Source organism: Malaclemys terrapin, chromosome 2, assembly GCF_027887155.1.
Source record: "Malaclemys terrapin pileata isolate rMalTer1 chromosome 2, rMalTer1.hap1, whole genome shotgun sequence".
NCBI lineage: Eukaryota > Metazoa > Chordata > Testudines > Emydidae > Malaclemys > Malaclemys terrapin.
In genome coordinates, this window is record NC_071506.1 from 9,348,071 (window position 1) to 9,466,893 (window position 118,823).

At 42.8% G+C, this 118,823-nt stretch overlaps 1 protein-coding gene across 2 annotated transcripts; it reads left to right on the forward strand.

Moving 5' to 3' along the window:
* Positions 1-21,466: 21,466 nt before the first annotated feature.
* SLC45A4 (solute carrier family 45 member 4) lies at positions 21,467-108,356 on the forward strand. 2 transcript variants are annotated; one of them, XM_054017982.1, is made up of 8 exons: positions 21,467-21,673; positions 64,974-65,579; positions 96,061-96,249; positions 99,835-100,014; positions 101,664-102,733; positions 102,821-102,920; positions 104,340-104,551; positions 105,610-108,356. In XM_054017982.1, exons 2-8 carry the CDS (start codon positions 65,336-65,338, stop codon positions 105,970-105,972), a joined length of 2,358 nt encoding a protein of 785 aa, XP_053873957.1. In that variant the 5' UTR covers positions 21,467-21,673; positions 64,974-65,335; the 3' UTR covers positions 105,973-108,356. The 2 variants fall into 2 exon arrangements, with proteins under 2 accessions (XP_053873957.1, XP_053873958.1); XM_054017983.1 differs by lacking the exon at positions 21,467-21,673 and adding an exon at positions 57,926-57,994.
* The last annotated feature ends 10,467 nt before the right edge of the window (positions 108,357-118,823 follow it).

The following is a 118,823-nucleotide window of genomic DNA, read 5'->3' on the forward strand; positions in this document are numbered from 1 at the left end:
AACATGACCACTCTTATTCAATAAATTTGCAGATGATACAAAACTACTCAAGATAGTTAAGCCCCAGGCAGACTGTGAAGAACTACAAAAGGATCTCACAAAACCGGGTGACTGGGCAACAAAATGGCAGATGAAATTTAATGTTGATAAATGCAAAGTAATGGACATTGGAAAACATAATCCTGACTATATATATACAATGATGGGGTCTAAAATAGCTGTTACCATTCAAGAAAGAGATCTTGGAGTCATTGCAGATAGTTCTCTGAAATAATCCACTCAATATGCAGTGGCAGTCAAAAAAGCAAACAGAATGTTGGGAATCATCAAGAAAGGGATAGATAATAGGACAGAAAATATCATATTGCCTCTATATAAATCCATGGTATGCCCACACCTTGAATACTGCGTACAGACGTGGTCGCCCCATCTCAAAAAAGATACAAACTGGCCGGGGGGAAGTTTAGGCTAGAAATTAGACGAAGGTTTCTGACCGTCAGAGGGGTGAAATATTGGAACGGCCTTCCGAGGGAAACGGTGGGGGCGACGGACCTGTCTGGTTTTAAGATTAAGTTGGATAAGTTTATGGAGGGAATGGTTTAATGATAAAACATAGTAGCCAAGGAAAACCAAGCAATGGTACATGAACAACATAATGGCCAACAAGGGTCAGGCTAGAGACTCTTGCCTATATGCTCGGGGTATTACTGATCGCCATATTTGGGGTCGGGAAGGAATTTTCCTCCAGGGTAGATTGGCTGAGCCTCTGGAGGTTTTTCGCCTTCCTCCGCAGCATGGGGCAGGGATCACTAGCAGGAGGGTCTCAGCCGATTGAAGTCACTAAAACACAGGACTGGGGTCTTCAACGGTAGAGTACAGGGAAGGGTCTTGCGGCCTGCAGCATGCAGGGGGTCAGACCAGATGATCATAATGGTCCCTTCTGACCTTAATGTCTATGAGTCTATGAGTCTATATATTGGAATTGGAAAAGGTTCAGAAAAGGGCAACAAAAATGATTAGTGGTATAGAACGGCTTCCATATGAGGAGAGATTAATAAGACTGGGACTTTTCACCTTGGAAAAGAGGTCACTAAGGGGGAATATGATAGAGGTCTATAAAATCATGAGTGGTGTGGAGAAAGTAAATAAGGAAGTTTTATTTACTCCTTCTCATAATACAAGAACAAGGGGCCACCAAATGAAATTAATAGGTAGCAGGTTGAAAACAAACACAAGAAAGTATTTTTTCACACAACGCACTGTCAACCTCTGGAACTCCTTGCCAGAGGGTGTTGTGAAGGCCAATACTATAACGGGGTTCAAAAGGGAGCTAGATAAATTCATGGAAGATAGGTCCATCAATGGCTATTAGCCAAGATGGGCAGGAATGGTGTCCCTAGCCTGTTTGCCAGAAGCTGGGATTGGGTGACAGGGCATGGATCACTTGATGATAACCTGTCTGTTCATTCCCTTTGGGGCACCTGCCATTGGCCACTGTCAGAGGACAGGATACTGGGCTTGATGGACCTTTGGTCTTACCCAGTATGGCCGTTCTTATGTAATATTTTTATTTATGACCTTGGCATAAAAAATGGGAGGGTGCTAATGAAATTTGCTGATGCTACAAAGCTAGAAGGCATTGTCAATACAGAGGAGGAGCGGAATATTATACAGGAAGATCTGGATGACCTTGAAGACGGAAGTGACAGAAATGGGATGAAATTCAATAGGACAAAGTATCAGGCCATTCACTTAAAGTCTAATAATAAGAATTTCTGCTACAAGGTGGGGGCCGTAAAAGGTGGAAGTGACAGAGGGGGCATAGACTTGAGTGTGGGGGTCATTCACAGGTTGACTGTGAGCCACGAATGTGATGTGGCTGCGAAAAAAGCAAATGCAATCCTAGGATGTATCAAGTGAGGCATCTCCAATAGACATAGAGAAGTATTAATGTCATTGTACAAAGCATTAACAAGACCTTATTTGGAATACTGTGTACAGTTCTGGTCACCCATGTTCAAGCAAGGTTCATTCAAACTTTAAATGGTGCAGAAAAGAGCTACTCAGATGGTCAGGGGAATGGAGGGACTGTCTTATGAGAGGAGACTGAAAGTGCTCGGCTTGCTTAGCATAGCAAAAAGAAGGCTGAGAGGGGATGTGATTGGTCTCTATAAATACACCAGGGGGGTAAACACCAGGGAGAGTGAAGAGCTATTTAAGCTAAAAGACAATGTTTGCACAAGAGCAAATGGGTGTAAACTGGCTGCGAATAAATTCAGGCTGGAAACTAGAAGGTTTCTAACCACCAGAGGTGGGATGTTCTGGAACAGCCTCCCAATAGGAGTTGTGGGGGCAAATAACTTAATTAGTTTTAAAAAAGAGCTGGACAAATTTATTAGTGAGATTGAATGACATGTTGTTTGTGATGGTGGGGGCAGGGCTCAGCTGCCATGAGGGTCCTTTCCAGTTTAAGTCTTATGTTCCTGAAAGCTCATGCTTCAGGACTTGAGGCTGTCACCTGCAGGGGTCAGGAAGGGATATTTTTGTTTATTTGTTTGGTTTTGTTTATTTGTTTGGGGGGGGGGGGTTGTTTGGTTTTTAGTCCTCTTTCTCTGAAGCATCGGGGTGGCCATGACTGGAGATGGGACATTAGGTGGGTGGACTGGTGCTCTAAGGTGGCACTGAGCACTCTCTCTGCTATGCTTAGTTGGCTGGTTTTTGCTGACCCTGAGTAACATGTGTACCTTATCTTCATAGGTGGGGTCACAGGAATTTCCCCTCAGGTCAGATTAGCAGTGATGTTGGGGGAGGTTGCTTTCCTCTGCAGCATGAAGTGTGGGCCACTAGCCAGGATTATCTGCTGTGTCTTACTTAATCATTTCTCTGCCATTGTGGGGCAGCAGGTATTGGTGCATCTTGGTCCCTCCTAATCTTTGCCTGTGGCACACAATAGTTTAGTCTCCTGAGCAGGGCTGCCCAGAGGGGGGGGCAAGTCAGGCAATTTGCCTGAGGCCCCAGGCCTCACAGGGGCCCCCACGAGTATGTCGGAGGCTCCCCCCGCCTCCGTCTTCTCCCATCCCCCGGCGTCTAAGCTGATAAGGGGGAAGGGCTGCGAGCTGCGGCCGAGCGGCGGGAACTCAGGCCCCACTGGAGACACCAAGCCGCTGCAGCGCTGTCCGGGGCCGCTCCTGGACGCGGCGCGCTGAGGCTCCGGGAGAGGGGGTAAGTGGCATAGTAAGGGGCCGGGACCAGGCACTTCCCGGACCCCATCCCGCCCACAGCCCTGACCCCAAGCTCCGAGCCCAGCCCCTCTGAGACAGACACCTCCCTGACCCCATCTCCCCACAGCCCTGACCCCAAGCTCTGAGCTCAGCTCCTCTGAGCCAGACACCCCCCTGACCCCATCCCCTCCCCAGCCCTGAGCCCAGCCCCTGTGAGCCGGGTACTCCCCAACCCAGAGCCCAGCTCCCCACCCAGCCCTGGGTAACAGCAGCACCATCCCCAGGCAGCGACAGCCCATTGGCACCAACCATCACCATCACCCAGCAACAGCCCATTATGTAATTGCAAATGCATAGATACCATTAAAGCATTTAATGTTTTTAAATAATGTATTTAGTGTAATTTCAAATTATTACCAATTAATTTTTTAATGTATTTCACTGGTTATTTTTTACATTTCCAAATACATGTTACTATAGTATTGCAACTTTTTTTTATGGAAGGGGCCCCCGAAATTGCTTTGCCCCAGGCCCCCTGAATCCTCTGGGCAGCCCTGCTCCTGAGAGCTGCAATTCTTTGGCCAAATTTCAGTTGATGGGTTAAGTGTGTGGGTGCTGGGTGATGTTGGTGGCCTGTGATACATAGGAGGTCAAACTAGAGTATCTGATGGTCCCTTCTGGCCTTAAACTCTATGGAGCAAAAAAACCCACTAGTGCATAGCTCTGAAAAAGACACCGAACCTTGAATAAAAGATTTCAATTGATGACTTCCCTGAATAAGTTGTTCCAGTGGTTAACTGCCTTTTGCCCCTTATTTCCAGTTTGAACTTCTCTATCTTCAGCTTCTAGCCACTGAACCTTACTATGCTTTGTCTGCTAGGTTAAAGAGTGCTCTAGTATCAAATATCTTCTTTCTGTGTAGGTATTTATACAGTGTGAACATCTCACATCTTAACTTTCTCTTCAGTAAGTTAAACGTATTTAGCTCATTAAATATTTCATTGTAAGGTGCGTTTTCCAGACCATGAATCATACTTATAGTTCTTCTTCGAACCCCCTCCAGTGTTTGAGTATCCTTCCCACAAAGTGTGGACACCAGAACTGAATCTTATTCCAGTAGCAATTTTACTACAGCTGTATACAGAGATCTATAGACAGGCACTTACTCTCCTCTGAGCTCTCGAGCAAGATTCTTAACTTCTCTGCCTTGTTTCCTCCACCTGTAACATGGGTATATAGTAAAAATGGTTGAAATTTTTTGCTGAAACATTTTTGATGAAAAATGGCTTTTCAACCAAAAAAAAAAAATCATTTTGGTCAAAATATTCCAACTTTTCTCTGACATCATAAATCTATAATTGTTCAATACACATTTTTGGAGTTTTTTAATGAAAAAATTGCAATTTCTCATTAAAAAAACTGATGTTTTCACAGGAAAATTTTTAAAATTTCAAAATTTCTCTCAAATAAATGTGTTGTTTTTCAAACACCTCGAATGTATATGTATGTGTGCATGCATGTACACACAGAAACTTATCTTGCATGGCTGTTGAAGAGAAAATAGATGATTGTTATATAACTTTAGGAATATGAAAGGCAGTGCTTAACTGCTAAATATTATTAAAATACAAATTATTCTCTCAGAGAAAAGCTGTTCTTTGCTTGAAAAAACAGAACAGGCCCTATAAAGTGGAGAGATTGGATAAGGCAAAGCTAATAGCTGAATCTTTGAGGCAGACGCCTTATTCTCGATATTACATTATCCCTTTGTAGTCCTTTGAATTCTGAAACTGGAGCACCGTGGAAATGCTAACAGGCGTGTTAGAAGGAGCAGCATCGCATCGATTTTTATTGCTGAGTTAACACTGGGGGTAGGGGATCTCTCTCTCTCTCTCTCTCTCTCTCTCTCCCCCCCCCCCCCCAGAAGGGTTGGCAAGAAAATGTCATGTTCCCTAAAGAAATGACATGTTAACCACAGTATATCAGATGTTTTCAAGCCTGCCCAGATCTGACCACTTGAAAGGCAAGGGGATGGGTAGAATAATAAATGTTTGAAAGCAGATTCCGTATCCAACTAGAGGAGAGCGTGTTCTCTTAGACTGTATTTAGCTGAGCACTAATACATTTATCTATGTTTATTTCTGGTGAAGTGTGGGTCTCATCTCATGGGAGACTCCCTGACTCATGGAGTGTCAGAATAAGACTCAGCCTTCCAAAATAGATTTTTTTTTTGTGGGGGAGGGGTTGATGCATAAGTAACTGGTTTATTTAGTTTGGGTTTTGCCTTTTAATGATCCACCCTGAATGCTTTATGCACAGGGACTGATATCCTGCTTGCTACTGTGATTCTATCCGATCTCACAAGCGATGCATTGTCACATTGGAATCCTTCTTGCCTCTGTCCTGTCCAGATATTGTGGTCTGTGTGGCTGCTTTGCTGGGGCGGGAGACCATGCACACCACAGTGGACATGTGCAAAAAATTAAGGCATAACCATCTAACAAAATCAAATAGTGTTTTAGCAGCGGTTTGTAATTTGGACCGATCCAAATGGATTTTCACCAGGACAGCAAAATGTACCTCCCTCGCCCAGGTCTATCCTTCTGCGAAATGTCACATTTCTGTTCCAAACTCCTGAGATTCTAGAGCTCTTCCATTGAAAGTGGTCAGACAATTTTAACATTGGCAAAACTGCTTCTCTTTCCTTTTGAAAAATGGCTGCACTGTGTTTGCTGTAACTTTCCAAAACAAGTGTCAATCAACGTGCGGCAGACAGCAATTATGGAAAATTACAGCCTCAGCGGTTAACATTTGGCCAAACTGTAAGCAACTGGAAATATGACGATATAAAGGGAAAGTGTTTGGCAAGCTCAGTCTAATGCTTGGGGACTGAAGGTGCTGTATAAATGTCAGATTATTTTTATGAAGAGAGCTATCCTTTCTGAAATGTTACTTGTATTTGGTGCCACCAGACTTCTCGTTGTTTTTACTTCTATTTGGTGTTATCCCTTGAAAATGCAATAAAAATCCCTCTTTTTTCCAACTGCTGTCAGCTGAATGCAGATAAATTGTAATACATTCTCGGCGTACCCTAGGATTTTGTATAGAAAGTTAACTAAAAGGAAACTTGCTATTTCCTGTATCATCCTTCTAGGGATCTTGAAAGAGTTCATAAAAACCACTTCAGCTGACTTTGTTGCTGGATAGCGGAAGGAAAGGAAACTGTGAACAAGCACAAACACTCAATTCCAAGAGACAAGAGAGACACATATAGGTCATTAAAGAGTAAGCAAAGCCAATGAATGCAATGTGAAAAAAAATCACCTAGTTCTAGTCCAAAAATAATGCAAGGTTCCCTATTCTGCATCATCATAATACTCTGTATTTACCTAGCACCTTTCATTCCAGGATGTCCATACTTTCTAGAAAGATTAAATCCCATAAAGCCCCTGTGAGGAAGGTGGTGATATATTTATTTAGGAAAATGAGACACACATAGGATAAGTGACTTGACAAAGTTCACACAGTAAGTCAGTGGCAGAGTTGGAAATAGGTATGGATCACCTGCCTGCCTTGTGCTCCAGCCACTAAACAGCACTTCCTCTCATTAACAGCACCGTCAGTTGTCAAGAGTCTGTCAGATTAATGTCCATTGTAAGCTTTTGATTAGAGCTAAATCTAAGGCACAGCCAGAGATCTGAGCACCTGTAAACTTTCCTGAACCTGGGTCATCTGGAATTCAATTTGAGCAAACCAAACCCTGCAATCCAAACACTTCCCCTCCCTCCCTAAACTTTGGGGATGATTGGAATCTAGATCCAAATTCTCCAGCTTGAACCCATCTCTATTTTTAGTTTTATGAGTTCGCACACTAGCCTCTTACTGCTGGAGAGTGAAGTTCAAACACCAACTTAGGACAAAAGTGAACACGGGTTTGATCTTCTCCTTGTTCCCACTTCTGCATAGAACACACATCCACCACAAAATGCAGTCATCCCTGTCAGAAGACCCAGGAGATGAACACCAGGGTGACTGCAGGTCAATACTCACCGAAACACTGGTCACAGAGCTCCTGGGGCTAGCCAGTCTGACTCTGGTAATTCTCAGGACTATCCACCAGTGAGACAAAACCAAAAAGCTTTAACTCAGATTAGTACCTCAAAGCTCCTCTGAACTACTCCAAACACCTTTGGTCAAGTAATCAGGCTGGGAATCTTGTGAGGAACAGGCTCTCTTGACAGATGGACAATACCACAAAAATTCACAAAGGCCAACCCCATACATTTGCACCCTTGTTAGGAGTCTCAGCAGTGAGGCCAATGGCTAAATGAGCTATGGAGACTGAACTACCCTTTCTCCAGCTCGGGACTGAATCATGAGGGGAGAGCCTAGAGGAAAGTGCTGTTGTCATTGCCTATGCTGTACCTGTTACGTTGCTACTAGGGCTGTAAAGCAATTAAAAAAATTAATCGCGATTAATCGCGCTGTTAAACAATAATAGAATATTTTTGGATGTTTTCTACATTTTCAAATATATTGATTTCAATTACAGCACGGAATACAAAGTGTACAGTGCTCACTTTATATTTATTTTTATTACAAATATTTGCACTGTAAAATGATAAACAAAAGAAATTGTATTTTTCAAATCACCTCATAAAAGTACTGTAGTGCAATCTCTTTATCATGAAAATGCAAGTTACAAATGTAGAAATATGTACAAAAAAAACTTGCAATCAAAAATAAAACAATGTAAAACTTTAGAGCCTACAAGTCCAATCAGTCCTACTTCTTGTTCAGCCATCGCTCAGACAAACAAGTTTGTTTACATTTGCAGAAGATAATGCTGACTGCTTCTTGTTTACAATGTCACCTGAAAGTGAGAACAGGCGTTTGCATGGCACTGTTGTAGCCAGCGTTGCAAGATATTTACATGCCAGATGCACTAAAGATTCATATGTTGCTTGATGCTTCAACCACCATTCCAGAGGACATGCATCCATGCTAATGATGGGTTCTGATCGATAACGTTCCAAAGCAATGCGGACCGACGCATGTTCATTTTCATCATCTGAGTCAGATGCCACCAGCAGAAGGTTGATTTTCTTCTTTGGTGGTTTTGGTTCCATAGTTTCCGCATCAGGGTGTTGCTTTTTTTAAGACTTCTGAAAGGATGCTCCATACCTCATCCCTCTGAGATTTTGGAAGGCACTTCAGATTCTTAAATCTTGGGTTGAGTGCTGTAGCTAACTTTAGAAATTTCACATTGGTATCTTCTTTGCATTTTGTCAAATTTGCAGTGAAAGTGTTCTTAAAACGAACATGTGCTGGATCATCATCTGAGACTGTTATAACATGAAATATATGTCAGAATGTGGGTAAAACACAGCAGGTGACATACAGTTCTCCCCCAAGGAGTTCAGTCACAAATTTAATGAATGCATTATTTTTTTAACGAGCATCATCAGCATGGAAGCATGTCCCCTTGAACGATGGCCAAAGCATGAAGAGGCATATAAATCTTTAGTGCATCTGGCACGTAAATATCTTGCGACGCCAGCTACAACTGTGCCATGCGAACACCTGTTCTTACTTTCTGGTGACATTGTAAATAAGAAGTGGGCAGCATTATCTCCCGTAAATGTAAACAAACTTGTTTCTCTGAGGATTGGCTGAACAAGAGGTAAGACTGAGTGGACTTGTAGGCTCTAAAGTTTTACATTGTTTTGTTTTTGAGTGCAGTTATGTAACAAAAAAATTTACATTTGTAAGTTGCACTTTCATGATAAAGAGATTGCACTACAGTACTTGTATGAGGTGACTTGAAAAATACTATTTCTTTTGTTTATCATTTTTACAGTGCACATATTTGTATTAAAAAATAATATAACATGAGCACTGTAGACTTTGTATTCTGGGTTGCAATTTAAACTGATATATCTGAAAATGTAGAAAAACATGCAAAATATTTAATAAATTTCAATTAGTATTCTATTGTTTAACAGTGCATTTAATCATGATTAGTTTTTTAAATCATAATAAATTTTTTTGAGTTAAACGCATGAGTTAACTGAGATTAATTGAGAACCCTAGTTGCTACATAAAAGGGTGTCAACTGGAAAATTTTCAAGCACACTTGAGGAAAATATCTATTGAGAAAATAACATTTCTGGCAGGCTTTTGTGACTTCTGTTTTTGGTCTGACCAAAACCAGTTACTGAAAAAGAGGGAGGAAAGTGCATGAAACTTTCTTCAACTATAAAAAACAAAGATTGAGTGTTCCGTCTGGTAAATTCCTGCGTCAATGGGACCAGTTTTTGCACCCCTGCAACCCACTCTGTAATTATCAGGGAGAAAAAGCCTTAAATCTCTTAAAAACAGTTAATCTAATCTGTTGCTGACTCCTTACAGTGATGGTGTTTCCAACACCTCCCCAGGGAACTTATTAAACTTCCCAAAGAATCTAATTGATAAGAACCTTCTCTAGCCTAAGCTTTCCCTTCCTTTTTTGAGGCCATTAGTGTCTTACCAGCTTCTGAGACTGAGAATAATTCCCTTCCTGCTTTAAAATTTGATACCTTTTGATCTTCTGCTGTCCCTCCCTCATCGCTACTCCCCAAATTTTCTCTCGGGAGCTGGGAGAGCAGTCAGCTGCATGTGTCGGAGCTTTCATAGTCTGTCTGCGCTGTGGCTCGATAATGCTAGAAGCTACTTGTTTTCATAAGCAGCAAGCTACGTCCAAAGAAAATAATATAAAAGCCCAAAAGTAATGGCTTGAAACCCAACCAGCGAAAGGGGCCTTAATTTCCAGTATGAAGTGCCCCTGAATGCAATCCTATTAGCTTTAATTTCTGCTTCATTAACTATGGGCAACAAAATCAGAATTATGAACAATTTTAGTGACCTAAAACTCCCTTTATAATACCAAGGGCCTGATTTTTCAAAACTGTGCACATGCAGTTGGTGCTATTGTGCTTGTTGATTGCATATCTAAATGAGTACCTGGCCTGCCTGCGTGTATATGGCAATACCTAATATGCATATGCAATTGCAGTAACTGCACAAACAATTGCATGTACACACAGCTTTGACAGGCATGCATGAAAAGTCTGTATGCACTAGAAAACTGTACCGGAGCTAATTGAACCAGTGGGAATGCACAGCTATTAATAGGAACACAGTACTCAGTGGTTTGATCACAATCACAACCACAACCACACACTCGCAGGGCAGAGCATACTGGAGTCTTGAGTTACCAAAGTTGTTAGATATATTTAAGATTCAGAGATGAGACAGGAGCCAAGAATTTCACAACTGGAAGCTCCGGGGCTGCAAAACTTGGCCAAATTTATGACTCTAACACCACTATATTATCTTAATTCCTGGATTCTTTAAATACTAATTTTTCATTCTCTTGCCAATAAATGTCAATCCAGTTTGCTTTTCAGTTACTCAGGTGAGTGTTACTCATCTATTCAGCAGCATTTGACTTTGCATTTCCCTGGGCTGGGGAGAGAACAGTGAAGAGGAGACAGGATCTTAGTTGGATATTCTGTGTTTCTGCACACATGCAGAAAGCAATGCACCTCAGCTAGAAAGACCCAGAAATTTCCAGAACAGGGTGTGGCAGTAACCTGATATGCTCAGAAGCTGTTTCTGAAGCTGTATAAGAAGTTTTCATTGTGTGAGCAACCTGCCTGGCTGGTCAGACACTTGTCACCCTCTGAGAAATGAGCCAATCAGAGCACAAGGGGAAAAGATTATAATTACAGGAATGACAGAAAGACCTGTGGATTCAGTGACTGATCTACCCAGGACCAAGAGATGTTTGTGCTGTGAGGGCTAGGTCCCAATCCCTCTATTACTTTGGCTACAGGTCAGTGCTATTCCAGCTTTACTAGGGAAGTCCTCCATTAGGATGTTTGGTCCACCCCAGTGTGTTTTATGGACCTATAGGGAGAACTGGGGGAGCTTTTATTATCCCTAGAGGCTACAGGGGCTGTGTAATTTACATTGAGCTATCAGCTAAGTGCTTTACACTGGCATGCTGTCTCAGTTAAAGAGAGCAAACGGGGCAGCATCTAGTGAGGTGAGGGTCTGTGAACTCTTGCCTGACTTCACTGGGTGTATGGGGAGAAGATGGTGCCTTTATAGAGCAAGAACCTGATAGAGGGCTGGAAAATGGATATTTTATATGCTGATCCCAGTCCCTGTACCACTCTGTACAGGCTTCAGACTTGTGTCACGAGCAACTGACAGGACCAGTCAGCTATCAACCTACGGGCTGGAATGCTGCTAGCTGTGGAGATCCCCGGACAGTTTGCTGACCAGGTTATGAAGTGTTTGAAAGGACTGAGGGCTGCCATTTCTCAAGATCTTAAGAGGCCAGGTGACCCACATTACATACTATGGTCACCCTATAAAGAGTGAGGAAATCATCTCTGAGAGCAGATCGGAGGTGATGTGTTTAGATGTATGTGTACTAAAGTATAGATAATGTTATGCTGAAACCTTCTATCTGAAGGTTTGTATCAGAAACAAAAGGGGGAAAGGCTGAATAAGGAACACTACTAGCTTTACTGTCTAACAGTGTGATGTTTCCTGGGGGTACCCAGGTTTGTGAGGCACCTCGCTACCACCTGTCCCCGTCTGTGCCTTCCAGTAGTCTGTTCCCTAGCTCTGCCAGCCATAGGCTCTACCAGCCCGCCCCTCTCAGCCTATGCAGACTCCGCTGTCTCTCTGCATGTTAGTGATGTGAACACATCAGCCCCCAAGCTCTCTGTGTTCAGCCCCTGGTTGGCTGGACACACCCAGTATTCACAGAGAAGTTGTTCCCAAAGGAAGAGTAAACCTCAGCTTACCAGCTACTCCTTCAAACACAGATAGCTCTGCTTAATACACAGCACTTAGATTTGTTTATAGTGGACAAAAAAGAATGTTTAGTTAACGAAGAACAGAGATTCAGGTAATAGCAAGTAGATAGAAGTATTAGAAACAGCTGGATACATGTAAATTAAACCATAACGTGTTTTCTAGAATCTAGCCTTGTTTAACTGGTTATTGTCGTCTCCTAATAGAGCAAAAGGTCACCCAAAATCCTTCCAGCATATCCCAGCTTTCATGAGACAAGACACATTGTCCTCTTGCCTTCTCAGTGGAAAGATCTAGTGGAAAGATCTTTTTACTTCCAGTTATAGTTCAAACATTCAATTGTCTGTTTGCAAACAGGACAACCCCTGCTGCTTGTGTGTGTGTGCGGGGGGGGGGGGGGGGAGGCAATCTGTAGAAAATCAGCTTTTGCAAACTTTTGATTAGCATTTGCTCAGCCTGTAAATAGGCAGCCATTGTGAAGCACATGGTTTCAGAGTAGCAGCCTTGTTAGTCTGTATCCACAAAAAGAACAGGAGTACTTGTGGCACCTTACAGACTAACAAATTTATTTGAGCATAAGCTTTCGTAGGCTACAGCCCACTTCATTGGATGCATAGACTGGAACATACAGCAAGAAGATATTTATACATACAGAGAACGTGAATTTTTTTCTCTCCTGCTGCTGATAGCTCATCTCAATTGATTGGCCTCTTACAGTTGGTATGGCTACTTCCACCTTTTCATGTTCTCTATATGTATAAATATCTTCTTGCTGTGTGTTCCAGTCTATGCATCTGATGAAGTGGGCTGTAGCCCACGAAAGCTTATGCGCAAATAAATGTTAGTCTGTCTCTAAGGTGCCACAAGTACTCCTGTTCTTATTGTGAAGCACATAATACTCAATTTACATATAGCCAAACAGATAAAACAACTCTTGCCTGAAAGGGATTGCTTTATCACCTTCTGATGACTAGTCCCAACTCCCAGACCTTAAGAACACAATGTATGTATACATGTAATGCCAACAAACGCCAGTTGTTGGCAGGCAGGATTGAACCTGGGATTTCTGAAGCTTAGGATATGAGTTAACAGTCAAGGTTGTAGCAGACTCATCAATCTGTAGTTTGGCTAGGTGCCACTATAGGAGGGCAGAGCACCATGCCAAGCAGGCATGGGTTACATACTTCCCCTAGCTGAGGAAGCATGTCCCAAGATTCAGAGACTTCCCAGTTGATATCCTGGACGAGCCCCCACTTGTAGCACCAACAGATTCCCGGTTGTCGGCAGGCAGGATCAAATTTGGGACCTCTGAAGCTTAGTATATGAGACTCTACTGCATGAGCTAAATGCCACTTGGCTAAGGCCCTGCCTAATTCACAGCCATGACAAACAAGTCACAGACCATGAAATCTGGTGTGTTGTGTACTTTTACCCTATACTATACAGATTCCACAGGGGAGACTAGTGTTTCTCAAATTGGGGGCCTAATGCAAAAGGGAGTCGCAGGGGAGTCACAAGGTTATTTTAAGGGGGGGGGTCGCAGTATTGCCACCCTTACTTCTGCACTGCCTTCAGGTCTGGGTGGCTGGAGAGCGGCGGCTGTTAGCTGGTCACCGAGCTCTGAAGGCAGGACCCCGCCTGCAGCAGGACAGAAGTAAGGGTGACAATACCATACCATGCCATCCTTACTTTTGCACTGCTGCTGGCGGCGGCTCTGTCTTCAGAGCTGGGCTCCTGGCCAGCAGCTGCCACTCTCCAGCCGCCCAGCTCTGAAGGCAGAGCCGACGCCAGCAGCAGCGCAGAAGTAAGGGTAGCAGTACCTCAACCTCCCCTACAATAACCTGGTGACCCCCTCACAACTCCTTTCTGGTCAGGACCCCTAAAATGACAACGCCATGAAATTTCAGATTTAAATAGCTGAAATCATGAAATTTACAATTTTTAAAATACTATGACTGTGAAATTGACTAACATGGACTGTGGATTTGGTAGGGCCCTACTCATGGCTCTTAGCCAAGGCTGTAGCAGACTCATCAATCTCTAGCTGGGCTAAGTGCCATTAGAGGGGGACAGAGCTCTACACCAAGCAGGCATGAGTTACATACATAATTCCTTATGTATTAGCTGTACATACGTCTTGCAATGATTACGATGACCGGTGTGACACAGACTTTCAGTAAAGATGTTACATTTACACCCTTTGGCAAAGCAGTATGTAGACCTAGTAACCCTTCTGTATCCCTGTGCCCTCTGCTTGTCAGCACCAAAAGGATCCTGGGCCACAAACCGCTTTTGTTGAAAAGTTATTCATAGTATTCCAAAGACTGTTTATAATATTTATACTATTTACAATGGGCTCTGCCTGCATTAAATCTTTGTTTTACTCAGAAAGTGAATGGTGCTTACTCTTTGAAATTTCCTGTGGACTATTACCATCCATTTTATGAGATGGTAATAGTTGAGTTGTTTTACCATACAATTGCCCTGATGTTTAACCCTGTGTAATGTTTTCTGAAACGTCCTGAAAAGATAGAACTCTGGCCTGTGCTTTAGCAAAGAGTTACCTGAGGTGCAGGACTGGGAATGTGTAGTAGTTATACAGGGTATTGCCCGAGATCCCCATCCCCAATTTCCACACACACACACACACCTCTGCCCGGTAGACTGTCATCAGTGGAGTAGCGCTGGTGGTGAATTACAGCTACGACCGCTAGCTGAGATGCAGCTTCAAACTCTACACACCAAGCAGTTTTCCAGGCCTTGTCTAAACTAGAGACTGTTACACCGGTTTTCCAGCTGCAGGATTTCATGACTGTGCTAAAAATGCCTGAGCCCTGTCTGTGTTAGCTCCTATAATGTTACTAGTAGTGATGCAACTACACCATTGATGGAAAACAGACCGTTTTCTACTGTAGACTTGGCACTGTTTAGGCAAGGGGATACAGACAGATCAGTTAAGGCTTGATGCGTGGTAGTAACGCAATGTCAGAACAAAGAAGAAAGCACTTCCTCCAAGAAAGACACTATAATAATCTAAATGATCAAAACAACTATGTCTAATAATACTAAGACCTGGTCTACATTGGAGAGGGTGATCAATCTAAGTTACGCCACTTCAGCTATGCGAATAACTGTCTAATTTGAATTCATAAATAATGTTAGGCCCCGAAAAATGCATTTTTTCAATTAAAAAATAAATTAGTCAAAAAAATTTACCGAGCTCTACTCAGGATTTCATGTGGGAACAGAATTAATATTCAGAAGTTCTGGGGCCTGATTGTCTTCTCCCTTTCACAAATGCAAATCAGGTGTAATTCCAGTGAAGTTGCACCAGTTTAAAACTTCTACAAATGAGATCAGTGCTAGCAATCTTGTAGACACTGGGTAGTAGTTTAGGCTTAAAATTTAAATTTTTTTTTTCAGTGTTTTACAAAACCCAATATGAATAGAATGTTTTTATTTTTATGTTGCTTTCAATAAACCTTAATGATCAGAGTTTAAATATACCTGTTCAATACAGCAAATGCAAACAGCAGCCAAGAGCAACCATGTGACCACCAGGAAGTGAAACCAACTAATCTAGCAAAAAGAACAGGAGTTGCATTGTACAGGCTGAGAGAAATCAAAGTAAACAAACAGCATAAATGGAGGGGGAAAGCAGATTTTTAGAAATTCGGATCCTGTTGACAATGTTCTTTGAAGAGCAGAATGACTATATTAAACATTGACTTCAGTTCTCCTAGTGTGTGTTTTAGTATTTTAATTGCTCTTAGCACATAGCTATCCATTGAGTTACTTTCAGGTCTACCAAATCATCCCTTGTTAACTGTAAACTGCATATTAACTTAATTCCTTGATGTTTTACAGTGAAGTTAATCATATAGTGAGACTGTAATTTAAAAGGGCAGGATAATTTTATGATGGCTAACATAATTTTTAACAGTGCAAACCAGGAAAATAATTATAGGCAAATCTCATTCTTCAGGGCATAAACTCATGGATGGCAGTGACAGCAGCATATGTCCATTACATCACCTCATGGCCTATGTCAGCAGCTGGCAGACCTGCCCAGTTGGAGCTAAAGATTTTGCCCCTTGGCCTTCGGTGATTCTTGAGGGAATCCTTTAAATTCCATCTCATAATTTGGCCCCTAAGTAGGAAACAGAGGGAGACACACACTCATTCTCGCTCTCTCCTGCTGTACAAGGTCTTGTTATGACTTGTCTATATAAACAAAACATCTTTTGTTGGTTTACCCTGAGACTATATCCTGTATCTCAATTAAGAAAAATCTAGAATTTTCCCAAATGCTCTTTAGGAAAAATACTGTGACATAAAGAGCTATAGGCCTTTTTACACAGATAACCATTAGGTTCAGTAATTGAAGTGCTAATCTAATGACTGCATATTGACAGCAAAAACACTAGAGTAAAAAAACCATTTTCAGTCTCCAGCCCAGGATGTTGTGTTCCCTCCAATAACAAGAATCTGAAGCTTTTTACAAGAGATTCCTGTGGAAGAAGGGCCACATTTTCAAAAGTGGCCACTAATTGTGGATGTTCCCATTTTTTGGGTGCCCAATTTGAGACACCTGAATTGGAGTTGTGGGTGCTCAGCTCTTAAACTTCTTAAAATCAAGCTCCAGTTGTTTTTAAAATGGCGTCATCTAAATTACAAGCCACTTTGAAAAGTGATCCGTGTCAGAAGACCATACTTAAAAAAAAAAAAAAAAAAAAAAAAAAAAACTGCCATGATACTTTCCTCCCTAGTGTTTGCCAGACAAAACAATCCATGGGATTTAGCCCATTCTGTTGATTAATTAGTCTTTTAAAAGCCAGGGCTTTTAAGGGACTGAGCAGTGGAGGCAAGTAAGGTTAAAATAATCTAGGTATGCCAGCATCTCATGCAAGCGATTCACACCAGATCTGAACACTGGAGAATAATCATCTAAATAATCCATTATCTCATGATAATGGTAAAACTTTTAATTAATTACTAACCAGCTGTGTCCTCTTTTCTGTCCCTTTCCTCATACAACATTTATTTAACTGTTTGGGGGTGGGGTTCATAAGCAGCCTTGCAAAACCCTGTCACCAACTAGCCTGGGGCGAGTTATTTCTTTTGATGTGCAAGTAAAATTGCATTATGCTTTTTGTTTTACCTCCTAATAATCGTGGAAAAGGGTAGGCAAGTAGATGTTGGGTCCTGGCTAGTAAATTTTCATGACCGTTTTACAAGTTACAGTGAAAATACCCATGTAGTGGAGCATGGTAACTGGTGGCTGTTTGACAACAGACCTACATTCAGCTTAATTAAAGCATTCCTGAACAAGGAGGAGACAGCAGTTCCATTTTGTGTGTCTAGACGGAGGATGTCACATAGACAGCTGACAGCATCCTGGACCAGGCTAGAGATCTCCAGGTTTCTGGTGTGAATACAGACTTGCCATTTCCCCACACTGTGATCCATGAAATGCATAATACCACAGTGGCTTTTTTTTGGTCAGAGTTTAATATGTTTCCTGCCCTTTGCATGACTGCAACTCTTTGAACTTGTATACACTTAATTTGATTTCAAGCTGGTAATCACTGAGCAAGAGGAGATTTGACCAATTAGATTACAATTTACTTTAACTTGCACAGTGCTGCTAGGAACAAATTTTGCCCCTCCCTATTCCCTGCCTCCATGGGCATGTGGAGGATCCCTCCTCCCCCCCAAACTCATTCTATTGCTTGATGGGAAGAGGAGAGGGATTTCAGGAGGCTGCACAGGGAGTAAAAAGAACAGGAGTACTTGTGGCACCTTAGAGACTAACAAATTTATTAGAGCATAAGCTTTCGTGGACTACAGCCCACTTCTTCAGATGCATCTAGGAATGCAACTCCATTGCAGCTCGCTGTGCAGAAGCTGTTTTGGGGCAAGACAGATAAGCAGTGGAATCAATGCATTTGCTGTTGCACAGATCCGTGTACTATGGACCACATGGAACGGTCACAAGAGCTACAGAGGTTACTGCAGTCATGAAGCTGGAGTAACAACCATGGAAGAGTTCCTCGGCTGCACTATAGGTTGAGAGAAGGGAGGATTCTTTACTTCTTCCATGTAGAGACCCCAGCAGCAGTTCAGTTACTAAAGACTACAAATTTGGGGCTGGATTGGGGTCTCCCTGTCTAGGGTGGGGATTTTTTTTAATGTCACTTCATAACACTGTGAATGCTTGAAACTAAAATGTTTTCTTTATGGAAGTGTCTTTCCTGGCATTTGGCTTATCCACTGGTCATAAAATACATGAGGAGGCCGCAACAAAGGTTATGCAAACTAATAGGGAAAGAACGTTTAGCTATCTTAGATATATTTAAGGCATCTGTCTCCATGGTGACTAGGTGCCAGAACCTTTTGATAGCCTAATCTGCAATAAATCAAAAAGGAAAAATAAATGTGTTACGGTGAAGTTTGCTAAATGAATTTCAAGAGCACGGATGAATATATAAACTTGATCCTTTCATTTGTATTAAGGTCTCATCCAGCTTCCACTGATGTCAATGGGCGTGTCTTTCCTTAACCTCCAACCCAAGGGCCTAAAGTCCAATAGGAGCTGGAACCTAAATCCTTATCTCTCTTTAACATTATACATTTGGATACTCTAATACCAGTATATATTACTTTATCTTTAGTGTCACATTTGCTGTCTCATTAAGACATGAACAGTTCCTGTTGTAATAAAATGGATGTTGTTTTATTATTTAGGACAATTGTTTATATCTATAATTTGCATGGTAGCTTTGCCTCTCTCTTGTGATATTTCTCCATAGAGGTATATAAAATTGTTTCGCTCAGTTTAAAAAAACAAACAAACAAAAAAACAAACAAAAAAAAAACCCTAATAATTTGGATGTTTCTAAACTATGGCAATAGGTGCTATAAAACTGTTAGAATAAATATACTTTAAATCAAGGCTACCTGAATCTATTTAATTTTTGTGGATTGTGCATGGTTGAGTTAGATATTAAAATTCTTATATACAGTTTTGAGAGAAAGATATATGACACAATATTTGGTTCCTTTAGATTTTGTAGTTTTTGTGTTAGAGGCAGTATGAAGATTGTTTGGATTCTTGTAACTACAGATTTTTTTTTTTGTTTTTTTGTTTAATAGTATGTACACGTGTAATTGTTTAATTTTACTTCTGCAGTTTTCAATTTAAAAAAAAAACTTATTTTCAATGGTCTGTCTATTCTTGAATGTACTGAGCAATCTTCAGAGTAACTTAACAAAGATTTTGATTTGGAATATATATTAATAGCATGTATAGTCATAGGAATAATAATACAATGGTGCAACATACTCTAAAATAAGCAAATACCATAAACAGTATATTTTGCCCATCCCTAGTTTAATTGATTAAAGAAAATTAAATTTCATGCTAACCTGCCCAACGCTGTAAGCACACTGTTTGGATCTAGGAAATATGGCTAATTGTGAATAACATGTGTGGAACTAAAAGTGTGGCCATAGGGAAAATATTTGTGTAACAATAGCTATCCACTTTACAGTATATGTGCATGATGTAGCAGACTTCTGGTTGCTGTCAGAACCTAAGCTTCTGAATTTCCTGAGGGGTTTTGTGCATTATATAATTTATATAATTTAGTTAACATTTGTACGGCAGTATTTACAACCCACCCTGTTAAAATATGTTGATCTTGCTGAGAAAGGGGTAAGTGGGTTTTACTGACTCACTGAGGCAGGCACCTCCACCTGGATGTAAAGAAGTGAGAGTGGCTTTGTAGGGTGTTGGTGGAGCAGTCCTAAGCAAGGAACCTTAAGAGCAGCCAACTCTGGGGAGGAGGTTTGGGTTGAGCTTTAAGGTATTGTTTTCTCAGTTAGTAAAACCAAACATCAGGAAAGGAGTGAGTTTGAACTTGCCATGTGTGGACTGTGTTTGTAGATCAGCAGGTTGGGAAAGGTGCCTGCTCATCAAGTCTGTAAAGGATGATGATATAAATGCTAAATATACAATATGTAAGAGTCATTTATAGTTACTCTTCAGGTGGTATTATTTTCACGTAGTACATTAAATGTGGAAGGCTTGTATTTAACTTGGGTCACAGCACTCTTTCCTTCTCGAAACAGTTAAATCATGTCTCTTCTATAAATACTGGATATATTTCTAAAAGATATGCCGTAGCTAAAACAGAAGTTAGGAGCTTGAAGCCAATTTCTGGGTGAGGTTCAGTGGTCTGTTATGCAGGAGGTCAGGCTAGATAGTCATAATTGTCCCTTCCTGCCTTAAAATGTGCCTGTCATTTACCCCAAGTTCTGTGGGATTCTCCTGATCATACCAGGGTTGGAAAACTGAAAACTATGCCCTGCTGTCCCAAAGGCAGCAGTCTCCATGGTTGTATCCGTATTCCTTTCTTATCTCTGTTAAGACAATACCTTCAGTGGCAGCACTGCCCTGCGCTGATGCTGCACTGTGAAGCAGATGAGTTTGTTCACCAAGAGGTGGCAACGCTGCCACTAAATCTGACTTTGGCTTCTCAGCATTTGTTTTTCAAGGATTCTAGTGATGATCTTGTTATAAATAGCTCCTATCATTACTAAACTGGGTCCTTATTGATACCCTTATTGATACCCTTGTACGAATTAGTGTGAGATATTAAAATTATTGTATAGAGTTTTGAGAGAAAGCTATATGACAAAATATTTGGTTCCTGTAGATTTTGTAGTTGTTGCGTTTTTGTTAGAGGCAGAATTGGCATGCTGTGCCTGGGACACCATTCACCCCACTCAGTCTGGGACATCCTCCTCCTCCCCCCAAATACCCAGGCTAGGATCCCCTGTCATCTAGTGTTTAATCTGACTCTCCCACCAGTCCTCGTGCCCAGGAGGGACCCCCTTCCCCATTAATGTTGCCCAAAATGGGACCCCCTTCTCCTTATAGGTACCCCTCCCTCCTGCTTCATCTCCCCTTTATCGTGGGGCCTCCTCCTTTTCCCTTCTCCTTCCCCTCCCTGGAGTGATGCCCAGGCGGGGACCCGCCTTCCTTTTTGTGCTACCCGCTATGGCAGCCCCTTCCTGCTTGCCAGGCTGGGCCCGCTCTGTCCCTACCCCCACTCGCTAGGGGTACCCAGGTTACCATAACAACCCCCTCCCAGGGACCCAGCCTTGGCCTCCCGCTCTTCCCTCAGTGATGCCCTGGCTGGCGCGCCCCCCCGCCCCGCCGGAGAGCGGGGTAGCCAATGGGGCGGGCAGGATCCCTCCGGGCGCCCCCTCCCGCATTGGCTGCGCGCCTGCCCTCGAGCCCCGCCCCTCTCTGCATATTAATGAGCCCAGAGGAGGGGGCGGAAGCGGAAGCGTTGCAGGGAGACGGTTTCCGAGGAGCCCGGTATAAAGCGGCCGCTGCTGCCCGCACCCGTCCGCTCAGCCCGCGCCGGCCCGATCCGACTCGCGCTGACCCGCCCCCGGGGAGCAGCCGGGCCCCAGCCGCCCCGTCCTGACCGACCCAGCGGCCGGAGCCAGCCACCCCCTCCGCGGCCACAGGGGCCAGGTACCGGGCAGAGGGGGAGACCCGGCGGCAGGTAAAGGAGGCACAAGGGGAGCTCGGGCACCGGGGGGGGGGCGGGGAGGGTATTGGGGCCGGTGAGGGGGGACGGGACCGGGTGAGGCGCCGGGGGTATTGGGGCAGGTGGCGGGGGCGGCTGGGTGAGGGACCGGGACAGGTGTGGGGGCGGGATTGGAAGAGGGGGACGGCGCCGGGGGCGGCTGGGTGAGAGACTGGGACAGGTAGGGGTGGGACGGGACGGGACGGCACCGGGTGAGGCACTGGGGAGGGGGGTTTGGATTGGGACAGGTGGCTGGGGTGAGGGGGGATGGGACTGGCGGCATTGGGGTGGCTGGGTGAGGGGATGGGATCGGGTGAGGTACTAGGGGCTTTGGGACAGGCGCTCGAGGGGATTGGAAGAGGGGGACAGGACTGGGTGAGGTGCTGCAGGGGGGATTGGATTGGGACAGGTGGGTGGGGTGAGGGGCTGGGACAGGTGGGGGGGAGGGGATGGAATGGGACTGGATGAGGTGCGGGGAGGGTGTGGATTGGGACAGGACTGGGTGAGGGAATGGGGCATTGGGACGGGGGTGGTGGCTGGGTGACGGGATGGATCAGGTGAGGCATTGGGGGCATTGGGACTGGGTGAGGTGCTGGAGGGGGGATTGGGACAGGTGGCTGGGGTGAGGGGCTGGGGACATTGGGATGGGTTGGTGGCTGGGTGAGGGGATGGGATCAGGTGAGGCACCATGGGCATTGGGACAGGTGGCTGGGTGAGGGACTGGAACAGGTAGGGGGGTGGGATGGGACCGGATGAGGTGCTGGGGGGTGGATTGGGACAGGACTGGGTGAGGGGATGGGGGGCATTGGGACAGGGAGTGGTGGCTGGGTGAGGCTGGCAGTGGGGATGGGTCTGGGACAGGTAGGAGGGGGAGTGGCTGCTTGAGGGGCTGGGATAGGTGGTGGGTGTAAATGGACGGGGGGTGGAGCGCGATGGATAGTTGGCAGGTGGAAGTGGGCTGGGGAAGTGTGGACCGAACAGGTGGAGGGAGGGAGGTAAATGGATGAGGGGGGCTGGCTGACAGGTGGGGGGTGGCTGGATGAGGGACTTGGGAGGAAGGTGAGGGAGTTGTTTTGCTGGGTTAGGACACACACTGGGGAAGCCAAGCAGGTGAGGTGCTGGGTGGAGGGGATAAATGGGGGGTGAGGTGCTGGGGGTATGGGACATGTAAAAGCGAATGGGGGCTCTTGGTAGAGGGGCAACAAGGGAGGGGAAAAGGGCTGAGGAATGACAGGTGGAAGGGGAGGTCTTACCCTATACTAGGCCCCTGTGGGGGTAAGGCATGTAGTTTTGGGGATGACAATGGATAAAATGAGGAGGTGGAAGGTGAGTTGGACATGGGGCTGAGTGGTGAGAGGGTCAAGGAGATGGGGCTGACTATTGAGAGGAGGATGATAAAAGTTGAACAGCGAGTTGTTGAGGGCTGGATGACAGGGTGGGTGAGGAGTAGGAAACAAGTGGTGGTTACTGGGGTAAGGCAGATACAATAAAGTGTGGGTGGGGGGGATGAATAGCAGCAGCAGGAGGGAGATGGAAAGGGGAAGATGAACAGGAGCCAGAAGAGACAAGTACTGTAGATGGGAGGCCCCAGTGCTGTTTTTGGTTGGTGTGGGAGATGAGTTGCTTTGCAGGGTTCTGAGGGTGTGGATTTGTCCTTGAGCAGCCAGGCTATGAGACCTGGAGTTGGTCTCTTTTTCCTGTTAAATGTTTGCATGCTTTAACTATAACCAGATTTAATCCTCTTATTTTCATGAGAGCAGATTTCTGCTTAACTTATCACCATTCTGGTGGAGGGTAAAGGGAACTGCTAGTTGCTGAATCCAGTAAGAGGTTACAGTAATAGAATATTTTCCCTTCACTTCCACTTGATAGGTTGAAATTTGAACTGAGTTGTATCAATTTATAAAAAAGTTCTTAAGGTGGCTAATGATGGGTGTGGTGCTTTTGGAAAAACATCTTAATGGAAGGTGGAAAATGTGCTGCTGACCTTGAGATTGTCCCAGAAGAGGCAGAGTGTGCTCTTTGTTGCAATAGAAACAATTCAGTAAGTCCTGTAGCTTTCTATGTTATCTGTTGGGAGAGTGCCTCTGCTAGTGTCTTTCATTAGTGGGTTGAGAGAATGAAGATTTGGCTGTGACTCAAGTCTGGAGGCAGAGAGGGGGAAGTCTAGTGTTGCTGCTAGTGACTAGTAGGAGGGGTCAGGAAAGAAACTTAATAAAGATATTTCAAGTTGTCTGTCATGCTAAGTTAGACAATATTGAATAGTCTGATTCTGCCCACAAAGAAGGGATGTGCCCAGCTCAGAAGTGGACCTGACATGAAATGGATTGTAGGGAGTAGGGTAGAAAAACAATCTAGAATTGAAAATATCCATTAGGAGTACTAGTGGCTGAAGAGAGCTCACTGTTACAAGTGTGTATGGTCACAGTGACTTGCATAACATGCTGTTCTTATATTAACTTGTCTAAATGTTATCTGCTCCACATTCATTGCCTGGCTCAGACAGTGCTGCTAAAATATTTAATGTTTGCAGTGTTGTAGCCATTATGATCCTGGGATATGAGATGAGGTGAGTGAGGTAATATCTTCTAGCTTTTGAGCTACACAGAGATCTTCAGGTCATCTGTGTAGCTCAAAATCTTGGTGGATTATTTACCTCTTTTTTTTTTTTTTTTTTTTTTTTGCTTTGCAACCTGCAAAATATCTTAAATAAACATACCTGATTGAAATGTGAGGGAAATAATCACTTTAAGCTGTAGTATGTGTTCTCTAGCATCTGCAGTGGACCTTAAGGTAGTACTGCATAGTGCAGTATTTTTGCAGGGGGCAGTACCTACAAAAGACAAGGTCTGCTTGTTCTGGTTTAATTATTGTACTAGAAATCAATGAACACACCATCTCCTGGAATCTGTTTTAAATTGCACCGGTAAAGTATGAACAGAAAGTTTTGAAACTACTTGTTTAAATATGTTTACATTTAATAAGACCATTTTTAACAATCTTTTTTATAGAAAAAAAGATACTGTTGGCTTATAGTCTTGAGATTGACTCATCAACCTTCACAACAAAGGAACCTACCTTGTTCAAGCTTAAAAAAAGCAAATCCAGGGATCTTTACATTAAGTAGGCTGCCAAAAGACAAATGAGGGAATAGATATGAAAATTACTATAATGGTACTGTCTGCTGTTGTCTTAGAAATAATACACTGGAACCCTCAAATCCATATCTTTAATCTATAGTGTATCGGTTTTAGTAAGTTGGTGGGTTTTTTTAAATGTAATTATTCAAGGGAGACTTCATTACAGTAATGAGTAATTGCATGACCTAATGGATAGTTGCATTAATTTGGTAATTGATATTTCTTAGTTAGGTACTTGGATTATTGGAGGCGAATCTACATTCAGGTCAGTTCAGGTGTCCTTGAATAAAGAGGCTACAATTTTCTTGTCTACGTATAGGTGGAAGACAGTATGTAGACAATTAAAGGGCCTTAAGTCAGGTGAAAGAGTTTGCTGTTTTGTGTACAGCCTTTTTCTGGGTTGTGTGAAGTGTGCATTCTCTATTTTCTATTAAACTCCTGAAGGGACACTTCATATGTTTGCAGGTGTTTACATTTGTTTAAACACTGAACTCTGGTGATATGAGCTAGAGCTGCGAATTGTTTATTTGGTGAATGAGTCTTCAGTTGTCGCACTGATCATAATTAAAATAATTTAATGGGTTATCTTTTGAAGCTGAAATTTGTTTTCATTAGCAGTTGGCTGACTTATAACTGAATTAGATCATCTTGTGTATATACTTGCTTTTAGTTGTGCATTGCTTTAGCTTGATAGAAAATCTAACATGAAACAGGCTTTAAGGCTAAATATGCAAGTATAGCATTTTAAAGACCGTTTGCCTTGTGTTATAGCACCATAAATGATGGAAACAGATAAATTTTTAATCCAGGTCTATGTAGCTTCTGATCCTTGGTTTATTTCTCTTATCTTGATTAATGAAAATAAACCACTCAGTTTCACTTCCACTTCCTAGTTCTCATGTATCAACACAATGATGCAACACTTGGGTTACTAACAGTGGAAAAGAACACTTGCTTCCCATTGGAATTTATGTAAATTATGGTAATGATATTGATTTTTGAGGCTTTTTGTGTGGCTAGGAAAAATATGCAAGCTTACTGGCATATACAATTTTCTTTAACATTTTTGATCTTAATGTTTTGCTTGCCCTCTTGTATTTTGTTTATACCCTTATTCCAAAAGGCAAATGTCACATACCCATGTCTAGGAGTGGGAATTGTTTAGTTGTAGGGTTGCTGTTGAGTACATGGTAGCTGTGACTCTTTAAAATAAATCTACTTTTCTTTGGGTGCTCGCCCCCAGACAATTGGAATTTACATGACCTTTGTAAGAGATTAGACTAAAAAAAGCTTGAACATGGACTTAGACTTGATGACACTACCATGATTATTAGCTTACTAGTTGTGACCTTGGAAAACGTAAAATTACTTTTTGGGTAGACTTCACTGTCTTAAACTTGCTAACACTTATGGGAAATATTCAACTTGCAATGTCATTAAATATCAACTACAGTATTTCTTACTGAAAATGCATATGGATCAGCTGACACTACAAAAGGTAAAAATGTATATAACCTTGATGCCAGGGTACTTCTGAATATTAACTATAAATAGATGTTTCCAGAAAGTTCTGATAAAGAATTTTACATTGAAGGTTAATGCAAATCTACACAGATTTTTTTTATTTTTATTTTTTTAGAAAGTAAAAGATGGAAACTTCTCAAGTTTCCACTTCCTCAGTGTCCAAGTTCCCATGACTCTAAAGAGACTGACTTTTAATACAGGCTTTCTAATATCTAGTTAGCCACTTGCTCTATTTTAACTTGGAACATCTGTATTGTACTCAAAACACTGCCTTTCACAAACTTGCATCATTGACTGAATTAAATGGCAAATATTTTATCAGCGGTATGAATAAATGCCTGTGGGCAGTACAAGAATAAGATTTTGTTCCATGTTCCAAAAAGGCAATTGAGATCTTAGGTACCACCATCTCTAAACTGATTCTGTACTAGCAGGCATCTTAACAGTCACATTGATGTAAACAACTACTCCAAATGGCTGAAAACTTCACAACCATTTATCTTCCAAGATCACTGAGGCAGAGGCAACTAGAAGCTGTCCCCTGCAATATACTTGCAACCATGGTTTAGAGCAGGGGTTCTCAAACTGGGGTTGGGACCCCTCAGGGGGTTGCAAGATTATTGCATGGGGGGGCCACGAGCTATCAGCCTCCACCCCAAAGTGTGCTTTGCCCCCAGCGTTTATAATGGTGTTAAATACATTAAGTGTTTTTAATTTATAAAGGGGGTTGTTGCACTCAGAGGCTTGCTATGTGAAAGGGGTCACCAGTATAAAAGTTTGCGAACCATTCGTTTAGAGGCAGAGAGACTAATCGTTTAAATGGTCAAGGGGGAATTAGTCTGAGCATGCTTGCTTTGCATCAAAGAATTTTTGCGTGCCTGTGTTGTGCTTGTGGCCTTGCTGAATGGAACTGTCTTCTTCTTGTTCATAACACCTCTAAAATCCAGGCCTGTGAAAACTCAACCAAATGATAGGCAGTTTGATTAATCCATACTACTTTGTCTTAGTTACAGTTCAGTGTGCCTGGCTGTGTGAGATTGTCCTTTATTTTGCAGACAAGATCAATCAAATCTGAACCGACTTGACAGCATTCCTTTGGGGTTCTCCATCCTTCAATACCCAGCATATTCTGCAAGTCCTTACATATTGCAACTGAAATTCCACTCCACACTCAAGCATGCAAGTGCAATTCAGGAGAATAGTTAAAATTTATTTAGTGGAGATTGTGAACATAAACATAACTTGAGAATGGCCCTACTGGGTCAAACCAAAGGTCCATCTGGCACAGTATTCTGTCCTCTGACAGTGGCCAGTGCCAGGTGCCCCAGAGGGAATGAACAGAACAGGTAATCACCAATTGATCCATCCCCTGTCACCCATGCCCAGCTTCTGGCAAACAGAGGCTAGGGACACCATTCATGCCCGTCCTGGCGAATAGCCATTGATGGACCTATCCTCCATGAAGGTATCTAGTTATTTTTTTGAACCCTGTTATGGTCTTGGCCTTCACAACATCCTCTGGCAAGGAGTTCCACAGGCTGACTGTGTGTTTGTATTAAACCTGCTGCCTATTAATTTCATTTGGTGACCCCTAGCTCTTGTGTTGTGAGAAGTAGTAAACAACACTTTCTCTACATCAGTTATGATTTTATAGACTTCAATCATATCTCTTCTTAGCCATCTCTTTTCCAAGCTGAAAACTTGTGCACATACAAGTGAAGTGACAGTGTCAGTGAAGCATCTGCCAGTGTTTCATTTCTTGGTATAACTTCATGTATGAAGTATCTGGTTTTGTTTGTGGGTTTTTGGGACCCCCTATGAAATATAACTCAGTGGTCCTGTAAAGAGTTTGATCTCTGACTAATTAACTATATACCTTCCAATTTGACACATGCTGAGGTACTATAGCTGTGTCAATTTGTAAAGAGCTTTGTGATTTTTTTTTCCCCACTACAATATATTTTCAGATAATCACTTCTGCTCAAACTCTTCAGAGTCACACTGACAAACATGCCAAATTTTAGTCTGAAAGCTAAGTCTGATAAAGTTGACCCTCCTAGGATGAAAACACTGAAGTAACCTAAATTGGTATTGCTGTGCACTCTGTCTATAATAAAACTTTGCTCTAAGCAGTATCTTTGCACTATGAGATCTACTTAGATTTTAAAATCAACCCTGGACAGCTGCTGCAGCTGCTTCTCTTCACTTTAGAGCTTGTAAGTTAACCACACATCTGTAGGTTCCAGTTGTACTGCTAGAATTGTGCTGTGGTTAGGAGTGTGCGCAAGGACCACCCAGAAACTTCAGCTGATGAAGCATATGGCTTCCTACTTCCTGTATAGAGTGGACTTCTGAGTACTAATACTAGTGCTCAAGTCTCTGCAATAGCGCTCTTTCCAGGGGTTGGTGAGTCTCTGAAATCATGAATTGTCTGGGACTTAGGGAGGAACTAATTTTCAATGTACATTGAAATATATATGTGTACAACACTTCCAGGACCAGCTGCAGAGACTTGTTATCTGAGGATCTCTGCATCTGAAATTGGCTGTATTGGCATATTGCCAGTTTGGTAGCTTCAGGGCATAACTTAAGGCTCTCTTTAGTTTTAACAATGATTTGGTTTAGCTTAATGTGCAGTTCCAATTTATTTGTTTTGGTTTGTGGGTTGGCTTTTTGTATTAACATGCCCTGCTAGGGAATGATGCTGTCCTATGGTAATGGCACTAAGACTATTAACTTAGGCCCTTAAAATGTAGTTTTATTATGTGCACTTGTGATAGGTGATGGAAAATTAAATACCACCTAAATATGGGTAGGTTCACTTTCCCAGACCTTATCCGCTTGTCTTGCCAATGGGCACTGGCCATTAAACACAGCAGTGTTAATTGCATGATAAGTGGTATGAATTAAGTTCAATAGCTGCATTAACATCATTTACTAGCCTTTAGCTGCACACTAACACTTTATATTGTGGTAGAGCCTAGAGGTCAACCAGGTTGGAGTCCCATTGTGCTAGGTGCTGTACAAACATAGGAAAATCATAGTCCCTGCTCCGAAGAGCTTGCAATCTAAAAGACCTAACAGGTAGATGAGACGACAAACACGTGAATTGAGGTGGAATGGGGAGGTAAGGAGGCAGAACAGGTAACAAAAATAGGATATGGGAAGTTCTTAGCCAAGAAGAAACAGAATGGAAGATCATCTGATCAAATAAGGATTGGTAGTAATACGTTTTTTTTTTAAAGTAGAACTGTAAATAAGTACATAAATGCTAATTGTGTTAAGATTTTATAAATAGCAGAACCTTTTAATAACTTATTTTATTAACTAAGCTTTTAAGTTAATGTTGCTGGGAAATTGACTGGAGTCCTTAGCTAGGTTTTCTTCCTTAACTCAGTTTCTTCATTTTGTTTTAAATAAGGGCTCTGTTTTTGTAGCTGAATATGAAACCAGTGTTTTGCTGACACTGCATATTCTTTCTCCTCCGTTGGCCAGCCTGGGTTACTTCTGCATGCAGTACTAGCTCATTTATTTTGAGAAGCTCAAAAACAAATCCATTATCACCCTTGAGTGCCAAATAAATGACCTAGCTGGGGGCTGAACCCAGAGTGCTGTTTGGTTTTTTACAAAACGTTACTGCTATGCTCACACTTGAGTTATTTTTCTTGTTCTTTGTCCTTGAATAGGTGATCAGATTGTCTGGACCATATCCAGAAAGCAGTGGTTGGGTCACTTGATGTCTTACTGCAGAACAGTAAAACAGACTTCTGTGCCAGTTAACTTCCTATTCCTTCTAATAGTATTTTTATACACAAGCAGCATTATTGTGAAAAATACTTCATCTTTAAGACTGTTTAACACCTGCTTTTTTCCTTGGTGACTTGCAGGAGGAATTAATAGTCTCAAAGTGCTGGATCTTCATTTTCAGACCATAATGGGCTTTGTAGATTCTCAGGCCAGAAGGAACCATTCTGATCTAGTCTGTCCTCTTGTATGACACAAGCCGTACAACTTCCCCAAAATAATTCCTAGAGCATCTCTTAGAAAACCCATCCAATCTTGACATTAAAATCATCAGTGATGGAGAATCAACAACCACCTTTGGCAAGTTGTGCCCTGTATTAAATATTTTTCCCCCATGTAGAACTCAGACTAATCAAATCACCCTTTAACCTTCTCTTTATTACTAATGTTCAACCTAAACTGCCATGGCTGCAATTAAAGCCCATTGCTGCTTATCTTCTTCTCAGAGGTTGAGAACAATTTTTCTCCTTCCTCCTTGTAACAACCTTTTATGTGCTTTAAAACTCTTATCATATCCCCCTTCAGTCTAGTCTTCTCGAGACAAAACAAACCCAATTTTTTCAATCTTTCCTCATAGGTCATGTTTTCTAGACCTTTAATCATTTTGTATCAACATTGTTTTTGAATTATGGACACCAGAACTGGACACCAGATTCCAGCAGCTATCGCACTAGTGCTAAATAAAGAGGTAAAGTAATCTCTACTCCTTATCAAGATTCTCCTCTTTATGCATCCAAGAATCGTATAGCTCAGGTTCACACTGAGCACACTGGGAGCTCAGGTTCAGCCTACTGTCCCCACAACCCCCAGATCTTTTTCAGAGTCACTGCTTCCCAGGATAGAATTCCCTATCCTGTCTGTAAGGCCTGCATTCTTTGTTCCTAGATGTATACATTTAGCCATATTAAAACACATGGTTTGCTTCTGAGGACAAAGTACTACATAACCCCGGATGGGGGGAACCTGAGCCCTGCCGTCCCAGGTAGTGGGGCCAAAGTCTGACCCCTGCTGTCCCCGGGGGGGGGGGGGGTGTCAAAGCCCCTGGTCTTCATCCTGAGGTGGGGGGCCTGTAACCTGAGCCTTGCTGCCCAAGGCTGAAGCCCTTGGACTTCAACTCCAGGTGGTGAAGCTAGGGCTTTGGCCCTGGGCCCCAGCAAGTCTCAGCCAACCCTGGTGACGCCCATTAAAATGGGATTGTGACCCACTTTGGGGTCCTGACCCACAGTTTGAGAACATCTGGTGTAGACCAAACCTTGTCATTCAGTATAAAGCAAGAATATCTAAGTATTTCTTCTAGATTCCAGGCGTGACTGTATGGTAGCATTGCAGATAACTTAACAGCAATGCTCCCTTTTTGATAGGGGAGGACTGATGTAATTTTGAGGGTAATAAGTAGGGGCACCTGAAGGCAAGTGAAAACGAGGCTGTCCGAAAACAACATGGCGAAGAGCTGTGGAAGTTGATCTGAAAACCCTGGGGCACAGCTGGGGAACCATTGAAAGACTTGCCAGAAATGGACAGGAGGGGAGGAGCTTCGTTGCTGCTGTAAATGCCAGTGGCATAATGGGAACATGATGAAGTAGGGGCAGTCAACCTGTGGATAGAATAAAATGTTAATGCCTTTTCAGTAGCCTAAAGGGATAAGGGTGTGGTCTGATTCACTACTTGTAGTCTGTGAATTTATGGAAAGGTCTTTGCTACTTGGATGCTTTCAATCTGCAGAACAAAAGCCCAAGTAAGAGTCTACCTCTGTCTTTCAGTACTCCTTTCTCTTAAGAACTGGCTAGGTAGCCTTGCTCCTTCCATCAAAAAACAAGGAAAGATTCCCTTTCTTTTGTTAAAATGTGAAATGACTGAAACTAAATCCACTCCCCTTCTTAGTCTCCTCTGAAGTAAAAGGCATTGGGGAGAAAGACTACTTGTCTGTCAATCCAATGTAAACATGGCAATGCTGGCCTAGTTTTCTGAATATGCCTTCAAGGCACACTTGCCTCATCCAGGAGAAAGTAGTTCAGATCTTAACAGACAGTAACATAGTGATGTGTTAAGAGGCACTTCAACTGTGAAAGTGGTGTGAGCATCACATATATGTTGCTGTTCACCTACTGGGGAAAGTAGTATTCTTGTGGCCAAATTAGACAAACTTAGTTCTACACACGCACTTATTCCAATAGCACTTATGTAAAGTGTTAAACTTGTGACTTCATAAAATGGACATTCAGTTTAAAATGTAGGGCTGGATGTTTTAGAACTTCCATTAGATAATCAGATTCTAATACCAGTTTTCAATACATTAAAATAATCCATATGTCTTGGTTTTCATCCTATGCTGTCACAGACCCAGAGGGTGAGCTTGCCTCTAACACTTTCTCTGGGAAACTACAAAAGTTGAACTTTTAATTTTAGTGCCCTTTTGAGGGGGGGTGGGGGGAGTGCTTCACCGTTATCTCTTGCTGTTGCTCCTTCAACAGGAGTTCAAGTTCTTTTGGACTTACTGGGCACTTTACCCCTTTAGACTCTATGCAATCAGTGTATATTCGTACCAACACAGGACAGCCTTTTTGAAACAATCCAGCATTTTAGTCACTGGCATGCAATATTTTAGGGTTCTTTGCTTAGAATGGAAAAGCAAAGCTAATATGTCCATTCCAGCAGCATAACCTGCCTCTGTCCAAAATGTTCAAGATTCAATCTTTTCCACCAGCACAGGGCAGCAGAGGGTTTTTTATTATTATTCCAATGTCCTGACACCTCAGTTCTGTTTTCAGGCTCTAGGCACCATTCTCTCTCATGTTTTGCCTCCTTCCACCTGCAGTCGCTAAAAGTTAGTGTCCTGGTTCTTACCTTGGAGATACAATGGAATTGTAGTCATAGCTCATTTATATCCGCCTAGGCATATCTGTGTGACCACACCCATCTTATTCCTCGTCCCTGGACAGAAATAACAATACAGAAGTGGGGGGGGGGTGTCATACATATTTTTCATAAATTTAGAAATGTCCCATATTCTCAGCATATGCTATTTTACAGCTATTGAAGCTAATTACAATAGAGTTGGAGCGGAGAGCACAGGGTTGCTATATAATGTAGTTCACATGAGTTCTTAATACTTGTTCTTGGTATGAAACCAGTCATACAAAATTGCAGTATCCTGAAATATGTATGTTTACTTATCAGAATAGTCTGGAAGGGTTTGTAGGTTATCAAGACAACTGCACCATTCACTTCATTTCCCACTTAAAAACTGCAGCTTTAGCAGTCTTCACTTCCTAACTAGCTATACTGCCAAACAAATGTTTATCCTGTAAAATATCTTGAAATCTACAGTCCTGGCTTAATTCAAACAGTTTATTAATCTTTTGAATGAAAGTCATTGTTACATTGATAAACTGGGGCATTATTTACAGCAATAGTTGCATTGTGTTCTGAACTCCCAACCTTTCATTCAGCTTTTTTTTGTTTTTGTGTGTGTGTTTGTGTCAGCAGATCAATTGTTTGGGTCCTTTTAAAGATTTTATCCACGTGAGTTTTTAAATCATGTTTTGTTGGCAGGAGCTTAGAGTGGAGTGAGAATGAGGCCCGGTGACCAGGCAGATGTTGTATATGTAGCTCATTAAATATCTACAGCGTAATCTACTTGGTTAGCAGGTGTACATGTTGGCAAAGTACTCTGACATTAAAACCCAGCTAAAATAGTCAGTTTATTAGTTGAGTGACTCACTTGAATTTTTAAATAAAAGCTAGAGTATTTATACTACATAAAATTGGAAGTAGAGGAAGGGGAAGGATATTGAAATGGCTTTTTGAAAGAAAAGAAGAGGAAAAAAAAAAAAAAAAAGCTGGTTCAATTTCTTAGTGACTAGATTTTTGCTTAATCCATGAATTTATCCATCTCTTGCTAAAACCCATTGCGGCCTGTCCATCAACTGTAGGAGCATTTACTTCCCTTCTCCTTTCCTGGCCCTTCTCACCTTACTCGAAACCAGAAATCTGCTGCTAGTTTTCCTTTTATGCCAGTCTTCAAATTCCTTTGCCTTCCACACCACCGCCTTTTAGGAACTCTTAAAATTCTGCTCCATCTATATATATCTATATATAATTTTTTGCTCTCCTCTTCCTGCTCATCGCCTAACAATCCCCTTTATTTTTCCCAATCTTCATACCCTTTACAACTTCATCTCATTACCATCTTCTAGTCCATCTTTCAAACACTATTTTCATCAGGCCTTTAATTATCTCCAAATACTGGATGCCATACAGTTTAAAAAGAAAAGAGGCTGTATTACTTGCTGAATTAATTGTAAACTCAGGATAGAGACTTTGTCCATGTATATCATGCTGAATGCAGTATTGGCACTCCTATATAGTGCTGGTTTTTGACCCTTATATTCTGCCCTAGTTCTGGTTAGTACAAGCATTGGGCTGATATGGCTTAAAGTAGTTTCAGAAGTCTTCAGACTTACTGCTGAAATACTCATGTCTATGTAGATTTCTCAGATGTTTTCTGTCAAACTGTAACAAGGACAAAACTCTCAAATATACATGACAGATCTCTGTACTGCTCCACATATGTAGGCATAAGCTATAGCTTTATTTGAGGTCCAGTACACAGATGAGAACAGATTAGTTCCCAATATAAACAACCCATTCCCTATAGTTCTCATTTACTTGCTCTAATAAAATGACTTGATACACCTCTTTTCTAACACTTTTTTTAAATACAGATGACAAGCATGTCATATTAAATAAAATTTCCTTTGCAGAACAGTTGTAAATCATAACCAGTTTTTCTAAATACACTAGCATCCTATTGCTTAGGTCAGTTTAAATAGCACGCTAGCTGTCAACACTTCCTTCTGACATGATGGTACTTTGAAACATTCAGGCAGAACTTATTCTCCTCAGCGGCAGCCGAGTATTTCAGGTTTGAATACTGTCAGAGTAGAGGTGCCTTGTAATAAAAATGTAAGCAATATCTGTTTATCTTTGGGGCTTGTGCATTCTAGCTTGTTAGTATTGCATCCGTTTCTAAGTGGAATGTAGTGTAGTTGGCAATCTGAAAAATAACCAGCAAGGTGGTTCCTTAATACTTGAGGGAGAGCGACACTTCTAATTTGGTCTTCCAACAAGGCCAGTGCCAGATGCTTCAGAAAGAATGAACGGAACAGGGCAATTGTTGAGTGAGCCATTCCTCACTTCTGGCAGTTGGAGATTCAGGGACACCCAGAGCATGAGGTTGTATCCCTGACTATCTTGCCTAATAGCCATTGATGGACCCATCTAATTCTTTTGAAACCAGTTATACTTTTTTGGCCTTCACAACATCCCTCTGGCAATGAGTTCCACAGGTGGACTATTCTGTGAAGTAGTTTTTTGACTTGTCTTAAACCTGCCTATTTCCTGGGGTGGTCCCTGGTTCTTGTGTTTATGTAAAAGGGAAGTATTTACCCCATTCATTTTCACACCACCATTCATTATCTTAAACTTCTATCATATCCCCATTTAGTCATCTTTTCTAAAGGCAAATCTACACTACAAAATTAAGTGGACTTAAGTTATGTCAGCATATAGCCACTGCAGTAATTAAATCGATTTCTTATGTCCACATTACCCTCCTTCTGTCAGCAGCGCACATCCTCACCAGGAGTGCTTCTGCCACTTTTAACTGACATTGTGGGGCACTGACCGCATTTTGTCTGTATAGCTGGGATTGTTTTCCAATGTGCATTACATTGAATTTCATCTGCCATTTTGTTGCCCAGTCATCCAGTTCAGAGAGATCCCTTTGTAACTCTTCAGTCAGTTTTGGCCTTAACTATCTTGAGTAATTGCCTGCAAACTTGCCACCTCACTGTTTACCTCCGTTTCTAGATAACTGCTGAACAGCACTGGTCCCAGTACAGATCCTTGGGGAACCCTGCTATTTACCACTCTCCGCTGTGAAAACTGACCCTTTATTCCTACCCTTTAGTTTCCTATATTTTGACCAGTTACTGTTCCATGAGAGGATCTTCCCTGTTGTCTCATTACTGCTTATTTTGCCTAAGAGCCTTTGGTATGGAACCCTGTCAAAGCCTTTCAGAAAGTCAAAGTACGTTGGATCTACTGGATCAACCGTGTCCACATGCTTGTTGATACTGTCACAGAATTCTAATAGACTGAGGCATGATTTCCATTTACAAAAGCTTTGTCTCTTCCCAATATGTTGTGTTAATCTGCGTCTAATAATTCTGTTTTTTACTATAGTCAACCAATTTGATTGGTACTGAAGTTATGCTTACTGGTTTGTAATGACCAGGATTGCCTCTGGAACCTTTTTTTAAAAATCAGTATTAAATTAGCTATTCTCCAGTCATCTGGTACAGAGGCTGATTTTAAGCAATAGGTTACATGTTCCAGTTTGTAATTCTGCTATTTCTTTGAGTTCCTTCAGAACTCTGGAGTGAACACTATCTGGTCCTGGTAACAACTCTTTAATCATTCTGTACCAGAACCTCCTTTTCCAGCACTGATATATCAAAACACTTATCATAAAGCTTCATACTTCTAACTTTTTTTGTTTTTTAAGATTGCTCTGAACTGGCCACGGCTAGAGAATTTTTGGAGGCCAGTCCCACCGTCTTGGTGAATCTGTTAAAGGGAAAACAGCAAAATTCAAATTTGGCTTGTGCACAATTTCATGTGGACTCTTGGCACCATTAGCGAAAATTCCTTTTTTTTTTTTTAAAAGTGGATCCATAGGGCAAGGACTAAAATTGCAGTATAGCTTCTCAAGAGTTGGTCTCAAAATAAGGAAGACTGATAGTTCTAGTGATAAAGGAAACATCAAAATGTTTTCCCCAAAAACTAGAGGCATTAACACACAATGGTATTAATATGGTGTTATGGCAGCAATCGTCAACCTTTTGGCACACAGCCTGTCAGGGAAATCTGCTGGCAGGCCAGAAGGGTTTGTTTACCTGCAGCGTCTGCAGGTTTGGCAAATCGCAGCTCCTACTGGCCGCAGTCAGCCATTCCAGGCCAATGGGGGCTGCGGGAAGTGGCAGCCAGCATGTCCCTCGGGCCATGCCGCTTCCCGCAGCCCTTGTTGGCCTGGAATTAAATGTAAACATGGAATTTAAATGTTAAACTATGTCGTCTTTGGCACAGGTTTTGTGAATTCCTGCTGCTGCCTTTGATTGTGGTTGTTCAATTTTAACAAGTAACTGTTTTATGCATATGGATAGGGTTTCTTGATTGTCTGAATCAAGGGTGCCATTTACAATTTACTATGAGCACCAAAACTTGTAGGAAAAAATGTTTAACTGGGCTATTAATATATAAGCATGCTGCTGTACTGAGCTCTGACAAGGTAGATGCTTGTTTCCATTTTACTTTGTGGTTTAAAGTTACTGTAGTCGAATTGTCTTGTATTAACTCCTGGCTAAAACAGTTATGGTAACGCTTTTTTGCAGTCTCTGCAAAAGGCAACTTCTTAACTAGAAGATGTGAGGCTAGATCTACTGACTCACTTTGCTTCTATTTTGGAGAATGTAATTAGAGACTTGGTGTTTCCATGGTAGTGTCACCTTCATTCTGACTTAAGTTATGCTAATTATCCATCTTGCAACACTTTAAAACACCATTTCACTATGTAAAAATACACTACTCCTTAATCCTACCAATAACTACCATTAGAGAAAACATCAAGGACAAAGATTGACTTTCCCTTGCCTGTTGTCACAACATTTCTATATCTTCCCTGACAAGTATCCGTTCAGATTAGGTATTGTAATTTTTCTATTTAAGTTCAGAATGGCCTAGTTGAAATTTTTTGCTCTGAGTTTTCCTGTCTCTAATTCAAGACCCAAGATCATTGTAAGTATGATTTCCTGTGCCTTAATTTTTTACAAGTTTTATCATATGTATTGGTTGAACTATTAAGTGCTACGTAATGCAGATAATTGTGGGCCAGGATATTGTGCTCAGTGCTGTACAAACACATAATAAAAAGATGGTTCCTGCCCAAAGTGAGTCCTTCCCATTTAACTTTATTTCCCTGCTTCATTAACCTTCCCGCCCCTCCTTCCAGAAAAGATTTGGTGTGGATCAAAGTATTGCCTTCCAACATGACCTTTGCATATTTATCAAGTAGTATTTATTTATGCCAAACCACATTACATATAGGAAATTCTTCAGCCACCAGTAAGATTCAGATATCTGTGGTGAAAGCGAACAGCTGCAAAGCAGCATGATTTAGGACAAGATAGGAAGAGGGAGAAATAACATTGTTTCTATTTTATTTCAATAGACCAATTGAGAGGATGGTGGAAGAAAATAAAAAGTGACCTGATGCTCCCCACTTGAGCTTATGACAGAAGAAAAGGAATAATGGTTAAAATATAGCTACAGCAGTATTTACATACACATTTTGTTCCTGTATGTATACATTCTACAGGCTTCCTGCCTGTGTAATGTATACAAGTAAGCATATATTGCATCCGTATGGTTGTTTGAATGCATGCTCAGTTCGGATTACATTTATTGCCATCTATTTTGGCAGTTGCTATACAAGTCCTAGAACATGTTTATCACAGTAAAGTAGTGCTGTCACTGAAATGAATGCGAGGATGACTGTTCTTCCTGAACAGGCTTGCCAAAATAAAACTTAGTCCAGAAGGATAGACTTTTTTAATTTAAAAATGAGCTTTTCCATCATCTGTCAAAACGTCTCTCAAGTGTTTCCTCCCATTCTTTCTCTGGCTTATGACAACAAAACTGAAGTTTAGAATGCGCATAATCCTTATGTGCATTTCTCTTCCCCAGTGGTTATAGTATTAATAGTTTTTACACTTCAGCTGGGGTTAAGGAATCTTGCAAACATTTTTCTAGTGTAAACTTTTCAACAGTTAAGACTGAATTCCTAAAGAGTTAAACGTTTATAATCCAGAACCTCAGCAATATTTTCAATTATATGGGTACTAAGTAAAGTGTAATGCTACAGCCAGGGGCGGCTCTAGGCACCAGCGCAGCAAGCGCGTGCCTGGGGCGGCAAGCCGCAGGGGGCGGCCTGCTGGTCCCTGTGAGGGCGGCAGGCAGGCGGCTTTTGGCAACGTCCCTGCGGGAGGTCCGTCGGTCCTGCGGCTTCGGCGGCAATTCAGTGGCGGGGACGCTGATGGCACGGCAGCGGCAGATCTCCCGCAGGCGTGCCGCCAAATCCGCATGACCAGCGGACCCCCCGCAGGCGCACCGCCAAAAGCCGCCTGCCTGCCTGCCATGCTTGGCGCGGCAAAAAACATAGTCGCCCCTGGCTACAGCATCTTTAGGCATACATATGTAAGCACCAACAGTGTATCTTAGTGTTGTGCAAGGCAGCCCTACCCTAGGGATTTCACAATTCAGAAGATGCATTGTGGAGAGAGGAAGGAGTTGCCTTAGACTTTCGACTTATTCATTCAAGCCCTTACTACTCACAAGATCTTAAGGTTCTGACAAACTAGGAAATCTTCTGTGCATAAGGGGAAAAATGAAAGAAGACACGAGTGTGAGAAGGGACAAAGTGGGTGATGAGGCTGATTCCAAATGGAGGGAATAACAGGTAGCTGGAGGTCAGGTCAGTGCCAAAGGCAATACTGCAGACAAGTGGCAGCCAGCAGAACAACCCAAAGATGGGATGGATGTGGCCTGAGCAGGCGAGGAAGCTCACTTTGGTTGTGGTGATTTGGTTAGATTAGAAGGGATTGGTGTGGGGATTGAGAAGCTAGATGAGAGGAGGTTACAGTAATGCAAGGCAAGAGGTAACAAGGATATGGACAAGTTCATCTAGCCATCAGGATATCATTTGTGTTTTGTTTTTGTGGTTTGTTTGTTTTTAATCTTGTGGAGAAAGAAACACCAAGAACCTACAAGCAGTCTGGATGTGCATTAAATAGTAAAATAACACTGATCTTGCAAGCCTAAGAGATTAATAGAATGGGAGAGAGCTCAAAAACAAGAGGTAATAGGATACCGTGGGAGGGAGTAAATAAATCATCCTGTCCTGGCTGTGTTGATTTCTAAGAAGCAAGAGATTTCAAAACCTGAGACTGAATAAAGGGGATGGTGCAGGAGTGAACCAATAATGAGGCAGCATAAACATTTTGGAAATTAGTGGAGCCGAGGAGGTTGTCTAGAGACTCAGGAAAATAAAGAAAAAAACAAATCCTGTGGGCCTGTTCACACAGAAGAGGAAAAGAATAGGAACTTGGTTCTACCGCTCCAACAGCATTATCAAAGTCTCTGATGCGACCAGAAGAATCATATGGTGTCATAGCTAACATAGTTCAGGGAAGGTGTGGTGCCTATGCGGCAGAACTCTGCCTTCTGTCAGCTTATGCTGCATCTATACTGGGAGCTATGCTGGCCATAGGTTCAGTAGATACTCCTGGGGGAATTCTGGTTTACTGTGAAGCTTAACTACAGAGCAAAACAATTGCAATTGTGCCTGCAATGTGACTGGCAAACCTCATAATAACAATATGGCACTTTAGCCTTAGCATATTTAAAAGTATGGTTCACTGAGTGACTGTTTTAAGCTATGCTAAGGCTTGCATATATGTAGAATCTTTACGAGAGACTAAACCTGATTCACCTGTTAGCATTCTTCTGTTGTCAGAGATCATACATCAGGCTAAAAGCAGCTAAATATAAGCAAGGAGTGAAAACCTTGAGCTTGAAGCCATTTAAATGAATGTTGGCATTTGTACTGTGTGCAGTACCTGCACATGGCATGCTAGGGTCACTGACAAATGACTGCACTGTAGAAGAGTAAAATTTCTCTGCACATCCATAAAGATCTAGGTGTATCCATAAGTATTTGACAGTGGAGAATAATAATGGCAGCTTGATGTACTTGTTGGTTGGTTGTTAGTTTCAGAAGGCAAGCAAGAGAACTTTATTTCCATTTTCTATTAGGAAGCTAGGAATAGTTCAAGCTCTATCCAAATGTCACAAGACAGAAAATTCCCTTTAGCCAAACTTATGTAGAATTTGGGCTTGATCTGGTTTTGGATAGCTGAGGTTAGACAGTTGGGTTAAATTGTAAGAATCTTTGCAATGTTTCCATTAAATCTAATCTTCCAAGCCTAATTATAGTACTGTATGCATAAAACACCAATTTCACTGTGTGCGCGCACGCACACAGACAAATATTTGCAGTGATTTAAAATTTACAGATAAAGTAAGAGAGGCTGCTTGAGAAGTTGCCAGTTTGATTTAAGGATATTTGTCAACACCGCCTGTCAAAATATACAATGTTTTGACAGTTAAAGATTTATAACTTTTTAAAATCTGCATCTACTGTAAATAATTCTGATCCCCATAGCTTTCCACAAGGTCTTAAACTATGGTGAGATGCATTGTTATGGGAAAATTTTACATGAGTAAGTCATCTTTAAAAATTGACAATACTAACCGCCTCAAAGAGAAACTGACTTAATCTACTTGAATTATACAAGCAGAGATCACTCTTTATAAGACTGATTACAGTACTTTTAAATACCTGTATGTAAAGGTGAAGAGAAAATTAGTATACAATTTAAGGAATAGCATGTATTCATTAAAGTGTTGTAATACATGCAAGGGAACAACTAAGGCTATGCATCCTTGACTAGTCAATTTTTGACTTGATCTTTTTTATGGTATGTATTTTAATCTATGCAAAACATAAAATTCTCCATGACTTGAAAGCATAGCTCATACTGGAGAGCAATTAACCAGCTATTGCAATGTTGGTATAAACTCTTCTCCCATACTGTGCAACCCTTGGAAAGCTCTTGGCGAAATACTTAGCAAGTATGGAGCCAGAGTAGCACTGATTTTATATGGATTCCGTTGAATAGCTATTGTCAATTGACCTTTGGTGGCTTATTCTTTGCCTCTTCCCAGTAGCAAGGATGATGAGGTTGCTCCAGTGCATCCAGGTGGCAATATCCTTAAGTGATCATGAAGGTTTTCTTCTTTTGTGTCCCTGTTTATTGAAGGATCCCGTTCGGAGACAGAGGTTTTTTAGTAATATGGTTTACCTGCGCTGTGTCCTTATCACCTGCTGAACTCCCAAGAGCACCCCATAACTAAATTAGTTGAATTCCATTTTAGCAGAAATCTTGTCAGTTGCAGCTTATTCACAATGCAGCAGCACGTTTTTGCTCACTGACTTGAGCATCCTCAGTCCTATTACTTTCTAAATTTTCAGGTTGCTGCCTATAAATGGTGGATGGGTTTTAAACAGTCGCTGGGTATTTTTTGTTTTTAAAGCCCTTAACAGTTTATACCTGGCTATGCAAAATGACACTCATGTGCCTCATCCTGATATTGGACAGCACCTGCTATTTGGAGACCCCAGTGCCATAAGGCAACAGGAGCTTATGCCTTTCTGTTGGTTTATAGAAGAGAATTAATTAATTTCACTCAATGTCCATACTTCTCCACTTCACATACTTTTTTTTTTTTTTTTTATTCCAAAGCACTTATCTAGCTATGACCCGCAATGGTCATTTCTATTATCTCCTTTTCGCTTTCCCATTCCTCCCCCCGCCCCCTCCCCCGATCAATGACACACATTTAAAGTGGTATTTGTACACACTATCGTTGGATTTTGTTAATTAACATTAATACAGTGCAAACTAGTGTGTTGTGGAGTGTAGTCAAAATGAAGACCGCTGTGGGTGGCAGTAGCTAATCAATCAGCCAAATTTTTTACATTACTTATTTCCAAAACAGTCGTACTTCAAACTATATGTGGTCATATATCTGGTACTTAGGCACATTTAGCCACAAATCTGCTTTTAAGAAACCAGAATTTGTGTTTAGCAATAAACCAAAGTAATTTAATCAGGGTTTGCTATCTCATCGTCTTTGTTCCCCCCTCCCCCCCTTTTTTTAAGGAAAAAATATGATCGACTGTTAGTGACCGCCATTGCAGAGCATCTTTTACATTGTAGAATTTTTTTTAAAAAAAGAAGTCTTCCCAGTAGTGTTTCAGAACTCTATCAAGGATGATAAAAGAACCCACTTACCTACCTATTCACTCCTAATGGGCTGGCTTGCAGAGGAGAGTGAGGAAGTAGTGCTTCTTAAATGACCCTTCTGTCCAGTGACCCCATGGAAGCCTTCCATGCCTATTGTGTACAGTTGGGTTCTGTCTTTAGGGGATGAAGAAATATGTGTGTGGGCAGAAAATGGGCCAACCAGAGAAACAGTTGCTGTACATGGCAGGCTGCTGTCAGTTACCAGCAGGATTCCCTTTGGTAAATCTGCATAATTTAATACTGTTTGCATCAGCAATTGTAAGTTAATGAACTGTCCTTTCCTAGTAGAATAAGATGAGGGAGAGAACAGTGGCAGCATGACTCATGGGGAGGTTACTGCTTTTCCACAACAGCACAGCCAGGAAACCTCATGGAGGATCTGATAGTCACCACCAAGTAGCCTACATTTCATGTAGTTAAAACCTTGTGCTCTGGTGGGGGATTAATATCTCTTCCTATGTAGGTTGGAGTAGATTCCTCAAGGTGACAGTTTCCTTCATAGCTTCCTCTATTCCTGGGGTAAACCCACAGGAGAACATGACCCAGACTTTGGGCCAGCCTGGTCACCTGGTTGTAGTGCTCCACATTGTTTTGGAAGGGATCATGGTTTTCCATATTTCACTCCAAGCCTGCACTGTCAGGAAAATAGCAGAAGCAGCATGTCTGCCTCTGGGGGTAGGAGTACAAGACTTGGGTTATTTAACAGCCATGCCTCTGACCTTAAGGAGTAGTGTGGATGATTTGTACAAGAGATCTTACTGACCTCAAGAATTGGGCATGTGATGCAGAGGATATAAAAAGTCACCCATAGATTAGTGGATGAAGACTCCTGCAGGTAGAGGTCTTAGTTGTTTCCTCCCCTTCCAGGAGGAAAGAAATTGAACATTCTACAAACTGACATGAGTACACAAGTCATCCTGGCAAAAATGAGTGTCTTGATGAAGAACCATTTTCATAAAGACATAAACTAGCTTCTGGATGCACTGTAAAATTATGCATTTTGCTCTTTTAATCTTATTTCTTTGGACTCCGTTACTTAGACATTGTACATCGACTGCTATTTTGAAATTGGGTCAGTTATGTGGTACTGCAGTGTTTTTACGCACTGCAGTTGTCAGTGAAACTGACACTGGAACACTCGTTTTCCTTTACAGACTTTTTCTTTAAAGAAATATCAACTATTGGCTACAAACCGTCTTGTGTAGAAATGTTATTTATGACTTAGTGTCAAATGTTTAGGAGCCGCTAGCCATCTAATACTCGGAACAAAACATTTTTATGATTTTTTTTTTGATCACCTGAGGACTACAGATTAAATGTTAGGACTTGATGTTTTAGAACGTAGTCTTGTTATGCAAGCATATTAAATACAGTTCTCATTGTAACCTTCTACCAGTGATGGTTTTCATATGCCTTATTAACAAATAAGTGGGACAGCATTTTAACCTGTTTTGTATCTGCAGTCAGATTAAATGTAACTGGATTTTTTTTTTTTTTTTTTATTGCAGAGCTGGACCACTAACTAAATATTCCCATTTCCTTTTCTCTGAGATTATATGGAACAGTGCCACTCAGATGAGACCCTCGCTAAGTGGTGATAGGAGAGAATAACCTCTCATTTTAATAAGAAACCCTGGACCAGCAATAGCTTCCCCCTTATATGGTTGTGTGTGTGTGTGTGTATGCATGGGGGTGGGGAAGAGGGAGTATTGGGGGGGAAAAAATGAGAGCAAGCTAAAAGTCCTCTATTCATACTGCTGGGGCAAATGTGGGCTGGGGGGTGGCATGGGCTTTAATTTTGTAAGACTAAGGGTGGTGGGTTTTTGTTTTAAAGCTGACTTCATCGCTGTAGTAAATAGTAGGCAGTAATTGTGCCTGGGCTATAAATAGGGCCCTACCAAATTCACCGCCATGAAAAACACATCACAGACCGTGAAATCTGGTCTCTTGTATGCTTTTACTATGCAAATTTCATGGGGGAGACCAGCATTTCTCAAATTGGAGGTCCTGACCCAAAAGGCAGTTGCAGGAAGTCACAAAAGGTTATTTTAGGGGGGTTGTGGTATTGCCACCCTTACTTCTGCACTGCATTCAGAGTTGGGGGAGGAGAGGGGGAGGCTGGAGAGCGGTGACTGTTGGCTGGGCACCCAGCTCTGAAGGCAGCGTCCTGCCAGCAGCAGTGCAGAAGTAAGGGTGGCAATACCATACCATGCCATCCATACTTCTGTTTGGCTCCTGGTGGCGGCTCTGCCTTCAGAGCTGGGCTCCCAGCCAGCAGCTGCCATTCTCTAGCTACCCTGCTCCAAAGGCAGCGCTGCTACCAGCAGCAGCACAGAAGTAAGAGTAGCAGTACCAGGACACCCCCTCGCACCCACAATAACCTTGTGGACCCCACAACTTCTTTTTGGGTCAGGACCCCTACAATTACACAACTATGAAATTTCAGATTTAAATAGCTGAAATCATGAAATTTACTATTTTTAAAAATCCTATGGCTGTGAAATTGACCAAAATGGACCATGAATTTGGAAGGACCTTAGCTATAAATTTCTCACAACACACTTGTAAGAGTGACTTTGAATTCAGTCTAGAGGCTGAGAAGGGTACAAGTGGCTTTGCTCTCAGACTGTGGTGGAGGTTGGGGATGCTACTAGAAGGAGTATTTGTGTGGACAGGGGTAAATTGTGCTGTGGTCAGAAAATCCTGGAGACTTAACATTCAGCAGCTGTAGCAGATTTTTTAGAAAGCTTTGGTGCAGTGAATTCTGCAAGAACTTGAAGGGTTTAACATGTCCCTTAAGCTATGAAAATGATGTACAGTAGAGGCTTAACGTTGTAGTTATGTTCCTGAAAAATGCGACTTCAAGTGAAACGGTGTTAAGCGAATCCAATTTCCCCATAAGAATTAATGTAAATGAGGGGGTTAGGATCCAGGGAAATTTTTTTCACCAGACAAGACTCTATATAGATATTAATATATCTATATAAAGTTTTAAACAATCTATTTAATACTGGTACACAGTGATGATTGTGAAGCTTGGTTGAGGTGGAGGAATCAGAGGGTGGGATATTTCCCTTACTGCTAAATGATGAACTAGCAATTGGCTGAGCCCTCAAGGGTTAACTCTCTCGCTCTGCAAGGCAGCAGGAATGGAGGGAGATATGCGCATTTCCCCTTTAAGTACACTGCCTTGTTAATTAGATCAGCTTGCTGAGACCACAGCTGCTGGAAGCTCTCTCCGTCCTGAGCCCTGGTGTGTCCGCCCCGCTCTATGGAAGATGGGGTAAGCAGGGTGCAGGAGCAGGGGGGACAGGGACACCCTGACATTAGCCCCCCTCTTCCTTCCCTCCCCCCCCCGCACAACAAGCAGGAGTCTCGGGGAGCAGCTCCAAGGCAGAGGGCAGGAGCAGAACATGGCAGTGAGGGGAGGGACAGCTGCAATTGCTAGCCTGCTGGGCGGCTGCTGCACAGGGAACTTAGGGGGGCTGCTGGTCCACCCTGGTTCCAAGCTCCCACCAGCTAGCTGCAACAGGCTGCTCTTCCTGCAAGCAGTAGACAAAGCAGGCAGCTGCCAAACAACGTTAGAAGGGAGCATTACACAACTTTAAACGAGCATGTTCCCTAATTGATCAACAACGTAACTGCGTTAACCGGGACGACTTTAAGTTAGGAGTTACTGTACTCTGTTACTTAAAAATTTCTGTCCTCTAATGCAGTGTTTCTCAAACTGGGGGGTCCATGAGGGTACTCCAGGGGGTCTGTGAGCCCCACTGATCAACTCAGGGCCGGTGCTACCATTTAGGCCAACTAGGCAGTTGCCTGGGGCGCCAAGATTTGGAGGTGCCAAAAAGGGGGCAGGGAGCTGCCACAGGGCTGGGGAGGGGGGCGCAAGGTGCACTGGCCCTGGATCAACTTTTACCCCTCCCTCCTAGAGCCACCTGCATGCCAGGGAACAGTTAGGAGCGGCGAGGGGGCAGAAAGAGGAGGGGTGGGGGTGGGACCTTGGGGGAAGGGGTGGAGTGGGGGCTAAGTAGGGGTCTTGGCGGCCCATGAAAATTTTTAAATCCAGTCTTCCGCTTGCTAAAATTTGAGAACTGCTGCTCTAATGCATGCAGCCATCTGCTGGGGGGTGGCGGGAAGAGAAGCAATGCATGTCTGTTTTGTTTGTTATGCAAGTTACTTTAGCTAAGATGACCTGTAATATCCCATACTTAACTGACAGACTCCGTTAAATGGAAGAAGAGACCCATCCTTCTGCAGGGTAGTCTCCTGAATCTGATGGTTACAAACCAATAAAACCTACCAGCCTGGTTGAACTAAGAGGCTCAAGTACATACGCTGAAAATGCAAATATCTAGTAAACAGCATTACTTTGCAGTACCTTTTTAATTAGATTGGCATAACGGCACCTGGTGCTGTATTGTTGGCTCTGTATTTTTAAAAAATTTCCTACAAAAATTTTACCTACCTAACTCAAAATTCTCAGGTGAGGTATAGGAAGAAATGGAGGCCTGGACACAGTTGTCATTATCACTTATAGTGGGGGGAGAGGACTTGAATGAAGAGTCTTTAATCTTATAGTATGTCATCCTTCAGCTCCTGTACTTCCTACCACATCCTTCTTTAGACCCTCCCCCCCTTTAAATTTACAACACTTACTTTGCATACTGAGTGACTTTCCTGAGAATTTTACAAGTAAATCTATTAGAATTAAAAACTGCATCCCTTTTATAAATTTAGCATGTCAGCCTTTGCACCAAATGATTTTAGTAGCAGAATAATCTCTTCAAACTTTCCTTATAAAGAACATTAATTGAAATCTTGTTTGGCTATGTTTTGAATAAATTAGGTCGCAGCTAACCTGTTTTATCCCTATCCCTGACAGGCTCAAGTAAACAGCTCAGATTACTCTTGAGTGGGGTCATTGCGACTTCAAAAATAACTCAAGGGATCACCATCCTTTTAAAGCTAATCTGTATGCAAAAGTTCTGTTGGTAGTAATGTGCCCTATGAGATCTCTTGGTAGATTACATGGCCCAGCTCTCACTACTCTTCAAAGGTTTCATGGTCACAATTTGAGCATCAGTGCTTCACAGGCCCTGTGGCATTACTGTCTTGCCTCCATTGTACACTGAGGGCATCTCTACACTGCAAAGTTGTCAATTCAAGTTGACCTCCAACCACTGCATTGATTAAGTCAGTCATTGCGATCTCACTATCAGTGCTTGCATGGATGCACAGAGAAGTGCACTCTGGGTAGCTAGCCCACAGTGCAACTAGCTGCAGGGGGTTTTGAGATGGGCTTGCAATGCCTCATGGGACCAAAACATTGTTGCAGCGGGGAATGGGAACATGGCTTTGACCTCCAATGATGTAGTTTCCTCCCTCCCTTGAGATCAATGGCAAACACCCGGGAAAAAAAAAAGTTTTTCCCCACTTTTTTTTTTTTTTTTTTTTTTTTTTTTTTGACACCCTGGCTTAGCCATGCATATGCTATAGCCCAGGAAGCATGGACCCTGCTCAGCTGTGCACTATTGTGCACTATTGTGAGCTGGGATGGTGCCTCTAGCCTCTGTTTGCCAGAAGCTGGGAATGAGCGACAAAGGATGGTTCATTTGAATTACCTGTTCTGTTCATTCTTTCTGGGGCACCTGGCATTGGCCACTATCGGAGGACAGGATACTGGGCTAGATGGACCTTTGGTCTGACACAATATGGCTGTTCTTACTACAAACGCTTCGCGCCTTATCCTGCAGTATTTCCAGACCTGAGACAGGAGCCAACATGCAGAACATTGCAATGTCACTCAAGCAGTCCTGCTGTAAGCCATGGAATGAAACAATTCCCAGTTGCTGCTGGCAGTTGTGCAGCAACTGGATATGGTGGAGCCCTGTTTCTGGTCCTGGGAAACCAGCACTGAGTGGTGGGATCGCCTCATTATGCAACTATGGGATGACGAGCAGTGGCTGCAGAACTTCTGAATGTGTAAGGCCAATTTCCAGGAACTTTGTGCACAGTTTTCCCCAGGCCTGAAGCACAGCAATAGTAAAATGAGTCCTGCTCTGGTAGTGGAGAAGCAAGCGGCGATCACGCTCTGGAAGCTTGCAATGCCAGACTGCTACCGGTCTGTGGGGAATCAATTTGGAGTTTGTAAATGCACCATAGGAGCTGTTGTGATCCAAGTGTGGAGGGCCATTAATCAACTTCCCCTAAGAAGGGTAGTGACTCTGGGCAACACACAGGACATAGTGGATGATTTTTGTCACGCTGCGGTTCCCTAACTTCCACGGGGCAATACATGGCATGCATATCCCTATCTTGGTACCAGACCACCTTGCCAAAGTGTACATAAATAGTGACGGATACTTTTCAATGGTGTTGCAGGAGCTGGTAGATCACAGGACATCAACGTAGGATGGTCAAGAAAGGTGCATGACGTGCACATCTTTAGGAACACAGGTCTATTCAGAAAGCAGAATCGGGGACTTTCTTTCCAGATTGTAAAATAACCATTGATGTCGAAATGCCAGTAGTGATCCTGGGAGACCCAACCAACCCCTGTCTCCCATGGCTCAGGAAGCTATACACCAGCCACCTGAACAGCAGTAGGGAGCAGTTCAACAGTAGGCTGAGCAAGTGCAAAATGGTGGTGAATGCAGATTCTGAGGTCCACGCCAACCCCTGCCACCCAAATCATCAGCATGTTGGGGAAAGTGTAGTTGAGGTACCCAAAAATCACCTTAATTCTGATCTCTAGTGTTCTCACGGGGGAAAATGAAGGTGGGAGGGGAGAGCCTTTCAAAGTCAGTTTTCAGTAATGCTGAACACACATTTTAATGTGCTCTTAATATGGTTATTGCATGGCATTGCTACAGTGCAGAATTAAGGTTGTTTGGGTGCCTAACTGTATTTCCATATTTTAACATGTTTTGAGTTTTTCGGGTTTAAACTTAGCTCTGAATTTCCTGCATTTGTAGTGCTTGGTTTTGGGATAACCTGGCTGTGAAAAATATTTTTACCTTTTTAGGTTATTGATCTGTGCTCACCATTAATTTTAGTTTAATGTGTGTCTTGAATTTACTTTGGAGAATCATGTGCTGGAGTCTTGGTGAAATTTTTCTTTTATAAAGTGGTCTTCCCAATGAACTACCTAGAGAACCACTGCCTAAGAAAGAGCTTTGAGTTTTTGATGGAGTTAACATAAGACGGCCATACTGGGTCAGACCAATGGTCCGTCTAGCCCAGTATCCAGTCTTCTGACAATGGCCAATGCCACATGCTTCAGAGGGAACAAACACAACAGGCAATCATCAATCCATCCCGTCGTCCACTATCCGCTTCTGGCAAACAGTGACCAGGGACACTTAAAGCATGGTGTTGCATCCCTGACCCTTCTGCCTCATAGCCATTGATGGACCAATTCTCCATTAACTTATCTTCTTTTTTTAATCCTTTTTATGGTTTTGGCCTTCAGTGAGTTAAGAACAGAACACTACCTCCTCTCTATTGTTCCTTATAATAAAAGGAAGGAAGAGACTGCTCTGAAAAATGTACCTTCTTGGCCTTATTAAAGGCCGTGAAAGAGGAGGTCCTTTCAAATAGTGCTCTGTATGCAGTAATAGTTTTCTGGTGCCCTCCTTCTGTGGCTCTTGAAGTCTACTGATCTGATATCTGAGCAAAGCTTTGATCCCAAGAGTGCTTCCCATGCTCGCAGACTCCAGCTAGGCTTTGGGAGTATTGAACAAAAATTCTTGACTCCCTAGGCTTTCTCCTAGAGATTTTTGGATAGCTGTCCTTTTTTTTTTTTTTTTTTTTTTTTTTTTTTTCTCTGGAGAAGGGAACTCCTAGACTTTAAGGTCAGAAGGGACCATTATGATCATCTAGTCTGACCTCCCGGATGATGCAGGCCACAAAGCCATCCCAACCCTTTCCCTTGACTCTGCTGTTGAAGTCCCCAAATCCTGTGGTTTAGAGACTTCAAGTAGCAGAGAATCCTCCAGCTAGCGACCCCTGCCCTATGCTGCGGAGGAAGGCGAAAAACCTCCAACATAGCACCTCCCACCGAGAACATGGGAAAGAGGAGTAGAGAAATACTGTTGAACAAATTCAGAGTCACAAAACTGCATCAGGATGTCCTAATAGTGCTTTCTTCTCACTGGGATTTTTCATTGCATGCTGCATGGAAACATTAAGTCAAGAAGATAGAATGTCACAACAAGCAGCACGATGTCAGCCTTGGAATGATATTGTGGCTCTGATGCCATTGGTTGAAATAGATCTTCAGTTTTGAGGTGTCACTGACATACAGTACGCCAATGCTTAAAGATAAACTTCTTCAGCACCACAATTCGGTCTGTGCTAATTTGCACAATAAGGAACTTTGCACTTTCAGTTCATTATTCAAAACGTAACCAAGGTTATGAATGGCTAACTGGAAAGCGCATACTTTCACCTTAAAATATAAGCCCAAAGAGTCTCCTGTAAGACACTTTAGTCTTTTTTTTTTTTTCTGCCCATGCAGTGGGAAAAGTAGACAATACAGTAATACAAATGTATTTGGTATATCTAGGAGTCTAGTCATCGATCAAGAACCTATTATGCCAGGTGCTGTACAAATGCAGAAGAAAGACCGCCCTTGGTGGAGTATGAAAGATGTGACCCCAGAGAAATGATTACAAAGTCCTTGAAAGGTTCTTCACTAATCACTCATTCTATGTGCAGCTAGAACAATCAAAACAGACAGACCAGCCCCTCAGCAGAACTAATGTCACTAATACATAAGTTCCTGGTCGTTAAACTTTAAAATGGATGTGAACTCCTGTGCTGATGTAGCCATTTTGTTACTCTTTTCTGTCTGTCAAATCTTTTAAGAAATGTTTGTGCCACTTAATGTGAGGCTTTTCAAAGTGGTGGGGCGGGAGAAGCGTTGTCGTAATTAGATCATCTGAAAATCTTCATTAAAATCAAGCGAGTGTGGATTTGTTCACTGCTGTGGCATTCCACCAACTTAACAATTGAAGAGCCACTTCAAAAATCCAATAGAGTGCAGAGCCACAACTTAACAAATCTAAAATAGAAAAATACATGCACTAAGAAATTAATCTTTTTACCTCTCCGTACTGCTGTTCCTGCATTGTAAAATGGGGATGATGATCCTGAACTCCTTTTTAAAGCATTTCGAGATTGGCAGATGAAAAGCACTAGATAAGAGTTAGGTATTGCTGGTATTTATTACTTTTTATCTACAACCTTATTACTTTAATAGCTTACGGAGTATCAGGAAATGCATAAGTTCTCATAATAACACTAACCCACACTTGCGTTGCCTATCAAAGTTAAATTGTTGCTAGTGGCCGGTTTACATTTAAAAACTAGTAGTATTATGGTATAGAGTACTGGGAAGTTCTGAGATCCTGACTCCCTGCAGCTGATGCGTTTACATTGTGGCCTCAGAACATCACAGTAGCGGTCTGGTGGTGGGGAAGGAAGAGAGTGTAATGATCCAGCCCGCCATGTGTGCATGCCAAGATTCTCTTCAAGCTGTCTCATCTACCTTATGGGGAACATCCAAATTCCTCCTTTCCTAGATTGCCTGTTCATCCTAGCTATCCTGCTTCACACTGCAGGATATCTGTTCCTACTCCCAGGTTGGCTACCTCCCTTCCCTTTTAGACAGCATGCCTCTGCCTAATATACAAGCCCCAACCTCGTTGGAAGCTACATGCATAATTTAATCAGCGCTAAGAACCATGAGTATTTTTAACTATATAAGGAGCGAAAGGATATTGGTCCATTACTAAATGAAAATGATAGGATTAGCAATAATGCAGACAAGGCAGATGTGTTTAATAAATACTTTTTGTTCTATATTTGGGAGGAGAAGCTAGATGAGGTGTTGATGAAACACTTTCCATCCATAATAGCTTAGGATGTTGAACAGTAGCTACGAAAGCTTAAAGCAGCAAGTCTGGTTAACTTGCATTCCAAGAGTTTTAAAAGATGGAAGAGGAGCTTGCTAGGCCAGTAATGTTAGGATTTTTAGCAAGACTTGGAACACTGGAAGAAAGCTAATGTTGTGCCGCTATTTAAAAAGGGTAAATGGGACAACCTAGGTACTCTAGGCCTGTGAGCCTCACATCAGTCCTGGACAAAAAACTAACAATTGATATGGTACTCAGTTAAATATAGAATTAAGGGGGAGTAATATATCCAGTTAGACAAGATCTAGTTTCCATAAACCCATGTTGGTTAGCAATTATCTTGTTTTGAGATTACAGGTCTGATAAAGGTAAACCTCCTATATTATCTTCAAGGCATTTGACTTGGTACCACATGACATTTTGATTTTAAAAAAAAAAAAAAAAAAACTAGAATGGTCTCAGTATACCATGTTGACTTGGTATGTCCAGCCAGTTTTTAAGCCATTTAATAAGTAACTATAAACAGGGAACCATCATCAAGCAGGTGTGTTTTCCAGTGTGGTTCTGTAGCATAGGGCCAGGAATTGATTCTTGGCCCTATTTGATAAAAATGTTAATGACCTAGAAGAAAATATAAAATCATCACTGCTAATGTTTGCAGATGACCCAACGATCAGAGCGTGGTAAATAATGAAGAGGACAGGTCAGTGGTGCAGTGTTCTGGATTGCTTGGTAAACTGGGTGCAAATAAACTCTCTAGTCTTTAATATGATCAAATCTAAAGTATGCATCTAGAAACTAAAAATGCAGACCATACTTACAGGATGGAAATCAGTGACTGAAAAGGACACAAGGTCATGGCAGATAATTGGCTTAATATAAACTCCCAGCATGAAGCTGTTCTTGGATGTATAATGAGAGGAATCTTCAGTCAAAGTAAGTAGGCTAGATTACCTCTGTATTTGGTGCTGGTGCCACCGCTGCTGGAATACTGTGTCCAGTTCTGCTGTCAACAATTAAAGAAGGATGTTAATAAATTGGAGAGTCTTCAGAGAAGAGCCACACAAATGATTATAGGGCTGGAAAACATGCCTTATAGTGATTTGAGCTCCTTGAGTCTATCTGTTTAGTTTGTCAAAGAAAAAGTTGAGGGGTGGCTTGATCACAGTTCATAAATACCTACATAGGGAATAATAGAAATTGGATAACCGGATTCTACAGTGACAAAGGTATAACAAGACCCAATGTCTGGAACTAAAGCTAGACAAATTCAGATGGGAAATGAGGTGAATTTTTAACCGGCGAGGATAATGAACCATTGGAACAATTCACCCAGGGGCTGTGATTGGTAATCCATCACTGAAAAAAAAAAAGTTTCATCAAGACTAGATTTTTTTTTTTTTTCTTCTAAAAGATGCTTTAGTTCAAATAATTCAAGGAAGTCCTATGGCCTATGTTACACAGATACATCAGGCTTGATGATCACAATCGTTCCTTCTGACCTTATCTAAGAATCCGGAATCTGGGATGCCCAAATCTGCCTTTTGGGGCTACATCAGTCAATATTTTCTGGAAAAGGGTAGGATAACTCCCCCTGCCCCAGCAGAAGTTCCTCTTCCCTCCACCCAAAGAATTAAACCTGTCAAGAGTAACCGGCCTAGTTGAGAGAAGTGGAGGAAGTTCTTAATATCATGATTGTTGCAGAGGAGTCATGGTTAAGTGTCTGTCTTCGCTCCCTAACACAACCGTAGAACTGTCGTGCTGCTGTTCCACTTGTATTCTAATGGCCCCGTTTTTCTGTTTTATATTGAATATTTGGTTTTGGAAATCAGGGTGGGTGAGGAATTCACAAATAGACCAGTGAGCTTAAAGGCTCTTTAGGAAAGTTGTTGAGCTAACTATAGCATCATATTAGATCTCAGGGAATATTTTGGGGTGATCCTATTTTTCCTGTGGCTAGAACTTGTACCTTTCAGAGAGCCTCTTCCTTGCAACTAGGTATACTTGTTTATATTCTCTAGGTATCTGTTACTATACAGGATTCTTTTTGTGAGTTTCCATATTTTTAACCTTAAGTGTTGCTTTTAAAATAGAGAATAACAAATCTCTAATAGAGGAAGGAATTGGCACCTGAATAGTCCTAATAATTATATCCACAGCGTTGATCTGTAGTACTATTCGTGCTTAGCAAATATATGGTAAACATGTTTTCATTAGCTGGGGTTTACTGTATTAGCAAAGTCACATGTTTTGGCATCCCTTACCCTTAAATTTCAAACAGGACAATAGAGGAAGTTGTTGACTTCAACAATTGTATTTTGCTTCTCCCCTTGTGTTTGCAAATCATAACAATATTGTCCCTGAATGTTCAGAAACACCCAGCAATATATCCCGAAAGCACAACACCTCTCTGGCTAAGGAGTTCAGGCATGCAGTTTAGCGAACATGTCACTTTATAAAATAAGTTACTTTGGGTACCATTGGATGAGGGGTTATTTAAAACATTTTATTAAACTTCTGCAGAATTTCTGCATTGCATTTAAGCAATGAACTTTAAGTTAGACCATTTACCAGTTCACTTGTGTACTTAAGTAGTCTGGAAGTTTAAATACTCAGAATTGTGGAAGGAAGTCCAGATTATCTCCATTTTTCCCCCTCTTAAATGGAGAGAAGCAATAGATATTCTATGACTTCCTTTTACAAAGGAGCACTTGTCAAGCTATCCAATGTCCTTACTTATTATAATCTACAATGTTAGTTAATCTTTAAAATACTCAGTTTGAATAGTTTACTTAGCCTCTCTCTTAATTTGGCTAATGAGAACATACTAGCAGTCTCACTCTTGCACAGAATAATGCAGCAATGTTTGGACTGTAAACAGTCCAAGCAAATACTTAATCCAATTGGGAAAATAATTTGAAAATACGTTTTTATTAGATTTTGTAAGACTGCTTTTTAAAGAATGCAGTCTGAATTTTTAGACTGTGCTAAAGTTTAGCCTCTTTGGAAGCCAACTATACAAAGCATCAATGGAGAGAGTGTCCTGCATTACAAGGAAAGGACAGTTCCTCAGCAGACTGGCTGGATCTGCAAAGCCCAGTTACTTTATTTAATAAATAAAATTAAAAAAAAAAAAAAAAAGTTGGAATCTCCTCAACTCTGGAGGATGACTATTAGCCCTAATCATGGGGATGATTGTTAGTATTCTCTGAGACTGTTTGTAGAACAATCCATTTTCTACATCCCATCATTGTTTTTTGCTTACAGAGAACAAATTCTAACTATTTATGCTCCCCTGAATTCACCAATTTGGGGTTGATGTGATGCACTCTGGTCTCTTTAATGAGAGCGTCACAGATGCAGAAGTGTAATATTTGGCTACCTCTCTCAAAAAGCATAATACAGGAGTGGCCAACCTGTGGCTCCAGAGCCACGTGCGGCTCTTCAGAAGTTAATATGCGGCTTCTTGTGTAGGCACCGACTCCAGGGCTGGAGCTACAGGCACATCTCTCCAATGTGCCAGGGCGTGCTCACTGCTCAACCCCTGGCTCTGCCACAGTCCCTGCCCCCCACTCACCTCTTCCTGCCCCCTCCCCTGAGCCTGCCGTGCCCTCGCTAATCTCCCTTCCCCCTCCCCCCCCAGCCTCCTGCACACCAGGAAACAGCTGATAGGGAGGGGGAGGCGCTGATTGGCAGAGCTGCTGGTGGCTGGGGGAGCTGATGGGGGTGGGGGGGGGGAGGCCTGCTGATGTATTACTGTGGCTCTTTACCAATGTACATTGGTAAATTCTGGCTCCTTCTCAGGCTCAGGTTGGCCACCCCTGGCATAATACATGCTGTGAAGCACGAGGGTTCATAGGCAATTGCCTGATTCATACTCATGTGTAATTGTTTGATCATTTTACACTTCTCTAGCATCTAATACTAGCCACTGGAGAAAATCCACCAGATTGGCTGGACCTTCAGTCTGATCCAATATAACTATTCCTCTTCCTTGCCACCTCCCTCAACTTCCAGTTATTTTCCCTACTGCTTATAGACCTTCACCATCTCCATAATCATTCATTGGGCAGCATCAAAAGATATGGTAAATGCTTGACCAGAAAGCTGTGAAAGATTAAAAAAAACTTTTCACAAATAATGGTTCACTTTTTTTTTCTGTCCAAAACCTTGACACTAAATTATAAGATTACCACCCTTCTAGAGTTCTTGTGTTTCTCAGGATATCTGTGAAAAAACTTAGCACAGATGAACTTGCACTAGAATGTTATAAAATAATGCTCACTTAATGTTCCTGTTGAAATATTAACTAAACTTATAGTTGTCACTGTCTTTATTTGGCTAAAGGTCAAGGTAAAATACTAGTATGCATAGAAATCAGTGTTGGAGAAGAACTGTTATGTAAGCAGTCCATCCTCCCCAGTACACATCTTACCACTTTAGATTTGTTCGTATCTAAATTGTCTTGTATAAAGGTTGAGTAAAAAGCCACATGCTTATTAAGATTATCTCTAGGTAGGCAGTAGATAAATGTAGAGAATTGTTCATACTATTTTATGGAACATGCCGAGATACTACAGTGCTGGGTATGATACAAAAACAGTGATAGAAAGCTTAGTGAACTCGTATGGCCGGGTGGAGGAATAGTTTAGTTTTCCTGAGTCAAATAGCTCAATGTTTTACAAAGTTAGCATAATGTGCTGACTCTGTCCTCCTTTACGTTTAAGATGCCATGTGGCTTGTTTATAACATTATAGTTTTCCACAGGGACCTTCACTGCCATCTATTTACTATGCCTCTCTGCTTGCACTGCTTGAGGAAGGGAAGCCAGCTGTTTTAATGCCTAAACTGCTTGAATGCCAGGTAAAATGTAAACCAAACTCATCACTTCTAAAAGTATAACTGAGATTTAATATTATTGAACCGAACTGGAACAAAGTAATTCTAACATTGAAATTTGACCTGTGCTACTTATTGGTATATTTAAAATAAAATGAATAGACTGCTTTGTTAAATGGAAGCTGCATGAAATGTAAGTTTTGGAGCCCTAGACACTAGTAAAGGGATTTTCATAATACAGTAGAAGCTCCGTTACAAAGCGCAGTTTCATAATACAGTAGAAGCTCGGGAATGGAAGTTGTTCATAACTCTGAACAAAACGCAACAGAGGGTCCTGTGGCACCTTTGAGACTAACAGAAGTACTGGGAGCATAAGCTTTCGTGGGTAAGAACCTCACTTCTTCAGATGCAAGACATGCATCTGAAGAAGTGAGGTTCTTACCCACGAAAGCTTATGCTCCCAGTACTTCTGTTAGTCTCAAAGGTGCCACAGGACCCTCTGTTGCTTTTTACAGATTCAGACTAACACGGTTACCCCTCTGATTCTGAACAAAACGTTATGGTTGTTTCAAAAGTTTACAACTGAACATTGACTTACTACAACTTTGCAACTTTACTGTGCAGAAGAAAAATGTTGCCTTTTAAATTTAATTTAAATGAAACAAGCACAAATCGTTTCCTTACCTTGTCAAATCTTTTTTAAACGTTCCCTTTTTTTCAGTAGTTTACGGTAAACACAGTACTGTATTTGCTTTTTTGTATCTGCTGCCTGATTGCATATGTCCAGTTCCAAATGAGGTGTGTGTAATTGACCAGTCGGTTAATAACTCTGTTTTGTAACTGAGGCTTTACTGTATTAAAAATGGCCACAAACGCTCTTTCAAATAACTAACTACTTCTGAAGTGATACCACTATAGTAACTCTTCTCAGCTATGAAGTTTTATGATGTTTCTAGATAACTTTGCTACTTTCCCCATTGTTTGCTGGCCCTAGAGTTGCCAGGCATCCAGTTTTTGACCAGAACACCCGGTCAAAAAGGGACCCTGGTGGCCTGCCCTGGTTCCACACAGTTCCTGGAAGCGGCTGGCATGTTCGGCTCCTAGGCGCAGGGGCTAGGGAGCCTCCCTGCGGTGCCCCCATCCTGAGCACTGACTCCGCAGCACCCATTGTCTGGGAACCACAGCCAGTGGGAGCTGCGGAGCGGCGCCTGCCACCCTGGGCAGCACGCAGAGCCCATTGGACCCTGCAAGTCTGTGCTGGCCACTTCTGGGAGCCTGCCTTAGCCCCACTGTGCTGCTGACTGGGAGCCACCTGAGGTAAGTGCTGCCTGGCCAGAGCACACACCCTGGACCCCCTCTCCTGGACTCCTGTCCCCGGTCGGAACCCCCTCCTGCATCCCAAACCCCTCATCCCTAGCCCCCTCCTGCACCCAGAGTACACCCTCCCAGCCTGAGCCCTCACTCCCTTCTGCACCCCAGCCTACTGCCCCAGCCCAAAAGTGACTGAGGATGGGGGAGAGCGAGTAAGGCGGGATGGAGGGAGTCAGGAGTGGGGTCTCAGGGCAGGGGACATGGCAAGGGTGTTCAGTTTGGTTTCGATTGGAAAGTTGGCAACCCTAGCTGGCCCCAAAGCCAAGAAACTAACTTACTTGGTATTCCTGTTTTCTGATTTCCACATGCCATGGGGCGGGGAGAAGAGCTGAGCATGATGCAGGGGAATTGATCTCTCCCTACAGCCTTCAGATCCAGTAAAATGAAACCAGTGATTCTCTAAGACCTGTTATAACCTGGAATCTTTGTAAGGAAGAACTCACTGCTCCTGAAATTCTCCCATGGTTCTGTAAATGAGCATTAACCTCTTGTCCTGGCAAAACTTTATTCCTGTATTAATCTTTGTGTCACTGCAAAGTTAATTGTGGGGGAGAGGAGGAAGCAGGATTATTATAAAATAAACTAGTTGTGTTTATACATCTCAAATCTTGCAAAAGACCTCACTATGAAGATAGTATTTTTGCGTTAGATTTGCATTTGGAGTTGAATTGCCGTAGTGAGGGAAGGCTATTGTAATCCTTCACCATCAAGCAGATGTTGTTGGGTTTTTAGTCATCCTTTCTTGTTCCAGTGGATAAAATCTGTCCATGCCCAGGTCACTTGTCTGGATTACCGTAACTACTTTCTCTGTGGCCTCCAACTCTGATACCCAGATTGGACTGGAAAGAGACAAGGAAAAATGCAGCTGTTAACATTTTCTTTGTTGCTCAACAGAGATCCTAGAAATCTATTTGCTGTGGAAAAACATGGAATTTACATTTTGACAGAAAACCACTTAGTTTTTACACTTTGTGGAAAAAATAGAAACATACAGTAAAATCCAGTTTATCCAGCTCTCCAAATTAAACAACCCGGTGCTGAGCCTAGTACATAGAAGTATTTGGTATATGTAAGAAATACAAACTGCAATTGTATTTAATTTTATTATGATTGATGGCACTGGTAGGCTTTGAGCTTGCTTAAAAATTGTAAATCTATCAATAAAACATTGTGTTCCAGTGATATAATCTAGAGAGCTCACGCTTTAGGGAAACTCAAGTTCTGCATTTCATTTTAATCGCAGAAAAACACGGATTTTTCTGGGGAGGGGGGTTACTGGATAATTTGGGGGCGGAAGAGGGATTATCACAAAGCCAGGATCCCTTATCAATCATAGCCTGTCACTCCACTCTTTGAATCTGACTCCCCCTTGCCATCCATATCAAGTTGAATCATCTTAGTTTCACCTTCAGGGTCTTGCTCAACTGTATCTTGGCCTAACTCTCTGATCTCATCTTCTCATCCCTTTCACTCTGCCAATGATACCAGCCCCCACCCTCATCCTTCTCCCTAATCCTGCCCCATGCATGGGAAAACATTCTAATCTGATAAACTAAGCACCACTCGGGTTTCATTCAGATACTTTCTAAATATCTTCAGAGAATCCCATGACTATTACAAAGGTGTGTCTATGCTGCAAAGAAAAACCCATGGTACAGAGTCTGCACCCAGATCAATTGATTTGCACTTAGGGGGCTTGGACTGCAGGGCTAAAAAGAGCAGTGTTGACATCTGGCCTTGGGCTGGAGCCTGGGCTTTGAAACCCAGTGATGGGGAGCATCTTGGAGCCCCAAGAGCCCAAGTCAATTTTCCTGGGCTTGGAGATTCACTACCATGAGGTTTTTTGCAGTGTTAGACATATTAAAACCCAAGTCAAATCCCCCTTCCAACTCAACATTATTTTATTGAAGAGTAAAATGAGAGGAAACAAAGCAGAAACTCAAGTCTGCACTTTCCTATAGTGATGAGTCTTAAACTATAAGTTCCTTGGGGCAGAGAAAATCTTCATATTTGTTTCCTCCACAGTGCCAAACAACACAATGTTGGTATTTTAGCAAATACTGGTGTTTTAATACTATTAACTCAGGCTGCTGAGTGACCGGTCCTAATACACATTTCAAACTATTTTTAGTAGTGTTCTAAATTGATATTTGGATGTATTTAAAGGGTATTTGTCTGTCTATTCTAGCATCTGTTACGAGTTTGCAGCTGGCTTTTTTTGTTCATAAAAATATGTCCCTCTTAATATTTGCATTTACCATAAATATGCAAGTACAAATAACGCTGCCCCTTATCCGGTTGAATAGTCAACAGGTGCACACATCGAATACTAAAACCATAATAACAATTACACCCCTCCCCTGACCTCAGCCCGCCACTTACCCTCCCCCACAAAGGAAGTAATGTCTACAGACTATGCAGGCAGATCAAGGTTGGAAACCAATTCCAAAACTGAGGGGTCTTTGTGGAGGATTTCCAGCCAGCAGCTCCCTGTGCTTTATAAATCCTAATCCCAAGCTAAGCATCTCTGCTGCAGTAGTACTGCTGTGTGGGAGAGATGATCTCTCAGGTAGGGTTGCCAACTTTCTAATCCCACAAAACTGAACACCCTAGCCCTGCCCCTTCCCCAAGGCCCTGCTCACTACATTTCCCCCTCCCTCGGTGACTCGCTCTTTCCCCCACCCTCATTCACTTTCGCTGGGCTGGGGCAGGGGATGGGATGTGGGAGGGGGTGAGGGCTCTGGGGTGGGGCCAGAAATGAGGGGTTCAGGGTGTGGAAGGGGGCTCTGGGCTGGGGATGAGGGGTTTGGGGTGCAGGCTTACTTGCAGCAGCTCCCAGTCAGCGGCACAGCAGGGGGACTAAGACATGCTTCCTGCCTGTCCTGGCACCGCGAACTGCGCTGCACCCCAGAAGTGGCCAGCAGGTTCGGGTCCTAGGCGGAGGCGCGGCAGGCAGCTTCACGCTATGCTGCTCTCGCCCGCAGGCACGGCCCACCCCTAGCTCCCATTGGCCACGGTTCCTGGCTAATGGGAGTGTGGCGCCAGTGCTCAGGGTGGGGGCAGCGCACAGATACACATTCCACCCCCACCACCACCTAGAAGCCAGACCTGCTGGCAGCTTCTGGGACACAATGTAGTCCACAGTGCCAGGACAGGTAGGGGCTGGTCTGCCCTAGCTCCACAACACTGCTGACCAGACTCTTAACAACCTGGTCGGCGGTGCTGTCCAGAGCTGCTAGGGTCCTTTTTCGACCAGGTGTTCCAGTCAAAAAAAACAAACACCTGGTCTCCCTACTCTCCGGTAACCCTGTTCAAAACTGTTTAGGGCTCTCTAGGTTAAACAGACACTTGGCACTCCTAAAGCACAAGTGCTCTCGGCATGATAAACAAGCTGCTGCATTCTAGCACCGGTTTAATATCTCCAAGTGATCAAGATCTAGCCACATATGGAGCACATTATAGTAGTTAAGGTTTGTTATCAAATGATTACATTAAAGAGCTCCTGTAATTTTAATAGTTTAGAAGAAAAAGTCACTTTGTGGGGTTTCTAATGCAGCTGTTAAAACCCTGGGATATTAGTCTGACCAAAATACTCAGCTGCCTTGCAGTCTGGATGAACTTGGTAACCTTTGTGCCATGGAAAAATACTTCCTATGAGGGCTCATTGCCTCCTTTTATCTGGCTGTGACAACGTATACTGGGTAAGGCAATACAAACAGCGCTATAGTTTTATAGTGCTGTAAAGCAATGGCAGACGGTATGCTGGAGCAGCAGGACCAAAAGACTGGTAAAAGACCAGACTAAAATGCCAGTCTCATAGGGTGAAACTCGTCCTGGGGCAGAGGGCAGACAGGGCCCTGTGCATCATAAACTCTGTGTTAAGGTTTTCTGCATCACTTAAACTCGTTCGTGGGGCCCTTTGTGCTGGGGTGAAAATTCAGTTGCAGGGTGAGTGTGGTGGGGTTTTTGTTTTATTAAAAAAAATAAAATAAAATAAACCTCAACATATTGCAACTTTGATCTTGAATTTGGAGATTAACTCTTCAATATGATACCACTATAATTTTTTTTAACCAGATTGAGCTAATCGCCATGGTTTTCCTTAAATCGGCCCCCTTGTCAGAATTTTGCTTTTGGGAGATAATGCTTGTCCAGATGAGAAACCTATAGGAGTAGATGATCCACAGTACAGGATCTAGAGTCGATGATAAACAGGAAGGGAATGTGCCTTGGTTATGGGTAAAGAGACTGCTCAGACCTTTCTCAAAGAGAACTTAGCATGGGGGTAACTTACAAAATAACATTGTGGACCTGAAGAAAGACTCTGAGCTCGAAAGCTTCTCACCAGTGGAAGTTGGTCCAACAAAAGACATTACCTCACCCACGTTGTTTCTTTCAGTAGAATCAAATACATTGGGTTAGACTTTCATACACATCTCTCTGAAACAAACATGGAAATTAATGTCAAATCTGACTCCTTGGAAATTAACAGTTGCATTTATTGCAAAATGCTTATCCTTCTCGCTAAAAATATATCATTATGGCTAGTTCTACGTAAGATTTCCTGTGGCTCAGTGATGCTTCTCTCTGCCCTGCTGTATGGGAGACATGAGAAGTCCCTAGGCAGAACGTAGTCTCGGAATACTGTGCAGGCCGGAGAGCATTGCATCACTCCACTGTGATCAACTTTAGAATCAGCAGTATTGACCGGCTTTGAAAGATAGGGGCTGTGATTGGATGTCTTGGTGTTGCAGGGAGAAGAGGTAAGCATTAGGGACATGACCTATTCAGAAGTTCAATATTGAAGTATTGGACTTCAAAAGTTTCTTCCCAGCTGTGTGACTTTTTTACACTTCTGCTTAAATTTGTTACAGGAAAGACCATGATAATCAAGTTTTTCCTATCAGAATGCTCCACACTTAAAAAAAACAACTCTTGGGTATTCAGGTTTTTAAAGTAAACCACGGAAGTCAACCTCTACCAACCTGTACAATAGGTCATGCATTCAAGTATTATGGAGATCTGGGGAGGAAACCGTGGGATAATGGGTATTACTGTGTGCTTAATGTAAATGACAATTGTGGAGCTCTCAGGTATTGAAAGTATAGTACTTTCTATCCTTGAGACCTCAGAGGGCTATTGTAGGTGTTTCAGAAAGTGGTATTTGGTGAGTCAGTACATGGTGGTCTCACCTGTCAGCACTGAACCTGTGTCCTGGAGAGCAGTGTTGGCGTATGCTGTGACCTCTCTTAAATGGAACCTAAAGCTGAGTTCACGAAAGAACTTGTGAATTACTGAGTCTTCTACGTAGTACTCTGGCCAAAGCCTAAATATAGTAAATTACACTTTGCTTAGATTTTTCTCCTGCAAATCATCTAACTTAAATAACCTTCACCTCATGCCCTAAACTGTAGAGTAGTGTTTCAGTACAGTTAAACAGCTGCATTTTAATGATATGTGATGTGAAGCTTGTTCACTGTTTTTAAGTGCTTTGGGATAAAGGCCCTATATTGGGCAGGGGTGCTGATAGTGAAGAAAACGTTTGTTTAGTGTATACATTCAGAAGGGTGATTGCAGTTTGCAATCTATTGCTTGGCTATCTAATGGTTTGCACTTTATTGCTTTGTTGCAGATTAATCAGCCACTCGATGGGGATTAACAGTGGAGCACCTTTTTGTGTCGCCTTTCCACCTCTGTGTAGCAAGAATAACTTCAGCACCTTGTCAATAATAATTATGAAACTGGTATTAACTGAATGGCAATTATGGATTTTTAACTCTAATTCACAGTAAACATAGCAAGCCATATGTTGAAATTCCTACTAAGTAGCTTCCTGTTTTTTGTTTCATACCTACCTGAGAAGTTGTGAAATACCTATCTGTACAAGAGGAATATAAGCATTACTTGCACCAGGAACACAACAGAAGCTGAAAGAGAAGACATCTTAGAGATATGATAGTATTATTTATAGAGCTATAATAAATATATATTTTTATGGTAATGAAAATGGCTCCCCAGAATGCTGACTCGGAATCTATGCAAGTTCAAGAGCTCCCTGTGACAGATCTTCAGAAACCAGCAAACAAAGAGAATGAGAGCAGGGAGGAGACTATTAGCGAAGGATCCATAAACCGGATACCAGTACGCCTGTGGGTGATGCATGGTGCAGTGATGTTTGGCAGGGAATTCTGTTATGCCATGGAGACAGCATTGGTAACCCCAGTATTGTTGCAAATTGGTAAGTACATTTTTTTTCATGTCTAATATACTGCTTTAAACATAAAGCCATTGCTTGTTCTTAATGTTTTGTTTTGTTTTTTTGGCTAATGCCATAGGAAGAAGTGGTTTTGTTACAGCTAGAGCAGTGAGCTGCAAATTGGAACATCTGAGTTCTATTCTTGACTCTGCTACTGACTAATTGTGTGATCTCTTACAAAATGTTAAACACCTTGAACTTGCATATACCATCTGTATAATGGTTTTGCTTGTTATTTCATAGGGTTAGCTCTTATAGGAGATTTGAGGAAAAAGCACCAAGTATTTTTTGCTAATATTCTAAGTTGTCAGTACAAATATATAAAACCTATGTATTTTCAAATGTGTTTTCAATGCATTAAAAAAAAAAACATATGTCCAATTATATCATTCTAACATATTGGACAAATATTTAGTCCAGCAGACTTCAGGTACAAACTTGTTTTCAGTAGTCTTGACACAAGAACTGGGAAACTTAATCAGGTTACTTTGCCCAAGAAAATGCTGAGAATATTGTATGGTTTGGCTTTGACAATAACTATTGATCTATATAATATTGTATGTTCTATTTTGAGCTTCTAGCGAATCTTATCTTGTGTGTAATTCAGTAAAGCTCTTGCTTGGTATCTCTTTGTATCGTTAAACATATAAAAAGAGATATTGTGCCAAGAACTTGCCCATATTATGCAATAGGCAACTGGCACATGAGGAAAAGGAGAGAGTACTTATACCCAGTTAAACCTCTCACTTAGATAGTTTAACATTCGACATGACGTACAATATTTCAACTTTTTATGCTTAAGGGTCTGAAAAATCTCAGATGAAGATAGCATGGATTCATGGTCAACATGAAGCTATGTAGCTCTGAAGTAATATGCCACGGCTAATGTTAACTAAACATCTAAAAGTTTTTGTTTGCTCAAATAAAGTTGCAGATCTAAACTATTGGCATGTTTTAAAACTAGATTGCAATTTAGCTGCCAAAAACTCTCTCTTAATTAGGTCAGGGTTATTGGTACAGGATGTCCATAAGATTACCTGTTGGCCATCTTGGTAACAAGAAATCCATTAATGGAGAGAACAACTTTGGGCATCCTTGCTGCAGTACACAGTGCATTGTGTAATAGAAATAGAAATAAAATGAGGATTAAAATGAGTGTAGACTGTTCTGCTTCTTGCATATTCAGGAAGTGCCTTTGCCAGTTTCCCAAATAATTGCTGGGCTCATTAAAGGACATGACACTCCAGACTTTCTAACTAAAGGTGGGGGCCAGGTATTAAGTGTGTTAGATTAACAAACACTTCCGTATCACTTGCTGCAGCAAGTGGTGAATGGGAAGAGGGCAGAATTTGAGCAGGTTTAGTGGTGTCTGAATTATTGTATGTACTATCTATGCTTTAAAATACAGTTTAAAACAGTATTGCTTCATTACCTGATACTGCCAAATTTGATCAAGTCCTACTTTGACCTTTCTATGTGGTTTGGAAACTTGAAGATTGGTTTGTGGAATCTGTCAGGCTAATGAGGTTATAATTTTGTGGATCATAGGATATACTCTCTTTAAATATTGGCACACTAGTCTTTTTTCCCAGTCCTGCATGAATGTATTAGATGTTTAATTCCCCCTCCCTCACAACTTCAAACCATTTTTTTTCTAGGCTTGCCCCAACAGGTAATCTATATGGTAATCTGATATGGTTGTACAATAATAGAAGATGTGAGTCAGTAACACTCAGTGTGTTTTTTTTTTTTTCATGTATCTTAATTTTATATATTTCAACATTTTATGATTTAAAAGATACAACTGAACTATTGAGGTATGTGCACATGCCGAAACTGAGTGACCATGTTATATCAACAGTAAACAATGGTCGCTGAAGAAGAACCATGGCCTTGTATGGGCGGGGGAGGAGTAGGGTGTAGCTTGCATTCAGTTGACACTTGCTGTTTGCACTATACAGAAGCCATACCGATTAGCATGCACACAGGACGGCTCTGGCCTCTTTCAGTTTGCATCATGTACATGCAGCATACTAAGCGCATGGCAATCTGGGAAGGTAGTCCACAATCCTTTGCATCACTGCTGAGCATTGTGTACTCTGGGATTTTTCTCACACATTGTCAGATGCATAGCAGAAACCTGTAGAATTCTGGGACTTGAGGCCAAACTCTCAAAAAATCTGATTCCATTCTCTCCATTCCATGCTTCCTCTTTTTCTGGGCAGGCTAGTAACATTTTTAATGGTTGGCTGCATTGCTATGCTCGCGACCACAAGTGTTATGTTCCTGAAAAATGCGACTTTAAGCACAACGATGTTACACAAATCCAATTTCCCCATAAGAATTAATGTAAATGAGGGGGTTAGGTTCCAGGGAATTTTTTTCACCAGACAAGACTATATATGTATTTTGTGTGTGTGTGTGTGTGTGTGTGTGCGCGCACACACACTTTAATACTGGTACACAGTAATGATTGTGATGCTTGGTTGAGGTGGAGGAGCCAGAGGGTGGGATATTTCCCAGGCAATGTCTTACTGCTAAATGATGAACTAGCAATTGGCTGAGCCCTCAGGGGTTAACTCCCTCCATTCCTGCTGCCTTGCAGAGTGAGAGAGATATGCGCATTTCCCTTAAGTACACAGCCCTGTTAATTAGATCAGCTTGCTGAGACCCCAGCTGCTGCAAGTTCCCTCCATCCTGAGCCCTGCTCTGTGGAAGATGGGGGTAAGTGGGGTGCAGGAGCAGGGGGGGGAGGGAGACACCCTGACAGCTCCCTTCTTCCTTCCCTCCCCCGCCACAGCAAGCAGGAGTCTCAGGGGAGCAGCTACAAGGCAGAGGGCAGGAGCAGCACATGGCAGTGGGGGGAGGGACACAGCTGAACTGCTGCACAGGGAACTCTAGAGGAGCAGGGAGCTGATAGGGGGGCTGCCGGTCCACCCTGGATCCAGGCCCCCACCAGCTAGTTGCAAGGGGCTGCTCTTCCTGCAAGCAGTAGACCAAGCAGGCGGCTGCCAAACGACGTTAGAAGGGAACATTACACAACTTTAAACGAGCATGTTCCTTACGTTAACCAGGATGACTTTAAGTGAGGAGTTACTACTGTACAGAGGCTGCTTGGGCTTTATTTGACCTCTTTAAGCTGAGTAGCTTCAGTTTGGACTTTGCCTGCTGCACCACCAAGCCGATGGCGTAGCAGCAGCAGCTCCTCCAGCAGTGACAAGAAGGGTGATGAGGAAGAAGAGGATGACACCAAGCAACTGCTACAACAGAGCTGTTCCTGGAACAGCTTCATGCGGTGCCATTGCAGGACTTGGGAAGCCAGCATCTATTGGTGGGAAATGATCATTCTATACATCTGGGATGACCAAGTAAGTGGTGAGAGAATTTCAGCATGGTGAAAGCAACCTTTTTTGGATATCTGTACTGAAGTAGCTCCAGAGCTGCAACAGCAGCAGACCAACAGAGTGCCCCACTCACCACTGCCATCTGGAAGCGAGCCACCTCTGAATGCTACCAGTCCATAGCCAACTAATTCAGCATAAGGGAGATCAACTGCTGGAGCTATTGTCATGCAGGCGTTTGATGCTATCCATAAAGTACTGCTGCAGTAGGTTATAAAGCTTGGTAATGCTCAGGAGATTGATGGCTTTGCACACATGGGGTTCCCAAACTGTATTGGGGCAATTGATGGAACCTATGTGCCTACAGTCTGCCCCGCACAAGGCCTCAGTTTCTAAACAAAGGGGTATTTCTCCGTGGTGCTTAATGATTTGGTTGACCACCATGGTAGATCTACAAACACAAATGCAGGATGGTCTGTAAAGGCCATGATGCTAGGATCTTTTAGAACTCAGCCCTATTTATCTTAATGAACAGTTTGCCCCCAGGCTCACTATGGGCATTAACGGTGTGGAGATGGCTCAGGTTGTCCAGGGAGACCTGGCTTATCCTCTGCTTCCCTGGCTAATGAAGTCATTCACAGGCTGCTTGGATAGAAGGAAGGAACTATTTAACTGTCACATCCCTAGTTGTAGAATGACTGTGGAGTGTGCATTTGGCTATCTGAAAGGAAGGTGGCGCTGTTAAGGGGCTAGGTTGGAAGTTGCAGGGAAAAAAGCCTGAGATTATAGCTGCATGTTGTATTTTGCACAATATTGGTGAAAGCGGGGAAGGGGGGGAGCCTTGCCAGTGGGTGGGTAGCTGAGGTGCCGAGACTTGCTCAGCAGTTTAAGCAGCCAGCCAGGCGCCCACTAGAAAATGGCAAGACCCAGGTCAGTACTGTCAGAGATATGGATTGCGGTTACATTGAATTTCAGGCCTGAAAATGTACAGCTGTACATCCATCTGTTTCCTCTGCTGCCTCTTGTTCTTCGGTCTTCTTGTGGGGAATGTCAGGGCTCAAAGTCACCAGGGATGTTAGATGACTTGTAAGAGCTGGGCTCCCAGGTACAATTGTTCTCCCTGCCCTGACCTTGGCCCAGGCTGGAATAGTATTTGGAAGCACTGCTGTAGGGGCATAGCAGGGAACATGTGCCAATGTTCCTAGTACCCTTTGTCCAGAGGCTACAGAACATGGCTGTGTCCTGGTTGAGGACACTGAATTATCTGGGCATACTCTACCAGCAAATGCTGTACCAGAGCATTCTGCTTCTGTATTGCCTCAATGTGTTGTCTCTGCATGTCCCTGTCTCTCACTACAGTGTCTCTTGCCATGACAGTGTGGTCTCTGGCCACTTAATCTCTCACTCGCACTCTCTTGATAGTTCCTTGTCTTTCCTCTCTGATCTCCAACAAGTGGTTTGCACATTGGCCTGCTAAACCCAAGGTTGTGAGTTCAGTCCTTGAGGGGGCCATTTAGGGATCTGGGGCAAAAATCTGCCCAGGGATTGGTCCTACTTTGAGCAGGGGGTTGGATTAGATGACTTCTGGAGGTCTCTTCCAACCCTGATATTCTATGAAACCAGCTCTCCCTTATTTTTTCAGGTTTTTGGGAGCTTATGCAGTGAGTTCTTCTAACACTTCATCTCCAGTTTTTCATTTCTCCCCTCTCAGTTTAGCCAGCCACTCAACCATTGATAAAGGCCCTGTCCTTGAGGGTCAGGCAGCTACAGGTGCTGTGGTTAGGGAAGTAGGAATCACTTGTGGGGTTTTGTCAATCTTTTTTAATATGTATTTACCCCTTTCTGAGATTGTTTCCATTTTGGGGGGAAACAATCAGTTGATAAGTGGGGGTGCATGAGGAGGGCTAGGTGGGGATTTTTGGATAGCATTATGTTCCCCCTTCAATACTGCAGTCTATGCTGTGCCTTGGAGGCACTTGTATGGTGTCCAGAGGGTTTAGCACAGAGGTGGGCAAACTACGGCCTGTGGGCCGCATGTGGCCCACAGGAGCGTCTTGCCTGCCCTCTGAGCTCCTGGCCAGGGAGACTAGCCCCCGGCCCCTCCCCCGCTGCCCCCCCCCCCCTCCTTCCACGCAGGCCTCACTCTGGCTTGCCACTCCTGCTGGGCAGTGTAACTGGCTCTGGCCTGGTGTCGTGGCTGCAAGCTCCTACCGCTGGTAAGGGGGCGGTGAGTGGGGGGATTGGGTAAGGGCGAGGGGAGTCCTGGGGGGCAGTTAGGGAGGAGGGGGCGGTTGGATGGGGCGACAGTTCTGGGCGGGGGCGGTCAGTGGATGGGGAACAGGGAGGGTTGGGAGTGCGAGTCCTGGGGGGCCTGTCAGGGGGTGGGTATGTGGGTGGGGTCGGGAGGGCAGTCAGGGCACTGGGAGCAGGAGGGCTGGGTAAGGGGGTGGGATCTTGGATGGCAGTTAGGGGCAGGGGGTCCTGGGAGGGAGTGGTCAGGGGATGAAGAGCAGAGGGCAGTTGGATATGGAATGGGAGTCCCGGGGGGGCTGTCAGGAGGTGGGGGTGTGGATAGGGGTCGGGAGGGCAGTCAGGGGACAGTGAGCATGGGAGTTGGGGGTGGGGGTCCTGGGAGGGGGCAGGCAGGGGACAAGGATGGCTTTTGCTGCTTGTCCTTGTGTAGAGTGCCCAGGGTCCCCACCTTGCTTAGGGGAGAGGGTGGTGGTGTAAATGCTCAAAGCTGTCAGTGCCTCAAAAAATTGACAGGTTACATTTCCACAGCTTGATTGTTCCTGGCTTTAATGCAAGTTCTCCTAAGCGGTTTTCTCTTTATCCATTACTGGGCGGCATCCCAGTTGCGACCCTCCCACCCCCATGGGAATCTGAATAGCGATGTCCATAAACACTCCTTTATCCTGGTGGGTGGCCCCAAGAGCTTGCTGCGCTGATGCTTCTCTCCATATGGCAAGGAGATCTTGGGTCTTAGCGTGGTGCCAAGCAGCTGCTCGAGTCAAGTTGTAAAGGCTCTTGGAGTAATATCACTGTAATGCCATTATATTATAATCCAGGAGCAAATGGGCTGATCCTGGCACCGTGCCAGATTTTACAGAGTGGAGCGGGTCACTTGACTCCAAGTAGTGGAGGGCACAAAGGTCAACAGCTAGTTTGGTCACAGAGGCCCCCAAAGCAGTTGGGATAGCAGTGGAAAGACAACCAAAGGAGCGTGTGGCAGCATTGCATGTATGAGAATACTAGACCGCACTAACTAAACTAGCGTTGAATTTAGTACACTTCAAAAGAAGACTGCAGAAGTAAATGCAGAGTTGGTGGATTTCCATGAAGTAAGTGTGTGTGTGTGTGTGTGTGTGTGTGTGTACACAAGTATTTTTCAGACTATGCTAACTACGAGTGGGTCCAGACAAAATGCCCCATCTAGACAAGCCCTAAGGTTCTCTACCATTGTTTACAAATGATGTCGTTTCATTATTAACGCTCTTCCAACATTTAACCCTATATGGTATACATTTTCCTTCAGTTGAAACAGTTCCTATCGTGTATCTACCACACCACTGAAATGATTTGAAAGGAATAAAACAGGGTTAGCAGTTTTGATGTTGCTTTGCTATAACTTACTAAGTTTTTGATTTTTTTTTTTTTAAAAACGAGAAAGTAATTGGTTCGTAATACCAGAAAAAAGATAAATCATTAGACTGTTAGTGTGCATGACCTTTGTTACCAACACTTTTCACATCCTTAGAAAATAGGGAAATGTATGCATAATGTGGCCAACAGACATAAATGCTTGCTGGGTTTGTTAATTCATGTAAATCTACTCACCATTTTCTTAAAAGGTAAAACTTTTTTGTATGCCCAGGAAATCAGGAAGATTCCAAAGGCCTTCCAGTATAAGAAATCTCTCTTGTAACTGTTACTGTATTATATTTTTAATGTGAAAAGTTTATAACCTTGCAATTGAGTAATGGTGTTTCAGCAGTGTCTATAAAATTTGAAGTTTATAACAGTCACAACTGTACCATAGTTTATTATAGTTAATATGGTAAATGATTCACTAAGCCTTTATTGTATTTCAAAGGCTTTTCCCCATGTCATTGAGTATTCTATGAATAGTTAATAAGCACAGAACTGATTGTCAGCAACAGAAATGTTCCACTCTCCCTCTTTCTAAAACAGCATACGTGATTAAATGTATTACTCTTCACTTATTTCCCTTTTCTAAAAGGAACTCTTACTTAAGGTTCAAGTGAACATTTTTAACACTATCCCATCTACCCTTTGTGCGACTTAGAAATGTAAGAGTGTTTCCCTATAAAAGAGAGAAGACTCTAGGCCCTCTTTCTCTAATGTGATAAATAAGGGGTAGCCATTTCAGGTGACGCTGCCCAATTGGTCTTTGATATATTTCAAGTTTTGAAATTCATGCTTTATTACAACAGTACCGCTAACTTTTTTATGTATCGTTTCATATTCAAGTGGATGTCTGATGGCATTACATTGTAATGTGGGAATAAATGGCCACTTACTGTAAACATTCGCCATTTGCATATTAAATATTCATTATTTCAGGTTTACCTCTGAATATGTTTTTTCAGGCAGTGATGCTAAGCAATAGTATTTCAGGAAACGAATACTTAGATTCTAATTAATAGGCTCTAATGAAAAGGTGGAACCAACTCAAGCAGAATACAATAGGTTATTTTTGTCTGAATTTTCTCATTTACTGTAGAATCAAGAAAGCACTTCACTTATTTCACTGATTTTACATGTAGAGTAGCCTTTTTGTCCTCTGGTCGGTCTGTCTGTCAACTTAGTCATGAGATAGTGCTAATAGCATGCTGGGTGCTTCACAAACCTAAGGATCTGTGATCCGTGCTCAAATGATCTTATAGCCCACGTGCAGGCAAAACTGTTCAAATTAAAATGATGCACTGGGCAATAGTACAAGCTTGTGGTTGGAGAAATGGTGCAGTCATCCTGCATGAAAAGGCCATCCCTGTCCCAAATCTAACATTGTCATTATCACTTTGATTGTTTCAAAATAGTAAGGAAAGATGAAGGGAAAACCAAGAGCCATTTGAAGTTCTTGGGCCTGAGCCAAAGCCCATTGAAATCAATGGGCATCTTTCTATTGCCTTTAGTGTGGTTTAGATAATAGGTGCACAGACTTGAGAAAGATGTCTTCAAGTTATGGCTCTGGCCTGCTTCCCCACCTCTCCAGTCCATCAGCTGCTCATGGTAACCTGGGCTCCTTAATGCGTTGTTTTTTCTTCTTCTTCTTCTTCTTCTTCTTCAAATACAGATGGTGAATTAGGCTCTTATTACTGTCCTGGGTAAAAATTCTTCATGCAAAATAGAGATTTGGGAGCTAGCAAAAAAAATTTGTATTTAAAAACTTTAAGATCTTTGGTAAGATGGGCAGTCCAGAATGGAAAGACTTCTTTTAACTGAATAAAACCTCTAAAATAGATTTAGGCATATAGCCATTAATTTTATCTATATCCCAATAACCTAAAGGATGTGGTGATTTATTCCATTAATACATGCCTCAGGTGGTGAACCTATAATACCGTAAACAGTGCACCTGAGGCAAATGTTAACATCTTGAAACATCCCCACCCATCACTTTTTTTAAATAATTGACTAATTCATGCCCCCTGAGGTGTCTCACAAAATTAATAGATGTTGCTGTGCATTCTGCCAAGGATCAAATTAGTTGTGTTCTTACAGAGAATCTAACTTTCAACTCAAGGTAATAAGAGGACTTGAGCTGGCTTCATGTTCTTGAAGCTGTAGAACTTGAATTAATCCTTTAAAATATTTTTTTAAATGGAGGCTGAATTTCAAGCAGTGCAGGGATGTAGGCATATTTTCCACTACGATTAATGAAACTTACCTGAATCCCCTAGACGGATTTGAAAATCTCAGTCAGGAAACAGATGAATTATTTTCCTTGTTCTAATTTTTGTCAGTATATATGCACATGAGAATGTACTCTGCTCTCCAGTGAGAGATGAAGAGTTTAGTTGGGGAGCTAAATCTCATGGGCTATATAAGAAGCCTGGTCAGATCTAGGACATGCATGTGACATGACCTTTTACTTGGACACAAGATCTTAAAGAGCAAATTGCTAAAGCATGTCTATTCCATGCACACGTCTATGCCAAATGCAATTAGTTAACAGTTAAGAAGCTGACTTGAGGAAAATTATTGCCCAACCACTGTTTCTTCATCTCTCTTTGTGGATGAAGAGGAAGACGTTCAAGCAAGTTTCATTTTGTTTGTGGTGATTTCTGTTGTTCTGTCAGTGGTAGTATGAAACCAGACCAGCAGTGAGGGCTGGGTTAGAGGTGTAGCTTCAGAAGTAGACATAGACATGCTAGGCCTGGACAGCCTGCCCAATTTAGGGTTGCCAATTTTGGTTGGACATATTCCTGGAGGTTTCATCACATGACATAATCTTTAATTCCTGGAGACTCCGGGACAATCCTGCAGGGTTGGCAACCCTAATGCCCATGCCCAAATATGCATTGGTCTTGGACAGATGTGTGTGTGTGTTAGTGTGGGTGGGTGGGAGAGGTTTGGCTACTGGGTATGAGCTTGGAGCAGGAGAAAGAAGGAACAGCTTCTGGGTTAATCTCTGCAGGGTAGAGGAGAAAACTCAGTTTTGCATCTGCCACATGGCTGAGCCAATCAAAAGTGCCTAGCTCACAGGGGGTAAGGGAGAGAAGTCAATCACTGGCTCATGCAATTACCAGCCACAAGCAGTGTCCAGCACAGAGCGATGGAGACCCAGACTCTGTATCCGGAGGAAGACGATCCACTTCTAGTCTCATCTGTTAAGTCTCCTTGCTTCAGAAGCTAAAGAAAGGGAAATGTTTGGAGTAATCCTGGGACCTGGTCCACCCAGACGGAGATCTGTCCGTGTCACAGTGCAATGCCACTGTAGTGTGCACAACTATCACGTGAAAGCTGCAGATGAACTCTGGAGTTGCCTCTATTTGCTCTGTGTATCATGTGAGATTTTGTGTAATGCTTAGTTACTAGAAGGTGGAAAAAATACAAAGATCTGGTTTTGGTTTTTTTGGGGCGGGGTTGTATGAATACTTTATGTACCTCTGTTTACCTGCATGAAATATTCTGCTCCACTGCTTGGAGTTAAAACAAAGGAGACTGGTAGGGAGAAGCAAACAGGAAAGGAGACACCAGCAAAGAGAAGATATCTCCAGGAACAATACCGAGGGTCTTTAAGAGAACAATGAGTGAGCTATTAATTGGAACATGCCTACCTGCCTGTCTCCAGTCAATTTAACAGGCTTATTTTTCCAAGGCCAGCGCTTAATATCAAAAGAACACTACATCTTTAACCCCTGCCTGGGGGGGGGGGGGGGGGGGGGGGGGAGGTGAGAGGGCAGCAGCTGGTTGGACAGGTGGGGCAGAGAACTGCAGGAGGGTGGTCTCTGTTGCAGCCCAGAGATGGAGGTAGCTGGGCTAAATGGAGTTTACCAAAACTTGCAAGTTTTGGTAAAGTTTAGGTGAGACCATCTGCATAGAAACTTCTATTGCGTTCATCCTTTCTTCTGCTTCCTATGTACACCTCTACCTCGATATAACGCTGTCCTCGGGAGCCAAAAAATCCTACCGCGTTATAGGTGAAACCGCATTATATTGAACTTGCTTTGATCCATCGGAGTGTGCAGCCTCCCCCCTCCCCCCCCCGCCCCGGAACACTGCTTTACCGCGTTATATCAGAATTCGTGTTTATATCGGGTTGCGTTATATCGAGGTAGCAGTGTACCTTTTGGAATCCTAAACAATGTTTGTTTTGAAAAAACTGGCTTGAGGTCACTTTAATGAACAGCTCTCAGGCTCCCAGAGGGCTGTTTTCTTGCAGATGCTCAATATGGTTGGAAAAATGGGACTGCAACCCATTTTCAGTTTCTGATACCAGCAGCGTGTTTGCTGCCAAAATGCCAGATCCCCCCCCTATTTGTTTTAATGTTACAGAAGAATTGTCAAGGTTGATTTCACCTGCATCTCCTTTTATCCTGTTCACTTCTGTGTCCCTTAAATGGCTCCTATGTTTTTCAGTTTGAGCCTTTTCTGAGGCAGTTATATATAATCTAAAATTGTACTTCCACTTACTAATTGGAGGTGCAGAAAACCGTTTCCCCCATTTTTTACTTTAGAGTTCTAATTATATTTATAACACAGCTCTAGGCTTTAAGATGGGGGGGGGGGGGGAATCTCAAACTGAGGGTCGGGACCCCTTGGGGGGGGCCGAGGTTATTACAGGGGGGAGGTCACGAGCTGCCAACCTCCACCCAACCCCGCTTTGCTCCAGCATTTATAATGGTGTTAAATATATTAAGTGGTTTTAATTGATAAAGGGAGGGTCACACTCAGAGGCTTGCTATGTGAAAGGGGTCACCAGTAAAAAAAAGTTTGAGAGCCACTGCTTTAAGATGAACAGTACAAAATGCCTTTGCTATGCAGAAATCAGATTGTTTATGATGGGCAAAAGTTAGTTGCACTGGATAGATTGTGGAGTTCGCTCTGTTTTGTTTCCTCATTTGGAAAGTCATGCATAGCAGTTCCTCATTTGGAAAGTCATGCATAGCAGTCATGCACAGCCAGACATTTTTGGCAAAGAATAGTAATGACAAGCATACCTGCTCTGTCTTACATGGGTCTCATGGTGTGACTAAAATATAATTACTTATATTGCACTCTGCAGATTGGACAAAATTTAAGAATACGCCATTTAAAGTGCCTCAATCTGAGTCTCAAATACAGATTTCCTTTTGTTTTGCATTGAACTTTGGTACAGAACAGAATTGTACAGTACTAAGTCCAGTAGACCATTTAGTTGTCTTGATTACTGCAGTGCTTGTGTTTGACTCCATCCAGTAGCCGAAGAGTTAAGATTTCTTTGGTCACTAAAGTTCAGTTGCAGAGTCAGTTTATTCTCCCAAGTGTTGGCTGTTCTTTCCTTTTTTGTTCAGAATAAGCACACTTAGTAAAATGCAGTTTGAACAAAGTTTTCTGCAGTTCTGTTGCCACCAAGCAGAGAATTGATGACTTAATGCGGAGGCGTCCCAGCATGAAGGTATGCATAGCTTGCTTGACTTATACTGACTTTGAAATTAGAGAGATTAGGTGTCCTGCTACTGTTCAGTATAAAACCTAAATGCAAAAAAAGTTCAATGGCAAATAGCGTACACTACAATAAACACACCTGCTAACACCCCCAGTTTGGCTGGGACTGTCCTGAGTTTTAATACATTTTTAAAACTGCGGTACTTTTTAATGCACTTCTAAGTTTAGGAAACTAGCTCCCCTCTTGATTTCCTTACTAAGGGCTGGTCCACACTAAGCCCCCAGTTCGAACTAAGATACGCAACTTCAGCTACGTGAATAACGTAGCTGAAGTCGAAGTATCTTCGTTCAAACTTAAATGTACTTACCGCGGGTCCACACGCGGCAGGCAGGCTCCCCCCGTCGACTCCGCCTACGCCTCTCGCGGAGCAGGATTACTGGCGTCGACAGCGAGCACTTATGGGATCGATTTTATCACATCTAGACAAGACGCGATAAATCGTTTCCAGAAGATTGATTGCTTGCTGCCGAACCAGCGGGTAAGTATAGACGTACCCTTAGGTGAGTAGGCTTAGTGACTAAATAAGATGGGACTCATGCAGATAAGGATTACTCATTTAAGGGTTGCAGAATTAGGCATTTTGCCACATTTATGCCTTATGCCAAATTGTAGATCTTAATTATTGGCACAATCTGGCCAAAAAAGTTACTTTCAAGATGTATACTTCACTAAGATAACATCCAAGTTAACTAACACACAATATTGCTTAACTTTCTCCATTGACAACCAAAAACCGATTAATGGGGAAAACTAACTTTTTTTCCTAGTAAATTGCACTACTTCTGAAAATAAGGTACCACAGGACTCTTTGTTGCGTATAGACTAACAGACGTATTGGAGCATACGCTTTCGTGGGTGAATACCCACTTCATCACACACATCTTCGTCTAATGAAGTGGGTATTCACCCACGAAAGCGTATGCTCCAATACGTCTGTTAGTCTCTAAGGTGCCACAAGTACTCCTGTTCTTTTTGCGGATACAGACTAACACGGCTGCTACTCTGAAACCTGTCATTCTTGGAATATATTTCAGTTGACTTAGTGTTGCTCTCACACCGCCTGTCACATGCTCCTTCAAACTTTTCAAAAAACTGCCTTACAAGACCTTCATCTTTTGGTTTGAACTCTGCCTCTTTAATCAGCCTCTTTACTTTGCTTTAACATGGATTCTACCTCCCAAGGGCAAGAAGGCAGCTGAGGGACTGTTGCTGAATATGCTTGGTAGTTTTAGAGAGGAAGAACTGTTTGCAAAAGACAGACAAAACAAAAGCTATTTATCTGTTGAATTTAAATGCTACACATGATGGCCCTTTTACCACCATTAGTGCATATAGCAGTCCATTCATATGACATTTCAATTAACAACCAATGTACTGTAGTGCTTTCCTGGAGCGATTTGTCAAGTATTAAACCATGCATCCAAACTAAAACTCACAGTTCATTTGCCTAAGATAATAGGAAAAGCAATAATAGAATTTGTGCACCCCTCAATGTAGCTATATGGGGTGTTAACTGCAATAAAGGCAACGACCTAGAAAGATGTACTTCCTTTTTAGGAGCTTAGTATACATTATTTTAGATATTTTTCTTTTTAAATCCACATTGAATAGTGGGCTAACAGGATTAATGCATCTGTTGGAATGTCTAAATCAGCCCCCACCCCACCCCCAAATAGCAAATTTAGAAATGAGTTTTTTGTTTGGTGCTTTTCGTCAGTAGAACATCCTGACAGCACAATTGGGACAGAAAATGATGGGGCCAATGGCAGTGTTTATCCCTATTATAAACAGCTCAATAGTCTGTCCTAAAGCCTTTAGAAAAGAGAGGAGGTTGTTGCTGCAGCATGATGACAATTCACAATAAAGTCCTCAAATGTATATTACGGTAGCAATTGCTGTTTGGTAGGTTGAGGGTTTGAATCCATGCAGAATCAACTCAGCCTTTAATCCTTCTAAGGTCACTCTTTGTATCAAGCTAGGGAAAAAGGTGGGGTGATTCTAGTCTAAGATCTCTGGAATGGATTTAAAAATGATGCCCTTGAAACACAAGGGGGAAGAGACAGGGACCACATGGGGAGCACACTGAACCCCAGTTCTCAGAAGTGGGGGTTCCTAGGAGAAGCTAGGCGTATTTAAGCTTTAGGTAAAGATGTCTGTGTAAACATTATTTAAAAAAAAAAAAACTTTTTGTTGTGCTTTGTTCCTACTATAGGATGTATAGTGTACTTTGTTTTAAAAGTCGGGTTTGGTTCACTCTGTTCACCTGCTGGTCACCATTCCCAAAAGAGTTTTCTGGCTGTGGAACCCAGTTGGGACTGCTGAGCAACACAGCTGGTTGGTAACCTCAGGGGCTACTTGATTTGAGTGGGAGAATTGTGGGATCCCACTCCAGGACAGGAGCAGATGAGAGGGGCCTGACATTTGAAAGGGTTTACTTGGTGAAACTGGAAACCAGCTCAAAGGTGCAGCTAATCCTGAACTGTGACACTGAAGTTCCCCATGAATTTCACTGATTCCATATCAAACTTGCTCATCTTGCAGATGAAAATATTTTCTAGCTGCCAGCCTTTCAGATTTGTTCTGGGCTGAGTCTCCAGCTGGGTTCTTCCTTCTCATGTGTCTTCACCAATAACAAAAATGCTAAATTAGGCCGTTAGCTACACCTGTGAAACTCATAATGGCTTTTATAATACCTGTGCAGTGCCATGGCCTTCAGTGAGATTGCACAAGTGTGACCAATTTGAATTCAGTAAACAATTCTGGTAATACCTAAGAAAAACCCATCTCACTCCTTCTTAGCTATGTTGGCTCTAAAACAGTACTCTAAATACACAGAGGAAAAAGATACTCAGTAAAAAGGTCAGAGACAAGTTGGGTGAGGTAATATCTTTTATTGGACCAACTGCTGTTGGTATATGAGAGAGAGGAGCCTTCGAGTTTATACAGAACTAGAGAGATTACCTCACCCACCTTGTCTTTCTCTAATATCCTGGGCTAAAACAACACTACATTCAGTAAGAAAGTGGCATTTTACAATTGTTCAACCAGGATTCTAAATATGATTTCCAACTCCAAAAAAAAGTGTGGGTACGTTTTTGTATGTCCTTCCTTCAAAGACTGGCTGCTGATGTGATCTGGCATTTTTGTATCCTAGATGCCTAGTCTCACCAACGCATACAACCTGAGGTTGAAAATAAAAATTGGTCTTTTTGTTTCCTTTTAAATATGAAGTAAGAAAAGGAATAAACAACATGCCTACCTGTGCCTTTGCTAAACTGTTGCCTTAGGCTCCACGCAGGCCAGGTCTATGCTACAAAATACTGGTATAACTGTCACTTGAGGGGTGTGGATTTTTCACACCCCATAGCAACGTAATTATACTGACCTAACCCCCTGGTGTAGGTAGAGCTAGGTCAACGGGGAAAGTCTCTCCCATCAACACAGCTACCACCTAACTATGGTGCCCCGCGGAAGAAGCTCGCCCATCTGCCTAGTAGCATCTTCAATAAAGCAATGCAGCAGCACTGATGCAGCTTTTTAAATGTAGACCTGCCCTCAGTCTGCTTGCTCTATCTCTTCAGCCTTGGGCAATGTATATTGTTTGGTCAGTGTATCCAAGACGAAGTGCAGGCGAGTAGTTTTCTTGGCAGGCAGTAAGTGGTTGTATGTCATGTTGAGATTGGAATCTTGTTTGTCCTATCCCTCCTGGCTTTGTGCATGGGTCTGTCAGATGAGATCTGGGGGGGGGGGGGGGGGGGGAAGGAGGTCATAATTGTCCTGTAGTGAGAGATCTTCATAGGATTAGTTTTCCCCTGATGTCCTTGGCCAAAATATCCCCTTCACTCTACCCCCACTTCCTTCTATGCTGGGTTGTTGCCATCCATTCAAACAGTGTCTGCGTTAGTGTTAGTTATTCCGTTGTGTGTGCAGTTTACAAATTTGGGGATCCTTCGGAAAGGAAGACCGTCTAAATGTGAGAGAATGTTATACCTAACTAATAAATTAACACTTCATGTAACTGAAGATCCCAGATGTTGCCTACTCGTATTCTTAAGACCATTCAGAATCAAACTGCAGAGGCTTTGGCAAACCTAAAAGCTGCAAGCAGTGTCCTCATTGGTCTGCACTAGGTTCCTAAACCTTCTAACCTGATGAGCAATCATTGGCTTTCATTCTTCACGATGATCTAATTTGACCTTTCAAGCAAATTTAGTATTTCTAGTTGTGTACAGTTTAAAGTCCTTAATGCAAAAAGGTAGCTATATTGCAGAGATGAGTTGGCTTTAAAATTTTCTCCAATGAAAAGTGTATAATCCTATTCAGGGACAATCAATGCAGCAAAAAAGACATCTTGTAAATAAGAGTTCATGTTATTGGGCAGTAGTGTAAGCTTTTAAATTATAAATAAGATTTCCTTGTGTTGGTCTAGTTTATTAAATTAACTGAAACACTCCTGTTTCTAAATGCAATTGTGACGAAAAACACTATTGAGCTTTGGGTAAACTGGGATGCTGCATATCTGCAGGCAACACATGTCATTGTAATTGTCTAATCTTGCAGTGAGAGAGAGTGGCTAAATACTGCAGTCTTACATAACGCATGTGGAGTATAAGTGGGGCATCATGTGCAGCTTATGCATTTTAATTCCATCCCTTACAAGAGAGAGAGATTACAGTGCAGAAAAGTAACTTACTGACTGCTGCATTCACCTAAACATAGGTGCAGCCTAGCAGTTATAAACCAATGTGCACTGCATACTCCTTGTACTGTTTGTGACCTTAAAGTCCTCGTGTATCTGTAGCTTTTTTGAACTGCCTGTAACAGGCAGTTTCCTGTGCCTAGGTTATGCACTTAATCTTGAGGGGCTGGTTAGGTGTAACTTTTATTTTCATAAAAAGAACAGGAGTACTTGTAGACCAGGCCTAAGGTGCCACACTACGGGTTTAGGTCGACTTTAGCAGCGTTAAACCGAATTAAGCCTGGACACGTCCACACAACGAAGCCCTTTCTTTCGACTTAAAGGGCCCTTTAAACCGGTTTCTTTACACCACCTCCGACGAGGGGATTAGTGATAAAACCGGCCTTTGCGGGTCGGAATTGGGGTAGTGTGGACGGAATTCGATGTTATTGGCCTCCGGGAGCTATCCCACAGTGCTTCATTGTGACCGCTCTGGACAGCGCTCTCAACTCAGATGCACTGACTAGGTAAACAGGAAAAGACCCGCGAAGGTTTGAATTTCATTTCCTGTTTGCCCAGCGTGGAGAGCACAGGTGACCACGCAAAGCTCATCAGCACAGGTAACCGTGATGGAGTCCTCCCAGGATCGCAAAAGAGCTCCAGCATGGACCGAACGGGAGGTACGAGATCTGCTCGCCATATGGGGAGATGAAGCAGTGATAGCTGAACTCCGTAGCAGTAAAAGAAATGGAAAAGTATTAGAAAAGATCTCCAAGGCCATGAAGGACCGAGGCCATAACAGGGACACACAGCAGTGCCGCATGAAAATTAAGGAGCTACGGCAAGCTTACCACAAAGCCAGAGAAGCAAACGGAAGGTCTGGGGCAGAGCCGCAAACTTGCCGCTACTACGCGGAGCTGCATGCGATCCTAGGGGGTGCAGCCACCACTACCCCAACCGTGTGCTATGACTCTCTCACTGGAGAAACACACAGGGAAGACGGTTCGGGGAACGAGGAAGATGACGATGGAGGTACTGTAGGTAGCTCACAGCAGCAAGGAAGCGGAGAAACCGGTTTCCCCAACAGCCAGGATATGTTTGTGACCCTGGACCTGGAACCAGTAACCCCCGAACTCACCCAAGACCCTCAGGGCACACAGAAGACCTCTGGTGAGTGTAACTTTGTAAATATTTGTAAACATTACAAAAAAAAAGCAAGCAAGTCTGTTACCGTGTATGGGGATGGAGCGGAAATCCTCCAGGGACATCTCCAGAAAGCTCTCCTGGTTGAAATGGGGTGATTTTATTAAGGGGGACATTCAGAGGCGCCCGTTCCTGCTCTTCTGACCAGAAATGTTCCCCGCTGTTAACCACGCGGTGGGGGGAGGGGTGAAGTGATCATCCCAGAGAATCGTGTGTGTGTGGGGGGGGTTTACTTGTGTTTGTGCCGCATGTTAACCGGGAAACCGCAGCCCCCTCCTTTTACATTGAAACCCCATTTTAAATGGACAACCCAATTCATCCTTGATATGGGAAATGCGCTGCTGTTTGCAACCTTTCCCGCATGTTAAGAAGGTTAAAAAAGCCAAAACACTGTGGCCTACGATGGCTGCCTGCAAGCCGAAATATGCGACCTTGTAATGAAAGAGTGTACCCATTGTTCCCTAAAATGTCTTTTTTTAACCACCTCTCCCTTCTCATCCGCCAGCTGCAAATGTTTCTCCTTCGCAGAGGCTCGTGAACATTAGAAAGAGAAAACGTAAGACGAGGGACGAGATGTTCACGGAGCTGCAGATGTCCGCCCAGGCTGATAGAGCACAGCAGAATGCGTGGAGGCAGTCAATGTCGGAGATGAGAAAAGCCCAATATGAACGAGAGGAGAGGTGGCGGGCTGAATCGCGGGAAGAACAGAGCAAGTGGCGGGCTGAAGACGATAGGTGGCGTCAGCTTGCAGACAGACGGCAAGAGGCAATGCTCAGTCTGCTGGAGCATCAAACTGATATGCTCGAGCGTATGGTTGAGTTGCAGGATAGGCAGCAGGAGCAGAGACCGCCGCTACAGCCCCTGTGTAACCAACAGCCCTCCTCCCCAAGTTCCATAGCCTCCTCACCAAGACGCCCAAGAACACGGTGGGGGGGCCTCCGTCCACCCAGTCACTCCACCCCAGATGATCGCCCAAGCATCAGAAGGCTGGCCTTCAATAAGAGTTAAAGTTTTAAAATGCAGTGTGTCCTTTTCCATCCCTCCTCCCCCACCCATCCCAGGCTACCTTGGCAATTATCCCCCTACCTCTGTAAGGAACTAATAAAGAATGCATGAATGTGAAAAAACAATGACTTTATTGCCTCTGCAAGCGGGAGGGGAGGGTGGGGTGGGGTGGTTGGTTTACAGGGAAGTAGAGTGAACCGGGTCGGGGGGGGAGGGGTTGGAGGGTTCATCAAGGAGAAACAAACAGAAGTTTCACACAGTAGCCTGGCCAGTCACAAAACTCGTTTTCAAAGCTTCTCTGATGCGCACCGCGCCCTGCTGTGCTCCTCTAACCGCCCTGGTGTCTGGCTGCGCGTAATCAGCGGCCAGGCGAGTTGCCTCAACCTCCCACCCCGCCATAAATGTCTCCCCCTTACTCTCACAGATATTGTGGAGCGCACAGCAAGCAGCAATAACAATGGGGATATTCTTTTCGCTGAGGTCTGAGCGAGTCAGTAAGCTGCGCCAGCGCGCTTTTAAACGTCCAAATGCACATTCCACCACCATTCGGCACTTGCTCAGCCTGTAGTTGAACAGGTCCTGACTCCTGTCCAGGCTGCCTGTGTACGGCTTCATGAGCCATGGCATTAAGGGGTAGGCTGGGTCCCCAAGGATCACGATAGGCATTTCAACATCCCCAATGGTCACTTTCTGGTCCGGGAAGAAAGTCCCTTCCTCCAGCTTTCGAAACAGAGCAGAGTTCCTGAAGACGCGAGCATCATGTACCTTTCCCGGCCATCCCACGTTGATGTTGGTGAAACGTCCCTTGTGATCCACCAGGGCTTGCAGCAGCATTGAAAAGTACCCCTTGCGGTTTACGTAGTCGGTGGCTTGGTGCTCCGGTGACAAGATAGGGATATGGGTTCCGTCTATGGCCCCGCCACAGTTTGGGAATCCCATTTCAGCAAAACCATCTACTATTGACTGCACGTTTCCCAGAGTCACTACCCTTGCTATCACCAGGTCTTTCATTGCCCTGGCAAATTGGATCACAGCAACCCCCACCGTAGATTTGCCCACTCCAAATTGATTCCCGACTGACCGGTAGCTGTCTGGCGTTGCAAGCTTCCACAGGGCTATCGCCACTCGCTTCTCAACTGTGAGGGCTGCTCTCATCTTGGTATCCTGGCGTTTCAGGGCAGGGGAAAGCAAGTCACAAAGTTCCATGAAAGTGGCCTTACGCATGCGAAAGTTTCGCAGCCACTGGGAATCGTCCCATACCTGCAGCACGATGCGATCCCACCAGTCTGTGCTTGTTTCCCGGGCCCAGAATCGGCGTTCCACGGCATCAACCTGCCCCAGTGACACCATGATTTCCACATTGCTGGGGCCTGTGCCTTGTGAGAGGTCTATGTCCATGTCAATTTCCTCATCACTCTCGTCGCCGCGCTGCAATCGCCTCCTCGCCTGGTCCGGGTTTCGCCTTGGCATGTTCTGGCTCTGCATATACTCCAGGACAATGCGCGTGGTGTTCATAGTGCTCATAATTGCCGCGGTGATCTGAGCGGGCTCCATGATCCCAGTGCTAGCTATGGCGCCTGGTCAGAAAAAAGGCGCGAAAGTAGTATCTGATGGACCAGGAGAAGGAGGGAGGGAGGGCCGAGTGACGACATGGCGTACAGGAACAGGGAGAAACACAAACAACTGTCACACAGAATGGTCCCCCAAAAGATTAAACTGGAAACCCTGGGCTTAGCAGGCCGTTGATTTCACAGAGGAAGGGGAAACAAATGAACAGAGAACAAATCTATTTTTTACATCTTAAGGTGGCAGCCGACGGTGCAGCATGAGTGACAGCCATACCAGTATGACGACGATGGGTACCAATCATAATATACCATCATCTGCCAAAAGGCAAGGGGCTGCTGCTGTGTAGCAATGCAGCCCCACGTCTGCCAGCCCCACGTCCGCCAGCACCCAGCATCGCCCTCGGCCTCTTCTGGGTGCTTAGCAGACAATACTGGGCAATTGGCAGAAAATAGTATATTACGACTGGTAACCATCATCAAAACAGTAGCATGTCTGCCCAGGTGGCCATGATTGACAGCCATACCAGTATGACGATGACGGGTACCAGTCATAATATACCATCGCCTGCAAGGGGCTGGTGCAATGCAGCCCTACGGCTGCCAGCCCCACGGCTATCACTCATGCTACACAGTCTACCACCAAAAGGCAGTTAGCAGCTGCTGCTGTGTAGCAATGCAGTCCCACGTCTGCCGGCACCCAGAGGACATATGGTGACGGTGAGCTCAGCTGAGCTGAGCGGGCTCCATGTTGTCTGCACAGGTAACCCAGGTAAAAAGGCGCGAATCTATTGTCTGCCGTTGCTGTGACGGGGGAGGGAGGGGCCTGACGACATGTACCCAGAACCGCCCGCGACACTGTTTTGCATCATCCGGGCATTGGGATCTCAACCCAGAATTCCAAGGGGCGGCAGAGACTGCGGGAACTGTGGGATAGCTGTGGGATAGCTACCCATAGTGCAATGCTCCGGAAGTCGACGCTAGCCTCGTACTGTGGACGCGGTCCGCCGACTAGAGCACCTAGAGCATTTTATTGTGTGGACACACACAATCGGCTGTATACAACCGATTTCAATAAAACCGGCTTCTATAAATTCGAACTAATTTCGTAGTGTAGACATACCCTTAGAGACTAACACATTTATTAAGAGCATAAGCTTTCGTGGACTACAGCCCACTTCTTCCGAAGTGCATCCGAAGAAGTGGGCTGTAGTCCACGAAAGTTTATGCTCTAATAAATTTGTTAGTCTCTAAGGTGCCACAAGTACTCCTGTTCTTTTTGCGGATACAGACTAACACGGCTGCTGCTCTGAAACTTGTATTTTCATGGAGCATATAACCTATACCTCTCAGATGAGGGGGGAGGTCTGTCAGCTTTCAGGGATTCTTGTTTAAAGTGTTTTGTATCTGGCGTTAATCTTGTTTAGATCCTCTTGCTGAAAGGTCAAAAGGCACTTGTCAATCACTACTGGTTTAACAAGCTAGAGGGTTGAATTAAATTTAATTTCTAGTCTTTTTCAGCTCATTAGGCACCAGGATGCAAACTGATTTACTGTCAGAGCTACCGATTTCAGAGTCTTTGCTGATTTGGGGGCAAGGGGGTTGGACCTGCACAAGTCCATGGGGCCGGATCGAATGCTTCAGAGGTGCTGAGGGAGTTGGCTGATGTGACTGCAGAGCCATAGGCCATCATCTTTGAAAACTCATGGCGCTTGGGGAAGGTCCCGGATGATTGGAAAAAGGCAAATATAGTGCCCATTTTTAAAAAAAGAGAATAAGGAGAATGCGGGGAACTGCAGACCAGTCAGCCTCACCTCAGTAGTGATCTCTGAGTAGAACGGGTGGTAGGCTGGCTGAAGAATGCTATGCCCTCTGCCTGGCTCCAAGCCAGTCCTCTTGCTACTAGTAGCGATGTCATGTTCACAGACCAAAGTGATTTTCAGACATGGAGCAGCTCCCTTCATGGAGAGAAAGGAGGATCAGTTGTGGGACATGCCAGTAGAGTAACGCAGAATGAATCAGATAAGTGGGACTGTCATTGAGGGTGGGGGATTCTGTTCTCTTAATCAATGGGAGAATTAGAGAGGAATTGGAAGAATCCTTTATGGGGAGGATAGGAATCTGGGGTGAATAATGGGGAAGACCACCTCTGAAGTTTCCAGGAGAGGTGGGAACAGGACTGCATCCCTCCCATGCAACCCACCACAGGAGAGGACTTCTCCAGGTGAAGGGAACCTGCTAGGTAGTTCAGAGTCTATTTTGAACCCTAAACCTTCTGAGATTGAACCATCTGACTTGCAGGAATGTTACAAGGAAGCTTTGTATGAAGAGTAGAGAGGTATAATCCGTTTAATGTTTCTGATAAAGGTTCCTAGTGAAAATAATGCTCACCAGAGTGAGCATGCAATCTTCTGGCAGCCTCCATGTTCCTACTTTCTTTGGGGAAATAATGAATGAGTGGCAATTAGCATTAAAAATATTTGCCTAATTCAAAGGGAAGGAATATAAAAACACTAATGTAAAATTGCTTTCTTCTCTCAGAAGGCCCCATTCTTTATCCAAACCCTCTGAAAGAGGAAGAAATTAACAAAACTGACACTGCTCTATAAAATTCTCTTCTAATGAGAATAGGTGCAGACATTGAGGGGTTTTACACTTATTTACAGGCTCTTGAAAAATATTTTTGTGGTGAGGTTATGACAATGTTTATTGATTTTTGTCCTAGTACTGTTTGTTACAATAACAAAATACAAGGTCTGTAACAAGTGGTCTGGAAAACTTAACGAAGTAAAGGATTGTTACCAATATTGAGCAAAATTCAATATTTTAATTAAGGGACAGTAGTGCAGAATGCATAGTATTTGCAAAACACAATGGCTTTTTATGTTACGTGCACATATACTTGTCTGATGTTTGTTTCTCTTTGGTTCTGATTTTTGGTTTATGTCAAGAATACAAGCAAATATCTAAGTGATGATGATGATTTGACAGGTGAAAATATAAGCTAAATTCCTATTCCCATGTCCGATCTTTTGTTTTATACTTGCAAGGAACTATTCCCCCTCCTCCACCCCCACCCAGCACTTTATCAGAAAGAGGTTTTGAATAGAAACTGTTGCATGTGACTTGTGACCTCATACAGCCCTCAGACTAGTGGTGACACAGTAAGCATTTCCTGTGAACCAGGAGCAGTGCTGGTCCCACTATTGTTGGGGGAAAAAACAAAAACTTATTTACTAGAAGCCAGTGTCCTGCTTGTTTATAGCTTGCTGGGAAATGCCATGTTGCAAGGGTCTCAGTGGCAGTGGTAGCTGCTAATAGAAATGAAATTGTTGTTTTCATTGAGTTGTGTAGGACTTCTAACCTTCTCCACAATGTCAGCTCATGGGGCCAGTACTAGAGCTTGTTTATCCAGGGTATTTTTTTCCTCTTCAATATTTGTGTGTTTTCACTGCTAAATAACAGTACTTGAATTACTTTTTGCCCCCCAAGAGGTCAACAGCAAAATCAAAAACAATTAAAAGTGTTGCCTAGCTCAGTGCATGACTGTTAATGGTCACAAAGTATAAAGTTTGGATCCTATTCCCTGACAGGACAAACACAATAGTGGAAAATTGCAGGCAAAAGGATTATAATAAAGGGACAGCACCAGACAGCTCATGGGATTGGTAACAGGATGCAGGTGCTTTCACCTCTAGGTTCCCCAATTCAAGCCTCATCTGACTAAAAATGCTTACTGTCTGATAGCTCATTTGGCCCATATCGGCTCAATCACAAACTTATTACAGTTCAGTTACCAGCTGAATATAGCAAGTGACAGAAATTGTCACCTTAGCAAGACTCAGCTGAAAGGACCAGTGACTGGATGGGAATAGATGAGTACCACACTGTAAAAGATTAGTTCATTCCAAGTTCAGTCAAAATGTCTGCCTCGGTGTACCTGTTCTGAGTGCAGAGAACTGGAATCTACAGGGCTAATAATCTGACACATTTCACCTGAATGAAATTCACTTTTAAAATGCCATGTGGCTGCCTTTTTTACCACTAGATGGTGGTAATGAATATTCCCCAGCACAACACAGTAGGGTATTTGTCAGTGCCAAAAACTTAAAGAAGGTACTCCCTTCATATTTTCTCCTTATGGCTGGACATGTTCATGCCATCTCCCTCCCCTTATTTAATCCTGCCTGTAAAGGGGAGGGAAGAATGCAAAAAATGGAACTATGGGGATGCACATGTGCCTTCATAAGTATCTGTAATATCATTTTCACCCTTCTTACCCCCTCTGTGATGTTTGATCCTTACTTTGTGGGGAGGAATAGCTCAGTGGCTTGAGCATTGGCCTGCTAAACCCAGGGTTGTGAGTTCAATCCTTGAGGGGGCCACTTAGGGATCTGGGGTAAAATCAGTACTTTGTCCTGCTAGTGAAGGCAGGGGGATGAACTCAATGACCTTTCAAGGTCCCCTCCAGTTCTAGGAGATAGGATATCTCCATTTATTTATTTTATTTATGCAGTGTCTAAATGTTTTTGGGGCACTTCAGTTTCATCGTTTCAAATTCCCTCTGTTTATTTTCTCCTAATGGTATGTGTGTGTGCACACATGTGAAAATACTGTGACAGACTGGTTTGCTATTAGTAACTCATATGCTAGGATAGAAGTAGAAACAGACTCTTGTCAAGAAATATTCCCAAAGTGTCTTTAGTCTTTTGTCTTTTGACTGTAACACAAAATGCCTATTGCTATACAAAACCTAGCACTACTGGAGTGACCAAGATGCTATTTTTGAAAGTATCCCCCTCCCCCAACTGTGCTCCTCTCTGTTCCTCAAAAAATAAAATCCCTTAGGCATGCAGATAGTTTGGGCTTTATGAAGAACATCTAGGAGAGATGTCTTAAGGAGTCTCTCACCGCTGAGGCTTGTTGAGATTACGAACACTGAATTGGCAAGATAGGTCTATACTACATCTGGGATTGAGCCTCACAACCTGGGGCAACAGTCTTGTGTTTGTGGGACTTGTACTAGCGTGCTAAAAATCATAGTCTGGACATTGCTGTGATGCTGGAGCTCGGGCACCCAAACCCATCCCCATCCCCTCCCTCTGCATGCTTGAGAGCCCAAGCTGCAAAGTCCATGTTGCTATTTTTAATGCACTAGTGTGAGCCCTGAAAACACCACCCTGTCAGTCCAGTCTGGGAGGTGCCCTCCCAGTGTAGGCATACTTTCAATGTTTGGAGAAGCCAGACATGCCTTTCTCCGTCCACTGTGAATCTTGGTGGGAAGAAATGTGCTGTTGCAAACTTCTGACCTGCAAACAGCAGGGTGGATGCAAGGTTCACATGTGGCAGCTGAACTATAATGGCAGAGAGCGGTAGTGTTAGTCAGCCAAGATAAGGTGCAGCTGCAGCCTATACTCAGATGTCAGAAGTTTCCCTTCTTCCGACCACTAAATGAATGTACAATGGTCAAATCACTGTAGAAGCCATTTCTACAAAGTTACCTCTGACCCATTCAAGTTTAGGTGCCTTGACAGCTCTGCAGAAAAACAGGAGGTGTTGTACTACTTAATTTTTCTCTTGCTTGTGGCTCAAGTTTTGCACAAGCCTTTATAATACGTTTCTAAAGAAGAATATTCTGGATACTAAAAAGTAGTTTGCTGAAAAATTTCAAAGTTGGATATCTAAAACCATATTTACTTTAGGTGTCTAAATGGCCTATTCTCTCTCTCCCCCCCCCCCCCCCCCCGAAGTACTAAGCCCCTTCTGAAACTATTGCAAATTAAAGTTTTCAGTGCCTCTTATATGTGGATTTAGGAGCCTAGCTTTTGGCAACTAAGACTGTAAACTTTCATCACAGCAATTTGGCTTAGCCTGACTTTTGACTATTCTGTAATTTACATAATGTCCAGAAACAAGCTAACCTTGCAAGTAGTAAACAGAAAGAAGTAACGCTAGCAATAAAATCATTGGTTTTAAAAAAAAAGATCTTGTGACTTTTGTGCAACAGTTCAGTAACCTTTCTTTGCAATTCATTAACCTTGCTTCAAAGCATGCAAATTCAGTCCCCTGTCTGTAGAATTTAGAGAAGTGCAACTTCTATTGCAGCTGACAGAAAAGGTTTAAAAGTGGGTTTTAATTTTGTACCTGAGTGATCAGTTCAAATCGGAAAAGATTGATATACAAGCTAATGCTGTATCAAGTTCCTTTCTCTTAACTGAAGGATGGAATACCAGAGGAAAGTCTGAATTTTTATGTACTGTTTTGTACCTACATGTCTGGTACATTCTTTGACTTCAAATAGATTGATATTGTCAGTGTAAGTAATTGACTTTTTGCTAGCTTTGGATGTCTTCAGCTGTGTTTATTTGGTGAAGCTGTATGGTTAGCATGCAACACCTTCTCTTTGGCTTAAATAGATTAAGCCTTTCTGAGTTGAGCTAAGATGTCAATAAATGTTCCAAAACAAAAATTACCCAGTTTTGAAGCTCAAAATTTAAACTCTTCCCAGCATACACATGTTCAAAAAGTGGCATTTGACTTGTTTCATGTCATGGTGACTTCTGCACAGACCAGTTATGTTAATGAAACTGTAATTACTGGATGTCTTTTTAAGGTAGTACTTGTTATAACAAGCTGCATCACATGACATGAACCACTGATGCAGGGCTAACCTGACGAAAGGGGATTTCTGGGGAGTAAAACAGTGCTGGGCGTTTCCTTCTCCTTTTATGTCTTGCAGGTATGTAGTGGGTGCAAAAAGTCATCCAACCATAAGTGACTTAAAAACCTGTCTGGCTTTGAGCTTTGTACATTGTTGTGCTGAAGAATTTCCTCCTCCTGAGTTTGGTTTCTGCATTGAACTAGCTCCAGCCTGTGCAATAGCTGAGGCGTGCATAAGTGTTTAACATCTTATATGGTCTGGCTTGGTACATGTTAAACATCCAGGGCCTGATTCTGCTCTCATACTGGAGTAAACTAGTGAAGCCAAAGGAATGAACACTGGTATAAAACCAGTGTGCAAGCAGAGGCTGGCTCCCAGGCAGGACTGTATCCTAAGACCTACTCCTGTGAGTGCACCCCTGCTGGCTGACTGTGTGCAGTGCTCTACCAGTAATCGGCTCAGCGAGGGGAGCTGGCTGGTGTAGATGCAAGCTAGAGCTGTATTCTGAACAGAGATTGAGGAAAGTCAAGATCAGAGCTGTTAACTTCTAATTGTCCCTGAAAGCTGGGAGATAAACTTCACATGTCCCACAAGATCTTGGTGCTCCCTTCTAGGTGTAGCTCAACTCAAAGCCTTCCCACCCATGGCCAATATCCAAGACTTCATCAGCCTGTCAGAAAAGCTAATCAGGAGCCAGCAGGTGGCCGCCTGAGCCATGGTGTGAACACTTGGTCTCACAGCCCTATCGATTTGTAGTTCCCTTGGCATGTCTCTCTGAGCTCTGTCCCGTAGGCCACTGGTAGTTATCTCATAGCTAGCACCGAAGGAGAACACAACTGCAAGCTAACTTAAGCCATATGAGTGGGATCTACATCAAGGAGAAACTAGATCCTCTTCTAGTGAAGGATGTTGGAGGTGGATCTCTGCCAGTCAGTTGAACAGGACGCTGCTGGTCTTCAGCTTCTTCCAAGAAAGGACTATTATCAAAGAGTGCCTGCTCCATCTACTGGGAAGAAAGCTTCTTTATGCCTTTCCACGAGTAGCAGAAGTCCTGACAAAGCTCCAAGTACAGTCTGATGAACTTAATAGCCCAATATTGGACCAAGCAGCTGTGGTGGTGAACATGTTACAGTTGGCAAAAGCTGGTCCCATCACACAGAGGTTCTTAGTTTAAGAACATCATTCAGAGTCTTTAGGATGAAATACCCTTCTTTAGTAAGCAACAACTAAATTCTGTGTCTATAGCTTATTTACTGTACCACATACTGTTTCCTGCTATCTTGGGAAACCAAGTTCTCCTAGAACAAGTCATCATATTAGTCAAGATTTTATGATACTTTAAATAGCAATGAGATTAGACTTTCCTGAACAACCATATGGGTTTTTCTGAATGATTGTCATAATCCCACTAGATAACTAATATCCACAGGATGAAAACATGAAGTGCAGCTTGACCTCCGTGGTAAAGATCAAACAGTTGTGATCACTACCTGTGGGTTTGAATTGAGTATTTTTCTTTAGCAGTAGAATATTGACATTTTTAGGCTCTATGCTACTTAAACAATAAACAATGGACTATTTTGCCCATATTGCTTTGTTGCAAATTGTGTCAAAAGGGTATATGAGGTAGTGCTGTATTAAAGAAGGAAAACACTTCTGAACATACATTCAGTAAGAGTAACACCTGCTCTGAAGCACTCCAGCCATCTATAGGCTGCAGGACCGTATTACTCACACTAAATGTGGGTAGTAGGCTTTTTCCCCTTTGTGTGGTTGGTTTGGTGTTTGTTTTGTGTTTTTGTTGGTCTCCTTCCTTCTGTTCACTTGTCTTTCTCCAGATGTTATTCATCACTTGCACTAGCTTTTTCCCAGGTAAACCTATTTCACTTCCCCCCTCAGTCCTGAACACAGAACTCAATTTTTTGGGGGGGAGGAGGAGAAAGGCAAAACAAAAAACCCTTTTGGTTTTAGAGAGAAACAACCTATTTATCCATTCTGAGGGCTATCAAATAATTGCTTTTTGTCCATTGTTCAACTTTATCCGGAGTAAACACTTTGGTACAAAATTATAAGCACAGCAATGAGTAGGGCACTGGTTTCATTTTAACACGTTAAGATATTTATATACAAGTCCAATTTTCAAAAACTGAGCACAGGGAATATATACTGCTTGGTGAAGGTTATATGGGAAACAGAACACTTATATGGCTGTAAAACTGTGCATAGGTCTCAAGATATTAAAGCTTTATTAGCCCTGAATGTTGCTTTTCTCAGACTTGCATCAGTTGGTTATCAATAGTTCTGCAAGAAGGGGAAATACCAGATGCAGTAGCCTACAGGTAATTCTTCAAGCATGTCAAAAGGCTCACTGCTGTTTTTATATGTCCATGGACAAGTATAGTCCAAAAATCATCCTGCTAAACTCCTACACAGCTGACACGGACTCCTCTATTTTGCTCTCCCTACAGGGTCAAATCAGTGTATATACACACACTAACAGAATAGCCTTTTTTGGATGGCATTGACTAATGACCTCTCCCCACCGACTCCTAAATAATGCTACTCATTTTATAACCTTTATTTCAGCCATTCAGATATGTTAAGTGTAATCTTCATGCTGCATGTGGTTTTAAATTGAAACTATAACTTGTCTAACTCCTGTGAGTTCTCTGCCAGTTAGGGAAGCTAATGCAGTTGTGTATTCAGGAGAGTGATTACTAGAGACAGATGTATTGTTCATGTATTATACCTTTCATAAACCTAGAAAATCCAGTTAGGTCTAAAATGTTCATTGCCCACCATGTAATCTGTGAACCCTCTTTGTCTTTGTTTTAGGTCTTCCTGAACAATACTACAGCCTCACTTGGTTCCTTAGCCCGATCCTGGGCCTGATCTTCACTCCACTCATAGGTTCGGCTAGTGACCGCTGCACGCTGAGCTGGGGCCGCCGGCGGCCTTTTATTCTTGCTCTCTGCGTTGGTGTCCTCTTTGGTGTTGCACTTTTCCTTAATGGCTCTGTTATAGGTAAATAATGGGGAAATCACCTGCATTCCTCTTTTGCTACAGTCTTGGATCTAAAATATTTATATAAGAAACAGATGACATGCGATTGATTTATATATTTAGTACTAAATTTATATATAGTCTTGAGATTTCTAACATGTGAACTATCCCAAACTTTGTTTCTTCTTTCAAAAATTACAGTCCTGTGCTAAAAACTAGAGTAGATGTATTGCAAGCCTAGCTGTAACTGGTAATACCTAGTCATTAATAGTGGTTGCCAGCATATTTGCAGACGCTAAGATGAATTCGGCCAGTTCTTGACATGGGAAAACTGTAGCAACCTGTTCACAGGGAAATGTTTCCTGTTGTGCTCCATTTTCCCTTTAATGCATATCTGGCAACACATCCTGTTTCCAGCATTATTTCAAAAATTATCTTTTCACTTTTTCTTGTTCTTTTCTTAGTCCTGGTATTGAAAATGTCCAGAACACTGTTAATATTTGTTTATCAGAAACTGTATGTGGGAAAATAATTTTTCCCGAGTCCCCATCAAAGTTGTTAAAAATAAATTGTTTGCTTAGAACATAGTCTGCTACAAGATTTAATCTAGGATCTGAGAATCTTTGTGAAATTTAGTATGGGACTGGCAGCAGCAAGTAAATTTGGGCAAACATTTACATCACCTTTGGATTGATACAATAGCAAGGAACCGAGTCATAACTCTTTTGCTCTTATTTGTGTGGTAGACGCAGCTCTATTTTTAACAGAAATCTTAATGTTTCAGGAAGCGAACTGAGCATTGGGTCAGCATTTTACCTTTCCAAAGCCTGACTGACCTACCATGTGACGTTTTTAACTTCCTACAGTTTGCCCGGGATAAAAACTGTTCCTGTTAATAAACAAATCATGTCTACTTATTAGACATCAGCAACTTCCATTGCTTTGCTCTACCAGTTTTCTTAGACTTAGTCCCTGCAAGAAAATGTTAATGCTTGGAGGAATGGGTAATATATGATGTGGTGGTTGCTTTGTCCACTAGTTGTCTCTCTGCTCCTGCTATTCCTTCTCCCCCTGCAAATTTGTGAAAGCCATCTGACTGCAGGCCTCCTAATAGATTTATCTAGATAAAGAGGAAGCTCCTTCTGATTTAAGTTACCTCTGCATGTTAGTTTAGGTCTGCATCTGTTGATATTGGCAAACATAGCTTAATGCATCAGCTAAAACTTTTACTTGGCAACATTTCATCTTCTGGTGATTGATTTAGTAAAAATGTAATCCAGTGTTCTGTCTTCTCAAACTTTTAGAACACTTTTTTAAAGTAATTACTTAATTGCAGTTAACTCAGGCAATTAACTCCAATTAATTGCGATTTTAAAAATTAATTAATTGCAGTTTTAATCACTTTTAAACAATGAAATACCAATTGAAATGTATTAAATATTTTTGGATGTTTTTCTACACTTTCAAATATATAGATTTCTATTACAACACAGAATACCAAGTGTACAATGCTCACTTTATATTTTGATTACAAATATTTGCACTGTAAAAATGATAAAAGAAATAGTATTTTTCAATTCACCTCATACAAGTACCGTAGTGCAATCTTTGTTGTGAAAGTGCAACTTACAAATGTCTTTTTTATATATATTTGTTACATAACTGCACTCAAAAACAAAACAATGCAAAACTTTAGAGCCTACAAGTCCACTCAGTCCTCCTACTTGTTCAGCCAATCGCTAAGACAAACAAGTTTGTTTACATTGATGGGAGATGCTGCTGCCCACTTCTTATTTACAATGTCACCAGAAAGTGAGAACAGGCGTTCACATGGGACTTTTGTAGCTGGCATTGCAAGGTATTTGCATGCCAGATATGCCAAACATTTGTAGCCCCTTCGTGCTTTGGCCACCATTCCAGAAGACATGCTTTCCATGCTGATGACACTTGTTTTATAAAAAAAAAAAAAAAAAAAAAAAGTGTTAATTAAATTTGTGACTGAACTCCTTGGGGTAGAATTGTATGTCTCCTGCTCTGTTTTACCCACATTCTGCCATATATTTCATGTTATAGCAGTCTCGGATGATGACTCAGCACATGTTCATTTTAAGAACACTTCCGCTGCAGTTTTGACAAAACGCAAAGAAGGTACCAATGTGAGATTTCTAAAGATAGTTACAGCACTTGACCCAAGGTTTAAGAATCTGAAGTGCCTTTTGAAATTTGAGAGGGGCGATGTGTGGAGCATGCTTTCAGAAGTCTTAAAAGAGGCACACTCCGATACAGAAACTACAGAACCCAAACCACCAAAAAAGAATGAAACAGATGATGAAAATGAACACGCATGAGTCCGCATTGCTTTGGATTGTTATCGAGCAGAACCTGCCATCAGCATGGACGCATGCCCTCTGGAATGGGGGTTGAAGCGTGAAGGGACATGAATCTTTAGCACATCTGGCATGTAAATATCTTGCAATGCCAGCTACAACAGTGCCATGCGAATGCCTGTTCTCCCTTTCAGGTGACATTGTAAACAAGAAGCGGGCAGCATTCTCTCCTGCCAATCACTCAGACAAATAAGTTTGTTTACATTTGCAGAACAAGAAATAAGACTGAGTGGACTTGTAGGCTCTAAAGTTTTGCATTGTTTTTGAATAGTTACTTTGTGTACATGAACTTACAAATGTAGAATTCTTTCATGATCGAGATTGCACTAGAATACGTGAAAAATACAATTTCTTTTCTTTTTTAAAGTGCTAATATTTGTAATGATTTGTAAATAAATATAAAGTGAGCACTGTACCATTTGTATTCTGTTGTAATTGAAATTGTAGAAAACTCCCAAAATATTTAAATAAATGGTATTATATTATTATTTAACAGTGCAACTAATCGCGATTAATTTTTTTAATCGCTTGACAGCCCTAATTTATTACCCTTTTGTCACTATGGCGGGGCCGTTGCAGTATTGCCGAGGGAATAGAGATGCATGTAATAGCATCATGCTCAGTATGTTCCATAGGATTCTTTTTAAAACAGACGCAATTGCGGGCCTTTGAGAAATGGGCAGTATTGTTTGAGTGGCCTCTGCACACTTCCACTTTTGGAATGCACCATTAGCGTAGCGTACACCGGCGGAACCATCTAGGAGTGCTCTATATTGAAGGGTGCAATCTATAACATTGAATGGGGAAAAATGAAACTCGTATAACTGCATTTATAACCAGTATTTTGACCAGGTATGTAATTTTGTGGGTGCTGACCTCTCTACCCTGGCTACCTTTCACAAAAACTGCCTTTGGAATTTGGAGGATCACATGTGTGAGAAATGAAAAATAGTAACTGATACTTTCGGAGGTGCTTAAAACAGATAAACTCTTGAGAAACAAGTGTCATTCTCATAAATGTAAAAACTTATCTTCTGCCCCAGACCATGCAAGAAGCTGTGCCAAAGAACTGAAATGGCCATTTTATTCAGTAAAGGAATGTTTTCAGTAAGTGCGTTGGCTGCCTTTCTCTTAAGGAGATTAACCTTGCTTTTGAGCAGTTTGCCCCTTTTGGATAAAATGCTTAAAGATTTTTTTTCCCTTGTGTTTTCCCCCACAGGTCTGGCCATTGGAGATGTCCCAGACAAGCAGCCCATTGGCATAGTTCTCACAGTGCTGGGGGTGGTGGTATTGGATTTTTGTGCTGATGCAACAGAGGGGCCAATTCGGGCCTATTTACTAGATGTGGTGGACAGTGAAGAACAAGACATGGCACTCAATATCCATGCCTTTTCCGCTGGTATGCAGTTAACTTGTATCTCTCCTGCAATTTTTGTATCCGCATGAAGTTGACAAGTCATTCTTTGTCTGACTTTCATTGAAAGATTAGCTGTAGATGTTCACTGAACTTGCTCCTCATGTCCATACTGCATCCTAGCCATCCCAGTGTGGAGGGTCTTGATACTTTTTCTATGCAGAACCCTGGCTATGGCAAAATATCCTGTCTCCACTTGCAAGTGTTAAAGCATCATATGATTACAGGCAGTCCTAGGACTTACGACACAATTGGTTCCTGTAAATTGCATCATAAGTCGAAACATCGTAACTCGGTCCCGCAATACACTCCATTGCGGGACCGAGCATCGTAAAGTCGAAACCAGTGGTCGTAAGTTGCATCAGGGTGTCAATTCAGAAATGTCATAAGTGCCGTTTGTCATAAGTCGAACGTCATAAAGTCTAGGACTGCCTGTATTTGTATTACCAAAGCACTTAGAGGAGGACTCAGTCAAGATTAAGGGCCCTGTTGCACTGGGTGCTCTGCAAACATGTAGTAAGACGTTCTCTTCCCTGAAGTACTTCCGATCTAAATAGAAAAGACAGACAAAAAATAATAAACTGACCCAAGTTTCACCATTATGGTGTTGTCGGTGAGTTATTCCACTAAAATAAATGTGGAGTAATCTGGATGTACACCAGTGTAACTGAAAGGAAAATTGGGTGTGGTGTATATTTAAAATGTATGGTAACGTACCAAATGGATGTTTGTTTCAGTTCCCTCAAAGACATTAATATTAAAACTCTCTGGTTTTCCCATAGTTGTAAATGAACCACATCATTAGAAATATGTGGGTTTAGAGCAGGGGTCCCCAACGTGGTGCCCGTGGGAGCCGCAGTGCCCGCCGGGGCATCCATATGCTCCTGCCTACTGGCCGCCGGACAAGCAGCTACTGAAATGCCGCCGAGAAGCAGCAACGTCAGGAAGCGTTACCGACGAAATGCCGCCAAATTTCAGCAGCGACGCCTCTTGATGACGCTGCTTCACGGCGGCATTTCAGCGGATGCTTGTCCGGCGACCATGGTCCTCGGCGGCTATTCGTCCAGCGCCTGACCCATGGAAAAGGTTGGGGACCACTGGTTTAGGGCAGTATTGAAATTATGTACTCTGTCAATTGCATCAGCTTGTTATCATGTGATAACATTGGATTAACCGATCACATATGGTCTCGGAGTTTTATCTAAAGCTGTAGACTTAAAAAATGAATTTTCCATTTTGTGAGAATTTGCCTGACCGCTTTTTATTTCTTCAACCTCTTCCCATTGCCAGACTGAGAGTTGACTGGAAATATATATTAAATTAAAGCTGGGAAATCCAGAATTCCAGTGCACCACCACTTAAAATAACTCATGGCAGTCTCAAAAATATTTTGCTTGTAATCAGAGACTCCTACTTCCCAGGAAACAAGAAATTGTCTTAAACTTAGTAGTGGAAACTTCTACATGTCTCACTTTCTGTTTCTGTGTATTTCTGGATCACCTTTGAGTGCTTTAGATGAGATGGTATTTCAAGGGAAACTTAAGTTTGAGATCAGACTGGAGGGTCAGACTGAATGTAACCTCTTTATTTTCATGCATCAAAATAGTAACTTTTTTTTTTCCCCCCTTCCTCAGGCCTTGGAGGAGCCATTGGCTATATGTTAGGAGGGCTGGACTGGATGCAGACCTTCTTGGGTGACCTTTTTAAATCTCAAGAACAAGTACTTTTCTTTTTTGCAGCCATTATTTTCTCTGTCTCTGTTGCTCTTCACCTTTTTAGCATTGAAGAAGAGCAGTATAACCCTCAACAAGACAGAATTGAAGATGAAGCAGATACACTTTCTAGTGTTAAGCTGAGTGGCAGCCTTCCACCTCTGAATCGACTGAATGTAATTAGCGAGGAAGATCCCTATGGGACCTCTGTGTACCCAGAGGAGGTTCAGTCAGAGCAGGACCTTGATCTGGAGTTCCTTGAGGTGGACATTGTAAGGAGTAAGAGCGATTCTGTTCTGCACATGCCAGATGCTACTCTGGAAATTGAATCAGAGCTGCTGTTTCTACATGACATTGAGCCCTCCATTTTTCAGGACCCTTCATACCCAAACACTCCCCTCAGCACCAGCCAGGAACTTCTGAAGTGCAAATTTAACCGCCTGTCTGCTTTCCTCAGGGAAAATGAAAAAGAGGAGATGTTGCTTGATAATCACTTGAATGAAGCCAAAGTCCCAAATGACAATGGCTCCCTACCAAAAGATCTCAATGGACATGCTCGGATTGGCATGAAGCAATCTAGTACTTCAAACTCCATGCGCAGGCGACGGCACATGTTCTATCGTCAGCCATCTTATACCTTCTCCTACTATGGCAAAATAGGTTCTCACCGCTATCGTTTCCGACGGGCCAATGCCATTGTCTTGATCAAGTCCTCCCGCAGCATGAATGATATCTACGACATGCAGAAGAGACAGCGGCAGAGGTACAGGCACAGGAATCCGAGTGGCACCACGAATTCTAGTGGAGACACTGAGAGTGAGGAAGGGGAAACTGAAACCACTGTCAGACTTCTGTGGCTGTCTATGCTGAAAATGCCCAATGAGCTCCTGAGGCTTTGCCTCTGTCACCTCTTAACCTGGTTTTCCATCATTGCTGAAGCAGTGTTTTATACGGATTTCATGGGACAGGTCATCTTTAAAGGGGATCCCAAGGTGAGCAAAGAGCCTGTGTAGCCAACGCAGAACTGCTTGTAATTCTCCTGTTTTGATTATACGCTGGTAAATCTTTGTTTCATGCAGGGCCCTTCGAATTCTACTGAACTGCATGCCTACAATGCCGGAGTGCAGATGGGCTGCAGGGGCTTGGTCATTTATGCTGCGACTGCTGCTGTTTGCTCAGGTAAGAGACTCCATGCCGACAAGCAATGAAGTATTTCTCACTAATCGTGTGAGTGGGATACTGCTGGGACAGTATGTTAAATATTTTTTTCCAATGTAAAAATATAATTTTCTCTAGACTCCAGAGTGCACCTTCCAATCAGTTCTTGCAAGATTGAGGGAGGGGCATGAGAACTTGCAAATGCATTTCACATGTTATAATTAGGATATCTCCATTAATTCAATTTATCTGCTAGAACTGGAAGGGACCTTGAAAGGTCGAGTCCAGCCCCCTGCCTTCAGTAGCAGGACCAAGTACTGATTTTTGCCCCAGATCCCTAAGTGGCCCCCTCAAGGTTTGAACTCACAACCCTGGGTTTAGCAGGCCAATACTCAAGCCACTGAGCTATCCCTCCCCCAATGGGAGTCTTAAGGCAGCTCCTCAAGTGTCTGTATGGCAAAGTACCTCAAATGCAGAAATACGAGCAGCTCCTTTCTAATCACTTAAAACCTAAAACCACTTCTGAGGACACTTGTGACTTTTAGGAAGCCAGCCATCAGAAAACTAAAACTATGCCTATCAAAAATGTTAAAAGTAAGTGTGTGTGTGTGTGTGTGTGTGTGTGTGTGTGTGTGTGTGTGTGTGTGTATACACATACACACACCATTCTAAGACATGAATCTGGTGTTAAGTTTACACACACACACACACACACACACACACACACACACACCATTTTAAGACATGAATCTGGTGTTAAGTTTCTGGCAGATAAGCACCCTATAAACTTTAGAGCTACCATTTGCACTTGAAATATACTGTAATATAGAGCTTTAGACCTACTTTAAATCTGCCTTTTGCAGCCCACACATGGGTGCATATGCACATCTGAATTACAATTTAATATCCTTGGGACCATCTCATTATTCAGGCAAGTCCAGCCAGATGTCTCATTCTAAAATACAAAAGGAAGTCTGGCTCTGGGGCTGGATTATTTATGTAATTATCAAAAGCATGTAATTTAGTAAATATCTCTGAGTTAGGAACTGAATCTATCCTCTGCTCAAAATATCTGGACACTTTTTTTTCCTTTAACAGAAAATGTTAGTTAATACCATTGATCACATATAGTGGTACCATGATAGCACTGAATTGGAATCCTGCAACACCTGAATTCTAGTCCCAGCTCTGCCACAGGCTTGAATTGTGGCCTTGGGCAAGTCACTTAACCTGTGTCTGTTCCCCCTTATTTGAAATGGGGATAACATGTTCCTACCTCCTACGTAGGCGGTGAAGATTAATAGTGCTTGTTCAACACTCTGACCATATAAAAAGTGCCATGTAATCCTTAAATGTTATGTCAGACTGAAGGACTGAGTATTGTAAAACGTAATTCAATAGACTGATGTGTATTTGATTTTTGTTTTTAATTCTCTGCAGCTTTACTACAAAAATACCTGGACAACTACGACCTTAGTATAAAGGTGATCTACATTCTGGGCACACTGGGTTTTGCTATTGGAACTGCAGTGATGGCTATGTTCCCCAATGTGTACGTTGCTATGATAATGATCAGCACTATGGGAATAGTCTCTATGAGCATATCCTACTGTCCTTATGCGCTTTTAGGACAATACCATGATATTAAAGAGGTATGTGAAATATTTAATCACAGCAGTTCACTTGCACCTCTCTGTTTAGATTGTGTGAGTGACGAAATAGATCTGCCACACCCACTTGCTTGGGATATATGCATGGTTGGGGCATCTCCGAGAGAAAAGATTATGATAGTGAACAGCAATGACTGCTACTTAATCAGGCCACAATTAGCATAAACTCTGGTCAGGGGGGACACGTGAGCTTGATGCCAAGTTGCTAAGTGATGATGTAAAAGGGGTTAAATGCATATGAAATATGAGCGCAGGCCTTTTAATGAAAAAGGAGTGGTCAAGTGATGATGAAAAAGTGACGCAATGAATGCAGTCATTGCACTCATTCATTGCTATGTCTTAAATCTTGGCCAACCTTTTTGTTTAAAGGACCTGTCTCCTTAATTGGGAGGATAGGCTGTCTACAGAGCTGTCCCATTTAAGCACCATCTGCTGTACTCTAAACCTGTTAGAGGTTCTGATAATAGTCTGGAGATACGATACCTGGGGTTGTAAGTGCAACGATTCTGCTGGAAATGAGTCAGGACAACAGAAGTGCAGTCAACTTCACTTTCAGATTCTTAGTACTGCCGTGTTTGGATTCCAACCTGTAAGAGTACTTTTTGGACACATCTGTTTTCATCGACATTGTCTAAAATCATTGAAGTTTCTACTGGTCAAGTCATTTAAAAAATGACCTCTTATAAAATTTAATTTTGAGCCAACTGTGATGGCAAAGGCCCTTAAACTGGAGTGATTAATGGCCTGTCTCCTGCAAAATAAGCAGGAATTATCACTCCAGAATAACGGATTCCAGATAGCTGATAGACCTTAATAGGAGCTGTGTGGATAGTAGTATTTTTATAGTCTCCGTGTACCATTTAATCTTCAAGCAGAAGCGAAAGTGTTGCCTGTTTAACCATTCAGCATTCTCCCTCTTCTCCCCCCCCCCCCCTTGGGTAGAGAGATGGTGTGTCCAGGAGGGGATGTGGTTCAGGAAGTCTGGGAAAATTGTTTACACTTAGATGCCTGACTTCTAATGTATATTCCTTGTCTTTCAGTATATTCACCACAGCCCTGGAAACTCAAAGCGAGGATTTGGCATAGACTGTGCTATCCTGTCATGCCAGGTTTACATCTCCCAGATCCTGGTGGCCTCCGCACTTGGTGGAGTGGTGGATGTAGTAGGCACAGTCCAGGTTATTCCAATGGTGGCATCAGTAGGATCCTTCCTGGGCTTTTTAACCGCTACATTTTTGGTGATTTATCCTGATGTCACAGAGGACCCAAAGGAAGAACAGAAAGGATTGAGCCCTCCAGAGACCACCGAAAGCAATGGTGTGGATGCAGAGAAACCAACTGCTATAAAGCTCTCACGTAAAGGGGCAGCCTCATCAGAATTGGAAAGCGAGTCAATAGTTTGAACTGGTCATTGTTGTTTATACACATTCCAAGCAGTTCAGGTGCATGAATGCAGATGCATGAATGAGGACATTCTTAAGGAAAAAAATTCTGACTCTCTTCAATAGTTACTTTTTGCTTAAATTGCAGCAAAAAAATGGCTCTTTCATGCGAAAACGTAGATGAAATTCTGTAGTCCTAGGATAGGTTGAACAGATAGCTATTATGCTGATTGCTTTCTCTACCATTTAGAAATTGTCACTTCTGAACACTTTTTAAATTAAGAACACACATTTCAAATATATAAATCTGCAGGTACATTGTTCGTTCTTGCATGTTTTTGAAAATGTCATGACTGATTCACAGTGTATACAATTATCAGTTTAGAAAAATGAAGGTTGCTTGCAATTTTTAGACTGTAATTGAAAACAAAAGCTATTTTGACCCTAGGCTTCGCTAATTTTTTTTGTCTGAACATTTCAGATCTTGCTAATGTAATAGGTGAATCAAATGCATAGACGCCTTTCTATTTTTTCTTTCCTGTACACCCAATATTTGGTTTGACAGCTACAATTTTTTAACATTTTGTTTGGATTTCATCCTATTTTAGTGGGTGCAATTACTACCAAGTATTTTTCTTTGCAATTACTTGTTTTAAAAAAGCAATTACTACAGTTTAAGAGAACTGCTGTCAATTTTTATTCAAACCGTTCAACAAATCTGTTCCCAAGTACTGCTGCTTGTCAGAAATTGATGGTATTGGGTGTATGGTTTAGCTGCTGATGGAAGTAACAGCAGCTGGGAAGGTGATCAGCATTTGCAGTGAGTGCAGAATTTAACAAGCGGCATTGGAACATGCTGTGACAATTTTAGCAGGGAGCTTTGTGTGTTGAACTTACTAGGGTTAATTTTTCTCTTGGTATTTAAAGCTGATCATCTCATTTTGATGAAACTGCCATGGAGAAGGGAATTTCATTCAGTTGCCTTCATGGAATTGATGTGAGAATTCTCTTTAGAGGGGAAGGAGGTTGTTGATTGCACTTTTAGGATCCTTTAACCCTCTGGTTGGGAATCACAGTAGTATAGTCTGTGTCAGTACAACAAGGTAAACCGAAGGCCTACCTCTATAACTTTATGCCATAGTCTGGTTATATAAAAATCTGTGTCAGAAAGAGTTTTGGTCCTTAAAATCCAATCCAGGAGCATGTAATTCAGTTCCTGTCCCTACGTAGGAGTTGTATGCTGGAGCTCTTTTGAGCTGCTGTCCTGATGTATAATTCCGGATTCAGGACATAGCTGCAGTGCAAAGAAACTTTCAGTGACGAGTGATAGGAAAGATACTATTTTAATTTAAATGCGTAACTGAATTTTTAGCAATGTCCAAAACCATGGGTAGACGTAACTCAGACGCAGCAGCCTTTTAAAGTGTCTTTATAAACAAAACCACCAAACTTCCAGTCCTTTCTTTATAAGAAAGTGTTTGTAACTCTATTTACTCATTTCCACATGGAATAGAAGAGACTACAGCGAGTTCACAGGTTCAATCAGGCAAATCCAGACCACTGTTGTAATATTTCTGCTGCCTCAAATTCATTAAATCGTTGCAGTACTTTAGAATGCATGTCTGAATCATGCTGCAGTAGTCCTTCAAAAGCAAAGTTATATATATTTCAAAAGGACAAGCCGTTTTTAATTACTTGAATCGTACGTGTATTTAAGAGAAGATCTATATTCTGGTGTAGTTGAAGCTAACTGGCCGTCTTGCCAATGTCGTTGATAAATTACTGATGGCATCATATGTTTACTTCTTAGCTGAAGGATTTTAGGCAGTACTCATGTCTCTGACAGGAGTGAATATACTGTTTTTACATTGAGTGCTATGAAATTCCACCACGTATACAGAATTGCACAGGACTCTTGTTTGAAGTGTGTTAAGGAAAAGAAATCTTTTTTTTTTTCCTTCCTGTGAATATTTTTTTATTAGAACACTTCTGAATTTTGTGTTCAGACAGGAGAATACTACTACTGAAGCATTTAAGACCTTATTGAAGAAATCAGTTAGAAATATTTCACACTGAACTCTTGGAGTGAGTTTTATCATCTCTGTATATAGTCTAGTAGGGTTCACATATAACAGAATTGCAGTGCTGTTTCACCTAAAATTGGCATTCCTGTGAAATACAAACCTAATTAGACAGTTTTAAAGTTTGGCATCAATATTTTATTGTAAAATACTCTAAGGATTCTGCTGCTTTGTTAAACTGACACAGTCAGTAGTTCTTAGTAACTTACACATAGAAACAAGTTTTAAAGTTACCATTGCATGTGAGATTTGTCTATCAATTTAATCTGTAATACCAATCTGGTCCTTTTTCCTCTTGACAAATGTTTCACTGGATGTTATTTAAATTAGGTCCCAGGGAAACAGTCATTCAGTGTAAACACGTTTGCGTCCTGCTGGCAATACTGCATGTTTGGGTAGCCCTGTTTAGGCCTTCAATGAATTGTAACCGAAGTAGCTAGTTCTCTAGCCTAGCTGGGTTATGGAGCCTGGCGAAATTAAAGATGCTTTTCAGCTTTGAACTTGGACAGGTTGCTTCCTAGTGATGATTATCGGAGGTTTTTAATTCTAGAGCTCTTTGATTTTGAGAGATTCGCTTTGTAGCCCAGGCTTTTCCTTGGGGTAGGTAACGTATCCTATCCCTTATCTTCACCTGCAAAGAGATTATTACTTTGATGGGTTTGACTAGTGCAACCTTAAAATGTAATCCCCTCATTTCTTGTTGTGGAATTGACGGGAGGAAAAAAGCTGAGGGGAGCTGTTTAACTTCCTGGTGACTCTACGTAGTGTTCAGGTTTGCCACTATTACTACTTAGTCCACTTCATCTTCTGTATGCTAGCAAATAAGATGCATACTTCAGCAGGTTTAAGTTTTGGTAGTTTAATTCTTCCTGTGTTTCTCTGTACCATATGTTACATCCACTCATTAAAAATCTTTGTTGATAACACTTGACAGCTTTAGGTTCATGTTCTTAAAAGGTTAAATTAGTTAAGTCTCTTTGCGTGAGAGATCCAGTTGCTACGCATCAAGTCTAGCATTATGCTGCATAAAGTCAGAGGCTTGAACATAACCATTTTTGGAAATTATAAAATTGAATTGGCTGCCTTGGTTTATCATAGTCAAATCGTATTTGAACCAAGCAGCTCAGTAAGGATTTCAAAAAATAGAAGCAATAATTTCTTAGGAATGTTTTCTTCCAATTACTCAAATTATTTTCTTGGAGATTTATTACCTAAATAACCTTTAAATAATTTTAAGCTGATCTATCTCTGATCCACTCTGTCAACAGTCAGTTCAGGACAACTGTTGGTGAGGAAAGACGCATGCCTTTCACAACAAGGTGCAAACAAGCATTTGGAGGAGAAACAACAAATCCGGTGCAAATTACAACTCTCTGAATCTCCTGTGTCCTTGTTGGCCTATCGTAGGTGGGCCTGTTTGTAAAATATGGAACATTCCTCACCTCAGAAGTCTGACCAGCAGGGACACTCTGAACGTAGACTCCTGCTCCTGGGAATCAGAATTTTCCCATCACTAGCCACAGTTCTATGAGTGACTTTCACTATGGAAAATCTGGCTGACCGATTCCGTTGTCAAACGTTCCCCAGAAAGCTAATTTTTTTTATAAAAAGGGCATGGATACTAGGGCAAGGGGAGTCTCACTCGAGGAGGAATGCCTCTTGTCCCAGAGCATTTGAATAACTACATGGCAGAGATGGCAGTATTGAGAAGTAGGTCGTTTAAGGCTAAGTAGTCTAACTAGAACCCATATCGCTAATCTTGGGTTTTGGTGATGTAGGACTTGCTTCAAAGCCCAGGGAAGTCAATGGAAGGACTTTCATTCACTCCAGTGGGCCTTGGATTGGGTCCTTATTACCCATTTGCAGTTCTCTGGAATAAGACTAAATTTACAAATGGCGGGAGGAGAAAGTTAAATAGCTTCGCTGGAGACAACAGAAGCACAGCTGGTGGGCTCCCTCCTTGAAACCTATTTTGATAGTCAAGATTATTTTTCTTCACTGCAATTTAATGTGATTTGGTTGCGTGACAGTACCTAGTTTTACCTCTAGTTTATATATAGAATTTAAAACTTTCAGTGACTGAGCTAGAGGTAAAACTAGGTACTGAACTATATAGTTTGGGCCAAAATATCCTTGGTGGCGTAGGCTCTTCCTAAATTGTACTAAGTAATGTTTTTTCACTTGAGTTCTTCCCATTTTCCCCATTTCTTAGTCTGCTGCAAGATGAACTAAGCTATAGAATATATATCCTGTTTCAAGAACACCTGCATGAAATTCCAAGCATCTGAAATATCTGTTGTGGAAGAGTGATTGTTTCTATTTGCAACTGCCTTTTCCTTGTTTTCTGTTGATAGGCCAAATAAATGTAATGCACGCCAAATGTTGCACATGAATGGTATTGATGACTGTGTAAGAAATACCAAATTTTATTTTTCCTTAAGGTGATTTTTATGGCTATATATAGTCCTTGAGCTTAAGCCGCCACACTGCAAGTTTGTAAATTTTGCATTGAAAAGGGTCATTCTGAAAGGATAAGCTACCCAGAGTTATCTATTTCTCATGTTGCATCCAGAATAAGCATATTGCAAATGCATCTTCTACTAACTCAAATGTTAAACTCTGTTTTTATTTGAAGGGATTTTTCACTTCAGCAAGGGGAAATTGGATCCGAGAAGGACTGCATTCTCTTTTCACAATGTCACTAATGCGTGACTTCAGCCAGTCAGGGTAGAAAGGTACTGCCATTAAGATGCTTGGTTTTGCCCTGCTTAAATGGAAGATAATTTCCTGTAAGATTGATTTGAATTTCTAGACCTGAACAACCTTCAAATTTGTCTTGCTTTTAACCTGGCCTTTCCAGTCTGCAAACAGTTGCTTTGGACCTCTGGAGAGACAAATAGCTTTGTCTGATGCGCAGGGGACTGAAAGCCTGTTGCATCATACAGCATCCTGATTAACCCAATGACAGTAGGAGCTGTCATTTCTGATGCCAGCAGTAAACACAGACTTGTAGTGCTGTAGCTGCTGTCAATGTAACACAACTGCAAACAAAATTTTCCCCCCAGCAAATATTGCACCCTAATACAAGCGTATAGACCTCCAGTGCAAACTTCCGGAAGAGAGAACCCACCGCAGGAGTCCACGTTTGAACTCTGGTTCTTTTTATTCAAATTTTAAAATCCCATTTAAAGATCTAGGAATGTACCCCTAAAACACTATTAGCTTCACTGATTTAATACCCACCAGTGCCAGCTTTATTTCCAAGTTGTATTTAGTAGAACAAACCCCAGGTGGCATTAACTCTGAACAAATTGGTGGTTCCTAATTTTTCTTTCTGATGTAACATGGACCCCAAACCCTTTTGGTAGCCAAATGACTAGCTTATTTAAAATGCCTCCTATTAATAGAAAGCTGCATATAGGCATCTCATAATGAAAAAAATATTTGGTTCCATTGTGAACTGGCCATATGACAACTACTTTTTTATCAACTTATTAAGTTGGGGCAGTATAATAGCTCTTGCTGAGTTTAGCAATGTTTATAAGCGTGTGTTAAACACATACTAAGTTTTATGAGGAAAAAGGGATAAAGAAAAGCAATGTCACAGATGAATGTGTTTGAGTAGACAGCGTACTTTTTTTATTTCTACACTGTTAAGCTTATTTTCTGTTTTTAAGGTCAAACTTTATTGCATGAGAAACTTTTACTGTGTTCTGCACTTTCTCTTTTTTGTATAACCTTGATTTTTCATTTATGCATAGAAAAAAATGGTTTTAGAAATACTCTACTCCACATTGCATTGTGTTCCAATCTGTTGTTCTACAATTCAATCTTAATAAACATTTAAATAAGAGTTTGTGTGATGTCTGAATCCTAACTACAAGGGCCGGTACTGTTTTTGAAAATGCATGTCTGGTGCATATCTCAACCAAGTGTTCTGGAGAGTACGAGTCACTAGTGAATGAGGTGTGACTTGGTTTTAAGAGTGAGTCAAGAACTCTTGCCCTCTGATATTCACTTTCTGTGCTGTCTCTGGCCAGTCATTTAACCGCTCTTCTTTGCATTCCTCAACTGTCAAATGAAAATAATCCTCAACCTTTCAAAGTTTGAGAGTCTTAATTACCTTGTGTTGTGTAAACATTTAAATACGAAGTGTTACAGTTCGTGCCTTGACCGTGCTCCAAACACGTTACACCCTTCACATATTTGACTAACCCTTGTGACATGGTCATGACACAGCGAGAAATATTAGAACATACCATCTGTCAAACACCAAAACCAGCCTGGAATGTAGTAAACCTACGTAAGCGCAGAATGGCTTGGGTCTTCTCCTTTGGATTGAACCATTCCTGTGTGTAATGAGAAGCTGTCATTTACGTTTTTGATAACTCAGTAAGTCTGTAACTAGACCATTAAAAGGCACTTGAGATCATTTATCATTTTCAATAGCAAGTCTATAAAATAATAAAACCCAAGTCTGACACTAGTATACTGACCTTGGGTTGTAGTATTATACCTTGATTTTTGCATAGCATACTTTGTAGTCTGTGCCTTGTAGAGTCTGCTTGGTTGCAAACCCCTGTTTAGTCTCTGTGAACCGGCTGATGTACCTTGTGTTGCAGAGACTGCTATTGGGGACTTTAATTCCTAGCACGTTTACAGACTTCATGCTCTGGAAACTGGTCTGCTCCAGTGAAGAGGCAGTGATTCTGCATCCATAGATCGTTACCTAAGATGGTACAGTGATCCACCTATCACTAGGCAATAACTTTGCCTATATTTCTGACACACTCAGGATCCGTGTTGCTGGGAGGCACGTTTGAATCCACAGTCACTCTTTTTAATCTGGAGGAAAGCAACCCCAGCTTGGCTTTGAAACCAGTGTTTGTCTGCCTTTGTCCAAAGAAACCAGATCAAATTGACCGTCCACTTCGGTTGTATTGGTAAACTGGCAGGACTGAAGCCTGAAGGAGTCTTGAAGGCTTCTGCAGACACATCAGTAATCAGACTAGCCCTACCAGCTGACATTTACAAACTTGCAACATGAAGCGCTCTCAATATTGTCTCACTTCTAACCTCCAATGCTATTAGTTTGTTGGAAGGTTTTTATTCTGAACCCTTTCTCATGGGGACAACTCACAACTGGTCTAAGTAGGTGCAATTTCATGGAAGTCAATGGAGTTGCACCCGTTACGCCAGCTCAGCGTTTAGCTCACTTTGTCTAGTTGGAGACTGGATGCATTTCAGTCTTATCCCGATCTACCCACATAACCTGTGTTTCCTAGCATTGGTTTTAAAATAAGCTATGTCTACACTTTAAACGGTACAGCGGCACTGTTGTAGCACTGCAGTGTTTGATGATAGATGCTCACTACAGTGACTGGAGGGGTTCTCTCATCTCTAGCTACTCCAGCTCCCCAAGAGGCTGTTTACGTCAATGGAAGAATTCTTCCATCAACTTAGCGCTGTCAATACTAGGGGTTAGGTCACCTTAACTGCATCACTGAGGGGTGTGGTTTTGTTCACACCCCTGAGCAAACTTATCTGGGTCAACTTCACTTTCGGGCGTAAACCAGCCCTAACTTTATTACCCACCTCCCAAGAGCTTTATTCTTCAGCCAACAGAATGCTCATGGATTTGCGGAATGTTTTCTTCCACATGGGAGTGGGTTCAAACTACTGCTCAGGTTACGGCATAGGCGAAAACTTATCATAGCAATAAATCTGACCTTTAGCATGGTGTGCTTGCCTCAGGCAAGGCCTGTTGGCAGTGCCTGAAGGGGAAAAAAACTTCAATTAATTGAGCTGACAGCTTATTGTGTTGCAAGGCAGAAGTTGCCCAACTTAGAATGATCCTGCTATAAATACCTCAGAAGACTCCCCTCAAAGGTAAGTCTCTCTTCTGTTCTTTAGTAAAACCACCCCCTTTGGTCCAGGCGAACATTCCCAGAACATTGGGCTACCAGGGCTTTATGCTGCAGGCTGCGAGTGATGCTGCCAACCCCTCACGCTCATGCCAAGAAACCCCCCCATCACGCTGGAAGGAAGAGAAGTGTTCAGTGTTCTGTTCGCATTCACAGGACCTCTCGTGCTCTGCCCTGAGAGATTGCATGAAACACGAGTTGAGTGAAGTAATCTGTCAGTCGCACAGGATTTTCATCATCCATGCTGAGCTACAGCCTGACTGAATGTTAAAAGGGTGAAGAGATCCGAGATCAGCCAAGCTATAAAACCAAAGTGCTAGAGGGTAAGGAGTGTGATAGAAAGGAAAACCTAACACAGAACTAGTCTTAAACCCCCCAGCAATTGGTCTGCTCGGTGGTGCCTGTGAATGTACCCCATTAAGAGTATAGTCTACAGATTGTAGCCTTCCTCTCTGATACGGCAGTGGGCTCGGGCAGCTTGCTTAAAGAAAAGACCCTCACCCTCATAATAGCTCCATTTACTCAGTTGAGCATCTTCCCACATTCTGTGCTTCAAGAGAAGGGAGGCAGAAGCCCATGGGGCCATCAACAAGCTGCTTTGCTTCGAATTCCTCTGGCAGGGCCCTGTTACACGTGTACCCAAACTCTGATGCCACAAAGTCGTCTGACCACAGTTACGCAGCCGGTGTGTGGAGATGATCATCCTGGTCAACCTTTGTGCTACTGTGTCCTGCTTGAAGTGACTCTGGGGGAGAGTGTCCCTCTGGAAAGAAAGGGGCTGAGCAGGGGAGAACCCCTCAGAGGAAAAGCTTTCTGAAGTGGGGAGAAGAAAGATGTGCCTTACTGCTGGCAGTAGAAGGGAGGGGTATGCTGCAGGGTGTGCTAAATCCTATGGGAGAGGAAAGTGTCCTGAATTAATCAGGATCCAGAAAGAACCACAAGCCCTAGTACTAATCCCTGCATCAGAGGATACAACCAGCACCCCCTGAGAATATTGCAAAGGGAGGAGAAAATGCCCATTGTATAGCTCAGGAAAAATGACTAATACCCCTACTCCCCGCTTGGCTCTCTGTGTCAGGCTCTGCCCTGTGTGCTGGATGACATGATCTCCCCACAGAATAGGGTTCCTCAAAAAGCACCAATGAATCAACCCCTTGCGAGAGCAGCCTGGCCCGGTGGTGTACATCATGTTTATCGCTAGAGGATCGGGAACAGCTAATGATGTAAGGACGTTACGGGTCAGGGAGGGGGTGGTTTTGACATCTTTGGAAAAGTGCCATTGAAGGCGTGAGAGAAGGGAGGGTTCCATCACCCAGGCTATTGTCTGTATTCAGTGTTTGTTATGCCACACCATAGACTGGCCCGGTAACATTAGAATTGTATCCGAGCTGTTTTTAAAGCGATAGACCCACCCTAGACTCCAGGATTAAAATCTGTTCCATGAGGTGACAAGCCAGAGAAGAGTTTTCACTGCGAATTGTACCAGACACACGATCTCATCCCCCAATGCTGCTGCTCCTCCCAAGCTGGTAACGACCACTTACTGGTGTCTAGATCTGGGACTCCCAATAAAATACCTGGTTTTTACCTTGGCAATAAGACTTTTTTATGTGGTTATAGTACAAAGCGTAAGGAGATCTTATAAATATAGTCCAACAGTTTGAAGCTAAATGATCACAGGATGGTTACAGAACTGAACATAACGACTCCTGGTCTGGTAACGTGTCTCCGACAGTGGCTGGACAATGGTGCAAGAAGGGAAAGTTTTTTTTTTTTCCTAAGCCCCTCAGTTATAGGTTGATCTATGACCCGAAGCATGACAGTTTCAATCTCTTCCGAACATCTTTAAAGCTCTGGCTGTTCTTATCTAAATAAATATCTATTCCTTTTTATGAATCCTGCTAAGCTCTTCATGATATCTCTCTGGTATCTTTTGGCAATGACTTCCACTGGCAAATTTTTGCATTGTATAAGTATTTCCTTTTTAAATTGGCTGTCTTAATTTAATTGATTTATTGTCCTTTTGTTCACACATTCAGTACAAGACGGTGGGCTGGGATCCCATTCTACTTCATATATAGCATGTATTATTTTGCATATCTTTATCATGTCCCCTTATTCACCGTGTCTCAGTCTAAAGCAAACAGTTCAGCTCTTTGTAATCTCCATCTAGGGAAGTCTTTTTATGCCTCTGGTTTGTTACTGGCTTGTTGCCTCCTCCTGGGGAGGGACTTGGGTTGTGAACTTTCATTTAATGGTGGTATTACTTATTTGTCTAGGAGTCATGGCCCAGGAGCCCATTAGGGGAGGTGCTATACAAACACAGAGCAATAATATTTTTGCATGCTTGTAGAGCCCTTGCTAACACATGGTGTGCTGCTTTGTTCACCACGCTCTACGTAGTATTTTATGAGTAGGGCTGGCTGGTGGCACAGAAAATTGGATTCCAATAGTTGAAGTTTCCAGAAAAATTATCCCACCGTGAGATGAAAAGCTAAAACCTTGAAAATGTTGGTGGAACTAAAATCCCACCATTTGTTGTAGGAAACACTGAAATGTGCTCTGTTTTCCCGGGGGCAGCGAGAGCCCCTGCCTGAAACTGCGCGCCCCTCCCTCTTGCCATGGCCCGTGTGCTGTGAGGGGACTGACGGAAGGCTAGCAAAGCTGTGTGCAGACAGACGCATGCTCTGCAGGCCGGGCCTGTCTGAACGCTGCCAGGAAATTCTCTGACACTGATGAGAAACATCCCTCAAGGCCAGAGTTTATTTGTAGGGCAAAAATTACACTGGATCTCCCTGCACAGGCTGCAGTAAAGCATGTTTGTCTTGGGTGCAGCTGGAGGGAAAGGTCATGCTGGTCTTTGCCGAGTTAATGGGCGTGGGGGGGCTTGTCAGGCTGTGCCACTGTGGAAGCCCTTGGCTGACCAGAAAAAATCAGAGACTTAATCCTGGCTGAGAGAGGCAAAGCTAAACCCCTGCTGTCCTTATCTGTCCCCTGGAAGGGCAAAGCCAGCTGCTGGCTTGGACAGAAGGGCCCTCACAGTTCATGACTGAAGGAGAACCTGCTCCCAGCTGAGCAGCCCCCAGGGGCGTGCCCTGAGCAGCTCCTGTGCCCAGTGGACCGGCTGATGTAGGACTCAGCTGGGGGGGGCATTGCTGCCTCCTGTAGTGAGGTGGGGGCATGAGTCGTTCCTGCAATAACCCCCACACACACACTCCTGTTGTCCCCCTGCTCTGCTCACACCCTGTTGGAGAAATGGGGCGGTGGAGGGGCTGGGGGTGTCTGACTTCAGCCACCACAACAAAAGGGCTCCTCAGGCAGTAGCCTTGCAGGGCCTAGCTCTACCCATAGCTACGGGCCTTGGACATGGGGCAGCCTAACACCTGATTTATTTCTTCTTCTCCTTCCCCCTCCCCCCCACCGCTCCATCATTTCTGTGGCATCCAACCAGCCCAGCCTACCACAGCCTGAGAGCTGCACAAGCTTTACCGTACTTATCCTCGCAACACCCTGGGAGGTGGGGCAGTGCTATGGTCCCCACTGTACACCCGGGAACATAGCGCAACTGATCTGCCCATGCTCACAGACAGACAGGGACTTGATTAGATCCTGTAGCCGGAGTCTGAGGCTAACCCCCTAACGCTGGGCCAGCCTTCAGCTTTGGGCAGGTGCCTGATGTCAGAAAGGGCTGCTCTGTCCTGTTCCACTCAGCCAAAGGGAGTGAACTGCACCGGGAGTGGGGGGCCCCCAGCAGACACAGAGCGAGCTGCTGCACCCCCCTCCCCACAGGTGGTTGGGGCACAGAAGGGTGTGTCGAGTGGGGGTAGAGTAGAGGCTGGCTAGGGTTGGGGGCTGGCTCTCCTTAGCCAGACCACCCAACTCAGCGTAGCCCCTGGAGCAGAGACTCCTGTGTGACTAAAGGAGAGGAAGCCAACGGTGGCTACGTGTGCCCAAGACTCAGCCAGAGCTGGGCACGTTACCTCTGGGGGCTTTCAGGGCCAGGCCAGGTTTACGGGGCCCTGCCTCAGCCCAAGGGGCTGGGCTCAATGCCCCCTCGAGGTCCCTAAGCGCCTAACGTGGCCAGCAATGGAGCAGCTTGTGCCTCTTTCCCCTGCGATACAGCAGGCAGCCAGGGGGGGGGCTGCTTGGTGCACTCCTGGCTCACCCCCCATGTAATCACCTCATAACCCCCTGAGGGGTCCCTACCCCCACTTTGAGCACCCCTGCTTTAAAGGAACCAGCACCCCTTAGTGTCGCTCTGAAGGGCCCGGGAGCGGGCTGGACATTGTTGAGCACCTAGTGTTGGGGAAATTCAGGGCAGGAGAAGGGGGGCAGGGGGTGGGGGACATCTTGCCAAGTGTAACCAAGGCTGGTGGAGGCCCAGGGCCGTGCTGCTGGACTGACCTGCTGAGTCAGCGCACGGGGGAGGGAGTACACGGGCTGGGAGGGCCCAGATAAGCCAGCTGCAGAACATGTTGTGGCCCTCAGGAGTACAGGGCAGGTAGTGGCATTACCCATCACTAGGCCGGCTGCCCCCCCCCGAAAATGACAGCCAGCAAGGGGGTGGAACCCGTCACATGGCCCCTAGTGGGCACATGCAAAGGCGGCCTGGGGAGCTGTGCGTGTCAGCCCATCCTCCCCCTGAATTAAGTGGCACCAAGGCTTAGTGCCCTGGGCACAGCAGTGAATATCACCCACGCTGACAGCAGCACTGACCCCTTGCTCCGCCCCCCCACCCCCCCAAAATACAGGCTAACAGCCCAGCCGCATCCGCCCGCCTCACGTAATGCGCTGGCTGGGAGCAAACGGTCGTTGGTCAGCAGGGCCGGCTCCAGGGTGTTGGTCGCCCCAAGCAGCCAAAAAAAAG

Coding starts and splice junctions, on each gene's coding strand:
- SLC45A4 (XM_054017982.1), top strand. CDS start 65,336: ATGGTAATGAAAATGGCTCCCCAGAATGCTGACTCGGAATCTATGCAA. Junction 102,734..102,820: donor TCTTTAAAGGGGATCCCAAG/GTGAGCAAAGAG, acceptor TGTTTCATGCAG/GGCCCTTCGAATTCTACTGA. Junction 104,552..105,609: donor AATACCATGATATTAAAGAG/GTATGTGAAATA, acceptor CTTGTCTTTCAG/TATATTCACCACAGCCCTGG.